Below are 101,000 nucleotides of genomic sequence, written 5' to 3'. Positions count from 1 at the left end.
CTCTAGCCGTCCCTCCAGGGGAACCTCTCCCAGAGCTGCGCCACTGACTCCACCCGCTCCCCACTGGAGGCGGGCGGTGGGGGGGGGGGGCACCTCTAGACCCAGGTGTGCAGTGACAGCGGCTCTCTTCCCCAGCCCAAGTGGTAAAAAGAAATAGCACAAGTGTCCTGTAACCCAAAGAGAAGAAACAAACTGTTGACACAAAGGCTGGCTGGCTCCTGGTGCTGGGAGTCGCTGTATTTTCGTTTTGCCTTTTTTTTTGTGCTGTCTAGCACACGCCATACCTTTCAAAGCAAAAGCAAACCCAGAATAAATATTGCTTTCAAAGTTGTCTTTTTACGTGTGTGTTTTGATCGTGTGGTTTATTATTCTTTATTTTCAGTTGGGTCAATGCCAGGCTCCTTTCCCCAACGCACACACAGACTCAGCAGCACATACAAATCTCAGGAATTAAATCATTATACAAAGCGATAAGTAAGAAGAAGGGAGCGGGGGAGGCGTCCAGGCTCTGGAAAGGTCAGGGTGTGAAAAGGCTCACCAGGTGCCCTCTGGACTGTCACCCCACTGCAGGCTCTATCCTCAGGCCTGGGAGCTTGGCCACACCTGGTGGGGGGTGGGGAGGGAAGGGAATGGGAGGAAGGAAGGGAGAGGGAGGAGAGAAGGGGGAGGGGGAAGGAAGAGGGGGAAGGGAGCAGCGAGGGGGACAGCCCAGAAGCAGCTTCGGATTTGCCACATTCCCTCTGGGACCTCACTTTTCTTAAAAAGGAAATGATTTCACATCTACTCATTTTCTAGAAACATCTAAAAATTTTTGAGGCAAAACAAAATATTTTTAAAATATGATTTTCAAAGCAACTTTTCGAATGGAGCTCTGTCCCTTCTTTCACTGCCCCACCCTGACTACAGGTCCCTGGGGGCGGGGAGGGGGTCAGGGCCTGCCTCCCCTGGCTGGCATCTCAGAGGAAAGGAGCAGCCATTCCCTCAGGCCAAGAAGGAAATGATTCTCCACCAAGCGCAGGACCCTGAGACCCTCCTGGGGACTCGCACAGATTTTCTTTGCACCCAGTGTAAAAATTCTGAGGATTTTAGAGTGCGTCGGACTTGCTTCTGATTTTCCTAAGGCTGGCTCCTTCTTAATTAAGGGAACCACCGCTGTGCTCAACAGCTGAAGAAACACAGGAAGGTTCCAGAAGGGAACTTCTCCCCACTCCACCTCCCCTTTCTGCCTCAGGGTCCAAGGGAAAGGTTGGCCAGACTGGAAGGGCTGACTGGAAGGACTGAGCAGGCGTGGAGGCGTCAGACTCTGGCTGGGCCGGGGTCTGTGGGCTGGAACCCCTGCTGGCTTGCCTCGATTTCCTCAAGTGTAGACTTGTGCCAGGCACTGCCCTCAAGGCCTGATATGTACGGATTCATTCCATCCTGACCACAGCCCTATGAGGGAGGTGCTATCATTATCTTCATTCCATCCAGAAACTTAGGGTTGAGAAGGTTACTAAGGTCACACAGCTAGTGAACGGCATAGCTGAGATTTGAACCCAAGCGGTTCGGCATCACTCGGTCCTACGGGCCCCTCCAGCAGGAAGGCACATTGATCAGCACCGCCTCAGAGAATCTGTTAGAGTTGAAGGAGATAGAGAATGGCAAGTGCTTCCCGTAGCCTGGGACTTGGTAAGCAGGAGTCCATCGTCATCATCATCAATCTTCATATCCAGTCAGTGTTCTGACTCAGCCACAGCCTCAGCCCTGGCTGGATGGACATGATAGAGTCTGTCGACGAAAATAATCCATAACCAATCTATAAATGAAAATTTGGGTGAGTTTATTCTGAGCTGAAATCTGAGGACCATGGCCTGGGGCCTTTCCTCCCGAAGGAAGAAAGGGCACCAAAGAAGTGAGGTGCACAGAGTGGTTGTATACCCCCAAGCAGGACGTTTCACATATGATTGAAATGTCCCTCCCACAATAGTCACAAGATTGCCCTGTCAGCACAGTGCTTGATGGACACAGCAGGTAGTGGTCTGCTCTCTCGAGGATGTAGCAGGAGGCAAGTCTATTGTCTCGAGCTGGGCGGTCACAGGTGAGCGCAGGAATCAGTTTCTAGCCTAAGGAAAGATGCTTAATCCTTAAGGAGATGCCAACGTTGGGAGGGGAGGGAAGTTGCACCTTTATCTCAAGGCCCTTTGTTCATGCCATAGGGAATATCTAAAGCAGATATACAATGCCACGGTCAGGCCCTTTTGGAAAGACAAGGTCAGGCCGAATTAGGTTTATACCAAATGGCTTCCTCATATTCTCCAATATATCCTATTGCTTGCCATTTTTATTTGTCAAGTTTTCATGTGCTAAAAGAAGGAGGAGGAGGGGGAGGAGAAGTGGGAGGAGGGGGAGAAAAACTAGGAAAGAAGGAGAAAGGGGAGAAGAGGGGGAAAACCCACACTCTGGTCATCTAGGCAGACTGCTGAATTTTTCTCTTCAATGCTTTTCGTTTTTTTTTTTTTAAAGATTGGCACCTGAGCTAACATCTGTTGCCAATCTTCTTTTTTTTTCCTTCTTCTCCCTAAAGCCCCCCAGTACATAGTTGTAGATTCTAGTTGTGAGTGCCTCTGGTTCAGCTATGTGGGAGGCCGCCTCAGCACGGCTTGATGAGCGGTGCCACGTCCGTGCCCAGGATTCGAACCGGTGAAAGCCTGGGCTACCGAAGTGGAGCGCAAGAACTTAACCACTCGGCCACGGGGCCAGCCCCAGTGCTTTTGTTTTAAAATAACATTTATGTTTCATTAATTTTTGTTTACTCTTTTTAAAGTTACAATTCTAATATATGCTAAGTCACAGCCATTATGGAGGATAATGTGAAGAGTCGTCAAAAAATTAAAAATAGAACTACCATATAATCCAGCAATCTCACTTCTGGGTATTTATCCAAAGGAAATGAAATCAGGATCTCAAAAAAATCTCTGCACCCCATGTTCATTGCAGCTTTATTCACAGCAGCCAAGGTATGGAAACAACCCAGGTGTGCATTGACAGATGAACAGGTAAAGAAGATGCGGTATATACAAAATGGAATATTATTTGGCCTTGAGAAAGACGGAAATCCCACCATTTGTGACCGCATGGATGAACCCAGAGGACATTATGCTAAGTGAAATAAGCCAGAGAAAGACAAAATACTGTATGATCTCACTTATATGTGGAATCTAAAAGAAAAGAAAATGGGGCTGGCCCAGTGGCACAGCAGTTAAGTTCGCACTTTCTGCTTCTCAGCGCCCAGGGTTCGCCGGTTAGGATCCCGGGTGCGGACATGGCACCGCTTGGCAAAAGCCATGCTGTGGCAGGCGTCCCACATATAAAGTAGAGGAAGATGGGCATGGATGTTAGCTCAGGGCCGGTCTTCCTCAGCAAAAAGAGGAGGATTGGCAGTAGTTAGCTCAGGGCTAATCTTCCTAAAAAAAATAAATAAATGATAAGAAAAGAAAACAAAGGGGCTGGCCTGGTGGCATAGTGGTTGAGATTGCGTGCTCCACTTCAGCAGCCCAGGTTCACAGGTTTGGATCCTGGGCGCAGACCCAGCACCGCATGGATGCACCACTGTCGGCATCCCACGTGGAAGAACTAGAAGGATGTACACCTAGGATATACAACTACGTACGGGGACTTTGGGGAGAAAAAAAAAAAGAGGAAGATTGGCAACAGACATTAGCTCAGTGCCAATCTTCCTCGTCAAAAAAAAAAAAAAACCCTAAAAAAATAAGAAAAGAAAAGAAAAGAAAAAAAGTGGCACTCACAGAAGCAGAACATAGAATGGTGGTTACCAGGGGCTGGAGTAGTGATGGGGAAATGGGAAGATGTTGGTCAAAGGGAGCAAAGATGTAGTTACGCAGGATGAATAAGTCCAGAGATGTAATGTACAGGCGTAATGACTATACTTAATAACACTGTATTGAGGGGCCGGCCCTGTGGCCGAGTGGTTAAGTTCACGTGCTCCGTTTCGGCAGCCCAGGGTTTTGCTGGTTCAAATCCTGGGCGCGGACATGGCACTGCTCATCAAGCCATGCTGAGGTGGCATCCCACGTGCCACAACCAGAAGGACCCACATCTAAAAAAATATATACAATGTATAAATATATACAATATATACTATGTACCACGGGGCTTTGGGGAGAAAAAGGAAAAATAAAATCTTAAAAAAAAATAACAATAATAATAATACCATATTGAGCACTGGAAATATGCTAAGAGATTTCAGGTGCACTCATCAAACACTCAGAATGGTAACTTTGGGAGGAGATGATCTGTTAATTAGCTCGACTATAGTAATCATTTCACTATGTATATCAAATCACCATATTGCACACACCTTAAATATATATAATTTTTATTTAAAAACACATAAATAAATGAAAAAGAAAACCAAAAATGTCAAACATGAAAGTCCCCTCTCATCCCACATCTGTGTAGCATAAATCATTTTTTTCTCTCAATGACATGTCACAGACTGTATGTCCAGCTCTACTGCATTCCTTTTAACAGCTGCATAATATTCCATACTATAATTTTTTTTCATGCATCCCCTTTATTGGGGAACATTTATTTGTTTGTAATTTTCTTTTCAGAGTTTCATAAAATGCTTCAATAAATATTTTTATAGGAATATCTTTGTTCCCTTCTGAAAGTTTTTTTTTTAAGATTGGCCCTGAGCTAACATCTTTTGCCAATCTTTTGGCTTTTTATTCTTCTTCTCTCCAAAGCCCCCTAGTACATAGTTGTATATTCTAGTTGTAGGTCCTTCTAGTTGTGGCATGTGGGACGCCGCCTCAGCGTGGCCTGATGAGCGGTGCTAGATCCGTGCCCAGGATCCGAACTAGCGAAAACCTGGGCTGCTGAAGCTGAGCACACAAACTTAACCACTCGGCCAGAGGGTCGGCCCTCATGAAAGTATTTTTTAATGATAGATTCCCCAGAATAGAATTTCTGCACCTAAAGAAATGTGAATATGAAATTCGTGCTTTCATTGAGTGAGTTAAACATTTATCAAAGGTCTGTTTTGCCTTGCGCTCTTCCAAAGGCTGGGAATTCAACAGTCACATGGTAAATGAGGTCCTTGCCCTCGCGGATCTTACATTCTAGGGGAGTGAGGGGAGAGGAAGAAGGCAAACAGTTCAAGTGTTAATAAAACTGTCAAATTGCTCTCCAAAAGAATTGCCTAATTTCAAGTCCATTGGTAAAATATAAGGATACCCCGATACAAACACCCCACTAACCACACGAGCTATTACTAATCTTTTTAAATGTTGATCTGATAGATGAAAAAATTGCATGCTTTGTTGGATTTTGGTTCACTTTGTGTAGTCGCGATTTTGAACATCTTTTATGTTCCCCAGCCATTTCTTCTCTGAATCGCTTGTTTGTGTTCTTTATTTTCCTATTAAGCTGTTTCTGTATAGGTGCTCTGTGCTTACACTATGTGTATCAGGTTTATATGTTATAAATATTTATTTGCAATCTGTCATTTGTCTTTTAACTCAGTGTTGGCTCTTTGGCAGTAGGTAAGTTTAGATTGTTTTTCTTGTCAAATTCATCAATCTTTTACATCGTGGCTTCTGGTTTGGCATCCATTAGGAGCACCTTCCTCAACCCCACTTTGTGGACTTATTCACATATTTTCTTCCTGAACTTTGAGGGTTTACGTTTGGCATTTAAGTCCGTAAGGGAGCTGGAGTCCATCTGGGGGAGAATTCAGCTCTCTCGGAGAATTGTCCCTCTCAACCGTGAGCAAACTGGTGGGACCTTCAATCCTACGGCCCTGACTTCCTTGCCACCCAGGTTGACACACATTGAGCCATCTTCAAACAAAGAACTCTTTTCCCTATAATCCTGCAAAAACTCACCATGGGCTGCAGGAAAGCACCTTCCCAGCTGCCCTCCAGCAGGCCCTGCTAGTGCACAAACCTCCCCTTTGTTCTGGGTGCCCGCTTCTCCCAGCGTCTCCATCACCCTTAACTGGCAATTAGAGCTTTACACTCCTGCCTGGCCTTGTCACCTGCACACAGCGCTCTGTTCCCACCCCAGCAGATGCTCCCATTCACCCAGTGAATCACACTGGGAACCTCTTCAGGGCTTGGATCCCACGCACTAGTTCCTGTAGCCAGGGCCTGGTAGACAGCGTGTGCTCCCTAAACGTTTGTTGAGTGAATACATACATACACAAACAAATGAACTGCATGCTTACTATATACCCTTAGCTTATACATATATATATGACATATTCATCCAAACATAGTGTTCTTCTTACAAAATAATACACAATTAATGTAAAATATTTGCAATTATAGAAGTCTATGAAACGTGTCCCCCATAATCCTCCCCCTTAGTGATAACCACTGAGAAAAATTTGACATACAAATATTATTTTGAATTCTTACAAGATAGGTTTCATTATCCCACTTTCCAGTTGAGGAAACTGAGACCCAGAGAGGTGAAGCAACTTGCCTGGGGTCACAGAGCTGGTAAGTGATTGGGTCAGGCTTGGCAGGGCCTCCCCCATTCACTGAGACCTATTCCTGCTTCTATAGATCAGCAAATGAACGATCCTGGAGATTTTTGTGGATTAATGGCATAATGGGTGCCAAGCAGCCAGCAATGCCTGGTACACGGAGGACCACTGGAAGTCGAGGGTTCCCTCATGGTCTCCTGTGGACTTACCACCTTTGGTCTTCCAGGGATTCTGACATGCTGCCGGGATGTGCTGCATAACCCAGGCCCACACATGGTGTTCTCTGCAAGAGCCAGGTCCTGGAGAACCTAGAGGAGGTCGTAGACCTGGCCTGGGGGGGAAGCACCCTGGACAAACTTCAGGAGACTGGAGCCCTAGACCTGGCTCGGCCACACACTTGCTGTGTGACCTTGGGCAAGTTGCTTTACCTCTCTGAGTGTCTGCTTTGTGTTTGTAAAATGGAGATAATAAAACCTGCCTTGACTGAATCACAAGGTTACAGGTGATGGATATGAAACTGAAAGTTTTGGGAACCTCTTTCTCCTAAAATCCCTTGTACTTCCCTCTCTCTTTGTCCTTGTTCTGTATTGGAAATATCTTTTTAGTCTGGCACCCCTTGGAGGAGAAAGGGAAGCAATCGTATGTAAATAAATATAAGTTGGGGTCTGCCTGGTGGTATGGTGGTTAAGTTTGCGCACTCCGCTTTGGCAGCCCAGGGTTCGTGGGTTCAGATCCCAGGGACAGACCTACTCACTGCTCATCAAGCCATGCTGTGGCAGCGTCCCACATATAAAACCAAAAACCAAAACGAAAACAAAAAACCCACCAAATGGGGGCAGAGCAGCGTGAATTAGTTGTGATTCATAGAGCAGTAAAAGATTGTCGGTAGGTCGATGGGGATCTGTACAGAGTACAGTGAGAGCAAGGAGGAAGGAAAGTCCATCCTTCCTCAGAGGTACTGGGTGACACACGAGCTGGGTTGGAAAGATGGGTTGGTGTCCACCAGGCTGAGAAGGCAAGGCAGGGAGGGTGGGTGAGGTATTCTAGGCAGAAGGAACAGCTTGAGCAAAAACCCAAAGACATGGAACAGCAAGATGTGCTTGGGGAACTGCAGGTCGTTCAATGGTGTCAGTCCCCCAAGAGAGTAGAAAGATGGGAGATAAGGCTGCCCCTGAGAGGTGGCTTGGTTGGTTGAGTGGAGCGTTAGGGACATAGACTCTTGAGGCAAGTAGACCTGGAATCAAATTGCCTTCTACCAGGTATCCAGTGTGACCTCGGGCAGGTTAATAAACTGCTCTGGCACTCAATTTCTTCATTTATTCATTCACCCAACTATTAAACACCTAATCTGTACTGGGCACTGTGTTGAGTGTTCATGACACAATGGTGAACAGGGCAGTCAGGGCTGATGCATTCTTGCCCTCATGGAGCTTAAGTCTATTGGGAAAGACAGTCTATAAAATAAATTATGTTTATTAGGATTAGGGTTAGCTGCAAATGCAATTAAGTCCAAACCAAGTGTGTCTGGGTGGTGGTCCAAGGTTTCTACATAATTCTTTTGTCAGGACACAGGTTTCCTCTACTTTTGTGGCTCCACCGTACTTGGTCTTAACCTCAAGATGCAAGAAGCCAGATTCACACTCTAGGAAGGAATGCAGAAGAGGTGAAAGAAGCATGAATGATCACACAGAGTCTCTTAAAACTCATTAGAAGTCTCTTAAGAATAGGAGACTTCCACAGCTATCCTGTTGGCCAGAGTATTGTCACGAGGCCACCCTGGATGCAAGGAAGTCTGGGAAGTGTAGTCTATTCCAGATGGCTCTGTGTCCAGATGAATACTAGGAACTCTACTATCCGAGAGGAAGAGAAGAACGAGTGTTGGAGACAAGAAGCAGGCTCTGCCAGGCAAGCGTTAACAGGAAACTGCGTGGAAAACTTTCTGTTGTACCAGATTTTAGGATTTGGCCCCAAAGTGGGACAAAGAGATGTGAAGTGCGTCAACTTCTAAAAAGAACCACAACACTTGGGGAACCTCCAGACAGGGCCAACTACGGCAGCTTGTGAACTCCGCCGTGTCGTGGGTCCCTGTTCCTCGGAAGGGCCCCAGGCTTGGTTCAACGCTCTGCTGCTGCCATCTTGACATTGTTAATAATTTCGTCGTTGAACCTGTGTTTTGCATGAGCGATCTGAGGGGAAGATGGAGCATGAGCAAGAGCGCATAAGCACGATATGTGCGTCTGCCCTTCCTTGCCGCCCCTGTTTGCATACAGTGTTCAGGAGGCCCCGGGAGCACAGAATTCTGGAGGACTCACGATGTGTGGGAGTTCAGTGGGGCCCACAGCCAGTAAGTGGGTCACATCAACGAGTGAGAAAGCAGAAGCTCCCATCGTCCCGAGAGGTCGTGGTTCCTGTTCAAACCAGAACTTGCTTGGAATGAAGAAACAAGGCCAACAAATAAACAAATAAAGGGGAGGCGACCCGATGGTGTAGTGGTTAAGGTCATGTGCTCCACTTCAGTGGCCAGGGCTACACCTGTTCGGATCCTGGGCACAGACCCACACAGCCCTCATCCAGCCGTGCTGAGTCAGCATCCTGCGTGGAAGAACTAGAAGGACTTACAACCAGGATATACAGCTGTGTACTTGGGCTTTGGGGAGGAAAAGACAAAAAAAGAAAGAAAGAAGGCAATGGCATTCTTTTTTTTTAAATTGAGGTCACACTGGTTTATAACATTATGTAATTTCAGGTGTGCATCATTGTATTTTGGCTTCTGTATAGACTGCATCGTGTTCACCACCGGCGGTCTAGTTTCCATCCATCACTGTACGTGACTGCCCTTCACCCCCTCTGCCCTCTCCTAACCCCTAGCAATGACATTCTAAGAAACACACATGACCAGGGCCCCTATCACGCCCTTTCTTACTCACATTTCTTCCCTGTGTTAGCCAACCACTTACCCTGAAAATGATGACATAGAAGAAAAGGGAAGGATAGGGCAACCAATAGCTTATTTTGTTCCTTATTCATAGATAATTATTTCATACAATTAATTATCATTAGTAGTAATTATTATTAATTAAGATTATTATTCTTAGGAATAGTAGTAACTATTATTTCATTTCCCTCCTTATTCATTAGTAAGCCAAACATAGACAGTGTTGATAGAATGTGTGTATATCCATAAGTGAAATAGGGACTGAACTGTTGGCATAGCAGTTGAGCTCCTGAGCTCTGCTTCTGTGCCCTGGGGTTTGCAAGTTCAGATCCTGGGCGTGGACCTAGCACCACTCCTCAAGCCATGCTGTGGAGGCAACCCACACAAAACAGATGAAGATTGCCAAAAGATGGTAGCTCAGGGCCAATCTTCCTCACCAAAAAAAAAAAGAAAGAAAGAAAAAGAAGAAGTAATAAAGGCAGTTGAATTAGTTTGGTACACTATTTCCTTGTTCTGGTAAAATCAAAATGCGTACGTATGTACAAGATACGAAATACAAATTGTGTAAATTTGGTGATTCTGCATAAGAGTTAAATGCTCTTATATTTGTATTTAAAACTAGAATTTTACATAAAATATAAATTATAAAAGTATGTAAACAGGGGCCAGTCCCATGGCTGAGTGGTTAAGTTCATGCACTCTGCTTCTGCGGCCCAGGGTTTTACTGGTTCGGATCACGGGCGCAGACCTAGCACTGCTAATCAAGCCACGCTGAGGTGGCGTCCCACACAGCAGAACTAGAAGGACTTGCAACTAGAATATACAACTATGTACTGGGGGCCTTGGGGAGAAGAAGAAGGAAAAAAGAAGATTGGCAACAGATGTTAGCTCAGGTGCCAATCTTAGAAAACAATCCCAAAACCATAAACATATAAAATATAAAGATGAATGGCAAATTCATGCTACTGCTTTATAATTTTATTTTTATTTATTTATTTTGGTGAGGAAGATTGGCCCTGAGCTAACATCTGTGCCAATCTTCCTCTATGTTGTGTGTGAGATGCCGCCACAGCATGGCTTGATGAGTGGTGTGTAGGTCCCCACCTGGGATCTGGACCCAAGAATACTGGGTCGCTGAAGTGGAGCACATGAACTTAACCACTATGCCACCGAGTTGGCCCCTAATTTTTTTATTTAAATGACATTAAATAGCAAACAAAAAAACGCCATGACAAGTCAAGAGAGAGACCACAGAAGAAAGGAAAAAGCTTTATGTTTTAACTTTAATGGCATTTTTCCTTTGCTTTTTGAACAAGGGGCCCCATATTTTCATTTTACACTGGGGCCCACAAATCATGTAGCCCACCGTGACTCCAGGGCTTGCAGAAACAGCCGTATTACAATCTCCCTCCACCGCCAAAGAGGCAAAAACAGAGGAGAAGGGGAGAGGGCATAGGAAGGAATCCCTAGCATTTCAGTCCTGGCAGAAAGAGAAAGCTGGAGGCGGGAGGTCTCCCGGTGGCCCTGCATCTATTTGAGCAGGATGGGGGTCCAGGGAGGGGCAACCTGGATCCAACCGCACCACACTGTGTGTTGTGGCAAGAATTAGCGAATTTCTTGTAGTCCAGTGGACCCTGCAGAAGGAAACTGGGCTTGGCCATCCTGCCTGTGCCCCTCTGCAAGGAGCTGGGTGCCAGACAAGGATGTCCCAGCAGCAAGAGGCTGGCATGTCTCACCTGGAGGAGAGAGAGAAATTCAGAGGGACAGGGAAGGGTGCACTGAAGAGGTCAAGCTGGAGCTTTCTCTCCCACAGCAGGGCTCTGGGCGGTGGAAGGCCTCTGCACAGCTCTGCCGAATCTCTCACAGCTGCCCCCCAGGAGAAAGCCATCTTTGGATACTGCCCAGAGAGGGCATTAGCAGCCAAGACGCTGCAATGATCAGCAAAGAGAGGACCACAACTGCAGGTGGTCATGGGAGAAGACATACGCCCTCATCCTCACTTCCCCTCCCGGCCCCAGCTCTAGAGGAAGTAAGTCTTGAAAAGGGAGATGGAAGAGGAGCAAAAGTGGGGATTGTGCCTCCTGCCCACTTCTGCTCTCTCCAGCTTGGCTGGTGAGGGAGAGCAGAAAGGGAAACTTTTTAAATTAAAAAAATTATAATGAGAGCCGACCTGGTGGCTGAGTGGTTACGTTCGCATGCTTCGCTTCAGCGGCCCAGGGTTTCGGGGGTTTGGATCCTGAGTGTGGACCTAGCACCGCTCATCAAGCCGTGCTGAAGCAGCATCCCACGTGCCACAACTAGAAGGACCCACAATTAAAAATATACAACTATGTGCCAGGGTGATGTGGGGATAAAAAGGAAAAAAGAGATTGGCAACAAATGTTAACTCAGGGCTGATCTTAAAAAATATATATATATAATGAATTTATTATCGGATATTAAAAAATCCGGTGACAGGGCTAGTTAATTCAGCAGCTCATTGATGTCATCAAGGGTCCAGGTTCTTCTCCTATTTTCGCTCTGCCTCCCGTAGCAAGAAGGCTAGCTCCCTTCTGCAGTTGAAAGGTAACTGCATCAGTGTGCACAGGCGGAAAGGGGAGTTCTCTTCATTGTGTCTCTCATTTTTTTTGCTGAGGAAGATTTGCCCTGAGCTAACATCTGTTGCCAGTCTCCCTCTTTTTCTTTTCCCCCCCAAAGCCCCAGTACGTAGTTGTATATCCTAGTTGTAAGTACTTCTAGTTATTCCACGTGGGATGCTGCCACGGCACGGCTTGATGAGCAGTGTGTAGGTCTGCACCCGGGATCGGAACCAGCAGACCCCAGGCCACTGAAACAGAGCATGCAAACTTAACCACTATGCCGCCGGGCCAGCCCCTATACTACATTGTATTTATACATTCATCAGTCGATGGACATTTGGGTTGTTTCCACTTTTTGGATATTATACATAATGCTACATTTATAAACATTTGCACACAACTTTTTGTGTGAACATATGTGTTTCAGTTTTCTCGAGTATGTACCTAGGAGTGGAATTGCTGGATCATGCAGTGACTTTAGTAACATTTTGAGGACCTGCCGAATTCTCTCCCAAAGCAGCTGTACCATTTTACATTCCCACCAGAAATGCATGAGTCCCAGTTTCTCCATATGTCAGCCACCCCTTGTTATTGTTTCTGTTTTGGATTAGAGCCGTCTTAGTGGGGTTGGCTACCTCTTTCTATAGAGGACCAGGCAGTTATTCAGTTCTGACCACGTGGTGTAAGAGCAGCCACAGACAACACAAATGAATGAGTGTGACCGTTTCCAATAAAACTTTATTAACAAAAACAGGGCAAGGAGGATTGGGCCCACAGGCCTTAGTTTGCTGATCCCTGCTTTAGATCCGGCTGGACACACATTTAACATCTGAAAGTGACTGGAAGTTATGGAATCTGACCTAGACGTCATATCCTTAAGGGCTCTGTTACTCAGCTGGGTGTGGAGATGGAAGAAATATTTAATTACCAAGTTTGTTACACCAGCAATAACAGCGAAAAGGTCTGAGTGCTATGGAAACTCGTTGTATGAGTGCCTAATCTAATCCACAGTGAGGACAGAAAAGTGCGGGTTGAGGGGAGGGGAGCGACGTGGAGGCTGAAGCCTAAAGAGTGAGGGGGAGGTGGTTGCAGGAACAGGAGAGGAAGAGTGTCCAGGAGCAGAAGACCCAGTAGCAAGAACGGGATTAGTATGTTGATGGAAATGAGAGCATCTTCCATGTTGCTGGAGCCGAGTGTGCAAGGTGAGGTGAGAGGGTTTCGGGGCTGGGCATCAAAGTGCCGTGGAAGATGTAATGATTTAAGAGCTGCATTTCTGAAGGATCGATCTGGCTGCAAGGACCTGCTCACCTATACAACGGAAAAGCACTATCTACTTCCTCGTATGGTGGGGCAGTGAAATACTACTATATTCATCAACCACTTAGCACAATGCCTAACAGGAAACATACAGCAAGATTGTCATCAGTTGTAGGAATAATAAAAGCGACCCGTGAATCAGATGTGATTAGACACCTAAGGGAGTAGATCGGATGTCACAATGTGGCCTTAAAGTGTGTTTTCATTGGCCAGAACAGTGTTTTGAATTTTTAGACATGAGTTGCCAATATTCAAAAGTCTGGAATTTTTACATAAATTTTAGATTCTCAGCTTCTCTTAAAAATCAGAAGACCTGGCAACGTGGCTCACAAATCATGGCAGAGATCTTAAGAGCTGTCGGGTAGCCACTGGCCTTCTAAGAGGCAGGCATCCCCAGTTTGCCCCAGTCCCCACCTGGCCATGTCCTTCTTTGATGACATCTGCCTGACTTGTCCAGGCATTTGAATTTGAGAATCAGGAAGTAAATTAACTGTGTGACTGAGGATTTAGGGAGCGACCTAAACTCTGATCTGAGGTGATCTGGCTTGATCTCATGCAACAAGCCAGGACCCTAATCAATTGCATTGCAGTCTGTTTGCAAAAAGGCTGAAGCAATGGGTGGGGTCCTAAGCCTAGAGTAGAGAGATACAAATTGACAATACCCCTCTATCTTAGAAACATTGTGGTTACAAGTAACAGATGCAAATTTCAGTTAGCTTAAGCAGGGAAGGGAATTTATTAAAAGGTAACTGGAGAGGCTGTGGTTCAAGATGGCAACCGGACTCCAGCATTATGTTCTCTGCAGACTCAAGTAAATGATAGCAAAATATTTTTTTCTTTCTTTTTTTAAGGAAGATTAGCCCTGAGCTAACATCTGCTGCCAATCCTCCTCTTTTTGCTGGGGGAGACTGGCCCTGAGCTAACATCCGTGCCTATCTTCCTCCACTTTACATGTGGGATGCCTACCACAGCATGGCGTGCCAAGTGGTGTCATGTCCGCACCCAGGATCCAAACTGGCGAACCCCGGGCCGCCGAGAAGCGGGACGTGCGAACTTAACTGCTGTGCCACCGGGCCAGCCCCAGCAAAATATTTTTAAATTGTCTATCCGCACCTAAAAAAAAATGGAGGGGGAATTCATTCATCAGTTAACAGAGGTTTCAGCAAATTTCAGGATGATGGAAAATAAATGGCAAAGAGTTGACTGATGAAGCCTATTGGAGAAAGCAGCGAGTTAGGAAACGTGGAGAGAGGGCTGCAGAAAGAGAGAGAATCTGTTTTTCTGGCAGAATTCTGGAGAGGTTGCTGACTGAGAAGTGAGAACTAGGAGAGAAGGTTGGAGTCAGAAATGGGCTGTCAATGCAGGTACTAACGGAACAGCCCACCCAAACGCCCTTCCACCACACAGAACCGCAATATGAGGTGACAGTGAGGGCTCTTCTCTCAGCAATTGAACAAGGTCTCTGGAGACAATGCAGACAGCTGGAGTGGGAGCCACTGTCTGGAATATATCTCTCCCTTAGAGCTCCTCCGGCAGGGTGACGGCCCCTCCCACTCCTCCAAAAGTCAAGCCTTCGGTCAGACAGCCTCTAGCAAGTTCACAAATCCCAGAGAGCCTTTCTGTTGCCTCCTTCTTAGAAGCGCACACCGAACAGGCTTGCCAGGCATTTGAGGAAAGCCTACAATGTGAAAGACTAAAAGAGAAAGACCAAGATAAACAAGTCAGAAAGAAAGACCTCAGAGGCAGCTAAGAGAATCTGGAGGACCCTCTACTGAATAGTTAGCATCCTTAGAGAAATCTGAAGTTGTAAGCCATTCAACAGCAACTGCATGGTTTTAAAAACTAACAGAGTGGCCGGCCCGGTGGCGCAGCAGTTAAGTTCCCTCGCTCCACGTCAGTGGCCCGGGGTTCACTGGTTCGGATCCCAGGTGTGGACCTATGCACCACTTGGCAAGCCATGCTGTGGCAGGTGTCCCACGTATAAAGTGGAGGAAGATGGGCACAGATGTGAGCTCAGGACCAGTCTTCCTCAGCAAAACAGAGGAGGATTGGCAGCAGATGTTAGCTCAGGGCTAATCTTCCTAAAAAAAAAAAGAAAGAAAGAAAGAACAGAGAACAAGAAGGGCTTTTTGGAATTAATAATATGATTGCTTAAGTTTAAAAGAGTGCAGCTGAAGGATTTTAAAGACAAAGTGATAAAATTTCCCAGAATATAGAACTGAGAAGACAGGCAGAAAATTTGAGAGTTCACCTGAGAATAAAGAGAAAACTTGAGTCACTGATCATCCAGAAGAGATTGGGAAGGGATTAAAGCTCCTTTCTTTTTAAGGAGGAATGAGGCCAGATATCTGAAGAGGAGAAGGCTGTCTAAGTGGCCCCAAAGTAATGTCCCACAAATATTCACTAACTATAAAGAGAAAAATGGTAACTTCGCCTTGAGGAAACTTGGAGGACACCAACTTAATGAAATGGTCAGATCCACCATCACCATGATCGCCATGAGCTGACAGTTTATAGGGTATTAGGCATTGAGAAGGACACAGCTCGCTTCTGTAACATTTCTGCTAAAAATACGTAACCTGAATCTAATCATGAGGAGACATCATAAAACCCATCTGAAGGACATCTGCAAGATAACTGGCCTGGACTCTTCCAAAATGCCAACGTCAGAAAAACAAAGGCTGAAGAACTATTCCAGATGGAAGGAGATTAAAGGCAGGAAAAGTAAGTGCAATTCATGATCTTGGATTCGATCCTGGACCTGGGAAAAAAATAGCTCCAAGTGGAATGATTGCAACAATTGATGAAATTTGAATATGGATTGTATATTAGGTAATAGTAATGAACTGTTAGGAAATTTCCTGGTTTTTATAATTGTACTGTGGTTAATGTGGTTATATAAGAGAATGTCCTTGTTTGCAGAAGGAGAGAGAGAGAGAAGGCATGAGAGAATTATATAGGACACGATGTAAACAATTATTGAATCTGAAATCTACTGTATGTTCTTATGACTTTTCTGTGAGTCTAAGATTATATCAAAATAAATTTTAAAGATCATTTTTAAAAAGATACCAGATCAAATGATTTTACAGCTGACTTCTCTCTAATCATTAAGAATCAAATATATCTGCGAGCTGGCCTGGTAGTGTAGTGGTTAAGTTTGGTGGGCTCTGCTTTGGCAGCCTGGGGTTTGTGAGTTCAGATCCTGGGTGCAGAACTGCATACCACTCATCAGGCCATGGTGTGGTGGTGTCCCAAATGCAAAATAGAGGAAGATTGGCACAGATGTTAGCTCAGGGCCAATCTTCTCCACCTAAAAAAAAAAAATCAAGTATATCTGGGGCTGGCCCCATGCCATATTGATTGGGTTCGGCATGCTCTGCTTTGGCAGCCCAGGTTCACAGGTTTGGATCCCAGGCATGGACTTACATCACTGATCAGCTGTGCTGTTACGGCGACCCACATATAAAGTGGAGGAAGATTGGCACAGATGTTAGCTCAGAACTAATCTTCCTTAGCAAAACAAAAACAAAAACAAAAAAATTCCAAGTCTATCTAATGTTATTTTAGATCACAAAATTGAACGCGTCACAATTTATTTGTATGAAATTAGCATAACCTTAATATGTAAACTTGATTAAAAAGCACACAAAACTACCCACCGAGTTCACATTATATACATATTAAAGTTCTAAAGAAAACCTTGGCAATTCAAATCCAGCAACATATTAAGAAAATAATGTACTATGACCACATAGGTTTAATTCTGGGTGTGTGAATGCATTGACTATGACTGATAGACACTGATATAAATTAAAGAAGAAAATCCAGGGGCCAGCCCTGTGGCTGAGTGCTTGAGTTCGCGCGCTCCCCTTCGGCAGCCCAGGGTTTTGCCAGTTTGGATCCTGGGTGCAGACATGGCACCGCTCGTCAGACCATGACCACAACTGGAAGGAACCACAACTAAAAATACACAACTATGTACCGGGGGGGGGGGGGGGGGGGGGGGGGTTGGGGAGAAAAAGGAAACATAAAATCTTTAAAAAAAAAAAAAAAAAAAGGGGGCTGGCCCCGTGGCCGAGCGGTTAAGTTCGCGCGCTCCGCTGCAGGCGGCCCAGTGTTTCGTTGGTTCGAATCCTGGGAGCGGACATGACACTGCTCATCAAACCACGCTGAGGCAGCGTCCCACATGCCACAACTAGAAGGACCCACAACGAAGAATATACAACTATGTACCTGGGGGCTTTGGGGAGAAAAAGGAAAAAATAAAATCTTTAAAAAAAAAAAAAAAAAGAAGAAAATCTGTAAGATTATGTGAATTGAGGCTGAAATGTCAGTAGTTCCTAATAAAAACTCTTAAGTAAAATATGGATAAATTAAATGACATGTTTGTAGCAGTTTTACTAGTAGCCAGAAAATGGAAACTACCGAAATATCCCTCAACAGGGGAACTGACAAATCAATGTTTTCTATTTATATAATAGAACAGCATGGAGTGATGAAAAAGAACCAAGCCCTGCCCTACACGGTAATGGGAGCGAGTCTCCTGGATAGAACATTGAGAGAAAGAGCCGGATATCAAAGAGGACACACTGTACGCTTACATATCTATGAAATTTAAAAATAGCCAAAATTGCTCTAGCATGATAGCAGTGCTTGGTTTTGGAAGGGTGTTGCTGGGAGGGGCAAGAAGGAAGCTTCGAGGGTGCTGGAAATGTACCCTATCTTGATCTGGGAGATGATTCCATGGGTATATTCATTTCTAAACTTTAATGAGATAAACATTTAAGATTTGCACACTGTATTGTATTTATGTTTATACTTCACTAATTCCTCTAAATATGGATACATGAAAACTACTTAAATATTATTTTTTAAAAGCCCAACAATTTATTTACCAAAATTCATCATTCCAGCATCATTCTAAATGATTCTAAATGATCATTCTAAATGACCATCATCAAGCATCATTCTATTTTATTTTATTTATTCTTTTTTTTTTTTTTGAGGAAGATTAGCCCTGAGCTAACTACTGCCAATCCTCCTCTTTTTGCTGAGGAAGACTGGCCCTGAGCTAACATCTGTGCCCACCTTCCTCTACTTTATATGTGGGACGCTTACCACAGCATGGCATGCCAAGCGGTGCCATGTCCACACCTGGGATCCAAACCAGGTTCGAAGTGGAAGGGGCGAACTTAACCGCTGCACCACCGGGCCAGCCCCCCAAATGTGATCTTGATTGTCCCTGCGAAGCCTGCTTCTCTCCCGATCTTCCCCGATCTTCCCCGATCTCATTAGCGACAGCTCCACTTACCTAGCAGTTTAGGCCAAAAGTATCGTGTCCTTCTTGATTCTTTTCCCTCTCTTATGTCTCTCCTCTCCAATCCATCAACAACGCTGTCAGCTCTGTCTTGGAACTATATCCCCGACTGGGACGCTTCCCCCTCCACCGCAGTCATCACACTAGTTCAAGCCGCCATGCTCTCTCCTGGGTTATTGAGTTTGGCTCCTAACTGCTTCCGTATTGGCCTCCCTGGAGTTCGTTCTATACTCAGCAGCCAGAATGATCCTCTTACAACTTGTCGCTTCTCTACTTAACCCTTTATCCCCCAACACGTCAAGCACGTGCTCACCTCAGGACCTTTACCCCTGCCAAGAATATTCTCCCAGCGATTCCCATGATTCAAGTCGCTGCTCAACGCTTAGCTGTCACCTGATCAGAGTGGCCTTCCCTAATGAATGCATCTGAAATGGCCCTCTAGTCACTCTTGCTCCCTAAGCCTGCTTTATTTTTCTTATAGCAGTCTTCATCGCCTGATGTGTTTCATATTTCTTCATGGTGATTATCCGTCTCTCCCTGCCAGAATGTAAGCTCTCTAAGGACAAGGACTTGCATATGTTTTGTTTATTAATGGTCTCCCAGCACCTAGACCCTTGACCCACAGCGGTCCTTGGCCCAGAGTAGGTGTTCAAAAAATATTTGTTGAATTAATGAATGCTAAATGATATTTTTATTTATGTAGGAAAACCTAGTAGACTGTCATAAAAAAAAAATAGAAGAAAGAAAAAGAAACCCACACCAAACTACCTGTGTGCAGTAGGTGGCTCCCCAAAGAGGCGTGTCCACCTCCTGAGACTCACGAAAGTGACCGTGTTTGGAAAGGAGTCTTTGTGGATGTAATGAACTTAAGGCTGTCGAGACACGATCATCCTGGATGACCTAGGTGGGCCCTGAATCCAATGACAAGTGTCCTTACGAGAGACACACGGAGCAGAGAAGGACAGAGAAGAGAAGCCCATGTGAAGACAAAGGTAGAGACTGGAGCCACGCGGCCCTGGGCCCAGGCACGCGGGGAGACACCGGAGCCAGAGGAGGCCAGGAAGGCTTCTCCCCACAGAGCGCGGCCCTGCCACCTGAGTGTGGACGTCTGGCCTCCAGAACCATGAGAAAGAAAGTTTCTGTTGTTCCAAGCCACAAAGTTTGTCACAATTTGTTGTGGCAGCCCTGGGAAACCATCCACTACCACTAACTGGGCATTTGGCAGAGGATGACCACAAGACAAATATGACAGAACTAACAGTCTTTCCTGGTACTGCTAACAAGCAAGTAGCAAAAATAATTTAGGAGAGATGTACAATTAAAAGAAGTTACTGTACCTAATTACAGAAAAGTATAAAATCTTATAGAATAATATAAAACAGGAGCTAAACAAATGGAAAAAAAGTATATAATTATTTCAGACTTCATGCAGAAGAATAATGTTTTGGACTAGCCCAGAAAATTGTAAAAAGGAGGGATAAGGTTTTGTCACACCAGCTAATAAAACTTACAATAAAGAAGTAGACAAATATTATAATATTATATATATATTATAAAATTAAAAGAACCAAATGGAATCCAGAAATGGATTCATATGTATATACCTATATATACATAAACACACACACATATGCATGTATAATATGTGGCAAAGGTGGCGTTTCATTTCAGATCAAAAGGATGGTCATTGGAGAAATGATGCTGGCACAACTGGTATTGGTCTACTCTAGAAGTTAATAAAGTTGATTTTCCCTCTCATATCAAAAGTGAACTACAGCGGTTGGCAGTGGGCCAAGTGGTTAATTTCGCATGCTCCACTTGGGTGGCCTGGGGTTTGCTGGTTCGGATCCCGGGCGTGGACGTACACACAGCTCATCAAGCCATGCTGTGGCAGCGTCCCACACATTAGAACTACAATGACCTGCAACTATGATATACAATTATGTACTGGGGCTTTGGGGACTTTGGGGAGGAAAAAAAAAGTGAAGAACAGATGAATTAAGGATTTAAATGTGAAAAATAAAACAAAAATTTTAGAAGAAAAATTAGAATACTATGTGTATAACCTAGAATTCAAGGAAATTCTTTTATGTAAGATAGGAAATAAAGAAGATTTAAATAAAAGATAGACATATTTGTCCTATACAAATATTAAAAGAAAGCAAAAACAAAGTCATAGGACAGATGTTTGACCAATAAAATTACCTGTATCACAAATGGCAGATAAAAGAGCTCCTATAACTTGAGTATAGAAAGAGCTCTTATAAATTGAAAAGAAAAAGGCAAACCCTCTAAAAAAAAATTGGCAGAGAATGTGAACAGTCAATTTACAAAAGAAGAACTCCAAATGGCCAATAAACATAGGAAGAGATATCCATTCTTCTTAGCAATCAAACACATGAAAATTTAAATAACAATAAGATACTATATTTTTTGGTTTGGTAAAAATTAAGAAGAGTGATAACCTTGGTTCTTAGTAAAGCTATGAGAGTGAATTTTAAATTTAAATTTACAACTTAATTTTACATTTAAATTTAATTAGTTGATTTATTAATTACTAATTTAAATTTACAAGTTAGAATACACAAAGCCTTTTGTCCATCTGGAAATCCATCCAATAGAAATAAAGGCACAATAAAAGGACAGACACACAAGAATGCTAATGACTGTGTTGGTTGTAAAGTCAAAAACAAAACCAAACCTGAAAACAACCTGAATGCCCACTCTTAGGAGAATGGTTGGATAAGTGGGGCATATCACCAGGATGCAATATTTTGCAGCTATTAAAAGAAAAAATGAGTTAATGCCATTCATTGACAAGTAAGCTCTCCATGTTGAATTGTCAGGTAAGAAAAAGAAATTGCATAGAAATGCACATGATATGATCTTGTTGATAAAAAAGCATGACAAAAAATGTAAAATAATTATATGAGAAGGAGGAAAGACATGGAAGGATATACATTATAATGTTCAGAATGTTAAAATTGATTATCTTTGGGTGGGGCAGTTGGAAAAAGAGGAGAGAAGAGGTTAAAAAAGTTTTGTTGGGGCCGGCCCCGTGGCCGAGCGGTTTTAAGTTTTCACACTTCGATTCAGTGGCCCAGGGTTTCGCCAGTTTGGATCCTGGGTACGGACATGGCACTGCTCATCAGGCCATGCTGAGGCGGTGTCCCACATAGCACAACCAGAGACACTCACAAGTAGAATAGACAGCTATGTACTGGGGGGCTCTGGGGAGAAGAAGAAGAAAAACAAAAGGAAGATAGGCAACAGATGTTAGCTCAGGTGCCAATCTTTAAAAAAAAAGTTTTGGGGCTGGCCTGGTGGTGCAGCGGTTAAGTGCACGTGTTCTGATTTGGTGGCCCAGGCTTCGCTGGTTCGGATCCCGTGTGTGGACATGGCACCGCTTGGCAAGCCATGCTGTGATAGGAATCCCACATATAAAGTGGAGGAAGATGGGCACGGATGTTAGCTCAGGGCCAGTCTTCCTCAGCAAAAAGAGGAGGATTGGCAGCAAATGTGAGCTCAGGGCTAATGGTCCTCAAAAAAAAAAAAGGTTTGGGTTTTTTTGCTGAGGAAGATTAGTCTTAAGCTAACATCTGCCAATCTTCCTCCACTTTATATGTGGGACACCACCACAGCATGGCTGATGAATGGTGTAGGTCTGAGCCTGGGATCTGAACCCCAGGGCCCTGAAGTGGAGCACAAAGAACTTAACCACTATGCCACAGGGCCAGCCCGCCCAAAAGTTTTTAATTAGTGAAACAAGGACAATAATGTAATTCTTCTTGAAGAAGTATGAGAAATTCATTCATAGCAAAAATGAGGGAACAATCTAATTGTTTGCTTCAGAGATTTGGTTAAACTAATAATGGAAGGAAAATACCTCCCACAGAATAAATGCCAGCCATTAGAAAACAGTGCTGTGCGTGTGCATTTATCTGCCAACCGTGTCAAGTGAGAGTAATAGGTTGCATACAGCCATACGAAGTAAGATCTCTTCTGTTTATATATTTGCACGCAGATGAAAGGGGGTCTGAATGGATATGGGCAAGAAAGTTCATGGCAGTACCTTTGCCTTGCATTCATGGCAGTACCTTGGATTCAGGGGCGTCGGCCCCCTCCCCACGCCCACATTAATCTTGTTTGCCTGTACGTGTTTTCTAATCTTTCTAAATTAACCTCAAATCTGAGAGGGGGGAAAAAAACAGCTGAGTTCAGAAGGAAGAACATCTAACTGCTAGGAATTCCAGAAAGAGAATAAAAAGAGAGAACACATGTTAGTCTTTGAGAGAGGGTCTAACAACACGAGCCCTCAAAGGGAAGAGGTGCGGAGTGGGGGTCTCCATCTGGTCACTCCCAGAATGCAAATTTCCTTCCCTCCTGCTCTCCGTCCAGACACCGATTTGGAGAGGCAGCTTCTGTCAGGTCATAAAGGGGACCTTCACACACACACCCCCAACCAGATAGGGAGCAAACCAGCCTTATATTTACATAGCTTCTAGGGGTCTCTCCAGGAATCCTTCCCTGGACAGCTCGGCCCCTAGGTGACTCTGCTCTTCTAGGCTGAGAAGCAAGCAGCGACTTTAAAATAGCAGCTTCTCTTGCCAAACCAAAAATTAAGGTCTGCCTCCCCAGGCAGCCTTCTACATTATTCACAGCTAAGAGGCCATTAAAACCTGTCTGGTCCTGCTGCTCTCTGACCCCGCCCCGTGGCCTGGAAGAATCAGAAAGGCGGAGCTAGATGTGCTATCAGGACCCTGACCCCATAGGCCTTGGCTTGCCCCTCCCCTCATTTCCCAAGGATTAACCTGAAGCTCAAATGTGAGCAAGAAGCTCAAGGTCACTCATCTAGTGGGATACCAAACTCACATCTGATCCTGGTCTCCTGGGCCTTTGTCACTTGACTATTTAGGAAGGCTGATCAGAAAAAGGTAGCCAGCGTGATGGATGTCACGGGTGGTGTGCTGGTAATTGCCCAATAACCGGCTCTCAGGAGTGAAAAGACAGCCCTGGTTTGTAACATTTGCCGGTTTCCCTGGTGTGCATACCCTCACTGTGGCTAATTTCAAGCTTGTTTCCAACTCGACATCACACTGAAAACTAAACCGACTGCTTTCAGGAGCTGAGCCGAGCCGAGCAGACTCCAGCACGCCATGGCAAACTCAAGGTCCTTCCCAAGGACATACAGACCCAGGGTTCTGACACCTTCTAGGTCAAGTCTCACCTCTGTCCCACCTCAGCAGGGCCTTGCTATTTAAAAAAAAAAAAAAACAGTCACTCATAAGGATTTCTACTGAGGCAACTTAAGCAGAATAGGACAGAAATTTGGGAGTCCGATGGCCCTGGATCCTACTAACAGTCCCACCAGATATGGCCTATGCCACCCAGGCTTCACATCTGGGTCCCGTTGCCTCACCTGCAAAATTGAGATATTGATCCTGACGGGGTTGTTCTGAGAAATAAATGAGATAATATTCATGAAGTATTTACCAGTCAGTCAATACGACTTCCTTCTCTGCATAACCACGATCAATTGCTTATGATATGACGCTACCTGCAAAAATCAGAACACAAGAGCCTTCCTGTGCTTTTTTATCAGGGAGGCACTGGCAGCCTGGCATGGGGGTGGAGGAGATTCATGGAGAAGGGCATGGGGGGCCTTTCCAGGGGGAGGAAAATATTCTTTATCTCGAGAAGGCTGTGGGCTACAGGGGTCAGGGGTGTAGGTCTTTGTCAAAACTCGTCTACCTGTATATCACAATCTGAAGATTTCTTCCTATGGAAATTTTACCTCTATTAAAAAAAATGAGGAAAGGGCCGTAATTATAGATTACAAGTGACTTTAAAGACCATACAAATTAACTAGTGGGCCTGAGGAAGAGCGGGGTGAGCAGGCTCACCAGGCTGGGCCAAAACCCTCCTCTTGGCCCTGCCTGGAGGTGGCCCGAATCCCTCCCTCCCGCATGGAGGCGTCCACGCAGCTGCAGATCACAGTGACCGTGGGGGTCCTGGCTTAGGCGAGGGTACTATGCTGTCGGGCATCATCACACATCACCTAATACCTCTCTGGCAGGCCACTGCTCCAAGACCACATGCTGAGGGAACCAGAAGTCAGTGTGTAGTCAAGGCTTTCACGGCCCAAGGGATGCTCAACCCAGGCAACGTGACTCAGCTGAAAAACCTCACCCAGGAGAGCTGGCTGCTGGACCAAATTTATCTGACAGACACAGTAACTGACCCGAGCATTCCTCTGAAGGCTGAGGCAGTGCCTTCCTGCTTCTTAGATTCCTACAGCCAGTGCCTCGTCTGTTGTGCAGAATTCCACCCTCCCCAAGGCCGCTGGCATCTGGATCTGACCAGAGACTGTTGCCAAGAGACCAAAGGTTTAAGAAGCCCTGAGGAAACCTGTCCTGCTATATTAACAGAAAAAAAAAAATGCTGAAACGTTCCCCCAAACAGAAACCAATAACATCTGACCTCTTTTATACCCCTTCTTACCAAAAGAAAAGTGCCACAAATAAGCCAGAAAGCAGTAGTTACTTCAAGATGAAAAATGAGTAATTAATTAGTAAGATGAGCAGAACTTCCTTTTTCTGCCATTCAGAAGGTACTTGACCTGAGACCCCAGCAGATACAATTTCTTTCCTAGTGTCCCCATTTCCACTGATTTTAACCTGGATACGAAACGATGGGCAAAAGAGCTCAATATTAAGATAGAGCTTTTAAAAGAGTCTTATGTGGATTATTTAGTTATGTCCCATGAGTGAGCAATTAATGTGGAAATGTCTAAACATCTAATTATACTGAACTTTAAAACAATTTTACAGTAAAGATTAAAAGAGCAATTGGTTGTTATCTCTTTTTATCCATAAGAGTAATGTGTTTTTGGGGTTTCCCTATTTTTCTGGGAAAGTAATAAAAAATTACATAATTTTAATTTGGGGAAAGTACCTCAAAAGGGTTTTTTTGTGTGGAATGATGCCCCCAAAATCCATATTTCTTCCTCTAGGATGCAGCTTGTGTTGCTCTATATTTATAAAATACAGATTGGATGTCGCAGAATATAAATTCACTACTGCCTTTAAAATAAGAAACTTATAAACACATTGGCCACACACACTGCATTTATTTTGTTGATGAACACACTTTCAGCTTATCTGATTCAAAAATAACCCAGATAGAATCTGTTACAAAAATCTATCCTGACATTTAAGAAAATATTATTTTTAAATGACTTGCTTTTATTTTTACTTTCCAAGTACTGTGTGTTGAGTCACGATTTATGCTAGAAATTGACACCATGATCTGAGCGCTTGAATAAGCACCAAAGTTGCTGGAATTTTCTCCAGGGACAGGCTAAATTAGATGATGCATTATCAGAGGTTACTCGGTTTGAGAAATGTGTGTGTCACAGTGCACTTCCCTGTTTTTAATTCTGCTTCAATCTGCCTTGAAGGGTAACAAACCAAAGTACAATAAAAAGAGCAAATGGTGACCCACGGCACTGTGGCCAGCCAGCGTTCTCTGTCATTAGGACATGGAAATACATTGAGCATAGCCGGAAAAAAATCTCTTGACACAAATTACAGTCATAATTGGTAAAGAGGAATAGCGATAGAAAGACTTTACATGCTTAGGGTCACAAGTTAAGGAGGTCTTGGAAAGTAATTTCGTTTGCTCCGGAAGGATCTTTGTCCCTGGGGAAAGCAGTGGTACTGGCTATCTTTCAGGGAGCTGTGAACTCCTGGCTATTGGGTGTAATCTGAGCGGCCATTTTGTAATCGTTATGGGGCTGGAGTCCTAAGTGAGGCAAAGGGGATGGTGTGTATGCACTTGGCCAGACGTGGGGCAGGGCGGGGCAGGAAGCAGCGCACTAGAGACCCAGGGGGCCCTTGGTTATGTACAAAATGGGACATTTCAGGACTGCCCCATGGCCAAGTGGTTAACTTCACACACTCTGCTTTAACCGCCTGGGGTTTGCTGGTTCGGATCCTGGGCGAGGACCTGCACACCGCTTATCAAGCCACGCTGTGGTGGCATCGCACACAGAAGAACTAGAATGACCTACAACTAGGATATACCACTATGCACTGGGGCTTTGGGGAGAGAGAGAAAAAGAGGAAGATTGGCAACAGATGTCAGCTCAGGGCCAATCTTCAGAAAAAGAATAAATAAATAAATAAAATGGGACATTTCACCCTTACTTTGTTTTGGTCTAAATCAAATTAACATTTGCAGGCTGAATGTTGTTACCTGCCTTTGAAATATTGTTCCACCTCCTACTCTTTTCCTCGAGGCATTTAAAACACAAATTCTAGCAAATCGTTCTTGTAATTTTTTAGTGTAAAACATTTTTTTCCATACTTGAGAAATTTTAATTCATTGTAGGTCTTTCAAAATGGACAAAACTTTTAAAAGGATTACAACTGCAGTTTACTTTTAACATTTGTTTCTTTACAAAACTTTCTATATTGCCACATTTTAATGTTAATATCATGTGCTTTCCAAAATTGTTGTGAAATATGGGAATGTACGAACTGTCACTGCTCTCCAAAGCATTCTTTATTACTTTATTATAATACAATAAAATTTCAGAGGTAAAAATAAAGATAATGCTAGAAATTGACCCAGAAGGAAAAGAGGGAGAAACTAAGAGATGTGGAGGCCAGACTGAGAGCATCTGATGTGCATTCCAGGAGTGGAGAATGGAGCAAATACTTGAAGAAATAAGGGCAGAGGATTTTTCCAGATTAGAAGAAGGATGGGAGTCTTCAGATGGGAAGTCCTGAGCAGCTTCAATAAAAATAAGTCATCAAATGCATCAAACTAATAGCAGTGGCAACCTCTAAAAGGGTTGGGATGATGATGCACAAGGCAGGTTTTAGCCTTAGCTACGAAGCATACATTTTTTATAAGGAGACTGGATCTGTGTATTTCATATGCGGCCAGGAGCTATTTTTAAAAGAACCTGACCAGACTTAAATGTGGAGTTTCTAACCAGGAAGCCAGTCAGCTGGAAGCCAGGGAGAGAAGTCTCGAGTGAGCAAATGCTTGGATCACCCCATGGGGCACCTGCCCTGGAGATGCCAATGCCTGGGGGAGGAGACGGAGCCACCGAAAGTGCGCCGCGGAAACTCTCAGAACAGATGGAGACATCAACTGCTGGCAGCAGCAGCTTCTGCTCACGGTGTGCTGATGGTAATACCAGGAGCTTAATGAGCAGGAGCTGATCTAAATCTCATGACAGTCCTGCAAGGCTGGGTTATTGTTACTTCCATGTTATAAGTGAAGAAGCTCAGGCTTAGACAGACTGAGGTACTTGCTTGAGGACAAGGTCATATGTTGGTGATCACAACCGCTAACATTTGTCTAAGGCTCCCTACAAAGCAGGCACTGTTCTATGAACCTGTTACGTGCGTGTATCAACTCATTTAATGCTCACAACCGTCTGATAACACTGTTGTAGCTCATCCCGTTTTACAGATGGAAGTGAAGCCCAGATGTGTGAAGACCCCTGTCCAAGCAAGTAAGAGGCGGAGCTGGGATCTGAACTTCATCCGAACAGAATCTGTGCCGTTAATTTCAGGATATTTCTCACCTGCGGTGAGGACCTGGCAGAAGCTAGGAAATAATCCATATCTGAGGACGGAGCCGGGCAGGACACCTTCAAGTGGGTCTTGAAGGGTGAGGAGGATTTTGCCCAGCAGAGCTAGGGAGAAAGAGCATTCCAGCGGAACACAAAGCAAGAGGAAGGTGGCAGGACTGCATGTGGCCTGGGGGCAGTGGGAGGAGGGGACGTGTTTGCAGGAGAGGAGTGTCCCATTGGAGGGGAGGGTCTCTGATGGTCTCAGACCATGAAAAAGAAACCCACCCGCTCTGTCCTCACTTTCTTTGTCTGTTTAATGGAGGAGATAACAGGACCTACTTCAAGGGTCTATGGGGAGGATTAAATGAGATAATACACTGAAAACATTTCACATCATAAACCTCAGTGCATATCCGTTATAATTATTATTACCAAAGTAAGTATAGTTGCCCTCTTGCATTTCTGTATTAGGTACAAATCTTTGTTTCAAGTGATGGAGACCCAGATCAGACAAATGTTTTTGTTTTGTTTTATTACGGAAGACTCACATTGCCATGGAAAATGCAAGGTGCCAGCTTGCACCAGTTTCAGGGACAGCTGGATCCAGGGGCTCAGACGCCGTGAGTCTTTCCTCTCTGCTTCTCTCCGCCTGAAACTCGAGTGTTTCAAACATGTATTGGGGTCACGGTGGCCAACAGCTGTAGAATCTCTCATCCTTATCACCCGGCAGGAAATCAGAGTCATTCTCTCTGGCTTCCGGTCTGAAGAATCTTAGGGAGGCTGCGATATAACATGGCCAGTGGGACAGAGGCCTGCACAACCGGAAGCACCATTTGAAACGGTGTCTGTGGGAGAGAGAGGGCCCAGGACCATTTCCCAGAAGACTGAGGTGTAGTTCTGAGCAGACAAAGCAACAACGTTCACCCAGACTTTACTCACTTCCCAGAAAAGTACATCCTTGCACAAAACGATTTTTGCATAGTAACAGAATCATGTCTTTGTTTACCAAGATTTAACATCTGTGGAAGACTTGTTTTTCTCTTCAGAATCTTGTCATATCTTCTTTTTGTCCCTATTGTTCTGAAATTTCCTGTCGATGTGACTTGGCATGGACCGATTTTCCTCTAGTTTTCTGGGGATTTAGGGGGCCTCACTGCAGTAGCCAATGTTCTCTAGAGTTCTTGAATTGTTTCTTTGAGGATTTCCTCCACTTTGTTTCCTCCATTCTTTCTGGAACTCCTGAAACTCACATACTAAACCTCCTAGACCAGCTCTCTAGTTTTCTGCTAATTTCTCTGCTGTTTTCCATCTCTCTGTTGTTTGCTCCACTTTCTGTGACATTCCCATAACTTGATCTCCAACTCTTCTGTTCTAATTTTCATCGCGATTAGCATAATTTTAATTCCAAGAACTATTTTATATGTGTGTAAAACGTTGACACAGAAGAAAGTCTGAAGTTTTCATTTTCATTTATTTATTTATGTATTTATTTTTTAAAGATTGGCACCTGAGTTAACAACTCATGCCAATCTTCTTATTTTTTCTGCTTTTTCTCCCCAAATCCCCCCAGTACATAGTTGTATATTCTAGTTGTGGGTCCCTCTAGTTTTGGCATGTGGGACACCACCTCAATGTGGCCTGACTGGTGGTGCTATGGCCGCGTCCACGATCCGAACCAGAGAAACCCTGGGCCGCCGAAGCGGAGCGTGTGGACTTAACCACCAGACCATGGGGCCGGCCCCAAGTTTGAAGTTTTTGAAGCGTCTCCACATGCAAAATAAAGAACAAAGTTCTTTTCATGAAATGAATTTTCACAGTATCAGGTCCAGCTCAAGAAGGTAGTTTCAACTTCACAGAATTAACAGCTGAAACCAAGGTGCCTTCGGGCGATTGCCAAAGCGCTGATTTTACTGGCCTGCACGGAACTGGTCAACACTGCATTTTGGACCAAAGGACACATCACGTTTGGAAGCAGTGGAAATGGGGAAGGTGTCACTAGTAGGCACACTGACAGCATGTCAGATGACTTAGCATTAATCCAGAAAACTGTGAAATCCAATAAATCTTTCCTTGTAGAGTGATGGCCCTACGAACCCGAGTGATTGTTATATATATGTGGTACTGGTTAGAATCCCCAAGAAGAAATGTCTGGAAGAACATTCGAAGTTACAAAACAACCTGCTGGGGATGAAATATTCGAAGTGGTAATAAACACTTCGAAACACCTAAGATATTTGGGGACGATTGTGCAAGTCTGAGTACTGATGGTATAGACAGGAAGATCCGCAGCTGAACATCAAGAATTCCTGCCGGGAAACCTGAGTCAGGTAGTACTTGTCTTATTTGTAAAAAAAAAAAAAAAAGCTTTCCCAGGTAAGCATGTAGCAGTTGCCTCTAGATCTGAATTCTGCATTAAGTGACGTTATCAAAAATGATGAATCTGTGTAATACAAGCTGCTCCAATTCCTTCTGTCTAGGGTCAGAATACCCCTTCTGATATTTCATGTCAAAGTACATGGGCTTCCAGGAGACAAGTTTATAGCTCAAATAAATATTTTTTATAAATAATTCTCACTTTTTAGACTTCTTGCAGGTTATTCTTATCTTTTCAAAAGATTTTATTCATTTGAATTTTTTTTTTCTTTGAGGAAGATTAGCCCTGAGCTAACATCTGCTGCCAGTCCCCCTCTTTTTGCTGAGGAAGACTGGCCCTGAGCTAACATCCATGTCTATCTCCCTCTACTTTATACATGGGACGCCTGCCACAGCATGGCTTTTGCCAAGCAGTGCCATGTGAGTACCTGGGATCCCAACCAGTGAACCCTGGGCCACCCCTCATTTGACATTTTTTGAGAACCTCGTTAAACTTAATCAACAATTACAAAGATGGCATGAGAATAATTAACCAGGAATGAAAGGGTTCATAAATTCAAGGCAAAATGCAAGCTGGGGAAACTGAAATCGAAAGTGACGTGTTGGTGGTATATGAAACAGGAGAAGGCTCTAACCTCTGACTCTTCCAAGACAATCTCAAACTGTCTCCAGCTCCTGGCCCCACCCTGGGCCAGAGCCCCCTGGTTCGCCATCCCCCGAGCTTAGGGGGTGCACTGCAGAGAAACAAGTGGCTTGTCAGCAGTGCCCTGGCTGGTTTCAGATCCAGCCCAATCACCTTTCTTCTCATTTTAGTGAGAAGGAACAGATATTAACATGTGCGGAAATAGACAGTGATTTTTCAAACTCTAAAACCAGAGAACCTTTTCTTCAGAGAGACACTGCTTGGAAGTCCAATGCATTAAGGAGGAAAAGTGGAGTTGCTTTGGTTGGGGTAGGAAGGAGGTGGTCTCCACGTGGGATGTGTTTTATTTCTGAGTCCATTAATCTCTAGACCAAGGTTTCATTTCACTCGATTTGTCTCAATTAATTGGCAGCAATACTGTGATTTTTCTAAGCCAGGCTCTGTGTTAGTTTCTGAGGATGAAGAGATGGAGAAAGTCCCTGCCTTCAGGGGCCTCATGGTCCAATGGGAGGGAAGGCATGCTTATAAAGAGCCACAAGGTTTCAGGCCCCTGAAATGAGAAAGGGAGGGGGCATCCGTAGGGGACTGTCTTCCCATTGCTCCGGATGGAAACCCGTTCAGCCAGCTTAAGCAGAAAGGCTGGGAATGGGACAGCTTATTAGATTGACACAAGTGCATGTTATGGGTTCCCAGGGCAAGACATGCAGCTACGAGGCCCAGCACCTAGAACTGGCAAGACTGCTTCTGTGTTTACAGCTGTCACCTGGCAGTCATGTGGGCCCTCTCTGGTTTCCCTGAGAGTCACCCTTGGAGTCATTCTTGAATCATTCTCTACAGCTCTTTTCACTCCATCGGCAAGTTCTGTTGGCTTTACCTTCAAAATATAGCCAAATCCTCCCCTTCTCACCAACTCCACCACTACCCCTCTGGGCCAAGCCACCATCACCTCGTGTCTGGGCTCTTCTGTAGCTTCCTACCAGGTCTGCCTGCTTCTGCCCCTGCCGTCACTGTAAGGATCATGCTTTTTTTTTTCTTTTTTTGAGGAAGATTAGCTGAGAGCTAACATCTGTTGCCAATCCTCCTCTTTTTGCTGAGGAAGACTGGCCTTGAGCTCACATCCATGCCCATCTTCCTCTATTTTATACGTGGGACGCCTACCACAGCATGGCTTGCCAAGTGGTGCCAGGTCCACACCCGGGATCCAAACCCATGAACCCAGGGCCACCGAAGCGGAACGTACACACTTAACCACTGTGCAGCCTGGCTGGCCTGAGGATCATGCTTTAAAGGGTCGATCAGGCCATGTCGCTCCTCTGCTTGCACTGCCCACGGCTGTCCTCATTCCCAGGCCCTGCGGATCCAGCCCCTGCGGCCTCTCTGACTTGGTCTCCTACTGCCTCCCCTTCGCCCACTCTGCTCCTGCCACCATGGGCACCGGGCACCCTCCCACTCAGGGCCTCTGCTCTGACTGTGCCCTCTCCTGCATTGTAACTTGCCCAGGGGCCGTGTGGGTTGTTTGGAGCACTGTATAACTCTGGGTACCGCTGGCGCTGATGTTGATCTCTTCCTTTCGATCTTCCCTGGAACAGCATCTGCTCAGTGCAGACTTCCCTGGGCACCTTAACTAACATGCCAACACGTGTCCCCTTCCGCCCCTACGCTTCTGATCTTTATTTTTTTTCTCCTTGGCTCTTATCACCATCTGACTTTATTTTTCTTATTTGTCTTGCTTATTGTCTCTCCTCTACTAATATATACCCTCCAAGAGAGCAGGGATGTTCGCTTTCATGGCTCACGGATGTATTCCCAGGACACAGAATAGTGTCTGATGCATTGTTGCTGTTCAGTAAATCTTCGCGGGATGAAGGGAAGTCTGCGTCCCCCTTTTCTCTCTGTAGCCTGTCTTCTCCTCCTTCCCTTCGTCTTCCTCCACCTCCTCCTCCTCCTTCTTCGTTTCCTGAGCATCTGGTGGTAAACTGCCATGTCAGTTCTGCAGCTGAAATTCCAAATTCTCAGCACGCGGACTCTGATTGGCTCAGTTTGAGTCAGGTGTTTACTCCTGGACCAACCGGCTAGGGTCACTGAAGTGGGGTCGTATTCACACCCTTCTCTGTGGTTGGGGTCCATTCCCAGAGAATCAGGGCTGGGCAGACAGCTCCAAATGGCTCTATGAACGTGAAGAAGCAACCTAAAATTTGTCTAGAAAGCAGTAGTTGCCATCGTCACTTTTTTTTTAACAAGAAAAAAAAAAACGCTTTGTATTTTTGGTTCCTTTTACATTTGTGGCAAAAATGCCAGTCCAGTTTCTTACCACATTCAACTTCCCATTCGGACATAAGCCACCTCAGCTCCCACAGTCATTTCTACGACAGATCCCATGAGGAATGACTGGGCTGGACCCCAGCCCGAGGGAAACCAACCCTTCTGTTGGGTTAAGCCAAGGGAGACTCTTCCCCAAGAGCTTGAGCAAAGAGACCCAAGACCATGGGCACGGGCGGTGGGATCCAGGGCAGCAGGGTCCTGCTGTAGAGTCAGGCCTGTGGTTGGCCCAGGGGCAAGCCCGAGCTGTGAGGACGCCTAAGTGATGGCAGGGCAGCAACTGCGAGTGGTAGACATTGTTCCACAGAGAGAAGAAGCCGGGAGCCCACGAGCCAAGCAGAGACAAGAGAAAGCATTGCCTCAGAAGGAAGGAACTGGAGAGAGACGCAGTCTGACGGCTTTCCAGGTCTTCCTCTCGTTGAGTTAGCCGCCATTTGCCGAGCCTCTTCTGTGCTTGGAGCTGTGCCAGTCAGCAGGGATACAGACGATCGTGACGAAGGGAGCCTTCCTGGTGGAGCTTGCACTCCAGAGGGGGAGAAAACTGTGAAACAGACAGTCATATGGATAATTAATTCATTAATTAGAAGCATAATTACCTATGTGAATTAATGACAAGGCTAATTAATTATTTACAAGTGCTCCAATTTAAAACACAGTGTGTAGGCCGGCCCCATGGTTGAGTGGTTAAGTTGGCATGCTCCGCTTCTGTGGCCCAGGGTTTCGTTTGTTCGAATCCTGGGCGGGGACATGGCATTGTGCATCAGGCCATGCTGAGGCAGCGTCCCACATGCCACAGCTGGAAGGACCCACAACTAAAAAATACACAGCTATGTACTGGGGGGCTTTGGGGAGAAGAAAAATGAAAAAAAAAAAAACCTGAAAGACACAGTGTGCTATAAAGACATATGACACGAGATGTCACCCAGCCTGGGGCCTCAGGGAAGGCTTTTCTGCTAGGACCTCAAAGATAAGTAGGAGTTAGCCAGGCCAAGAGGGAGGGTGAAGAGTATTCTAGAAAGAAGAAAGGGGCTGTGCAAAGGCCCTGAGGCAACAAAGAGTATGGCACATTGGAGTACCTGAGGAGAGGCCAACGTGGCTGTAGTATAGTGGGAGAGGTGAGAAGAGTGAGATGAGACAGAAGAGGTGGGCGGGGCCAAATCAGGGCACACCTGGAGCCATGGTAAGGCGTTTGGATTTTATTCCAAGAGGAGTGGGAAGCATTGCTTCAAGAGCTCTAAGCAGGAGAGCAGCCTGATGTCACAGGCGGTTGAGGAAGTTCACCCTGGAGACAAGTCTAGATAGGCTGACATGGAAAAACAGTCAGGACAGAGTCTAAAAGAGGCAGGTTGCCAGATGAAACATACAGAGCCATCCCAGTTATGAAAAAACAAGCAAACAAAATACAAGTCTGAGTGAAAACAGACGGTTGAAGGTCTGAAAGGACACGCACATAGCTCACGGCACAGTCTGCTCTCTCAGGGAGCAGTGGACTTGCGACTTGTGAAATTAATCATTGATTTGTGCTTGGTTTTGTTTCAATCTTATGGTGATAGTGAAGCAAAGACCTGTCTTACTTGTTTAATTAAATAAATGAGCAAATAAATAAATAACTAGGTCCTGTTTTAATAAAAGTGCATAAACAAATAGGTTGGGTTTTTCCAGAAGCAGACCCCGAGATGAAGATTCTTGTACAGGCGATTTATTAAGGCAGGGCTCCCAGGGGAAACCGGTAAGGGAGTGGGAGAAGCAGGACAGGGAAGGGAAGGGGTAAACAGGGCTGTGATTTCAGACAAAATCCTGCAAGGCGAGTAGGATCTGCTTGATCCTAGAGGAAACTGGGAATTCCGGAGTAGATGCACAGCCTCTAAGGTGTCTTGCCCCAAGGCAAAGGAGCTGGGCTTCTGTTTCCATTCTGATCAGTCATGCCCGCGGTTGTAGGGGTGTGGGATATGGGGCGGGGGCAGGAACTTACACTCCCAGGTACTTCCAGCTCTCAGAGGGCCAAGTGGCTCCAGCAGCTGAGGCCAGGCTTCTCCAGAAGGCTCTGGGGGTTTGGGCCATCAGAAATGGACTCACCAGCACCAAAACCAGGGAGGCGTGCACGGGACCGATGAAAGAGATCCAAGGAAATCTGGACTTTGCATCAACAGTGTCCACTGCAACATTCAAAAAAAATTTTAGTAGCTAATAAATGCACATGGTTAAACAAAAAACTCAGTACAAAAATGTGTCCTCTGCCCCTAGCCATTTTTGCTTTGCCTCAGAACTATGAGACCAGAGGCATTCTGTGCACGCATGCGCATATTTCTTACCCTCTTTAACAAAAAATAGCATACTCTGCATATCATTTCTCATTTTCCTTATTCCACATCTTGGAGCTGGCACCAGGGTGGTACAGTGAGCTCCACCTCACTCTTTTCAGTGACTGCAGAGTATTAGATTATATGGAGAGAGCTTACCTGAAGATTCCTCTATTGCAGGACGTTGAGATTATATCTAGTCTTCATTCCAACAAACAAAATGGCAAGGAGTATTCTTTGTGTATATCTTTGCACACATGCACAAGCGTATCTATAAGTCAGATCTGTAGAAGTAGAACAGTTTGATCCAAGGTCATATACAGTTAAAAATTCTAAATAGATATTAGCAAATTGCCTTCCGTAGGCTTGGTACTGAATTACACTCCCACCGAAAATTATGAAAATTCTGACAGGCTATTCAACTCGGATAAGGGTATCTTCCATAGAGGTCTTTTCGCTCTCTGTGATTGATGCTTCTGTCTTCCTGGGCATTGAAGCAAAAGGCAGATTATAGTTTATGAAAAGGAAAAAAAATAGAATTTTAGGCATAAGATGATTCACCTGAAGTAACTTTTTTGAAGCAGAAGAAGTTGGCCCTGAGTTAACATCTGTTGCCACTCTTCCTCTTTTTGCTTGAGGAAGATTGTCGCTGAGCTAACATCTGTGCCAGTCTTCCACTATTTTGTATGTGGGATGCTGCCACAGCACGGCTGGATGAGCGATGTACAGGTCTGTACCCGGGATCTGAATCTTTTACCAAGATTTAGCTGAGGATACATTCTGTTACGATGACGTTTGGCAGACGGATGGCTGAGAGGTGTGACAAGTTCGGCTGATGCACAGTAGAGGCTGTGTCTTGACTGTAACATGCAAGACCTCGGCTTCTGAGTGTGAGAGAATAGGGTGAAGGCAGGGAATTATTCTAACAGTAAAACAGCACTGGAGGCACCTGACGCAGCACGCTGCCTGTGTGCATTTTGCAGACATCAGGCAATGCCAAGGTCCTGTGGTCACATTGCACAGTGATTACTTCTCATTTGTTCAGTGTGATTATCAGTCTTTTAATCCCTTCAAGGTTGCTATCAAAAATTCTTTAAAACTAAAATGTGAAGCAAACACAAAAAGGTCAAGAATGAACCGCTACTGTGTAACAATGCTGTGAGTTAGGAGGAGGTTCAAAGAGCCCAGTGGCAGACCTCAGACTTGAACTCAGGCCTGTTTGCCTCCAAAATCTACCTGTACAAAAACCGTGGGCACAACTTGCCAGGTTCAACGATATAAAGTCACAACGGAACGGCCAGCGTTTTCTGAAGAAGACTTTTCTTGCATCAGCCTGCTCAGCACTGCTTTCCAATCCTTTTGGGAATAAGGCTATTTTTATAAGAAACCATTCTATGTGATTTGACTGATACTGATTCCAGGCGACCTATTGCCGGGTGACAGGGGTGGGCACATGGCCATGTCCTGCCCAACAGCATATCTATCCACCCTATTTGCCTAACTTCAGCGATTGGATCAGGGAAAGAATGGACTCTTGCTTCTAATTGAGTCAAATAGAGTCCTCCTGAGATATTTCCTCCCAGAACTATTGGAGAAAATTTCTCTTTCTCTTGAGGTTGCTAAGCTAAATCTAAGATTGCGGGAGGCCATCATACTTCCCACATAGAAAGCCTGCAAAGCAAGAGAAATGGAATATGTCATTTGAGCTCCTGGATTCAGCCATACCTGAAGCCAATAAGTTTTATATTTCAAGTTTCCTAAGCTCATTTTTCTTTAGCTTATTTGATCTGAGTTTCTGCCACTTATGAGAAAATCAGTCCTATCATATACCACAGCCTCCAGTACTGACACATGTGCTCTTTGAGTCTCTCACATACATGAAGATGCTCTGTGTGTAACTCAGGGCCAATGCTAAGAATGTGCTTGAGAACTTTGAGATGTCATTCATTTTGCATAGGTACCATTTGGGAGTTACGTAGGAGGTGGGCAGGATTCTGACACCTGAGGGTTCCTTTGGAGCACAAGGGCTCATGGTAAATCATGGAACTAAAAGGCCTTGGGTCCTCCTTTAGGGTGGGAGCAAAAGGAACTGAGTGCCAGCCAGTAAGGTGATATTATACAGAAAGGATGGGGGAGGGGCATAGTTTACAAGCAGCGTCCTGTGGGGCCAATTGCACAGGCTTCAGGGTTAGTGACTTGGTCTGAATCCCATCTCTGCCACTTAATCTCTGTATGGCCCTAAACAATCCATTTCCCCCCTCTACGCTTCAGTTTTCTCAACTACGAAATTGGGCTACTAATAGTGGCAATCTCAAAGATTTGTTTTGAGGATTAATGAAATAATGCACATAAGCCAAGACTCATTTCATTTCCAGGGGATCAAAAACAAGTTCCTAGGCTCTGCTTTCTTTTGCTCCGACTCCTTTCTCAAACAAGCCATGCCCAATCACTCTTCCTCACCACAGCTACGGCCTGGGTCCAAAACACCATCGTCTTCACCTCGAAGACGGTAACAGCCTCCTAACTGGTCTCCCCTCTTCCTGCACCCCTACCCGTCACTCCCAGTCTCATCGTCATAGAATAGTCTTTAAAAAATATGAATCAGGGGCCAGCCTGGTGGCACAGTGGTTAAGTGCGAGCGTTCTGCTTTGGCAGCCCGGAGTTTGCCAGTTCGGATCCCAAGTGCAGACATGGCACTGCTTGGCAAGCCATGCTGTGGTAGGCATCTCACGTATAAAGTAGAGGAAGATGGGCACGGATGTTAGCTCAGGGCCAGTCTTCCTCAGGAAAAAGAGGAGGATTGGCGGCAGATGTTAGCTCAGGGCTAATCTTCCTCAAAAAAAAAAAAAAAAAAAGAATTGGAGCATATGAATCCTCTGCTGAAAACCTTCCAGTAGTTTCTCAGAGTACAACCCAAACTCCTATTTCCGACAAGGCCCCTCAGGAGTGGCCTCTGCCTGACCCCATGAACTCATCTCTTGCTTCCCTCCTCTTTCTCTCTGCTGCACTGGCCTTCTTGCCACCTTTCCTCACGCTGGGGGTGTTTCCTCTGCCAGGAACTCACCCCTTTGGCTGGCTCCCTAACTTCATCCATAACTTAATTCTCTTGATCTCATCTTTCCCAGGCTTCTATCCTCACAATTTCAAGTCCAGTAGGAAAAAGAGAGCTCTCTAGCCCAACAGTTTGAACACAAGTCCAGGGCTGTCTCTGCTGGCCCAGCCTGCACTCTGGGCACATCGCTGTTGCCAAGGGGCTGAGAGGATCTGATGAGTTAGGCTTGAGTCACACGCCCACTTGGAGCTAATGGAAATGCAGGCTGAGCGGAGGAAGGTAATTCCCCAGAGAAAAATTGAAGTCCTGTTACCAGAAGCGTGAAGCAATGCTGGGCAGCAAAAATAACAAATGTCTATTTTCTGTGTTTGCACAGGGCCTGACACATCAGTGTTTGGGGGAAAAAAAAAAGAAAAAAGCCAGCTTGCACTGCTTGCAAGAATCCCCGGGATCTCCTTCATGAACATTCATTCATTGAACAAATTTTTGTTGATATCACTCCATTCCAGGCTCCGTCCACATGGACTCTGTTTGTCTGTTGAATCAGGGTGTGATGACATATCAGTTATATGACTTGTCGAGAACAGGGCCTGGCATTCATTCAACAGTATTTATTGGGCTTTTATTAGCACTGGAGAGGAGCTCAGATCACAGCTGTGAACGCCATCACTGCTCTGTCTCCTCCTGGGGCCTATATTCTAGAGGAGGAAAAGACAGGTCAGTATGAATGGAGACACAGGCCACGCATAAGGATGACACCTTCCAGGGAGAAAAATTGTGTGGTCTGGGACTCTTCTTTACTGAAGAGCCTTTTGTACCCTTGGAATTGTGTATTTGTATTAATCATTTTTTAAAATATTGATTCATTATTTTAAAAAGTGATGCCATAAGGAGGTACGCAACTCCTCTGAGAATGGCTAAAGTGAAAAGATTGGCAATGCCGAGCGCCCAGGAGGATGTGGAGCAACTGAAACTCATGCACTTGACACCGGCTCAACACAAGGTTGACGTGGGGGAAGTCATATTGTAGAAAAGAAGCCATATTGTAACTTTGAATGAACTTTGCTCAACTAACCCAGACATGCTCTATAGATTTTATGGCCTCCCCAGCTGCTATAAGTTGATAACTTTGCTCTTGTGAGTTCCTTAGGAATGTGATGACCCCCAGGCAGAGAGTCTGTGCTGTTGGCTGTCATCAATGGCAACTGAAAGCTCAGGGGATAGGGTATTGCTCCAGTTTCTGATGCATATCCAGTGAAACAAAGGACTATCAGGAACTGAGACCAGATGTCTGCCCCACCTGGAGGCCAGACGGAGGCCCCACTGGATTAGATCTATTTTTCAGCGACTGTTAAATTTGGGTCGTCTATACTTCTTATCCTTCTGGTCCAATAGTTGATTACAAAATGTGCCTTTAGATGTTGTTCCAAAGCTGTTGAGCAGGGTACAAAATTCTAATAATGCAAAATGTCAACCTGAAGCCAGGAGCAAGAGAATATTTCCAAATGAGTGCTGAACAGTTTCATTCCTCCAACCCAGATCTATGCCCCAATTCAGCACGAAGTAGCTAGATCGGTTGTTGCCCCAAATCCCTCAAGAATAAGGAACGACCAAGGAATAGGGGAATTGAAACTGGCAAACAGTTAGGCATTGATGATTAAGTAGCTGGGAACTAAAACTTTTTTTCCTTTTTGCAATTACTGATTACAGCTTTTAGCTGTTTAACCACCCATGGTTAACTACTCTGTTTAGGCAATATGCTCTCTGACTCCCACTAGGCTCCTATAGATAACATCTCCATGGAGCCTGGGTCACCATCGTAATGGATGTGTGAGCTGTTTTTCAGGAATTAGATCCCCTTTGTCCACTCCAGGCTGGTTGAGATCACGAGCTCATCAACAGGGCCCATGCAGGTGTCTGATAAGCAACCATTCGACGTCAAGAGGCTAAAAACTCCACCCTCAGATGATGCTCACACTGCCATTTTGTGAACATGGGTCCTATGAAGAGGCATGGAGTCTGATTACACTTGAGCAGATCATCAATTACCTCACCTTTCCTCACCTCCAATCCCCTCTCTCCACATTTCAGACCACCTTACCCCGCATCCCATAAATATCCCTGAGTCCCTATTTTCGGGGAAGTGGATTTGAGACTCATGCTCCCGCTTCCTCACATGGCTGCCTTGTAACTAAACTCACGCTCTGTTGCAATCTTGCCATCTTGGTGTTTGGCTTTCCGGGTGGCAGGCAAAAATGAACCTGGTTCAGTAACACGTTGTTGGGGAGAATGTAAAATGGGACATCCTCTTTAGAAAACTGCTGGGCAGTTGCATAAAAAACTAAACATCCACAGGGGCGGGCCCCGTGGCCAAGTGGTTAAGTTTGCACGCTTCACTTTGGTGGCCCAGGGTTTCACTGGTTCGGATCCTGGGCGCGGACATGGCACCGCTCATCAAGCCACGCTGAGGTGGTGTCCCACATGCCACAACTAGAAGGACTCACAGCTAAAACATAGGACTATGTACTAAGGGGATTTGGGGAGAAAAAGCAGAAAGAAAAAAATTAAACATCTACATACCCTTTGACTCAACAATTCCACTCCTTTACCCAAGAGAAATAGAAACTCAGGTCCACAAAAAGATTTGCATGAGAATGTTCATAGCTTAATACTAGACCCAAACTGAAGACAACCCAAATGTCCATCAACAGGAAAATGAAGAAACAAATTACGGTGTGGTTATATAATGCAAGACTACTCATCAGTGAAAAGAAACTGGGGGCCGGCCCCATGGCTGAGTGGTTAAGTTCGCACGCTCCACTTCAGTGGCTCAGGGTTGCAACAGTTGGGATCCTGGGCGCAGACATCAGGCCACGCTGAGGCAGCATCCCACATGCCACAACTAGAAGGACCCACAACTAAAATATACAACTATGTACTGGGGCGATTTGGGGAGAAAAAGCAGAAAGAAAAAAAAAAGATTGGCAAGAGTTGTTAGCTTAGGCGCCAATCTTTAAAAAAAAGAAAAGTAAGGAAACAAATTACTAATACAGACAACATGGTTGAATTTCAAGAAGAATACGTTAAATGAAAGAAGCCAGACTCAAAAAAGTACATACTGTATGCTTTAATTTATATTAAGCTCTAGTACGGGCAAAACTTATCTTGGGGGATGGAAATGGGGACAGTGGTGGCCTGGGGGGGAGGTGGGATTCATTGGGAAGGGACTTTTCTGACCGGCTGGAAATATTCTCCTTCTTGGCAGGGGTGTGAGTTACAGGAGTGTTTTCATTTGTCAAAACTCATGAGATTGCGTGTTTAAATTCTGTCTGTGAATTTCATTGAACGTAAATTATACCTCCGAAAAAAAAGGTAATTGCAATTATCTGAATAGGGGAATTTACTGCATACGGAGACAGGCCGGGTAACTTCCATGAAGCTGTGATGTGCAAGAACAGGGAGAAAGTGAGATTTCAAAGTCCTTAGGAAGACGACAAACAGTGCAATGTGGGATGGGGTGGGGGGAGAACCCAATGCGCAAATGTTAGCTTTTTATGGTGGAGACTTTCCGACGCTAAGTATCGGACGTTCCCTTTGTGCCTGCAGCTTTCATCTTTGTGTTTTCGCATTTAATTTCATCTCACAGCGACTCTTCCATATCAGCGTTTTGGCTCCCATTTTACAAGTAAGGAAACGGCGGTCCAGGGAGGTCAAAGGAATTGCTCAAGGCCAACGACGAGGACGCAGAGGGAGCCAGGTTTCAGGAGGCATCTTTGGTGTCAGTTTCCCGAAATATAACCTGGAGCAGAAACCGCAGCCTCTCCAGGTTGGGAGGGCTGGAGCGAAGGAATGTTCTAGGAACAAAAGAAGGGCTGGGCCGGCGCGCGCGCACCTCCCACCACCCTGGGCGCCGGGCTCCGGGTCCCCAGGGACAGCGGGGCGGGGGTGGGGGCGCCGAGGCCTGGCTCCGCTCGGCTGAGTCAGCGGCTCCCAAGCCCCGGGCGGGTCGGCTCGAGAACAAAGAGAGTCCGCGGGGCTGCGGGGCGGGGCCCGATGGGGCTCGGGGAGTGGGGACGGGGCTCCACTCTGGGGACGAGGGGCGGGGAGCGGCGGGTCCGGGAGGGACCTGGTCGGCGACGCCAGGCGGTGGGAGGGGGCCCGCGGGGCGGGGCGGGGGGCCGGATGCTGAGTCCCAGGCCCGGCTGGCTCCCGGCGGGTCCGAGGCTCTGCCGCCCACCCCCGAGCCCTGGAGCGAGTCATTCCCCGGCGTGGATCCTGTTTCTTCCGTGAAACGACGGCGATCGGTCTCGTTTCGCAGGGTCCTCGGAGAGTGGGTTGGGAGAACGAAGGGGAAGAGGAAGGCTTGCTCGTCATCGTCTTAACGAACACAGAGTTTGCACTTGCTCGAAAAACTGTGCTCAGAGCTGTACTAATGCTTCGCGCACGGATTTTCGTTTACTTCACACAACGGTCCCGTAAAATAGGTACCGTGATCATCCCCATTTCACAGCTGAGAAAACTGAGGCTCAGAAGAGCGCGCGCGGCATGCCCATATGAACACAGCCGGTAAGTGGCAGAAGCAGGACTTACACCTGGGGTCTGACAGCATTTTCGGAATCTTTCTCACCCTAATGCACACGCTCTGAACCACTGGGTGATTACTGCCTAATTATTTATTCAGTCATTCGTTCAAAGGATGTGTATTGATCACCTTCTCTGGGGTAGGTCCTGTGCCGGAAGGACGTGGGTGTAAGGAATACAGTGTAGGTCACAGCTCCCACAGAAATGAAGCTGCAGTCTAAGTGGAAGATAGTGAACAATTAATGACCAGAATAGTTACTCAGTTAAAACTGTGATGTGCACTTTGGTGGAAAAGTACGGGGAACTGTAAGAATAGTGTTTTCTGGGCGATGAGGGCCTGTAACGTGTCAGGTTCTATGCTAAACCCTTTCTGATCTGACCTGGGTCTCCTAGAGCAGACTTATTTGAACATCGTGTTGTAAGGGCTCGAGAGGAGTTTCCAGGGGTCCGTCTCTCAGCATCCCTCAGTCCTCTTTTCCATGTGGCCCAGCAAGAGAGCTACAGACAGGCCTAGGCTTTCGTTGACTTTACAGCTCTCGGTCCCAGAAGAAGGGAGAGCATCTTTCCCAATGGCTTCAGCCTTAGAAAACCATCTTGGGACTGTTTCCCCTAAACTCTCAGTTGTCCTAAACTCTTGCAAAAGCTGAATCCTAAAGCCAGGGATTAACTAAGCCTACAGCAGTAACTACTTTTCTTTTATAACAGCCGTTGAACTTAATGCCTGTACCATTTGGCTCCAAATAAAGCATTGTTTGTCATGTTCTAGGTTATGACGACACTGACAGGGATTGACCCAGCTCCTCCCTATCTTGGGCTGGGGGTAGGCGCATGGATATACAACTTATTCATTCAACAAATATTTGCTGAGTTTTTGTTATGCGCTAGGTAAAACTATCTGGTGAGCAGAACAGATTCCAGTCTTGCCCTCATGGAAACTTACCATCTGGTGGGGAGGCTGATAACAGGCACTAAACATAAATGAGTGTATAATTATACTTGGGAGTAGTCCTGTAAAGAAGGGTAGGGTGCTCCTGAGGCTTCTAAGCAGAGGCTCTGTCCTTGTCTGGAAGGTCAGTGAAGACCCCCTCAGTGGAATGTTTGATGTAAGATATGAAGGATGAATAGGTTAATTAGGCAAAATAGGAGAAAGAGCATTTTAGACAGAGGAATTTGCATGTGCAAAGGTCCTGGGGTGGAATAGAGCATGGTATATTCAAGGACTTGGAAAAAGGTCAGCATGGTGAGTGCAAACAAGAATGAGGACTGACATGAGATGAGGCTGAAGAGGTGGTCATAAGCTGGTGGATTTTCCCAAAGCTTACAGTCTGAGGAGACAGGAGGTGTGCACACAGGCTAATAAGGACAATGGCTATCATTTTTTGCATAATTAAATGAGGCGATGTGTGAAAGGGCATAACGGTGCCTGGCACACAGCACACACTCAATAAATGGTAGCTTCTAATATTATTCACTGAACTGTGAAATTCCTAGAGGCCAGGGATTTCTTCCCTGTGTCCATAGGCCATCTATGGAGGCAGAGGACCCTGCAAATGTTTGTGACCCAAGCTGGAAAGGCTGGCCTTCAATCTGTGTCCCAGAAAAGGAGGGGGAAAAAAAGAGCACTTCTGTGTAGGAGGGTACAGGCCAGGGCCAGGAGGCAGGAATGCAGTTCACTGATTTGGGGGAGGGGCAAGAGACCTCGAGGCTGGTGGAAAGCCCAGTGGGTTTGCACCATCATGGTCATTGGTTGCCTCCCCAGCATCCATCCCTGGCCTGATTTTTATTCAGAGATTCAGTGGTTCCTCTCCCACTTAGACAGTGTGATGAGGATGATGACATCCTCAGCATCAAGGATGAAGTGAGCACATGACCTGGCTTGGCCAATCTTTATATAACATTCTCTTGGCTGTGGTGATTGGCTCACACCTGGGCACGTGATCTACACTGGTCCAATCAGAATGGGTTTCGGGAGTTAGGCCAGCCTGATGAGGATGGGGCTGTAGCATCCCACAGACATGAGTGCTGTCTGAGAGCTGAGCCAATCCAGAGGCCTTGTTGCTGAGAGATGATAAGCAAGAAACCAGTCCCTGGTGACATCTCTTGAGCACCTGCAGCCTGGGCTGTTCTTGGGCTGTTCAGCTATGGGGCCAGTCACTGTGCTTCCACTGGTGGGCATTAGGCTTTCTGTCACTTGGCTACTGGGGTTGGAAAATTGGTGAGAGCAGTCTGGGAGGGGCCTGGATGTTGGTCCATCCTGTTTTTCGATAGAGGAGATGAGTCAGCCTCATGCTATGTCTTTTTTTGACCCACAACACAGGCACAGGCATGTGGAGGGGGAGACAAGGGCACACAGTGCAGAGGGACCAGCACGAGAGGAGCAGGCGGTGGAAGGGTAAGGGCTGAGACAATTGAAGAGACCTTGATGGGGACAATTTTGTGGAGAATGGCCTGGGTCCCTGAATAACTACAAGGAGCAGAGCTGCCCACCCACCTGGACTATTCACAAGGAGACTGCCACGTGAATAGACATATACTTCCCTGTTCTTTAAGCCACTGCATTGTTGGGCCTCTATGTAAGAGCGATCTGGCCTTCCACCAACTAGTTCATTCTCCCTGATGTCTAGTGAGCTCCTTCCCATCCTTTGAGGCTCAGCTCAAATGTCACCTCCTCCATGAAGTCCTCTCTGAACTCACCCAGAAGAACGATCAGTTCTCCTCACTATGTGTTTCAAGGTTGTATGCCCAAGCCCCTCCTACAGGCCTCTGTTACAGGCCACATATGATTCTAATGTGCTCCAGTTGTGTGGAGGGTGCCTCCCCCATTGGATTGTGACCCCCTCAAGGGCGGGGATTGTGACCCCAGGTTGTGATGGATCGTTTGATTCCTCTGTTCATACTCTCTGGAGGTCCGTCTTGCATGTCTGCAAAATCTGGGGGGTGCAGTGGGGGGTGGGTCTTCGATTCCTAGGGTCAGCTAGGGATCAGAGCCTGTTCATGTTGAGTTACTTCTGTTCATGGGAGCCTCTCCGTCCTGTTCTCCCGTCTCTGGAACACATTTTGTTAAACCAGATTTAGAACGCAGCCTCTTCTTCTGACTTCCACAAATCCTCCTCGCACAGGTAGCAGACTTTGTTGAAGATTTGGTGGTGATGGGGAGAGGGTTTTAACATCTAAAGTTGGTCTCTGTTTTATTCTCTTTCTCAGCAATTTGTGAGTTTCCTTCATAGGACTTATGACTATTTGTAATTATTTTATTTATCTGTCTTTCAACTTTTTTTGCTTTCCTCCACTAGATTGTAAGTCGGGATGGATCTTACACGCCATCATTAGCAATGCTCTGCACTGGTAGGTGCTACGCAGGGAACCGTTGAATGAATGAATGTGAATATGGGACATCCATCTTGAAAGCTCCTCTTTGCCTGGGACATTTTCATCCTGCTCACCCCCTTGAAGTTTCCCAGGCCTTGTCCCTGTCCCTTTTCTCACCTTTTTTTTTTTTTTTTTTTACCAGTTTGTCCCATGGGAACTCCAAAATTCTTCACACCCCATTGTGCAGAACATTTCTCATTCTTTCCCGCCCCGACTTCCAAACCCGTCTGCAAACCCAACCCCCTCAAGGAATTCAGAAGACACAAGAGGCCTCTGTAGTAGGGTCAGGTGCTGGTCTAGTGGCGCAGCAGTTAAGTTCACATGTTCTGCTTCGGTGGCCCAGGGTTTGCTGGTTTGGGTCCCGGGTGTGGACTTATGCACTGCTTGTCAAGCCATGCTGTGGCAGGCGTACCACACATAAAGTAGAGGAAGATGGGCATGGATGTGAGCTCAGGACCAATCTTCCTCAGCAAAAAAAAAAAAAGGGGGGGGAGGATTGGTGGCAGATGTTGGCTCAGGGCTAATCTTCTAAAAAAGAAGTAAATAAATAAATAAAAAGATAGGGTCAGTATTTCTTCCTCTTGAATCTGAGCTGGCTGGTGGCTGCTTTGACAAATGGACTACAGCACCAGTTCCAAACATAGCTTTTAAGAGGACTGGCAGTTTCCACCTTGGTCTCTTGGAGCTCTGAGTCACCACATAAAACCCCAATGATCCTGCTGAAGAGACCATGCAGGAAGACTCTGACACTACTTGGAGAGGGGTCCAGCTGAGCTCAGTCTAACTGCTGATGCCACCAAGGCACCAGGCATGTGAGTGAAGCTTCATGGGTGTTTTGACCTCTCTGGACCAGACAAGCCAACCACTAAATATTGCCAAGGGACCCCAGTTGACACCATATAGAACAGAATAACCCAACTGAGCCCTGCCCAAAGTCTTGACCCACAAAGTTGTGAGATATATTAAAATGTTTTAAGCCACTAAGATAGATCATCGGAACAGAGGGAACAAGCCCCCTGGGCAGCCGGACCAAGGATGCTGGCTGGACAACCACTAGGACTCAGAAGGGCAAGGCAGGTGATGCTCTGGTGGGAAAAGGAAAGCAGTGAGAGCCTCATTTGCACCCTAGCAGGGCTGTGGCTGGAGGGACAAACAGTCACTGGCCACCTCACCTCTCCTTGGCTGGCCCAAGCTAAGCAGTCCTCGGTGGTCCATGGCATTGACCTCACAACAGGGGTGTTGATTTATCTCACACTGACGACACGGGACAGAAGAGACACATATTTGAGTTCCTACCGTATGCAGGCACAGCGATGCACATCTTTATAAACCCAGAGCAACCCAGAGAGAGAGATGGAGAACTGAGGCTCAGAGAGTGAAAGTGATGTGCCCTTGGGACAGAGCTGGGACTGAAGGCTAGGCAGCCTGGCTCCAAAGCACCCGGTGTGGAAGCTTGGCCTGGCCATGTCAGAGGGGTTAGAGGGCCTTGAAGACCTCATGGTGGCAGCGACCACAGCACCCAGTGGGGCTGAGTGGGTGGTCACCAGCATGTGTGCATTAACCCTGGAGCTGGTCCCCCTGCCAGGATGAGGTCTCGTATGCCTTTCCCAGGGAGAAGAGGGTGGGGGATGTGGGGAGCCCAGGTACCCTAAAACCCAGGAAATTAGGCCAATGGGTCTTTTTTTTGAGGAAGATTAGCTCTGAGCTAACACCTGCTGCCAATCCTCCTCTTTTTGCTGAGGAAGGCTGGCCCTGAGCTAACATCTGTGCCCATCTTCCCATACTTTATATGTGGGACGCCTACCACAGCATGGCTTTTGCCAAGCAGTGCCATGTCCTCACCCGGGATCCGAACCGGCAAACCCCGGGCCACCAAAGTGGAACGTGCGCACTTAACCGCTGTGCCACAGGGCTGGCCCAGGCCAATGGTTCTTACTGTGCCCGTGGAGAGCATGGATGCTGCAGGATGCAGCAGAGAAGCAGAATCTTAGCAGGTGGGGCCGAGGGCTTTAGAGTCAGAGACTGGGAGTCCAGGCCCTGCTGTATGACCTGGTGGGAAAGGGCGCTTTGCCTCACCATGCCTTAATTTCCCCCTTAGTAAGAAGGGAATAAGCACAACACCTACCCTGCTGTTCACTCACTCACTCATTCATTCATTCATTCATTTGCTTACGTATTCAACCAACATCTGTTAAGCACCAACAGGACCAGGCAGGATCCCTAAGGTGCCAGCCCAGCAGTAGCGTGCGCATGGAGTCCGGACCCCTAGCCAGGACTTGCAGGCCACAGGGGATGGAAGGATGATCGTCCTCAGACCCGGAACAGTTCCTTTCCCTTTCAGGGACTCTGCTTTCACTTCTAGGCAACAGGAGTGCTTATCACAGGGGAGGCTTCGAGAGAATTCCTGGGCCCCAGGGCAAAGGCTGCAGGGAGGCGAGCAGATGCTGGGGTGGAGAGAAGGCGATGGGCTGGCTCTCTGGGCCGAGCTCTGTGATAGTGAGAGGGGCCCTTTGCCCCTGCCATCCCCAGGGGGCAGGCTGGCGCTGCAGAGGCCGAGGGAAGGAGTGTGGGGCTGGCAGGAAAGTCTCAGCAGCCGCCAGAGCTCGCCCAGCCCAGGGTTGCCTCTGTGAACCCATGCGGGTTGGAGCTGAGACTCAAGGCCCTCCAGACTGCTCCAGGATGTGGTCTGGCGGGGAGGCCTCAGGCCACCCAAACAGAGTAAGAGTTCTTCCTCTCTGTACAGCTTTGACACTTTCCAGAGCCCTGCTCCCACCCTCTATGGCCCTGAGGCACACAGTATTAGGGTCAGTGTACAGATGGGAATACTGCGGCTTGGAGCAGCAGGCTAACCTGCCTGAAGTGACCTTTTAAACCTAGACAAGAAATCGCCTTCCTGGTCACTCCCCATGCTCTGTCTCATCCCACCCCTCCCATCTCCCCCCCCCCCCCCCCCCCCCCCCCCCCGCCACCTCCTCCCACTCCCAGCGTCCCATTTACCCTCTTCCTGGGGCCCTGAAGCCTCCCCACGCCCATCCACGGTGATGTGGGAGCCGGCACCTATCAGGAGGGGTGAGGTGCCAGGGAAGGGCTGGGGTTCCGAGGTGCGCAGACTCCAGGGGAATCCTCCTGTATAACTCTGGCTCCAGGCAGGCAGAGGTGACCCCTTCCTGTGCCCAAACATCCCCCCTTCTCCCGCAGCCCCTCCACCTCCTCACACACAAACGTCTGGAGGCGTTTCATATTTGACATCCCCTCCCCCAGGGGAGGCAACCGAGCTTCTGAGAAATTATTATACTTGGCCGAGATTACCCAGTTCGTAAGTGGCAGAGCCGGGACACAAACCCTGGTCTGTCTGACTGCAGAGTCCGTGACCTTTCCGAGGTCGATTCCAAGAAAGGAGAGCGGGAAGGAGAGCTCTGGCCGGGCAGCAGGATGTCAGGACGTCCAGGCGTCCGGGAGGACGTGGGCCCGGGGGCGCCCGGTGGGCGGGGCCGGCTGACTGGCAGGGGGTGGTCTCCCCCGGTCTGGGCGTCCGGAGGCGGCGCAGGGGCAGCGCCTGCCAGCAGGTGCCGCTGTGTCAGCCCCGCACAGGGTTCGGACCGAAGGAGGTAGCGGGACGATTGTGAAAACGAGGGAGAGACAGTAGCGGAAGCCCGGGGGCTGCACCTGGGCCGGAGATGGCGGGCGGGACGAAGGGGGTCACTTACGACAAGTGCCCCGCCGGGCGCTCGGCACCCAGGAGTCGTCTTCCCACTTTCCCACCTGTGAAATCTTCCTGAATTTCTCTACGCCTCAGTTTCCCCATCTAAAAGTGGGAATACAGCATCTGCTTCACAGGGTCGTTGTGAGGATTAAGACTTACGTAAATCTGGCACGTCGTAAGGACTCAGGTGAGCGTTTAATGTTGACTATTTCCCCCCAGTCAGCAGCAGCCTGCCCCGCTGGCGTCCCGGGGCTGTATTTCCCACACCCTCACAAATCCCCCGGTGGCACCAAGGCCCCTCCCTGGACACAGGGCAGGATGCCCAGAAGGTGGACAGAGACGTACGCAGGGAGTGTTCGTCTGGACGGTGACTGGGTTTGGAAGTCAGCATCCTTGGCAGGTGACATCACTGCTTGAACCTGTTTCCTTGTCTGTGAAATAGGTGACAAGGGCAGTGAAGGAGCCAGCAGCGTATGTGAACCCCCAGCCCAGAGCCCGGGACGGTAGCTGCAGGAATTTCGGTGCTGGCATTGGGGGGTTGGGAGCCCTGCTCCCTCACACCTCACCAGCCAGTTTGTGATTCTGAATCTGATGTTTGGGGGCCTCTGATGGCAGAAGGGGCCCTGGTGCTCCTGCAGTATTTCTGAAAGCCAGAGAGCCACCCTGTATTTCAGTGGGAAGAGGTTGCTCCAGCCGACAGAAGAGTCTCTGTTCTGGGCTGGAATCATCGACTCTCCAGGAGGTCAGGAGGCGAGACGGGCCCCCCAGAGCTGGCACAGCTGTCTTTGGCAACGGGAAACAAATTAATTATTAATCACTGCTCTGCTTTTTAAAATTGGACCTGGGGGCCGGCTTGGTGGTGCAGCGGTTAAGTGCGCATGTTCCGGTTGGGCGGCCCGGTGTTCGCAGGTTCGGATCCTGGGTGCAGACATGGCACAGCTTGTCAAGCCATGCTGTGCTAGGCGTCCCAGGTATAAAGTAGAGGAAGATGGCACGGATGTTAGCTCAGGGCCAGTCTTCCTCAGCAAAAAGAGGAGGATTGGCAGCAGTTAGCTCAGGGCTAATCTTCCTCAAAAAGAAAGAAAGAAATTTAAAATAAATAAAATGGAACCTGGATGGGGGTGGTAATTTAACAAGTTGGGAGACACTGACCTTGTTTATGTCCCTCCCTTCACCCCAACACCATCTTACAGGCAGAGACACTGAGGCCCTGGTTTGGAGCCTAAAGATGGCAGGACACTTTACCCAAAGTCTCACTCGTCCCCCTCGATGACTTTACCCTCTTTATTTCCTCTGTCGAGAGCAGTGGTTCTCAAGTGGGGGCAAGGTTGCTCCTCAGGGACACGTGGCAACGTCTGGAGACAGTTTTGGTTGTCACTCCTGGGGCTGGGGGCGCATCCTGCAAGTAGGGCCCAGGGATGTGCTGAACGTCGTAGAGCGCACAGGACGCCCCCCACAACCAGGAATGATCTAATCCGAATGGGGATAATGCTGTTTGGGAAACTCTGGTCTGGAGCGCTCCATGCCCTTCCCTCTGGGTCACCCCAGGAGGCCCGCCCTGAGTCCCCACCTGGGAGAGGCGGCTCATCCATGTAGACCCTGCAGCCACCATCTGTCCTAACGGGGGGCTGGTCGTGCTGCCTCTAAGCAGAGCTCTCTGGGCAAACGGGACTGGACTGATGTTCAATAAATGCTTGTTGGCTTGAGACACAAGGTGGCGCCTGTCTTTCTGTTGACCCCTTGCTTCCATGAGGCTGGTGGCTCCTCCAGGACTGGAGTGTGTGAAAGACCCACAGCCTCTTTGTCCTTGCCACAGAGGTAGCAGGCTTCCTGTCACTCCAAACGTGCAAGTCGAGGCTGCAGGACCACCTACCAGTGCAGATGTAGCAATTTACATGCTGTGCAACCTTGGGCATGGTACTTAACCTCTCTGAGTTTTGCTTTCCTCATTTATGAACTGGAGATCACAATAGGAACCACTTTGTAGGGTTGTTGTGAGGATCAAGTCAGACCGCCCCTCCACAGTGCTTTGCATGGCGCCTGGCAGATGGCAGGTGCTCTGAAACGTTGCCTATTACTATTATTAGGAGACAGAAGCAGCAATGGAGTTTGCACTAAATAATATCAAGGGTCCTTCTACCTCTGAGATCTGCAAACGTGCCAGGCTCTCTCACACCTCTCTGCCTTTGAACCCGCTGCTCTTTTGGCCTGGCGTGCTGTTCTCTCCACACACGTCTTCTAAACACCCTCCTCTTCATTCTTCAAGTCTCAGTCCAAGTGCCGCCTCTTCTATGAAGCCCCCCTCGATTGCCCCTTCTCCTGTGCATCACTGTGACTCTCCACCACATGCTGGCATCAGACCGCCACTACAGCATCTATTCTGTTTTTTTGTATTAAATTTTTTTTGTACTAAATTTCCCCCCCATCCAGTCTGAAGGCTCCCCCCCCCCCCCCCCCACAGACACACATAGGGACAGGGACTAGGTCAGATCCGTCTTTGCAGCCCAGCACCAGAACACAGACATGTGGAGGTGGCGATAAACATCCATGGAAGGAACCCATTGGGTCTGATTATAGGTGGTCCTCCAGCAGGCTTCTTCCATAAATATTTATCAATTGTCTCCCCCATGTCCCCGAAACCACGCATTCTCCATTGATGAACAGATCAGATCATCTTTTTCCCAGGGCGCCAAGTTTTTTTTCTGTCTTTCTTTCTTTGTTTTGGTGAGGAAGACTGGCCCTGAGCTAACATCCGTGCCCATCTTCCTCTATTTTGTATGTGGGACACGTACCACAGCATGGCTTGACAAGCGGTGTGTAGGTCTGCACCCGGGATCCGAACCCATGAGCCCCGGGCTGCCAAAGTGGAGTGTGTGAACTTAACCACGATGCCATCAGGCCGGCCCAGTTTTCAGCTTTTGAATCTACAAGGTCACAGGGAAGAGTGGAGGGCAGGAGAGTGACAGTCCATTTCTTCTAAGGACCTGTTTTGTTTCTCAAAAATAACATAAGAGTATTATAACAATAATCAGAGTCCCTGTAGTGGTTTTGAAGTATGTCTACAAATTCTTTGACAATCTTTCCCTCAAAAAGTGGAGACTAATTGCTTATCCCTTCAGTGTGGACTGGACTCAGCAACTCACTTATTTTTTTTTTCTTTTGAGGAAGATTAGCCCTGAGCTAACTGCTGCCAATCGTCCTCTTTTTGCTGAGGAAGACTGGCCCTGAGCTAACGTCCTCCTCTACTTTATATGTGGGACACCTACCACAGCATGGCCTGTCAAGCGGTACCATGTCCGCACCCGGGATCCGAAGCGGTGAACCCCGGGCCGCCGAAGCGGAATGTGTGCACTTAACCGCTGCGCCACCGGGCTGGCCCCAGCAACTCACTTCTAATCAACAGAGTGTGGTGGAAGTGATGGTGTGTGACTTCTGAGCCCAGGTCTTCCCAGTCTCCTCTCTCTTTCTTGGGTCACTTGCTCTGAGGCACGCTGGCTCCCATGCTGTGAGCACACCTAAGCAGCCCAATGGGGAGCTCCAGGTCAAAAGGCACCGAGGCCTCTGCCAACAGCCGGGTGATGAAGCCATCTTGAAAGTGGATCCTCCAGCTGGCCAAGCCTCCACACACCTGCGGCCCTGGCCGAAGTCTTAACCGCAAGCTCGTGAGACACCGCGGCCAGCACCACCCAGCTAAGCTGCTCTGGAATTTCTGCCCCACAGAAACTGTGGGGGATGGTGTTTGTTGATTTAAGCCGCTGAGGTTTGGGGTAATTTACTACGCAGCAGTAGAAAACTAAGAGTCCCCCAGTCAGAGTCCCCCAGTCCTAGAGCAGTGGTTCTCAACCCTGGCTGGGCACCGGTATTCCCCACAAGGCAGTGTGTGTTCAGTGGCTAGAGAATGAGCCCAGTGGTCAGAGTGGCTGGGTGTAAACTCTGATTGTGCCACTTGCCAATTGTGTGCCTTTGGGTAAGTGACTTACCCTCTCCCAGCTTTAGTGACTCCCCCGTAAGGCGGTGTTAACAGAACTTACCTCCTTAGGACTGTTAGGAAGACCAAACAAGAAAATACATGTCAGTTCTGCCTCGGAGGTAAGCTGCAAGAGAGAAAGCTACGGTCTGTCCTGTTGATTGCTGCAGCCCAGTGTCTAGAACAGGCCTGGAACACAGGAAGGGCTCAGGAAATATTTCTTGCTACAGAATGAAGTCAGTAAACTGAGAGAACTCAGAAATGCCAGCTCCTGTCAGCCCCCTGGCTTTCCAACCTCCGCCTTCTCTACTGGGCCCTGCTAACGTTCTCCAGCTGCAACTGCGGGACTCGGCTCTCAGTGTTCAACCCTCTTCCCTGTCTTTATCCGTTTTCTCCGCTGACTTTATCCATTTTCTGGCTTGAAACACCACCTCAACCCGGTGATTCCGCCCTTTCCATCTTCAGCCCGGAGCTCTCCTCTCTTGTACCCAACTGCTTCCTTGACATCTCCTTGAACGCCTAACGGGCTTCTCACACTCAACGTGTCCAACACCAAAATGCTGGACTCTTCCCCCAAACCTCCTCCTCCTGCTGTCATCCATCTCAGGGGCAGCTCCATCCTTCTACTTACTGAGGCCAAAAATCTTGGAGTCCTCTTCGACTCGTCTCCTTCACTCACATCCCACATCCAATTCACCAGCAAATCCTACTGGTCCTTTCCTCAGAATACACTGGAATCGTGCCGCTTCTTAGCTGCTCCTGGGCCACCACTGTGACTGAGCTGCCAGCATCTCTCACCTTGATTATCTTTTTTTTTTTTTTTTGAGGAAGATTAGCCCTGAGCTAACTACTGCCAATCCTCCTCTTTTTGCTGAGGAAGACTGGCCCTGAGCTAACATCCATGCCCATCTTCCTCTACTTTATATGTGAGACGCCTACCACAGCATGGCTTGCCAAGTGGTGCCATGTCCACACCCAGGATCTGAACTGGCGAACCCCGGGCCACCGAGAAGCAGAACGTGCGAACCTACCGCTGTGCCACCGGGCCGGCCCCTCACCTGGATTATCTTGATGGCACCCGACCTGGTCTCCCTGTCTCAGCCCTTGGCCTCCTACAGTGTATTGTCCACACAGTATCCAAAAGGATTCCTCCCAGCTCCGTGCTCTATTATTCCAATGGCTTCTCCTCCTACTCAGATTAAAAGCTGAAGCCCTGGGGCTGGCCCCGTGGCCGAGTGGTTAAGTTCACGCGCTCCGCTGCAGTGGCCCAGGATTTCACCAGTTCAGATCCTGGGCGCGGACATGGCACTGCTCGTCAAGACATGTTGAGGCAGCATCCCAAATGCCACAACTAGAAGGACCTGCAACTAAGATATACAACTATGTGCCGGGGGGATGTGGGGAGATAAAGCAGAAAAAAAAAAAAAAAAGATTGGCAGCAGTTATTCGCTCAGGTGCCAATCTTTAAAAAAGAAAAAAAAAAGTTGAAGCCCTTGTGATGTCCTTCAAGGTCGATATAGTGCCTGACATGCCCATTTCTCCGATTGCATCTCCTACTACTCTCCCCATTTCCTTGGCCTCCTTGTTCCCTCCAATATTCAGGCATGCTCCCACCTCAGGGCCTTTGCACTTTCTGTTCCCTTTGCTTTCTACCTGACCTTCTTCAGGTCTTTCATCAAAAATCTTTCTCAGTGAGACCTTCCCTAACTGACCTGACATCCAATTTCAAAGTGGAATCGATCAGCATCTTGCACTCCTTTCCTTGTCCTGTTTCACTCCATGACATTTGTCTGATACACCATATATTTTACTGGTTTACTCATGTGTGTCTCCTCCCAATAGACATCCTCAGGAGAGCAGGGATTACTGTCTGTTTTGTTCACTGCTGTCTCCCCAGTTCCTGGCACATAGTAGGTGCTCAGTAAATTTTTTTTTAAAGGAAGATTAGCCTTGAGCTAACATCTACTGCCAATCCTCCTCTTTTTGCTGAGGAAGACTGGCCCTGAGCTAACATCCCTGCCCATCTTCCTCTACTTTATACGTGAGATGCCTGCCGCAGCATGGCTTGCCAAGCAGTGCGTAGGTCCATGCCTGGGATCTGGACCGGCAAACCTTGGGCCACTGAAGTGGAACATGTGAACTTAACCACTGTGCCACCGGGCCGGCCCCCTGAATAAACATTTGAAGGATGAATTCAGATGCTTGGGCCCCATGAATTAGAACCTGGTGTGTGTAGGTAGAGCCCAGAAATCTGTATTTTGAAAAGGCACCCCTCGTAGTTGGGGTGGAGAAGCCCTACGTCGGAATGGCAGCAGTAGAGAGGCCCACAAATATCACGCCCAGTCCAGCCCTCTCATTTCACCGATGATGATCGGGGAGGCCCGAGCAGGGAGCAGTTGCCCCAGGTTGCAGGGAGGGTCGGGGCAGAGGAAGAACTAGAATTTAGATGCGGGCGCCCAGCACAGGGCTCTCTCTGCAGCCCCGGCCTGCCTGGGCCCGCCCAGTCTGATTCCAGGGCAGGCTGTGAGGGGAACCGCTGAGTCACTGGAACAGAGGCTCAGGGCTGGGGGCGCCCCCAGCGCAGGGTGCAGTGGGGCGGCACGGAGCTGCCCTCACCTCCTCTGGGTGACTGAGGCTGAGAAGGAAAGGCAGAGCTCATTCTGGCCTCCGACCCTGAGGCAGCCTCCCTTCCAGGAGCCTTTCCTCCGCCCGAACTAACCTAGTGGCGAAGTTATGTCAATGTTTAACTTCAAGAGTTGATCACAGCCTTTGGAATGACTAATCATTAAAAAAAATGGTAAGACTAGTCAGTGACAATTGAAATTGAGCTTTAAGGAGATGTTAAAATCTAGCTGGCAGGCAGAATTTGGTGGGGCCTCTGTGACATTGGAGTGAGGGAAGTTTCAAAAATGTTTGAATGCCTCTGTACCTGGATCTAGGATTTCCCAAACCTGGAGCCCTTGAAAAAACGCAGATTCCATCATTGCCCAGATGTTGGGTTCCGTGCGTCTTGGATCAGGCTCAGGAATTTGGGTCTTAAGGATTTCTTATGCTTGCAAGGCTGAGAAACACTGCCCTGGGCCAGGAGCCGGTGGAGTACTGGATCTTGTAGACTAATGAGGCCTCCTCCCTCATTCCTACTCTGTTTAGAAGCTGCAAGACACAATTTCAGTGCATTAAAGAAAAAACTAGGATGTCTGTAAACCCCAGTGGACCATCGCACTTGTCAGATGCATCTATTGCTCCAAAGAATGCCCTGGGCACCTTGGGACTCAGCAGTTACTGAAGATGGTCTGTCCTGCCCGGATTATTCCAGTGGGCAGAGGTTGCTAGGAGATGGCCCCGGGATGGCAGGAGATGGCAGGAGCTGGGGGAGCATCACTGGGCTCCGTGGGAAGAGCGCCTTGACTGGCTCCAGAGTGATGAATTTGGACCCAGCTAGGCCTGACTCCTGCAGCTCACGTGGATCGTGACTCTGCTGTCCCAGTGCTCCCAGGTTTACACACACAGGGCTCACAGTCACACATATACCCCCCAAACACACATTTACCCAGGGAAGCGAGAGAGCCTAGGCCCCCACTGGACAGAACACTGTCCTCCTCAACTCACCCTCCCAGCCCGGCCCGGTCTCTCTAAAGCACAGCTCCTGAGAAGCTCCTGCTCAAATCTCCCCATAGTTCCTTCCCACTGCCGTCCCATCAGAGGGATGCACTTTGGTTCGACCTTCACGGCTGCTGTAACCTGGATACAACTGCTTCCTGGTGCAAAGCAGCCTAGCGGCCCCCAAAGATGTCCACATTCTAACCCTTGGGACCTGGGAGCGTGGCACACGGCAGGGGGGATCTCTGCAATGGGGAGACTGTGCTGGGTTATCCAGGGGCCCCCGATCTGATGGCAGGAGTCCTTAAAAGCGGGGAACCTTTCCTGTTTGTGGTTAGAGATGAGATGATGGAGGAAGAATGGTCAGAGATATGACGCTGCTGGTTTTGAGATGGAGGAAGGGGGCCGCGAGCCAAGGAATGTGGGCAGCCTCTGGAAGCTGGAAAAGGCCAGGAAGTGGATTTTCCCCCTAGAGCCTCCAGAAAGAAACTTGACACTCCAGACATCTTGATTTTACCCCGGTGAGACGCACGTCCGACTTCCACAGAACCGTCAGATGATAACTTTGTATTAAGACACTAAAGTTGTAATTTGACAGCAATAGAAAACTAACACATTCCCCATTGAAGTTTCCTCCAACCAGTTATTCTCCAGCTCTTCTTAGCCCAGACACCACGTGTTTTCCTCCCGTTGCCCCCGTCCAGGGTACTCAGATCGCCTCCCTCTCCTGAGCTCCTGTGGACAAGTGCCTTTCACCGACCACCTGCTGTCAGCATGCACCTTCTGCCTGCTTGCCCTGTGCTCTCACCCCTGCGCCCTAAGCTCCCTGAAGGCAGCCTCTGTGACTTATTCTCCTCTGGGCCATGACCAGCAGTGGTCCACAGAGGTTTGCATAATGGGCCTGGGGCATCCTTATGTAAGAACCTCTGCTTCTTAGCCCCCAGCGGCATCAGGAAGGCCTGGGGAATCTTGACAAAAACCCCCACTCTGTCAATTCACCGCCAGATAATGGGAGGCAGCTCCACACGTGTTATTGGGGGGAAAGTTGGAAGATTCAGAGTTAAGTGGAAAAAGCAGGGAGTTGAAGGGTGAGACTATGTTGCCACTTGTGTAAAAAAGGGGAAAAATATTTACATAATTTTAGAAAGAATCGACTATCTTTAGAAAGATATGAAAATAGGTAAGAGGACATAACCCCCTGGAACTTTCTGAATCCTGTACCATATATACATGTTACCTATTCACAAAAGTAGGTAAAATTGTAAAAATTCAAAATACTGATTCTGGCTGCATCGCCGGACGGGATCCAGGACGTGCCATGTGGGGCGCACCATCCGCAGCTCACTCTGAGTCAGGAGCTGAGCTGTCAGGAAGCGGGCAGGGCCAAGACGCAGAGGATATTTTGAAGCATAAACTTAACATGCACTTAATCGGGAAAAGAAATAGAAAGTTCTCCGAGGAACCGTGAAGCCAGGTCGGGGAACCCACTGACATCGTCCCACCTCTGCATTTTGTAGACGAGGAAAGAGACAGAGAGTGACTTGCCCAAAGCTACACAGTCAGTGTCCCAGGAATGTGTGATAATGACAATGACATTGACTCCCACCGTCATGCAGGGAGCCTGCTGACTCACAGGGCAGGAGGACAGGAAGATAGAGAAGAAAACACCATCTTTAATCAACCCACCTGCACAGAAACCAGGGGACAGTCCCTGCCTTGCAAGGCCCCAGTGAGAAGAGAACTTGGTCATCTTGCAAAAACCGTCTTATAAAAACAGAGGCTTTGAAGCACCAGTGGCTGAACCTATTGAGTAGAAAGGGGGCTGAAAGAGTGGGGGCGAGATGACAGCTGGCTGGGCTGGGAGAAGAGAGGGCTGGAGGAAAGAGGTGGCCCAGGGGCCACATAGCAGCCAGACCTGAAGGGAGCTGTCCCCTCTTGAGCTGTAGCCATCAGCTAACTGGGCTGACCGTCTGGGACCTTGGTGCCTGTGGTGACCAGCGGAACTCCTGGGCTGGCTGCTTGCACAGCCCTGCAGGTGGATGAGGGGGGGTGGGGTCCAAGCTCAGGCTCTGTTGGCCTTGACAGTAGGGAATGCTAGACCGGAGGGCAGAGGGTAAGGAATCTCCCAGAGTGGTCACCACGGATGGGCTCAGGTGTGCAAACCATCTCACTTCCTAACCCAGGGCCACTCCCATTTCACAAACCAGGAAGCTGAGGCCTGATCCTCTGCCCTGGGACTCACGAGCCAGGCCACAGGACGCAGGGTCCACAGGGGTGTCTGTAGGGAGGTGGGGAGAATGAGCTCCCATCTCTGCTTGCTCTCAAGGAGGGTGCTGGCCCTCCAGACCCCCGTCATGACCCATACCCCCATTCTGCCTCTTCAGAACTCCTTTGGGGCTTTGTAGAGGTTGCTTCTGGGAACTGGAGTGGTCATAGACACTGGTGACCTGTGAACACGGGTGACTGGGCAGTGCTGACTAGCCTTCTTCCACTCTGGAGGCACAGGCCTTCCAAGGTGAGGTGGATGGAGCCATCAGGGGTTGGTGGAGTCGCTGAAGGCGTAAGGAATCCTGGGTGTGGCAGACCCAGCCTCAGGGACCTGAAAGTGGGTGGGATGACTGAATTGCGGCCTCCGTTTTCTGGAGAGAGTCTGACAGGTTTGCCAAGGGTGGACAGAGGCAGGCTTCCCTGTGGGTCAGGCTGAATTCAGGGCTCTGGGCTCCGTCCATCCGGTTCCCGACAAGAGAACGGTATATTGCTTTCAGAGGTGCGTTGGCGAGTGGTAGCAGGGATGCGTGAGTGTAGCGTACACCACAGGGGTTCTAGAGTGTCCAAGGTGGAAAGGGGCTTGGAAATGGAACTTAGAGATCAGACACTGGGTTTTGGTGTCTGAAACTACAGAAAGTACACTGTGTTCAGAACCTGCCTCCACCAAAAGCCTAGCTGTGTGGCCTCAAGCAAATCGCTTCACATCTCTGGGCCTCAGTTTCCAATATCTGCAAAGTGGGAATTATAATCCCAGCCTAGCCCACGGAATTGAGTGTCCAATGAGAAGGCTGGAAAGAGCTCCAACTACTACAGAATTACTTTAATTATCTGAGGTGGGGCAACGGAGGTCCAGAGAGCACAAGAGCTTTGCCAGATGTCACACAGAGGGTCAGCCATGGAGCTGCGATTAGAACCCAGGACTCCTGCTCCTAGTTCCCGGTACCTTGCCCCAGAGCTGGTGAACGAGCGCGGTGAGATGGGGTGAGTCTGTCCGTCCTGCCATTTCTCTCTGGACAGGGGACAGGGTGTTGGGTGAAGGGTGAAAGAGAGAGGCTGGAGAAGGGAGGGAGGCCCCAGCGCACGCCGAGGCTAAGATAAAAAAAATACAAACCCCGTGATCCCCCGGCCCGCCCCGCCCCTCAAGTCCCGGCTGGCTGCGAGGGGCCGAGTCCACGTCTGCGGCAGAGCGGGCGGCGCGGGCTGCGGTCGGTCCGCGGCCGCCAGGGGGCGCGCCCGCCGTCCTGGCCCGAGTCCCGGGCGGTGGCTGTCCGTCTAGTGGCGAAGCTCCTCACGTGGGTGGGCGTGGGGCAGAAGCTACCCCGACCTGGAGGAAACAAAGGCAGGTTAGCGGGGAGGACCCCGAGGCATGGGGGCGGAGAGATCGGGCTGCCCTGCCCGCTCCTCCTCTCCTCCTTTCTCCTCCACTCACGCCCCGGGCCCTCCACCCCATTCCCACCCCGCTGCGCGCCACGACCCACGTGTACAGAGGCTGCAGTTGTAAATGCGACGTCTTCTGGGGCGCCTGGTATCCGTACGAGTCAAAGCCACCGATGAAGTCAACTGTGGAAGGGGAAGTGGCGCACGGTTAGGGATGAGGCTGTGGGGGGCGAGTTACGGGAGGCTGGGTCCTGAAAGGGAGGAATCTGAGGGCCAGACTGGTACAGGGCCTTAGTGGGGACGCTTTGCTGCCGGATCTTGAGGGATGGGCCTATGGCGGCCGGGACTTGGAGGAGCTCCGCCAGGGCTGGGCCAAGGTCCTAAGGACAGAGAGAGCTTATGGGATGAGGGTGGGGGGTGGGGGTGGGGCAGTCCTTAAAAGAGGGAAGGCTCTTGGGGGTGGGACCCGAGACACTTAAGGGGGCAAGACCTCTGGAGGGGGAGGGGAGGACACGAGACTGGGAACGGGATGGGGGTGGGGATGCTTGACAAGGGTGGGGGCTTCTCAAGGCCCTCGGAGGGACAGGGCTTAAGAGGGGCAGTAGGGGGGAGGTGCCGGGGCCGTGGACTGGGCACCTGGATGTCTGGGGCTCAGCCCAGAATGGGCTAGCTATGCAGACCCCCATCCACACCTGATGCCTCTCCCCCACCCAAGAGGGGCCCCTTGGGCGACGCAGGGCTCCCTCCCGCAGAGGTGGCTCCGGCCCTGTCCAGGGTGCTGAAGGCGCGGGGGCGGGGGTGGGGTGGGGGTGGGGTGGGGGCTGGGCGTGGGCCAGGCTTCCCCCTGCCCTAGGGGCGCGCACTCACAGCTGTCCTCCTCCTCCAGGAACACTTTGCTCACGTAGCAGGCGAACACGAAGCCGAACAGCTGGGGGAAGGAAGGAGAAGACGCTCTTTCTCCACCCCGCCTGGCCCTGCCCACCTGGACTAGAGGGGTGGAGGGGCGGGTGCACTGAGATGAAGGCAAAACCAGAACAACCTGAAGTTAAATATCTGAGCCTTAACCTCAGATATACCTGGTTCCGTTCGCCGTTCTGGGAGTGTGACTTTGGACAAGTAATTATCTTATGTCTTTTTTCTTTTCTTTTTCTTTTTCTTTTTTTTTTGCTGAAGATTCACCCTGAGCTAACTTCTGTGCCAGTCTTCCTCTATTTTGTATGTGGGTTGCTGCCACAGCATGGCTGATGAGTGGTGTAGGTCCACACCCAGGATCTGAACCTTCGAACCCGAGCCACCAAAGGGGAGCACACCAGACTCAACCACTACGCCAAAGGGCTGACCCTGTCTTACTTCTTTGAGCCTCAGTTTCCTCAGTTGGACCTGGGCAGTACCTTCCTGACTCGTTAAGATGAAAGAGGATTATGTGACTTTGTGTGTGTAAAGTGCCTAGGGCAGGGCTGGCCCTTCTAGAAATGGGAACTATGACTATCTTGGAGCCATTCTTATTTTAGTTTCACAACTCCGTGAGGCTGATATTGTCATTCCTTTTTGTGAATAAGGAAACAAGCCTGGAGAGGACAAATGACTTGTCCAAGGTATATTGCAAGGTATATTGCAGAGTACAGCAGGTATATTGCAGAGTTAAACCCAGGACTGACTCATGGTCTGATGCCTCATCCTAGTCCTTAAACCTGCTCACTCGCTGAACAGGGGCTGGGGCAGCGGTGAAGGGAGGCGGCCCGAGGTCTGAAACAGCCAGGCAGAAGCACAGGCTGCAAGACCTGGGCTCGTCCCTTCTTAACCGGGGCTAACCCAAGGGGTTTGTGGACTGCAGGGCGGGGGTGGGAAGGGCAGGAGGGCAGGAGACTCACAGCCAGGAAGATCTGCAGGGCGCTGCTGAGTGCTTCGATGTAGGGGTAGTCGAGCAGGCAGCCGGTGACCGAGATGACATGGTGGTCCTCCAGGGCCAGGCGGGAGTTCAGGACGGGCGTCACCAGGCAGCCCGGCCCATTCTCCATCCACCAAGAGCGGTGCAGGGACGTGTTGAAGGTCATGATGAAGTCCCGGTCCTGGGGGCAGAGGGGCCTGGGACACTGAGCTGGGCGGAGGGATCCTCCCAGGCCCCAGGCAACTGGGCCTGTCGGAGCAGCCTCCTCTCCTGGCTTGATGCGTGAAGGGCACGGAGGGAGCCTGTATCCGCGAGTCTACATTTGGCCAGGAGGGGGCGCTCGATGACCACGCAGGCCTCACTCTTCCATCGGCAATGGAAGGGGCTGGTGCCCACCCACAGGCGCCCCAGAATTTTAGGGCTGGAAGGGACATGAACAGTGACCGGGTCCAATTTCCCAACCTTTGGTGAAATCCTCAATACAGGCCCCTTCACAGTCCATTCAGCCTCTCCACTGCTCTCCCTGTGTGTGACCCTGGGCAGACCTCTCCTCTCTTTGGTCCTTGGTCTCTATTTGAAAAGGAGAAGGGGCAGGCCCAGCTCACGAGTTCTTACCCGCTGCTGACCAGGTGCCAAGAACCAAGATGTGTGATCAAGTTTCATCCCCTCAGCCACCACACGCAGTCTGCACTTACTAGAGGAGGACACTGAAGTTCAGAGAGGGTAGGCCACTTGCCCAGGGTGACACAGCTAGGAAATGTTCGAGCTGGGATTTGAATCTAGTAGAGCTACAAAGCCAATGCTCTCATTTATATATTTTGCCTCCTTTATATCTAAGAACAGAAGTTGTGCCCTCTGAGCTTGCTGGGCTCCAAGCTAAAAACTTCCACTTTCTTCAATAGTTCTTCATGTAACCTGGTCCACTCAATTTTCCCCAAACAAACTCTAACTAGTCTCTTTCTCTTCTGAAAAATATCTATCAGAACTGGACTCAAATCTTTGCGGTCTAAGCAGTACACAGTGCGTGGCATCTTCACCTCCCTTGCACTGACCACACATGCAGTCTAAGAGCTGCTTTCCGGGCCACCACATACTGTGTTTCTACTGAGCTTGTGGTCACCTGGGACCCCAGCCCATCCCCACACAGACTGCCCTTCAGTCTTGTCTGCTCCAGAGAAGTGCAGAGGAGGCCAGAAACACAAATGTGGCCGTGGAGGATGGGAGCACAGATTGTCTGGGCGAGTAGAAGGAGGTCTCTACAAGAGATGATGCCCCAGACCCACACCACCCCAGGAGCCCTCGGGGTCTGAGGATGGGGAAGGGCAGGCTCTGAGGCCTGGCGCTGCCAGGCCTGAGGCTTACCTGGGACAGCTGGCCGACCTCCAGGTAGAAGCAGATGATAAATGCATTCCAGCCAACCCAGAGCACCAGCCAGGCTGCGTACTGGGAAAACAGGGGTGGGGTGAGGGCGGGGACTGGACCAGTGGGGGTGGGGCATGTCAATGGGGACAGAGCTCACAGACTGAGGAGACCTCTGCAGGGGAAACAATGACAATAGCTCACTCAGAGAGCACTTTATAGTTTACAAATCATTTTTCCATCCACCCCGTCCTTACAGCAGCCCTGCAGGGAAGGCACTGCCCTCTCTTTAATTAAGCCCAGAGAGGAGGTTTCAGTTTTCCAAGATCACACAGCTAGGAAGAGGTAGGGCTGGCCCTCACGCCCTCTGGTAGCTAATCCTACCCTCTCTGCAGAGATGACAGACACCAGACAGCATCCATGGCAAAGAGCTAGATATTTCCACTCCAGTCCTGGGCCTGCAATTCCAGTGGCTGTCACGGCAGATGGTGCCTGGGCCTTTCCTGAGACCTGGAGAGAAGGGTTCTCTCATGTCAGGTGAGAGAGCACTTGCGAAGGGCCCTGTTCACCTGGCTCTGGGAGCTGAGCCCATGCTAGGTGGGGAGAAGCCCTAGAACGAGTGGGAGGTGGCTCTGCTGTAGCATGCCATTGTGTGTCATCGTTACTGTAGGTGTCAGGCCTTTATGTAGCAAATCTACCAAAAAGCCTTTTCCCTCAAGAGAGGCATATGAATGGGTCACTGAGGAAGAGCGGGGGGCCAGGGTGAGCCTAGTGGAAACAGGAGTTTGACAGAGACTGTTGAGGACCAGGGCTTGGAAAGAGGAAGCAGGAAGAGGGAGCCAGGGACACAATCCACTCCTGGGGCTGGAGCACAGGAGGCACTGACCTCAAAGCCACCTTCGCCACTCTCGGCCACATTCTTGATGAATATCAAGGAACAAAGGTCAAGGCTTCCAGAAGCAGCTTGAGAAACTAGACAAGACAAGGCCCCTTCCTCCCAAGGGCTTTCTGAGGTAGCGTGGTGACATGGCAGGAACCTTCACTCTGGATCTGATGCTCTAACATTGCTACTTGTTAGCTGTGTGACCTTAGGAAGCCTCATAACCTTTCTGAGCCTCCTTTCCTCATCTGGAAAATGGAGATGGTAAGACAGACCCTGCAGGGCTATTGCAAAGATAAGTAAAGCAGGAAAAACTGTTAGCAGTGTGCCTGGTACGTGGTAGGCATTCACTAGATGATCTATCTTGTTAACATTTGGATTTTTCCCTAGAAAATTCTTTAGGAAAAATACCAGTCTTGTCTCTGCCGAGCAAAGAAGCATTGGGATTCGGGCACCCATGACCCCAGCCGGGCTAGAGCCCAGACGGAGCAGGGGGCTGGGTACATGGGGTCAGGGGCAGCTCTGGCTGGAGGAGCAGGGGCGATGGCTGGAGGGGAGGGGAGCGGGCTTCTTGGGGAGGGCCCAGGTGAGTCGTACCAGAATGAGGTACCGGGAGCGGTACTGCACTGTGCCGAAGATGCCCAGGATGACGGCCATGATGTGCAGGAAGTTGGCGAGGATGGGAGCCCATTGGTAGCCCAGGAAGTCGAAGATCTGCCGCTGCAGCGCGGCCACCTGTGGGGAAGAGCGGGCTGAGGGCACAGTCACCCCTTAAAAGGGCAGGACGGGGACTCCTCCTTGACCTTGTGAAGCAGGTGACCCCAGTTACCATGGTGATGAGGCACCATGGCCTGATTGTACGCAAGCCTCAGAGCCGTCCCAGCCCCGCAGTTCCGAACGGATGCTGGAGGTGGGACAAGGCTGCAGGAGCGAGAGCGGGACTGAGCCCGAGCATCCCTCTTGGGTGGGCTGCGGGGAGAGGGGAGTCAGAGTTCAGAACACCGTCCTCCCTGCCAGGAGACCCTCTCCACCAGCAGCTCCTGCACCTGCCCCACATGGGACTCTCAGCTGGTGGAGGCAGGGTCCAGCCCTGGCCATGGGCTGAGCCGGGCCCTGGAGGGCCCAGGGAAGGACCCGGGCCTGAGTCACCTCTTCCAAAGACCCCATCTGGAGGTTGTCCTGGCCCAGAGAATCCATGGGCCACAGAGAAATGGATTTTTTTCACACCCCTTCCCCAGGGAGCTGTAGTAGATTGCAGAATTGGCCTCAAATTCTTCCTCTCCCCTTTTCCATGCTCTGTGCTTGGTTATGTGACTTGCTCTGCCCAAGGGCACTTGAGCAAACCTAATGCCAGTAAGGGCTTGAAAACAGCCGGTTCCGCTGAGCCTGCCTACCTGCTGCATTGTGACATAGAGGACACCTCGTAAAGGAGCCCAAGCTCGCCCACTGGAGGAAGAGAGCAACGCCGAGAACTGAGGCACCCCGCTGACAGCCGGTGAGCCAGCAGACACACGAGTCAGCCCACCTACATCCTTCGGATGCCAGCCAACCCACCAGGTGACCACAGACACGCAGCCCAGTCCAGAAGAATCTCCCAGCTGACCGACAGAATCGTGAGCTCAATAAGATGGTTCTTTAGAACCACCAGGTCTTGGAGCGAGCTGTGACGCAGCCAAAGCTAACTGACAGAGGACTCAGTCAACACACCCTTCCCAGCAGCCCCTGGTTCCATCTTTCAGCCGATACCCTCAGGAACGAAGGTGCCAAGGACACCTGCTGTTATTGACTGTCTGACATCCCTTCCTCTGGCGACAGAACCCACCTCTTTCTTGGGAAACTACCTCCCAGCCCCTCAGTCCACGCAGCTTGGGTGGGGCTGAGCCCACCAGTAATTCCCCAGGTCTGACCGAATGATCCACAGCGGGGATCTGGGCAGCGGTGCGCGTCCACCCCTTGCCCGGCTCCTGAGTCTCCCCGGATAGTTGCCGGAGCATCGGGACACAGATGCTCTCCAGCTGCCAGGATAGCCAAACGGGTGTTGTGTTAGCTTGGAGCTGCTGGTGACTGTCTTTGTCACCTCACGGGGACAGCCTGCTGAGGAGGAAGCCAAAACTGAGACAGAGAGAGAGGGAGGGAGGAAGGGTGAACGAGCAAGGAGAGGGACATCGACCAGCGTATCCTGGGGACGTTGTTTTAGGTCCAAGAATCTAGCTAAACCTGAAACGCACTCTCTCTCCTTGTGCATGTGATTCCTGTCACTTGCAACCAAGAGTCCGAAGAAGAGAGAAGAGGGTCTGGCCGGGGAGGGAGACGGAAGATTTGGATAAAGTGCGAAGACCCCAGAAGCCTTATTCCCGGCAGGGAGGCAGGAGGAGGTGGAGCTGATGCTACCACACAGATGGCAAAGCTTGGGCAGAGACCCAGGAAGCTGCAGGCCCAAACCTGGCACCCACCCACCTGGCACCAGCCTGCTCTTGTTGGCGACCCCCCTCCCAGGGCCCTGCAGATGGAAAGAGCTCTCCAAGCTCATCTCTCACTGGACAGTCCCTGGCAGAAAAACAGAGCTGAGATCATTATCTCATTTTGAAGAAAGAGACCAGGAAGCTCAGAGAGGGGAAGTGACTTGCCCAAGGTCGCCTAGCAGGTTGCAGAGTCAGGCAGCCATTCTGCCTTTCTCTGCCACCTGTTCCATCTTGGCACCAACTCACCACCTTTCCCAGTTGGCACTGGCCTGGGAGTTAAGAGGTGTGGTTTCTGGTTGAGAGTCTGACCCTGACTCCTGGGTGACCTTAGGCAGTCCACCTGCCCAGCTGGGTCTCGGGCTCCTCTTCCAGACATAGAGGCCACTAGACTGGATGACCTTCAAGGACTCTGCCAGTTTTGACTCTACTGGCCTGCTGACCTTGAGGGAGAAACTCCCCAAGCCACCCCCCATCCCAAAAGCTCCTGCCCTATTTCTGTCCTTCTCATTTCCACCCTGACTCTGCCAGGCCTTAGGGAGCCCTGGTGGTTTGGGGTCCAGCTTAATGCTCTCAACTCAGCTGGCACCTGGTCCTGGCCAGGGGCTGCCATCAGAGGATAGAGGCAGCGGCTGTGACAGAGTTGCCCAGGCTCACACTGTGGTCGTGGAGACAGCCTGCCTGGATATGCCTACCTAAAACACGACAGCACCCCACCCCCACCCTGGCCCTTGTTCAAAACCCCTCTGTGTTTTCAGGGACCTCATTGACAGACTGTTGGACAGTTGTCAAAAAGAGAAGCTTTGGAGTCCTTAAAACTCAGGTTCAAGTTGCAGCTCTGCTCTGTGACTTAGGGCAAGTTACTTTCCCTCTCTGAGCCTATTTCTTCAACTATAAATAGGGAAGCTAATCCCTCCCTTGAGAAGTTGTTGTGAGGACATGGAGACAGCACGTAAACTAACAGAAAATTAGACTTAATAAATGGTGGCTAATTAGTGGAAGACCTAATAGTTGAAGCTTCTTAGTTTGGCATTGATGGGATTGGGCTCAATCCTTAGCTCCTGGTCAGCTCCTGCCCCCAAGCGGCTGAAATAATAGTTGAAGTCCCACCTTCATTTCCCTTTTCCTTCATCCAAGTCCTCCTTGGTCTTCAAAGGACAGCATAATTCCTGTCTTTTCTAGGAAGACCTCCCTGACCAGCCCCAGAGGACCTCTCCTTCCACTGCACATGGAGCCCTGGCTGGTCTTGTCCTTCTCAGCCATCGCTCCAGCGTCCCTGCATCCTCACATGCAACACCTGCTCCTTCATCTCCACCCCACCCACATCCATTTATCCATCGCTCCGACAGGTGACACGCCCTCATCCATCTAGGGTCCATCGCTTATTTATTCACAGAACATTTATGCGCTGGGATGCAGAAGTGAGTGAGCTGTGGTCCCTGCCCTTCGGGAACTCAGAGGCTGGTAGAGGAGACGGATAGTCACAAAGCAGCGGCGTCAGCGCTCTAACCCAGACCTGATTGATGCTGTCTCTCCCTCCAATGCTGAGCGCAGAGATGGATTTCAATATACACAGATATTTTTGGGGGGGCCGGCCCCGTGGCCAAGTGGTTAAGTTCACGCGCTCCACTGTGGCGGCCCAGGGTTTTGCTGGTTCGCTCGTCAGGCCACGCTGAGGTGGCGTTCCACATGCCACAACTAGAAGGACCCATACCTAGAATATACAACTATGTACCGGGGGGCTTTGGGGAGAAAAAAGCAGAAAGAAAAAGAAAAAAGAAGATGGCAACAGTTGTTAGCTCAGGTGCCAATTTTTAAAAATAAATAAATATACATATATATTTTTAATTGAGATTCTGTGTTTTATAAATAATCTTAATTCTAAAATTATTATTATTATTATTTTTCTTTTTGAGGAGGATTAGCCCTGAGCTAACATCTGCTGCCAATCCTCCTCTTTTTGCTGAGGAAGACTGGCCCTGACCTAACATCCATGCCCATCTTCCTCTACTTTATATGTGAGATGCCTACCACAGCATGGCTTTTGCCAAGCAGTGCCATGTCTGCATCCAGGATCCGAACCGGCGAACCCTGGGCCGCCGAGAGGCGGAACGTGCACACTTAACCGCTGCGCCACTGGGCCGGCGCCTAAAATTATTATTTTTTATTAGAAAACTAAGTCAAACATTCCAGAACTTCTGCTTGATATGCAGCTAATTAACAAAGATCAGAACAAAAAAATCAGAGGAATATCTTCCCCATCCGGTTACACCACTTAGAAGCAATAACCTGAGGGCTGCAGTGATTGTAAATCATACCTGGCCTTGGCGTGTCTTTCTTACCTTGATGGGAGGAATTATATAGAGACAAGAGCAACCTACACCTTTGCAAAAATTTCAAGAGCATGTGCACTGAGGGGAAAGAGTGACTTTGGGGCTATTTCCACCTGGCCAGCCTGCGAGCCAGGTCAAGCCAGCTTCTTGAGTCTGTCTCCGAAGTGGGCCAGTAACGGAAGCTCCTGTGGGCGACTGATGCAGCCCCTCCCTGACCTCCTGGCAGAAGGAGGCTGGCCATCCAGCCCCCCAGTTGAGTGCTTTTTCTAAAATACGAGTCTGGTCAGATCACTGTCATCAGTGCAGCCCAGACAGCCTGGGGTAATTCCTACAGCCTCTGGGCCTGTCAACTCCCCTGCCACGTAGGATCCCAGACAAGCAGGACGAGTCCCCTGAATATAGTCCCAGAGTGACAGCTCAGAAGAAGTCACACCGATCCTGTCTGGATCTGTCAACGCCCACAGAGCAAGTCCCACGTGCCTGCCATCAGGCCTCTCTACCCGGATCTCCACCGGGCTCTGCCGCTTCCGCTGACCCAGTCTTCCCCCACCCCCTTTCAGGAGCCCTCCCAAACCAGCAAGGGCCTTTTTAGCCTCACTCCTTCCCCGAGGGCCGCCCCCTTACATGTTGCACCCAAGGATGCTGCTTTCTCTGTAGTCTTCTCGAGTGACTGTTTCTCTTCTCTCATCGTCTGTTCCTCAGGCCCAAAGGTGGGGTTGGTACCCTCCGAGGCCTCTAAGCTGCTTGCAGCACTGTAGACCCTGCGCCCCCAGGCTCGGGCCCTGTGGCTATCCCAGCCGCTTCCACTGCCGGCCTCCTCACCTACCAGCCTTCGGGGCTTCCCCTTCTTTGAAACAAGCTGGATCCCTGTGTCATCCTGGTCCACTCTGACACCTGGGGGCCACTCCATCCAGCACCCCAACCTCTCAGTCTCTAAAACTCCTCTCCGGTGACCTTTCCTTCCATTCCTCCTCATCCACAGCCACGCCTTGGACCGTGTCATCACATCCAGTGTCCTCAATTTGACAGCCCCTCTTGGACCACCCCAGCTTGCTTCCCCGCACCCTTCGCAATGACAAGCCCAGTCCAGGGCGTCAGGTCCTCAGCCCCTGCCCCTCGAGGCCCTCCCGTTCCCCTGCTCTTCACATCCCAACTTGGCCTGCTGGGGTCGCACCAGCCCTTCCTCAATATCAGCATAGTCGGCAACCCCGACTCTCGTATTCCTCTGCCTTTTCTTTACACCTGTCAGGAAAAGCCCACACCTGCATAAACCCAGTGAACAGTGTTCTCAGTGCTCACAAAGCAGCCATGCACTGCTGGGCAAGTCCCCCGACGGGGCAGACTGGTCCACTGTGGATCCGTAATCGGAGCCTTCAAGAGGCTCCTGATGCCGTCCCACAGCCCGCCTAGGCTTCTCTGGGAACTCCCGCTCCCTGATGACTACGTCAGATCTTCTCACTGTCCTCCACCCTCCTGGGGCCCTTGCACCCTCTCAGTGAGGACCTGGTCCCCCCTCACTGCCCGCTGTGTTTGAGGCACTGCCCCCTCCCCCCTGCACTCTGCACTCCATCTTCCCCTGTCTTCTCAGGAGCCCACACCATCCACGGTCCCTTCTCTTGTGTAAACTTGACCTTTCCCTCTGCCAGGATCCTTCCCACTGGGTCCTAAACACACTCAAGCCTCTCCCATTAAAAAAAAGGGGCCCCTGATCCCCTCCAGCTACTGCCCCGTCTGTCTCAATGCTCTCAGACCCCAAACTGTTTGAAGGTCCCCAGGCCCTCCCTGCCCCACACACCTCTGCCACTTACCTCCTACAGTTTGGTCCAGTGGTTAGGAGCAGAGCCTGGGTTAGAATCCAGGTGCCACTGTTGTTTTTTGTGTGTGAGGAAGATTGGCCCTGAGCTACCATCTGTTGCCAATGCTCCTCCACTTTGTATACGGCATGCCAGCACAGCATGGCTGATGAGCGGTGTGTAGGTCCACACTCAGGATCCAAACCCGAGAATCCCAGGCTGCCGAAGCAGAATGTGTGACCTTAACCACTATGCCACCAGCTGGCCCCTGGTGCCACTGGTTTTTATACAACTCTGGACAAGTCACTTCACCTCCCTGTACCTCAGTTTTCTCACCAACAAGAATGGGTATGACTCATAGTACCTCCCTCTCATGGCTGAGAGGAGAGTCAGTATTATTCAAAATTACATTTTGCTGCCTCCTCCCTGCCTCCTCCCTGGCTTTATTTTTTCCATGTCACTTATCATCAACTAACATACTCCCCTCTCCTCTTTTTTTTTTTTTGAGGAAGATTAGACCTGAGCTAACATCTGCTGTCAATCCTTCTCTTTTTGCTGAGGAAGACTGGCCCTGAGCCAACATCTGTGCCCATCTTTCTCTACTTTATATGTGGGACACCTGCCACAGCATGGCTTGATGTCCACACCCGGGATCCGAACCAGCGAAACCTGGGCCACCAAAGCAGAATGTGGGCACTTAACTGCTGCGCCACCGGGCCAGCCCCCCACTCCTTATTCGCTGTCTGTCTCCTGCATCAGAAGGCAAACTTCATGAGAGCAGGGATTTCTGCCTGAGATGTTGCCAGTGGTGAGAGCCGTGCCTGGCGCACTGCAGGTGCTGAAGTCAACTCCTTCTCCACCCCCCCTGGCCACTCCCTTGATTCCGGTACAGCCCATCCCCCCAGCAGGTCAGGCCCCTAAATATCCGAACACCCCAGGGCCATATCCTGGCCCCTCTTCCTGCTCCACTTGTCCCAGCAAACGCATACCCAGCCCAGCTTCAGTGACGACCTGCTCACGTTTCCGCCTCCAGCCCTTTTATAACCAAGTACCCATTGGATGGCTCATTACGAACCTAATATGCCCCAAACCTGGTCCATTTCCAGTGTTTGGGCCCCATGACATGTCCAGCTGCATGAGCCAGAAAGGTAAACTTTGGGTCCTGGTCTCCCTTCCGCTCCCGCACCTCCACGCCCAGCCTCTCATCAGGTCCCGCTCTCTGATCTGCCAGTCTCTCACATCTGGTCACTTTTCTCCCTCCACTGTCTTCTCTCACCTGGCTGTTGCAATATCGGCCCTCCCACCCCCCAGCCTCCTTCAAGCCTGACACGCCCAGTCTCCTTTCAGAGGGAAGCCTCCTCGAACCTCCCCTGCTGCCCCTCCCCCTGCCCTTAGCTCCCCACCCCCACCTCTGATTATTTATTTATCGGGTAGCTGCCAGCTGAGGGGGATGCAGTTGCCATGGGAACCTTCAGCCCCGAGTCAGGGCTGCCTCTGTTCTCAGTAGGATGCTCTTGTCTGTCTAGACGCCAACCCCAGGAGCTCAACACCAGGTGGGGGGTGAGGGGCGAAGAATGGATAATACAGATGGACCCACCCTGGCCCCAGGAAGCTGGCTAGGGGAGAGGGCAGAAGGGGGCCGGGCTCCGGGCCACGGAACCCATCAGAAGGCTCTTGTGCCCCAGCCCTTGGCAGCCAATCCTGCAAGTCAACGACTTTCCTGGCCAAAAGTCCAGCCATGTCGCCATGGGCCTTAGACACAGAAGTCAGGCTGCCCAAGGAATGACAAGGGAGGGGCCGTGGAAGATTCTGGAGAATGGTTTGGTCCAGCCTGGTACTGTCTCTTTTATCGAATTTAGTTCATCAAGGGCTGAGGTGGGAAGAGCTCCCCATCTGGGGTCAGGCAGACCTGAGTTCCACCCCCAGCTCAGTCCCTGACTCACTGTGTTACCTTGGGCAAGTTACTCCCCCTCTCTGAGCCTGTTTCCTCACTAGGAAAATGTCCTGAGGATTCAGACAGGGCATGTAAAGCTCAGCCTGGCGCGTGGCACACAGCGGTGCGCAGGGTCTGGCAACAGCCTCTGCCGCATCCCCAAACTCAAGCCCCCCTTTTCCCAATGGATTTCTGAGGCAGCTGACAAAATTAAACTCGACTCAGCCCCTCATCCGTGAAATGAGGGAGTGGGACTGAAGCCACAAACAGCAGAGCTGGAAGGACCCCTGGAGATTGCAGCCCTCCCCCTCCCCATCCAACCCCCTCATTAGGGAGGTGAGCAAATCCACAGCAGAGAGGAGCAGGGACTTCTGAGCCGAGGGTCTTCTCTCTCTCCCGGAGCTCTGCCTCCAACTCCGGGCCCATCTGGGGTCAATGCCATTTGAGCATGAGTTGAAACAGACGCCTGCCGAGAGATTAAAATGAGCACATCACGGAGAGCAGGTCGTCTTCGGCAGGGTCAGGAGGATGGGCCCAGTAGGGAGTCAATTCATTGACCAAATATTTCTTGAGCACCTACTGTGTGCCAGGCCCTGTGCAAGGGCACTGAAGCAGCTGGCGTGGCTCCTGCCTCAGAGAGCTGAAGTCTAGAGACAGACACCACAGTCCTCTGGGAGCTGATGAGGGGGCTTTTCTGCCAGCCTGCCCAACCACTGTGTGCAGTGATCTGTGGGGACTCCCCCCAACACATAAACGCGCACACACACACACACACACTCACACTCCCTTTCTTTTCCAGGGCCCCCACAACACTTCTGCCTCTCTCTGTCCCAGCCTGGATCCTGCTGGAAAATGGCCAAGGCTGTCACTGTTAAGTGAAAAAAACAAGCTTCAGAGCAATACGATTCCATTTATGTAAAAAAAGACTGACACAGAACGTGTGTGACTGTAAATGCAGAATCAAGAGCAGGGAAACCCACAACAAATGGTTATGAGAAGCTCTCTCCAGGGAGTGGCAATGGGGTGACAGGGACACTTTAAAATACACAAACTTCTGTGTTTCTGAAATTTTTTACAACAAAGTGATATTTCTGAAAAAGTTAAGAAAAAATGTAAAATGCTGTAGATTCATCGCTTAGACTACATAAAAGAATGCTAGACGGCTCAGAGGATCCGAGGCCGCCTCCTTCTCAGACGCGCACATGCTGTGGGACCCCGGGCCTGTCTCCTCCCCTGGGCCTCAGTGTTCCCATCTGTACAGTGGGGGCCTCTGTGGCTCCAAATCGCTCTCCAGGCCTGGAGCCGGCACGGCCTGCCTGACAGCCTAATGGCCCTTTTCCCCCAGAGGCTGGTTCTGCGGATCCCCGGTATGGCCTGTCCCTAGGTTCTGCCTGGGTCATCACAGCCCTGCTACCCCCGCCTGAGCACACACAGACCTGTCGCCACCTCTCCTCCGGGTCCTGCCAGCCAAGTGCCCTCTCCCACAGCCTTAATGTGCCGCCTTGATGTGAAGGTCCCCCTTTTACAGAGAAGGCTGAGAGCAGTCACTCATGTCTCCTGAAGTCACTCCAACAGGAAAGGGTCCTTGTCTCTACACCCACTCACTAGACATCTCTCCAGAGCACTAGGGACGTAGGCAGGGACAGAGTGGAGGAGGGATGGAGGGGGCGAGGACTGACTCTCGAGAGTCAGCCAGTGCAGCCTCCCATGGGCAGTGATGGAGCAGCTAACGCTGATTAATGTCCTGTCAGCACCAGGCACTGTTCTGAGCGCCTCCCATCTGTTCATTCATTCATTCTACAAACAGTTCTCAAGTGCCGAGAACTCAGTGCTGAACAGGGAGGCCTCAGTTCCTGTCCTGATGGGATGACGGTCCTCTGGTTCCCTCCTCAGTGCAGAGGCCAGAACATCCACCCCAGCCGAGGGCGGAGGGGACGTGGAGAAGGGGTAAGAAGAGAGGAGGTTCTTTCCCATCAGAAACAAAACAAACAAAAATCCCCCAGAAGGAGATTAATAACCTCTCTCAATGGGCCTCAGAAGTGGAGACCCATTTATTGAGCACCTGTTGTATATTACCCCTCATACTCACATCCCATCTCTTAATCCTAGCCCCATTGATGGGTGAGGAAACTGAGGCCCAGAGAAGAAGAGGGGCTCACCCAGGGGCACAGGGAAGAGCTAAGATCCAACCAGTTTACTGGGGGGCCGAGCCCTCGCTCTTCCCTTCTCTCCGAGGCTTGCTCCTGAGCCTGTTTGCATGCCCCGTCATTTGGGACTCTCATCTCCTAAGCTCGAGGGCGCCTTCTGCTCTCTAGGGGAATCTCCTTCCCCTCAGCGCTGCTCCCTCCTCCTTAGGACAGCTCCCCATGCCCTCATGCCCTCATGCCCTCAAGCCCTCAAGCCCCCAAGCCCCCAGATTGCCATCTGTCTGTCCTCGAACCCTCCTGCTGTGGCCCAGCTCTCTACCTCCGCAGGGCCAGGGAAGCCAGGGAGCAGCTGGTCATTACCTTGCGCGTAATTAGCCCTCGGAGACCAGCAAGGAGCTGTTAGGGAGGCCCAGGACCGTCTCAGAGGGCTGATCTGCCTGGCCCTGGTCCTGTCAGGAGGCAGCCGCTGGGGCTTGGCCTCTGTCTCCATGACAACCCCACCCCACATCCCAGTGACTGCTGACCCTCCCCAGCTGGGGGGCTCCTCGGCCCCTTCTGGGCAGATCTATGCCGCCACCTCTGAGCTGGCAGCTCCATTAGAAGAGAAGGGCTTGGCAGTGGTCTAATTAGCATACATCTACATTAATTTGCATAAACGCTAGGGCTAGCAGCCCAGGGTGATACCAAGGTCAGTCGGAAAAATCAAAGGGTCCCTCCATCTCACCGGGCGACTCCTCATCCACCATCTGGTCCAAACCCACAGGTGCCACGGTGGGGGGGTGGGGGGGTGCGGTGTGCAGTGCAGAGAAGGGGCTTCAGGTAGTGGCTCTGTGACTCAGTCTCCCCTTCTGTGGAATGGGGACGAGGATGCCTACATCACAGTAGTGTTGACAGGACTGAGGGGACTTCCCCGTCCTCTCCAACCCCCAACCTCCACTCCGGGATGGAGCTCCTTGCATTCTGCCTATGGGGCAGGCCCTTCTTGCCTGCAGGAGCCCAGGAGAGTCCATCCCTTGGATCTGGGACTACCGTGCCACCTGCCTCCCCTCTAGTTTCTGGGTCTGGCAGGAAGTGGATTAGGAGCTGACGGCTACCAGCTTTGGCCTTTCATCAATACCACCTCCTCTGGGCCTTGCCCTTGTGCAGGGAGCAGAGGGCATCTGACCTGGCTCTGGTCCCCAGCACCGCCCACCCCAGTGCACTGTCTGGAAAACCATGAGAGGCAGCCTAGAGTAGTGGGGCAGAGGGCACGCTCTGGAGTCAGACTGCTCGGTTTAGCTTCCGCATGAGCCTCAGTCTCCCCACCTGTAAAATGGGGATAACAACCGTCTCCCCACCTCCTGGAGTTGTTGTGAAAATTAAATGAGATAACGTATGTCAAGTGCCTCACACAGTAAGTGCTCCATAAATGTTAACTATTATTATTAAAACAATGACGGTAATGAGAAAAAAAACCTGAGACCACCTGGAGGCTCAAGGAGGGGTTTACAGAAGAGGTGATATTTGGGGCCGGCCCCGTGGCCGAGTGGTTAAGTTCACGCGCTCCTCTCCGGCAGCCCAGGTTTTGCCGGTTTGGATCCTGGGCGCGGACATGGCACCGCTCATCAGGCCATGCTGAGGTGGCATCCCACATGCCACAACTGAAAGGACCCACAACTAAAAAAAATATACAACTATGTACTGGGGGCTTTGGGGAGAAAAAGCAGAAGAAAAAAAAAGAAGATTGGCAACAGTTGTTAGCTCAGGTGCCAATCTTTAAAAAAAAAAGAAAACAAAACAAAATAAAGAAGAAATTGATGGGGACAGATGAGTCTGGGCAAAGGCTGAGTGGTGGGCAGGGTGACCAAGTGTCCTGGTTTGCCTGGGACTGTGGAGTTTCTTGGGGTGCAGCACTTTAAAAGATAAAACCCAAAAGTCCCAGGCAAATAGGGACAAGTCAGTCACCCCAGATGAGGGAGGGTCTGGAAGACTTGGGGGGATGAAGTGTGGGGTGGATGAAGTGCGGGGTGGCGGCGTGGGTGGCAGGGGCTCAGACCCAGAGCTTCACCCTGTTGGTTTCTAGGGGCCCGGGGAGGTTGAGCGGAGGGATGTGGATGCTGCGCGCTTTGGGACAGTGCTCTCTGACTGACGAGGAGGACAGGCGGGAGGTGGGTGATCAGGGGCAGATGCTGAGGCCTTTCTTGGAGGGTTAAGAGCAGGGCCCAGGATCCCTCTCCATGCTCGGGGTCCCACTCTCCCAGGACGGCCCCCTTCTTGGTGACGCCTACTCTACCTCTGCCCATGTCCCCATGTCCAAATTGCTTCGGCATCCCAGTCCCGTGCCCCAGATGCCGAGACCCCCAGGAGGCTGTGGAGTGGGCAGCACAGGCCTGGGAACAGGGCAGCCTCCAAAGAGGAACACAGGGATGGAGGGGAAGACAACCCAGGCAGAGAAAACCTAGCAAAAACCCAGGCTCTCCCAGGAGACGCTGGCTGCAGACAAACGGACATTTGAATACATGTCACGGTGATTAATCAGATCCCCCCACTAAGTACAATGAACGACACCATATAATTAAGGCAAAAACGCACGGCAGAAAGCACCTGGACGGAGCAGGCACTTTGGCAGGGAGAATTAATTAAGGAGGCACTGAGAATTCCAGGAGTGGCTACGAGGATGCAGGGGGCGTGCGGAAGACCAGAAGGTTGACAAAAATAATTGGGAGTTAACATGTGGCCAGCTTGGGACTGAGGCCAGCACCCAGTAGTTACTATCCAGGCTCTGGAGTCTGGCAGACCTGGGATGGGGTCCCAGCTCTCACTCACAAGCTGTGGGGTCTGGGAAAATCATTTCCTGGAGCCTCAGTTTCCTCACCTGTAAAATGGGAATACTAATAGTAACACCCACCTCCCGGGGTTGTGTGAGCAAAGGACTGTGCATACAGTACCTGCTCGGTAAATTATCACTGGTTGGACAAGTCACTTTCCCTCTGGCTCTTCATTTCTCACTGGCAAAAAGGGAGAATAATGTCCTGTCTTCTTCACAGAGAAATTGGAGGATCTAATAAGATCATAACCATGAAAGCAATTTATATACTATGATGTGCTTTTTAAACTGTAAAGTGCCTTACCCACATCTGTCAATATTAGGATAATTGTAAGTCCTTGGTTTCATATCAAGTTCAGATTCTTGCTGCTTGTTCCCAGAGAAGCTATACAGCTTAGTGCCTAAAACTGTGGCCTAAGAGCCACACTTTTCACATTTATCAGCTGTGTGACCATCAGCAAGTCACTTAACCTCTCTGTGCTTTCATGGCTCCATCTGTAAGATGGGGATAAGGATAATAGCACCCCTCTCATGGAATGGTGGAAAGGCGTAAATGAAGGAACATGTGTAAAAAGTTCAGAACATTGCCTGGCCTGTAGCCATGGGTAAAGCCATGTCAGCTGTGATGACTGCTACTCAGAGTAAGACTCTGGGCCTGCATCCCCCACAGGCTCAGAGGACTCACGCTCTGAAGGAGAAGAGACCACCACTGTCCTGGCCCCTTTGAGGCCAGGCAGCACTTTCCCCTTGCTCCACCCTTGTTCTTCTCATTCGCCCACCAAGCAGGGCCCCTAACTCTAAGCCAGGCCTGCCCTGGGTGCACAGATGACTGACTTCGAGTGTGAGTGCTGGGCGAGCCCAGAGAAGAGGGCAAGGACTTCCCTCCAGGGACTTGAGCCCACCCTGGACACGCTGCTTACATCCTTTTCATTTACTCCTCTCAACTCGAGAAGGTGTCATATTCCATACATGGAAACTGAGGCCCATGGAGCAAAGTAACAGACGCCAGGTCACAGAATAGGATTCGCACACAGCCTGTGGGCTCCTAAGCCTGCCCCCCTCCCCATGTTGCTTCATGAGCTCTTCTGGTCCACGGACAGCTGCTGGGCACACAGCATCACCACCGCGGCCAGACCCCCTCACCGCTGAAACCCCGAAACCCTCCGGGCGGGTCCACTGGAGCCTCCGACGACACAGAGATGTCGTCTGTTCACATCCATCACTCACTAGCTCTGTGACCTCCCGGAGCCTCAGTTTCCCCATCTATAAACAGGAAGAGAATAAAACCCACCTTTGGGAGTTGACATCAAAGGACACAAACCGATAAATGCCATTCTTTCGTCTCCTCTGAGTCCCAGCCTTCCACCCGGACCCCACTCTCCGCCCCGGCTTTTGGAGACCTGTGTTCCCATGTAGCTTTGCCTCCACTGAGGCCTTCTCGTCCCGGCCTCCTTCGGTGAGGCTTCCTTCATTCTTTCTGGAGGCCTTATTCCCTGCTAATGAGACAACACAGAGGCAGTCCTCCCGCGGCCCCTCTGCTATGTCCTCAGGCGGGGGGTGCCTCGCAGCATCCCCGGAAACCGCCAGCGTGAGTGCGCTGCTGGCTGGGCCGCAGGGCTCCCTCCGAAAGCTCCCTCGAGGCTGACCCCGCGCTCGTCCGCGCCAGCCTGGCCGAGCCGGCCTGCGAGTGGCCGGCGGGGATGCTCCATCAACCACCGGACCAGACGCCTCCGTACAAAAACCGCCCCACTTTCAGCGCCTCCTCTCGACTCCGGCTTTTCCGTGCTGGACTCTGCTGTGGGTCTGGGACATCCTGTCTGACTCAGAATATTATGAGGCTGAGAACTTGGGCAAATCATTTGTCCTTTTAGGGCCTCCGTTTCCTCATCTGTAAAATGGGAGCTGTAATCCCTACCTCCCAGGTTGGGGGGCGGAGCCGACCGGATAACTGACATCTGGGAACCACCACGCCCTCCCCTCGGGGCAGAGGCCCAGGCCTCGCACTTCTTGTTCCATTTGGGTCAAGAGAAGCAGCTCCGCGAAGTCCATCCAGCCCCCGCCTCCTTCACACCCGAGCATGCCCGACAGCAGAGTCGACCTCCTGGGATTCTGCCGCAAAAGCAGAATCTCCTGGAAATCGGTTTTACCTTAGAAGAATAAGCATCAACATTCTATCTGAAATAGAGCCTCCGCCTTAATTCATTTCCCCCCAAATCAGGACAGAATTGACGCTCTGCAGAGATGCATAATATCTTTATCCCCGCCTACCCCGCCCCGAACCTGGCAGGTGCGGGCGGGAACTGCAGTCTGAGAAGCCAGCCAGACTGGGTGCAAATCCCGCCTCCACCCTTCCCCACCCGCCACACCGCTGGGAAGCCACTCGGCATGGCTGCGGCCGTCTCCTCACCGGAAATGGGGCTAATTTATACTGGAACCCACGTCTGTGGGTCAGGCCAGGGTGAGGCTGAGAGGAGTGAGTGAGAAGTCAGGGTCCAAGCCTGAGGTCAGGGACAGGGAAGCGGGAGTCACGGCACGAAGGGTCTTAAGACTGGGCTCCACAGGCCATGATGAGACCTCTGCATTCTCAGCTCATCTGTTCGACCAATAAATCTTCACTGAATGTCAGCCGCAATGACAGACACTGGAGATGCAGTGGCGAGCACAAGCAGAAACAGACACAGCCCCTTACCTAACACTATGGGAACAGAAGGGAACTCCCTCAACCTGGTAAAAGGCATCCATGAAAACCCCACCGCTAACATCACACTTAACGGGGGGAGGCGGAAAGTGGTTCCCCAAGATCAGGAACAAGACAAGGATACTGGCTCTCCTCGCTTCTGTTCAACATCGTATGGGAGGTTCTAGCCAAGACAATTAGACAAGAAAAAGAAGTCAGAGGCATCTGAATTGGAAAGGAAGAAGTAAAACTCTACTCGCAGATGACGGGATCTTATATATAGAAAGCCCTAAAGAATCCACCAAAAATTCAGAGCTACGAAGTAAGATCAGCAAGGGGGCAAGACCCAAGACCAATATGCAAAAATCAGTTGAATGTCTATTCCCTCGCAATCAACAATCCAAGTTTGAATTAAGAAAACAATTCCATTTACAATAGTATCAAAAAGAATAAAGTACTCAGGATCAATTTAACCAAGGAGGTGCAAGACGGATACATTGAAAACTACGGAATATGGTTGAAGGAAATTAAAGAAGACTTAAATAAATGGAAAGACGCTCAGCGTTCCTGGATTGGATGACTCAGTACTGTTAAGACTGTAGTATTTCCAAACCGATCTACAGATTCAAGGGAATCTCTCTAAAAATCCCAACTACCTTTTCTGCAGAAATGGATAAGCTGGTCCTAAAATTCATATGGAAATGCAAGGGACCCAGAAGAACCAAAATAATCTTGAAAAAGAGAAGAGTTGGAGGACTCCTACTTCTTGATTTCAAAACTTACCAACACACTACGGTAATCAGGACTGTGTGGTACTGAGATAAGGTCAGACATGTAGACCAATGGGATAGAATTGGGAGTCCCCAAATAAACCCATACAGTGACGGTCAATTGATTTTCAACAAGGGCGCCAAGACCATTCAATGGAGAAAGTATAGCCTTTTCAACAGATGGTGCTGGGACAATTAGATATCCATCTGCAAAAGAATGAGGTCAGACCCCTACCTCACACCATATAAAAAACTAACTCAAAATGGACCACAGACCTAACTGTAAGAGCTAAAATTATGTAACTCTTTTTCTTTTAACTTTTTTTTTCTTTGAGGAAGGTTAGCCCTGAGCTAACATCTGTTGCAATCCTCCTCTTTTTGCTGAGGAAGACTGGCCTTGAGCTAACATCCGTCCCCATCTTCCTCTACTTTATATGTGGGATGCCTGCCACAGCATGGCTTGCCAAGCAGTGCCATGTCCGTACCCGGGATCCGAACCAGCAAACCCCAGGCTGCCGAAGTGGAATGTGTGCACTTAACTGCTGTGCCACCAGGCCGGCCCCTAAAATTATGTAACTCTTAGAAGGAACCATAGGTGTAAATCAGAGTGACCTTGGAATAGGCAACAGTTCTTAGATATGACATTCTTTTCTTTTGGCTGCTTGTGCAGCCAAAGAAAAACTAGATAAACTGGACATCATCAAAAACTTTTCAACATCAAAGGATACTATCAACAAAGTGAAAAGTCAAGCCACAGAATAGGAGGAAATATTTGCAAGTTAGAGACGTGACAAGGGTCTAGAATCCAGATTATGTAAAGATCACTTACCCCTCAACAATAAAATGATAAATAACTCAATTAAAAAGTGGACAAAGGATTTGAATAGAAATTTCTCCAAAGAAGATACACAAGTGGCCAGTGAGCACAAGAAAAGATGCTCAGCATCATTAGTCACCAGGGAGATGCAAATCAAAACCACAATGAGGGGCCGGCCTGGTGGCATAGTGGTTAAATTTGTGTGCTCTGCTTCGGTGGCCCGGGGTTCGCGGGTTCAGATCCTGGGCACAGACCTACACACTGCTCGTCAAGCCATGCTGTGGTGGCATCCTACATACAAAATAGAGGAAGACGGGCACAGATGTTAGCTCAGGGACAATCTTCCTCACCAAAAAAAAAAAGGTGAATTTTATAGTATGTGAATTATATCTCAATTAAAAATAAAAAGAAGAAAAAGGGCCAGACACAGCTATTCCCCCTGTGGAGCTTACATTCAGTGGGAGGAGAGGATGCCACATATATGCACACACAGCAAAATTACCGTTGTGCTAAGTTCTCAGAAGGAGGGGTGCCAAGAACCAGAGCTCTGATAGAGGTGGTCAAGGAAGACTTCCCAGAGGAAGGGATCTGAAGGAAGAGAAGTTAGCAAAGTAAGGAGGAGAGGGAAGGAAGTTCAGGCAGAGGGAAGAGCATATGCAAACGTCCTGTGGTAGGAGGGAGCTTGGCAATAGAAGGGTCCAGAAAAGGCTCCTGTGGCTACAGCGAGGGGAATGAGAGAAAGCAGGACACCATGGAGAAGGGCTGGAAAGGCTATTATGTCCTGTGGCCCGATGCCAACGTGGCTGATCAGGAAAGCAGCTTTGGGCTGGAGAGGGGGCACCAAGCCTTCTGAGTATCCGGTTGGGTCAAGCATCATACTGGAGGTATTGGGCACCTACTGCGGGGGTCAAGTGCTCCCAGTCAACATCTGGAAGGAGTTGGGAGTTCCTTTCTCCCAGCTGAGCCACTCTTCATGAGACCTGATGGACAGAGGAAAAAAATCCAATTCTCTGATGTATTTAGCGGTACCTCCTCACGCTCCCAGGAAGGAAATACTGATGAAGACCAGCCTCCCTGCTATGGCAACAGCAACCACTTCTGACTTCCCCTCCCGACAAAAGGTCCGGTGGAGAAGTCTGCCTAGCAACCGTGGGGGCCTCGGGAGCCCCGTCCACTTTGCCCCGGCTGTGGCGCGGCTCCCAGCTTCCCCGCTTCTCCTTCAGTGCAGAATCACAGCAGCCACCAACATCTGGACAGCTCTTCCCAGCTCAGATTGTGATTTACACCACCACCCTGAGATGTGGCGTTATTGGTCCCATTGGACAGACGAGGACAGCGAGCTCAGAGGGGTGAGGGGGGCCTGTCAGCGCAGGGGCTTCCCTCTGCCCTGCCCCGACTGTCCCAGGTGCTAAAGGTCTGTTGTCTGTGCAGGTCTCCGGCTCTGACTCACCTGTGCCACGGAGGAACAGATGAATGGAAGGCGTGTCACCCCCCCCCCCATCCTGTCTCCCTCTTCCTTTCTTGGTAATCTACCACTTCTGGGGGACCCCCCCCCCCCAGTGCTCTGTTCTGGTCTGACCCAAGAGAAGGCAAGGGAGAGGTCATTTGGGCCTGTGAGAGCCGGGACAGTGAGAAGGGACTACAGGAGAGGCCCTGTGCAGGGCCCAGGGCAGGCCCCTGCGAGGGTGCCCCCTGCTTACTGGGCTGAAGCATGTCTCTTCAAAATGCCTGTCTCTGAACTTTAACCCTAGTATTAAAAATGATGGCTAATGTTTTTTTTTGAGGAAGATTAGCCCTGAGCTAACATCTGTGCCCATCTTCCTCTCCTTTATATGTGGGGCATCTGCCACAGCATGGCTTGATACTGCATAGGTCCACACCTGGGATCTGAACTCACAATCCCTGGTCTGCCGGAGCAGAGCACACAAATTTAACCGTTGCGGATGGCTAATATTCTGTGCACACTTACTCTGTGTGAGGCTTTGTGCCAAGCACTTTGCATGCACCGTGTCATTTAGCCCTCACAACCACGAGGGAGGGATGGGTCGTCAACATGTTCTACGGAGGGGAGTGTGGCCTGAGATCTCAGAGCTGGGGGTGCGGCAGAACTGTGGCAACCCAGGCGGGTCGGACCCCAGAGCCCAGCTCTTAGCCATTTACCTGCAGCCCTGGGAGACTTGTTCCTCCTCACCTGCCCATCCCCTATCCCCCAGGCTGGCGGGGAGGATTGAAAGGAGGGCCGAGACGGGGGTGGGGGTGTAGCTGCCTCCTGCAGTCCTGCCCTGGCCCTGGGCCAGAAAGCTGTGGCAGAAGCTGCTGGAAGAGGTGCACTGTCTGCATGAGGAAGCAAGGGCAGAGCGAGGGCCCAGGCCTGACCTCAGGCCTGGTTCACAGGAGGAAGAGAAGGGAAGGCAGGGTTCTTAAGTGCCTACTGTGTGCATATGCTGAGCATAGCACTTGACAGGTAGCATTTCACTTTATCTCCAGAACGAGCTAAGAGCTAAGAGCTAAGAGCTAACCCCCACTGTGTGCGAGCATCTCCCGACTGTTCAGCGAGCTTTGGTTCATTCACCCCTCACAGAAACACTGGGGAGAGACTGAGATCATCCTTGCTCCTCCCTCGAATGGGAAAAGGGATGCATAAAGACGAGAAGGAACTTCCTAAGGTCAACAGCTGAAAAAGATTTGAACCAGGCCGTGGAGGCCATGAGCCCAGACTTACTGTCCTGCTGGGGAGTGGCACCCCCGTTTTCCCGAGGGGGAGAATGAGGCCTTTCTGGAGTCAGCAGGCGTCAGCATGGGGTCCAAGCCCCATCTGGGGGCCATCTATGGCATCATGACTGATGGAGTGGCACACCCTGGACTGACGGGCCCCTTTGCTGCTCCCCACCAACTCCTGCCCAGAAACGTCATGTCGAGCCCACGGGGAAGAGTCCAGCTGTGGACGGTTGCCCTCAGCTGCCCAGAACGGAGCAGAGGAGCCGACCACCGCCACCCACTTGGGGACCTTATTTTTGTTCAGGGTATTTCTGTCTGCAGTCACACCCCCAACTGCCATCCTTCCCAGAAATGGCATCAGCCCGCTTCCTGGAACAGCCCTGGGGCAGTGAGGAACGGGGACAGGGACTTGACCCAACGGACCCCACTGCCTCCCTGGCCCGTGTCCTCATCTGTCCAAAGGGTGAGAGGGACGTTCTCTGGGGACCCTCCTGGCTCCTGCATCCCAGGATTCTCTGCCCGGGAGCTTTGCATCCAGCAAACAGTCATGACCGTGTGCCTCACAGACACGCCGCCCTCCAAGAGCCTGATCGCAGTTCCCATGAGCCGGAAGGACACGGCTACCACTCCCGACCCACTGACTAAGCGCCAGGAGCCGGGCTGAGTGCTTTGCACGGGTTCTCTCCCGGAGTCTCCTCGGCAGCCCTAGCAGGCTCGTACCGCTGTCTCCCTTTTACAGATGAAGGACCTCGGCTCAGAGAGGCTGAGCAACTTGCCCGCGCTCACACTCCCAGGGAGCAGCGGGAGAGGATGTCACCATCGCCTGTGCAGCTGGGAGCGTGAGAGCCGATCACGTCCATCCAGCATCCGGCTGCAGCAGGCCTTGATAAATGGCGCCCCCACCCCCACCTGTCCTGTCCCATCAGGGCCGGGGTGCCAACTAGCCAGCCTGTCGCAGCCAACAACCACGACCGCGGTGCGATTCCCAGCCTGGGCCCCAGACAGCCTCACTTCAGCGGAGGATTCCTGTGTCCCTGGTGGCCCGTCTTGGGAATGACAGCTAGTGGCAGCTTGGGGACAACAGCCTGCTCAGATGGCTCATGGGGCTGCTGACCAGCAGACAGGCCGTGACAGGCTGGAGCAGCTGGCATTGCCCGAGGCAGAAGGGGTGCCCGGGAACCTCGCTCGCCCCCTACCTCCAAGTCTAGACCCTTCTCTGACATTTGGGGGCCTTCAGCACCAAAGCAAGAGTACCGAGAAGGCATCGTGTGTCTAAGTATTTAAGTTACAAACCAAGCTAACAGACTCTTAAATAAAACATGTTCTATCTTCCTACCTAGACATAATACTCTGGAAGACCCGGCTGTAAATTTGAATTCTCTGATTCCTTAGAGTCTGTGTTAGAAGACAGAAGCATGTTCCAGCCCCAGCTAGCATTCCCACTTCTGGCTCCCTTCTGTGCAGGGGCCTCATACACAAGCCTGGACACCCTGGGACACGCGTGTAGGTGACATCCACTCCTGCCCCTCCCCTCCCCCGCAGCTGGCCTCGGTCTGTCCCTGGGACCTGGGTGCACACGCCAGCTGCACAGGCTTCCTCTGGAGAAGTCCCGGCAGGTTCTTAAAGTGGGCTTGGGGCTGAGTGGACAGGGTACTCGGGTCTGTCGTGAGCACACTGATAAGGCCTCCCTGGAGACACTTTCCCAAGGGAGAGGCTCCGGCCACGCAGGTGCCTGGACTCTGGGGGCGGCCAGGCGGGAGGGAGAGAGCTTGGGGTTCAGCATCAGAAAATCCAGGCAGACCTCAGCTGTGCCATGTGCACACTGTGACTGTAGCCCAGTGAAGTCCCTTCCTGGGGCCCCTTTGCTCATCTGGGAAACAGGGACGAGTTTCTGCCTGGAGCGGTGTAGTGGGGAATGAACGCAATGAGGTCTGTGGAAAGGTTCGTGCCTAGCTTGCAGACTGCTCACCTCCACACTGACCGCTGTCTCTGGGAAGTTCTCTATGTAACACCCACATCCTTCACCCTCTTCTCCTCCTATATAGCACTGGCCACATCCCAGCACGATCGTTGATAGCATCTGAGTCCACCCAGGCAGGCACTTTGCCTCCCACATCACTGAATCCCCAGCACCCAGGACAGCATCTGACCCAGAGTAAGCACTGACGAATATTTGATTGGCTGAGTAAACTAAGCTCTGTGATTATTCACCTGGGCTGTCCGTCTGCTCATGGGGTTCATGCAAGCATCACACATCACTGAGGGCCAGGCTCTGAGATCCGGCCAGCTCAGGCACCTCTCTGGGTCTCTCAGAGCTCACAGTCTAGGGAGAGATTCAATGTGGAAATAGGAACAGATTCTAACGGTGTGATGCCTGCCATAATGGAGGTGGTGGAGGCAAGGTGTTGCCAGAGCCCAGAGGAAGACATGCAGGAGAGCAGAGATGCTCCAAAGAGGAAACGATGGGTCAGCTGCCTGAAGGAGATAAAGAGGGGCAGGGACTTCCAGAGGCAGGAGCAGCAAGTGCAAAGGCACTGAGGTGTAAGGTGCAGCTGGCATGCTTGCTTCAGTGTAGCCTGATTTCAGGGACACAGAAGCGGCGAGCGTCAGGGCTGGCAGGCAGCCCAGTGTCCCACTGGCTCGACTAGTGATTCCCAGTGCGTGGTTCCACTTTGAAAGGCAAATTCTCAGGCTCCACCTCAGACTCATTAAATCGGAAACTCGGCAAGGTCCAGAAATCCGCATTAGTAACAAACCCTCTAGGCGATTCTGATGCGCGCTGAAGTCTGACTTCCTCCGGAAGGCAGTGAGGAGCCACGGGCAGGGTGTACATGAGGGCGGCAGGCTCAGACGGCACTTTGTTACGAGCGCTGGTCTGGTAAAGGGTCCATATCAGAAAGTTGGTCCCATGTGGACTGTCACCTCCAGCTAGACAGAGCTGCTGTGTGGCAGAAGGACAATCTATCTTCACATGTGAGGGAAGGGGCCACAGGGAAGTCAGAGACCTGCTGGGCACAGAGGCTGTTGCCATGGTGACCACCTGTCCCTCGGAGGAAGTGGGCAGCGCCCTACAGAGGGTCAAGGCAGAGGAGCTGGTTATCATGGCAACCTCCCCTCAGGTGGCACAGGGTAAGGGAGGAAGGAAGCCTGACTGTCCCAGGCACCCCACCCCACTCCCAGGAGGGAGCCCCACTGACCCCACAGCCCTCCCTTCCTCCTCTGTCCATTTGGGCTCCAGGTGGCAGTTCCCTCCCCTCCCCATCATGAAGCCACACCCTCCTGTCACAGCCTAAGGGCTGTTGGGCTGTCTCCTTGGTTACAGCCTGGGCTCCCGTATCCATGGTGACCCTGTTTCAAGAGGCCGGAGACCCTCGTTTGCCAGGCCTTCACTGTCCTCTGCCACTCTCTCCTCACTGTCCTTTGGTGAGAACAAGAGGCACAAGAGGGTTCAAGGTGTTCTCATCCACCAGGAGACGGATGCAGAAGCACCTATGAAACAGCTTTTCAAGCCCAACTTGAGGCTCGGGAGAGGGCAAGCCACACCCTCAAACCTGGCAGAGCACAAAGCACGAGTGTTCTAGAGTCTGAAAGGCCTGGGTTTGAGTTCTGCACCAGCACTGTGTCACCTCCCGAGCCTCAGTTTCCTCACCTGTATATCGGAGATAACATTAGTATCGACCTCCTGGGGTCCCTGCAAGATTCAGTGAGGCAAGGCAGTGGCAGCGAGCGCAGAGCCTGGCACTTCCCTGCGTCCTGTCCTCCTCTTCCTCAGGGAGGAAACAGGAACGCCCGCTCCCGGGTGACCTCTCTGCTGGTGGGACACCAGGTGAGCAACAGCAGTGGCTGTGGGGTCAGAAACACTCCATAAACGTTGACTGCTGGTACTGTTATCATTACAATTAATCATCTGCCAATGAATGGAGTCCTGCCTGGTGAATTGCTTCCTCCAGGTAATTTACATTTCCTATTGTCATTGCAGTCTTCATTCACTGCGATCTGAGGCCAGGGATGTTTTCTAGAAAGCAGGAGCCATGTTGTGCTTCTTAAGTTTTTCTGCAGTGCCTGGCCCAGACCCTGGCAGAGAGCCCCCAAGAAGCTCAGCATGGCAGGACTTGGAAGTCATCCACTCTAACTTAGTATGCAAGACAGAAAGCTCTGCTCCCCAGCCTTAGCAAGCACTTGAATGCCTCCAGGGATGAGGTCCTCACTCCCCGCTGAAGGTGGACCGGTGCCCAGGACTCCAGGGAGGCTGAGCTCCATGGGGTGAGCGGGAGCTGAACGGGCAGCTGCAGGAGTTGGGGCCACAGGGAACTCCCGGGGCCACCCCCTCGCCCTAGCAGCCCCTTCCCCTCCCGTTGAGAGTTGATAATAGAAGTGGTTCTAATTATGCGTTAATTGCTTTCTTCCAGGCAGTTTCTCTGGAGCCAAGGAGTTCAGAGTTCATGAATAAATGAAGAGGGAGGAAGCAGGAAGGATGTTTATTGATCCACAAATCTCGCCGTGCCAGTGTCTGCCCCACAAATGCCTGGGCATGCAGCTGTGCGTGGTTTCACATACATACATGCAAACACACAAACACGCACACCGCAGCCCCAAAACCTCTCCAAAGGCAAAAGGAAGGCCACAAGAAGTGTCCTAAACTGGCTTTGGCCGTGGTCTTGGGCAAACCCTGGTTTTCCTGGCTGTATAGAATAGGGGTGAAGGGAATGTCTGACAGCCTCCTCTCCGAAAACCCAGATTTTAGGATGTCAATGGGGGAGGCAGCCAGCTAGACAGAACCCTGGCTGTGCCGGGGCCCTGTCGCCCTCAGATTGCCCTTCTATCCAGAGCCTAAGAACTGGCCAGGCAGCCGGGGGCTGCAGGGACATGGCAGGAGGAACAGCCACCCCTCCCTCTGGTGGGACACCTGGTACGGAAGAGCAGGTTCAGAGGCCTGCTCTGCCACTCACCGGCTGTGAAGCCCTGGGCAAGGCACTTGAGCGTCCTGAGCCTCAGTTGCTTCATCTGTTAAATGGGAATGACAGATTATGCTATGAAGGTTCATCCAGGGCACCTAATGGCCTTAGCCACATGCCTGGCATAAAATAAGCATTTGGTAAGTTATTATTACTAATATTGTCAACAACTCCACAAGGTTTAGATGGCACCTTCATTACAGATGAAGAAACTAAAGCACAGAGAGGTCAAGCAACTTGCCCCAAATCACGCATTCAGTGGTAGGATTTGAACCCAGGCCCAATGACCCTGAAGCCTCTGTGCTCCAGTCTTGCTTCTCCACTGTGTCTGATTCATCCAGTCCCCACGAGCTGGGGCGTAGCAGGTGTCCATAAAAACATGCTGAATGACAAGAATCCTGGCTTTTGGCATACCTGCTCTGTCACTGCCTTGCTGTGTGACTTTGGGCAGGTGACTTCGGCTCTCTGAGCCTCAGAGCCCTTGTCTGAGGCATGGGGTCACAATGGTCCACCTCTGGGGCTGCTGCGAGGGTGACTTGAGCCATAGGGCAGAGGTTAACTGCCTGGGTTTGTGTCCCAGGTCTGAAACTGCCTGATGTGACCGCTTGGAGCCTCGGATCCTGCTTCTGTAAAAGGGGGATCGCTGTGTCTACCACACAGGGGTGGAGCGAGGGTGGATGAGCTACTGCAGGTGAGCAGCTCCAACTGTAGGTGGCGGTGTGTCGTAAGTGCTCAGTCAATCTTCTCTAGGCTATGCCACACGCAGAGACCCTGCAGCCCATTTCACATATGGGGAAACAGAGCCCCAGAGAGGGGCAAGGACTTGTCCAAGGTCACAGAGCCAGGTCACGGCAGAGCCAGGCCTATGTGGGAGCCAGCTGTATGCAGGGCCCTGCGTCCAGACCTCGGCTTGAATGCATATTTACCAGACCTTTCACAGGACCTGGCACATCCTGCTCAAGGCTTGAGTGCTCGAGGGCTCTAGGGGGCCGAAGCTCCCCTCTCCTGTCCTCCTGGTGGCTCCAAGGCTGGCTCGAACCAGTGGGGTGTGTCAGAGGGCAAGGAGGGCTGCCTCACCACCCCGGCCAGCCCCTCCACTCCAGGGCTCACTGCAGAGGCCTCAGAAACAATCCATGGGCCCAGGACCGGAACCCCATTTGTCAGCCCTGCGTGGTGGCGGCAGGCTCGTCTCCATGGCAACAGTGCAGTGTGAAGGCATCCTGGCATCATTAGGGAGCGCGCTGAGTAGTATAAACAGAGGCTGCAGTAGATTACACGCCTATTATGAGCAGTCTCGGGCTCTGAGCACTGGTAATTATGCCTAATTGTGCATTTAATTGTGTAATTGAAAACCCACATCTCTGGTTCAGGCTGGGGCTGCAAAACCTACCCCCCTCCAAAAAAAATGAGGCTTAGGAACCATCCCTACCCTGAAAATCCCAGGGTTGCCTCCCCTTCTAAGGCAAGGAGTAGCTGGAGCAGGCAAGGGCGTAAAGTGCCCACAGACTCCCATTTCCCCAACTTCCCGTGCCGGTAGCTCAGCCAGGCTGTGATTTGGGCGGGGTGTGGGGAGCAGGAGCATGCTTAAGGCAAAGCGACATGGTAAGAGCAGAAAAACACTCACAGTTTTCATTATTAATGACAGATACGATTTTGTACTACTGTCACTGTCCTCTCAGGACCTACCCTCAGCATCTGGTGGTCCCAAGGGACCTGGATCATCATCAGATCCACTACACATCCAAGGGGTCATCCAACCTACACAGAAATTCTTAATCACTGCCAGGGACAGAGAACTCATCACCTGACTGTCAGCCCACTGCTGCAGAGCCTCTGTAGACAGCTTGAAAAACACTGATGGAGTTCAACACTCTCTCCCCCTCCATCCCCCAATTTCACAGACTGAAGAAAACGAGGTCTAGAGAGGGGCAGGGTCAGCTCAAAGTTGCACAGCAAGTGAGTACCAGAACCCTGGGATTCTGACTTGCAGCGGAGGGCATATTTTGTACCCTAAGGTGACTCAGCACCTAGAATCGTGCCTGGCACTTTGTGGGGGCTTCATAAATATATGCTGAACGCAACTCCAGATATGGTTAGCTGGTGGCACTTCTTACTCTCTGACCTAACAGTATCTAATCTTTCTGGAGTTCAGGAAGCTCACCTGGGGCTGCCGGGGGTCAGGGATGGGTCAGAACCTCCTGCTCTGAACCTCCGGGGTCTGAAACTTGATTTTACAACCAAATATGCCCTGTGGGCGTTTGGGATGGGGACGGTATGGACACTCGTTCAGACAGACAGACAGAGGGAAGAAGAGGTCACCTGAGTCCCTGACAGCCTGGCACCCAGGGGCAAAGCCTTGGGCAGGCTGTTGGAGGCAGCAGTCTCCTCTCCCCAGAGCCTGACACTCCCATCAGTGAGCGCCGCCTGCGGCAGGGCGGGCTGGTGAGGCAGCAGCTCTGATCCCCACAGGGAAAGGACGGAGCATCCCGAGGACTCAGAGTGGGGCGCCATGAGATGAGGCCGACCTTCTCCCTTTACAGTGGGGGACACAGAGGGCCAAGCCTCCCTCCCCAATTCCCTCTGCGTGAGCACCAGGCTCTGCGCCCAGAGCTCTCCCTGCAGGATCTCAGGCACCCTCACGAGAGTCCCAGGAGGGTGTGCTATTATTATTCTCACTTTACGGAAGAGAAGACCAAGGAACAGCAAGGCCGAGGCCACAGAGATTTAGCAGAACCTCTGCTCCAACGCGGGCCTTCTACTGTTTGAAAAGAGGACACGTCCCATGTCCTACCCCACAGTATTCAGATTCATAGAACCTGTGTTCTCATTCCAGGACATTCAAGAGTGTGAACCCTTTGCGAGCTCCTGCTCTGCATATTTTATCTCAAAGGAGCCTCCGACGACTCTCTGCGGTAGATTATTGTTATCCTGATTTAGGGAAATGTAGGTGCACGCTCAGAGAGGTTAACTGTCTTGCCCAAGGTCATCCAGCTACAAAGAGGCAGAGGTGGAACTAGAACGCAAGCCTGACCCCAAAGCCCAAGCTCCTCCCCGCTGACTTCCCTGCCTCTGGATTCACCAGCTGCCTGGAGGGGCAGGAGCCGGGAGACCAGGGCCACCCACTGAAATGGACACCCACAGGAGCAGCTCTTCTGAAACCTTGCTGCTCACTGGCAGAGCGGGTGTCCCTGGGAGGCGTGCTCAGCTGCCCGAGGCTCGCCCTCAGTCTCTGAATCCCCATCCCGTTCTCCCTCCAGGTCAAGGGGGGAGACCGAGGGCACTGGGACCGGGCTGCCCCGGACCAAAGCCAGCTCCACCCGCCGAGGCCTGGAACTAGCTTTCAAAAACACATCCCTGGGCTCAGGCTGCTCTCCCATCACCCACTCGTCCCTGAAACTGGAGGAGGGAAGAGATTTCAGGGATCAGAGCTGACCGTCTCCGCTTGGTCCACATTTGACAATTGTTCTCCAATCTTTTTCCCTTGATCACTCATCTGAGGCCTAGACTGTATCTTCTGTTTCCTTGGTAACAAGTCACTTCATTCTTCTGAGCCTCAGTATGCCCATCAGTAAGGGAGATAAAAACCATACCTACCCCATAGAGTTGTTGTGAGGGCCGATAAGTCTTCAGTGCAGGTTACTTTCTTTCCTGGGTAAGTTCTTCTCAACCCACAATTCGGTTCCCTTAAACCCCACACAGGCTTCGGGGTGAGTAGAAATGGCCATGGGGGGTGGGGGTGGGGGGTGGGAGCATTTGAATAAGCAGCTCAGAAGATCTGGCATCTCGTAGCAACCCCTGAGGGCTGAGGGAGATTTACATTTCTCCATCTGCTTCCATATCCAGCATCCCCACAAGCCTACACAGGGAGCAATGAGGCAGGCAGTGTAGAACTGTGGAGTCCTCGATCTGGGTTTGAATCCTCATTCTGTCCCTACTATTTGTGCGGTCATGGACAAGGGACAAGTATATACCGTGCTCAGCACAGTGCCTGGCTCACAGCAGACACCGAACAAAAGGAAGTTGGTATTATTATTTCCCACCCAACCATACATTTTCCACATAAAGAAACTAACACTTGAAGAGTTTATGGGAATGACTCTGATCACTAAAATCTCTAATCCAGGTGGAGATGGGGGCTGAAGCGACTTGTCCAAACCTCAAGGCAAACAACAGCTAGCCACAGGGAACACTTCCCTGGGCCAGGCACTGGCTCTCGGAACCCCCAAACTGCCATAGGGTAGGAGCTGTTGTTCCAACTACTTTATAGGAAAGAGGAAGAGGCTCAGAGAGGGTAAGGGACTTTCTGGAAGTCACAAAGCAAGGCAGCAATATCTGTCTGACCCCAGAGGTACTGCTCCTAACCCCTGTGACGGATCTCAGAGCTGCCACCATTTACGGGGTGCTCATCTCAAAATCACCCACCCACCCACTCTTGCAAAAGAGCAGAACCAGGGTCATCCCCTGGCCCCCCTGGGGCCCCCACCTCCATTCCATCTTGCTCTGCTCACCTCATAAGGGTCTTGAGGGCTGTTTGGCCTCAATCTGTCCATCTGTAACAGGGAGTTGGCCAGCCCTGTCTGAAGGGGCGCGAGGAAGAAAAAGGGGCAGGGGCCAGGACAAGTTCGTGCTCCTGGCTCTGCAGCCTGGCCCAAGGACCTGAAGCACCCAGAGCAGAGTCAGCCCCTCCCCAGGAAGCCAGGAGCTGGCAGCCACAGCTGCTTCAGCGTGCGGGCCTGCAGGAGCCACCCCCTCGGGCCCTCACCGTCGCTACCACTAATAACGACATCAATCAGGTTGACCAGGTTTCACACCATTACTCGGAGCTCAGCAGGAAGCTACATATTCCCCCTCACCCACCACCTTCCAGAAAACAAAGAGCTTTCCAGAAGGGATAAGAACGAAACCAATGTTTTTCTGAGTACCTACGATATGCGCAGCACCTGGCTAAGCCCTTTTTACAACTCTGCAAGGTGGCCTGACTCTTTCTCTTTGACGAAGCAAGAAACTGGGGCTCAAAGGAGAGAATGCATGTGTCCAAGGTCACACAGAGCTGGGACAAGAACAACCACCACAGTGATGTTTTACTGAGCGCTCCCTGGCTCAACCACCAGACACCATGTGTGATCCTATTGAAATAGGATCGTTTTCCTTTTCAGATGAGGAAACTGAGGCTCAGAGCAATGAACAGACCTGTCCGAGGCCATCCATTGCTTACACTCGAGCAGCAGAGTGGCACAGGGCAGAGAGGGTGGCTCTCTGTCCAGGTTCTGTCACTGATCAGCTTAGTGATCACGGGCAAACCTCATTGCCTCTCCGAGCCTCAATTTCCTCATCTGGAAAAGGGGATAACAAAAACCTCTATCCCGTGGTGTGAAGTAACAATAAGAAGGCTAAAACAGCTAACGTTTATTGATCATTTAACACATCCTGGGCACTTTGCCAAGCACTTTACATATGCAAGCTCATTTGATTAAACGAAGTAACGCACATAAAGTGCTCAGCACAGGACTCTGGAAACAAGAGGGATAATGACAATGATGAGGAAACTGATGATTCCCTTGGGTAGAGCTCCCTGGTTCATCCTCTTACACAAAGAACAGAGCTGCCTGTAAGGTTTCAGGAAGGAGGCAGACCAAGAAAGACGGGCAGGCTTTGGGCAGGGGAAGGAAAAGGGAAACAAACATAAAAATTAGGGAGTGAACAGCATTAGTAACATCAAGATGATACACCAACTAGGACCCGGGCAAGGACGGGACCCAAGAGGTTCTATGGAATGGAACCAGACCGAGACACACCGAAACCTCCAGGACAGCCCAGACACCATCCCAGAGTCCCACAAGGGCAGAAATGGCAGGACCTGAGAGATGCTGGCCAACGGTTTTCCCATTTTACAGATGGAAAAGCCAAGGCTTGCAGGGGGAAAAAGACTTGCCCAAGTTCAGAGGACATCAGGGCAGAGCTGGACTTGTCCAGGCCTCCTGTCTTTCAGCTCAGTGCCCAACTACCTGCTGCTTCCCACAAGGGAAGAGTGCAGGGGGGGCACCTGGATATGTGTGGGCCACAATTCCAGGAAGAGTGCCATGGTATACATTATGAAGATAATAACAATAAAAAGCTATAGTTTGTTGAATACTCACACTGCCCGGCACAGGGCTAAGTTCATTGTATGCATTTAATCCTCACGACAACCCTAAGAATTGGGAACTGTTTATATTACCTCTATTTAGCAGATGACAAGACTGTGGCTCAGAGAGGGTAAGCAACTCACCTAAGACCACACAGCTAGGAAGGGAGAGCCAGGACTCGAACCCAGGTCTACCCTGTCGAACTCCAGAGCTTTAACTTCTCCCCTCCACTTGTCCACCTGCATGGTACAGCCCCCACCCGCGCCTCCCACCCTCCAGGACACCCTCACACCCTACTCCCTCACCCAAAGCAAGTCTACCCCAGCCACAGAAGAGCGGTTAGAACTGGCTTGTTTTACTGTCATGATCAAACCCCATTCAAAAAGGAAAAGTGACGCAGTTCCTCTGCTAAAGTTTTCAGCTGAGAAACATTTAACATGCTCTTCCTTCTCTGCCTCTTTCCACTGGATGAGAAAACGGAGGCTCCCTTCGAACTGTGACAATGTCAGGCTGGTGGATTCCAGCATCAGGGGGCACATTACAGGCAGCAGGGGCTCCTGGGGGCTAGCCACAGCTGAAGGGACCCAGTCTGCAATCAGCCCAGACAGAGCCAAGAGACTAATTTTCAAGTCCCTTCTCCAAGCACCTCCCCAGTGATCTCATGTGACCCTCACAAGCGGCCCAAAGCCACCCAGCCTGGACGCAGGAGAATCAGAATGCCGCCAGGTGGTGTCTAACTGCAGAGCCCCCAGCTGGCGAAGCCCGCTAAGTGGAAGGGTGGGTTTAGCTGGGGAGAGCTATGGAGGCCGGCAAGCGGGAGGTGGGGACCTCCTCCACCCCCTTTGTCTCTCTGTGGAGCAGGAAGCACCTCCCAAGGGACCCTCGAATTATCAGGGCCGGAAATACTTATTTTATCATTAAGAAGGCAACAGAGGATGCTAGTCAGCTGTCTAGCTTCAAAGACTGGCTCCTACCTGTAGAACTCTGAGCAAGTTACTTTCTAGGATCGTTATGAGGAAAATGAGTTAATACACGGAAAAGTGCTTTTGAGGCTGGCAGGTGGCGTAGCAGTTAAGTACACAGGCTCCACCTTGGCGGCCCGGGTTTCGCAGATTCAGATCCCAGGCGTGGACCCATAGAGTGCTCATCAAGCCATGCTACGGTGGCCTCCCACATACAAAATAGGGGAAGATTAGCACAGAAGTTGGCTCAGGGCCAATCTTCCTCACCCTCCAACCGCCCAAAAAAGTGTTTACAAGGGTACCTAGCACCTAGTAGTGCTCTCTAAAGCTGAGCACTGTTATTATCATCCACAGAGAAGGAGCAGGGGACAAATGGTTAGCAGTCCTTCCCTGTGGGCTTGGGACTGGGCATAGAGAAATGGAAACTTACCTTTATCTTCTGCTCTGTTTGATTATTTATTGATGTATTCACTTTTACAATACCTGTATATCACTTTTCTAACAAAAATGTCTTGGTTTAAAATTTAAAAATCAACAGAAAAAAATCCTCTGAAAGTTTCAGCATTTCTTGGCATTTTCTGTTCCTCAAAGTAGATAAAGAAGGGTGTTTCCACTGCGAGCCAGGAGTTGCCAAGTAAGTGATTCACTCATTTATTTTATAAATATTAATGGAGAGCCAGGCACTGTTCCAGCTGCTGGGGGTTTAGCAGGGAGCAAAACAGATAATCTCTACCCTTCTGGAGTTGCCATCCTACCTGATCTTAGTTAGTCCCTTCTGCAGCCATCAAGGATGAGCAATTCAGATAGGCAGACCAAGGAGGCCCAGCGAGGGCAAGTCACCTGCCCTGCGTCCTACAGCTGGGCACAGGACTACCGTCTTCAAGCCCGGGCTGTTTCTACCACTGCCTGAGGGCAGGTGTGTGGATGGTAAGTTGGGGGCTGGTGTCCCCAAGAGGAGCGGAGATGGATGAGGAAGTCTGCAGTCCAGACTCAGAGCTTCACCCTGCATGATCTACACACCTGTGGTGGAGGAGGGGCGACGGACGCAGGCGAGAGCAGAGACCCAGATCCCGTGAGGCTCAGGCTCCCCCCAGCTCACGCTCAGAGCTGAGTTCTGCCCATGCCCCTCTGCCGGGGGCAGAAGCACAGGTTCAAACCCCCCTCGTTGTTGGGCCTCAGCTCTAGGGGGAGCAGGAGACCCTGGCCTCTCCTTAACCGCCCTCCCAAGTGCACCTGCCAGGGCTTGACTTGAAGGACAGAGTTGGCCCCTTCAGCCCCCACATTCAATCCATGGGTCTCCCTGAGACAAGAACCTGAGTTCCCTAAGCTGGGCATAGTCTGGGTGCCCCCAGATGCTCCCATCCTCCTCAGGGCACCCAGGTACCCCGGCCCCCATCGGTACCAGCCCAGGCAGAGGAGCTGGTCTGCCTGTCCCCACCCCTGATGCTCTGGTGGAACTGATGATGGCCAGCCCCAAAGCACAGAGGGTGGTCCTTGTGACCCTCTCCACGGAGGTGGCTCTCCATTCTTGGGCCCTCCCAGTCAGGAGGGGGAAAGGAGGCAGAAACCGCACAAAGGAAGAGTGAACGGCTGTTGGAGTCTAAGATCCCAACACACACAGATGAACATGGACCAGAAATGGCCAGAGATCTAGAGATGTACCAAGGAGAAACCCAGGAGAGACACACACGGGAGCTGGGACTTTGTGAGAAAGACTCGCAGGGGCGGAGACCAGAGGCAGAACCCCGGAGGAAGCGAGACCCATGCAGACGAGCGATCTGGAGGGAAACACACGCAGGGACCTCAACGGACCCACAGACCAGCCTCAGACACACCCCCAGCCCCGGCCAGCCTCGGTCCCGCAGCGCACCCTCCAACAGGAGGCCACTCGTAGGGTGCGGGCCAGACGCGTGGAGCCCGAAGCGCGGGGCGGCGAGGGGACTCGCGCACAGGACGCACTCGGGGACCGGGGCGCGCCGGGCGACAAGCGCACACAAAGAGCCAGCCGGGCCAGCAGGAGCAGGCTCCGCCCGTCCGCTCCGCGACTCCAGACCACCCCAGCCCGAGCACTCGCACCAGACACACACACACACACAGCGACACAACCCCACCCGCAAGCCCCGGGACGCGCCCCACCCCGGTCCGGCGCTCACCAGCTGCAGGCAGCAGAAGGCGACAAGCGTGCAGCGCCCGCTGCACTTGCCCATGGCTCCGGGGCTGCGCGGGCCGTCTGCCGCGGGGCCCCTCGAGCTCGGCGGCCGCCGCTCCTCCGCGCCCCGGGGGCGCCGCGTCCTCCCCGGGGGGCGCCCGGGCGGCGGGGCCGCGCGCCTAGGGCCGGGCCCGGGAGCGCCGGGGCCTCAGGGCCGGGGCCGGCCGCCCGCGCTCCGAGTCCATGGTGCACCGGCCCGCGCCTCCTTTGTCTGGCCGGCCGGCCGCCGGGCGCGCCTCCTGCCCCGGGGCGGCGGGCGGGGAGCGCGCGGCGGGGAGCGCAGCACCGGGCGCGGCGCGGCGCAGAGCAGCACTGCCCAGCTGGGGCGGCCGCCCGGGCGCTCGGCGGCCACGGCTTCCCGGCCCCACCACGTGGCTCCGCCGC

At 50.5% G+C, this 101,000-nt stretch overlaps 1 protein-coding gene and 1 long non-coding RNA gene across 4 annotated transcripts; one reads left to right on the top strand and one right to left on the bottom strand.

Moving 5' to 3' along the window:
* Positions 1 to 49,938: 49,938 nt before the first annotated feature.
* Positions 49,939 to 59,328, top strand: LOC139045333 (uncharacterized). The gene is made up of 2 exons (XR_011503507.1): positions 49,939 to 50,760; positions 53,742 to 59,328. It is a non-coding gene; the product is annotated as an uncharacterized lncRNA (long non-coding RNA).
* On the bottom strand, positions 58,693 to 100,755 carry NKAIN1 (sodium/potassium transporting ATPase interacting 1). 3 transcript variants are annotated; one of them, XM_014837966.3, is made up of 7 exons: positions 100,561 to 100,755; positions 66,510 to 66,647; positions 65,036 to 65,116; positions 63,657 to 63,854; positions 62,653 to 62,713; positions 61,887 to 61,968; positions 58,693 to 61,732 (listed from the first exon to the last, which is right to left on the bottom strand). In XM_014837966.3, the coding sequence occupies exons 1-7, from the start codon at positions 100,612 to 100,614 to the stop codon at positions 61,723 to 61,725; spliced, it is 624 nt and encodes a 207-aa protein (XP_014693452.1). In that variant the 5' UTR covers positions 100,615 to 100,755; the 3' UTR covers positions 58,693 to 61,722. The 3 variants fall into 3 exon arrangements, with proteins under 3 accessions (XP_014693452.1, XP_070366582.1, XP_070366583.1); XM_070510481.1 differs by lacking the exons at positions 66,510 to 66,647; positions 100,561 to 100,755 and adding an exon at positions 65,417 to 66,450 and having other exon boundaries at positions 63,657 to 63,870; XM_070510482.1 differs by lacking the exons at positions 66,510 to 66,647; positions 100,561 to 100,755 and adding an exon at positions 65,417 to 65,437.
* Between the last annotated feature and the right edge of the window lie 245 nt (positions 100,756 to 101,000).

This window comes from Equus asinus, chromosome 5 (assembly GCF_041296235.1).
Source record: "Equus asinus isolate D_3611 breed Donkey chromosome 5, EquAss-T2T_v2, whole genome shotgun sequence".
NCBI lineage: Eukaryota > Metazoa > Chordata > Mammalia > Perissodactyla > Equidae > Equus > Equus asinus.
This window is presented reverse-complemented; position numbering and strand designations above follow the sequence as displayed.

What these genes read in the sequence shown, in the direction of transcription:
- NKAIN1 (XM_014837966.3), bottom strand. Translation starts at nt 100,614, where the DNA reads ATGGGCAAGTGCAGCGGGCGCTGCACGCTTGTCGCCTTCTGCTGCCTG. An exon ending in CCTTCTGCTGCCTGCAGCTG is followed by an intron (nt 66,648 to 100,560) that starts GTGAGCGCCGGA and finishes TCTTCCCCACAG; the next exon opens with GTGGCCGCGCTGCAGCGGCA. An exon ending in GCTCCCGGTACCTCATTCTG is followed by an intron (nt 65,117 to 66,509) that starts GTACGACTCACC and finishes CTGTTTTCCCAG; the next exon opens with TACGCAGCCTGGCTGGTGCT.